Below are 144,179 nucleotides of genomic sequence, written 5' to 3'. Positions count from 1 at the left end.
AAAATAATATTTTATCTCCATTAACGAGATTTCAAATGACGTGTAACGATTTCAGTGACAAATTTGATATTTTATCATGTAAATAACAAGATATTTCAAAGCTTGAAGTGTCAAAATGTATAAATATAACCAAAAGCCTATAATAAGAGAAGCATCGAATTCCCTATACAGCCAACGTAAAACTTTTGAAACGTCTTGTTTTCGACACGGAGCAAAGAAGAAATTAACGCGGCCTAGGACTATCGAATCTAGTGAGCGCTATATTTAGTCTTTGTAGCGAAAAAGTATTTTGCTCTCCAAAACGTCGGTTGGCAGACCTAAAACGTAGGTATAGATCATCCTTGGTTGAAAACTTTACACGCGAAAGGCGGACAAGGCTTAAAGATTTTTAAAGCGTATTGAGAAAATTATACGGAGATATCGCCTTCAGAAGCACGATTATTGTTCATTAGTATCAGTGGCGGCGCTAGGGGGTAGGCCAGGTAGGCCACTGCCTACCTTAAAATTTCGAAAGGGCCCCAAAATCACCCTATAAGGGGCCCCAAATTGATCTAGAAATGGTCTCAAAATTGTCCCAAGAGATAAAATTATTTATAAATAACAATGAAACAAATGTCGATAATGTATTTAGACATTTTTGAGGTATCTCCTAGTAAATAAAACCAGTTCTGTTATATTTGGACTCGTTTTACTGTTGTTAGAACTTTTTTGTTCGTCATGTACATCACTTCTTTATTTTATTGAAGGATTTCGTTGATAAAAGGGGGGTTCCGGGTCGGGGGCCCATTTATTTGGTTTGCCTACCCTCGCGAAAATTCCTGGCGCCGCCACTGATGTATGTATATTTATGATAGCAAATAATAGTTTTAACATTTATTAACTTTATAATGTAGAAATTACCAAGTTCAATTAAAACGAGGCGAGTCTCTCAAAATTGAAAATCCTAAAAAAAATCCTATGGGAATTCTACGAGCTAAAATGAAAAGAATCCGCTACTGCTCGCGTATGAATCGAGGGGATATACAATCATTCCAATGTTAGAAATGTTGTACATCTGATTTCAGATTTCAAGTTATTTCAATATTTAATTGATTAAAGTTATTAAAGCTACTAAATTTATGTGATTTCAAGTAATTTCACTGCTGATTTGTACACCTGACGTCCCTCGGTATTAATATATCGAAAGGACTATATTTTCTGGCCACATATGGCCTTAACAAATCTGTATCCCTCCGAATACCTCTAGTTCGATAACGAGGCGTTTCACGATTTTGGGCGAGTTAGAGACTTCCCTTATAACCAAGTTTATTTTTGTAATTTAGAAATGTTTAAAAATTGTGACATTGTACCTTATATAAATTTTTAAATATAGTCCAATTGCTGTGTAAATCCTTGAAGGTCTGTACTGTGCACATTAAACATGTTATTTTTTTTTAATTATTTACTTACCTTGTTTTAAGATAATTATAAATACAGAGTGTTTTTTTTTTGTTCGGACAAGTGATTTTTTACAAAAACTACGTAAGGTAGAAATTTTAAATGTTTATGGTTGATTGGTGAAATTTCATCGTTTTCTGAAAATATTTTTATTATTATTTTTTTACCACTAGGTGCTAGATCAATTTGGTAAAAAATCACTTGTCCGAACAAAAAAAGCACCTTATATACAGGGTGTTTCAAAAAGAGGGACTATAAATACGCTTTGGTCCCATTTAACCGAAATCCCATTCGTTCGAAAACGATTTAACATTGAGTCCCAATCGATCGAAAATACCCCAATTGTGCGGTTTACAGCCCAATTTTGCACGTTTATATTATTTTTTATCGTACATCAAATTTCGTTTTTATGAGACGTTTTTTAAATAGGTTTACTTCTTATATAAATAAGTGTTGATAGTCTTATTGGAGCCAGTTAGCTAAAATGGAGAAAATAGCTCACAAAGGAGGGTTCGAATGAAGAAGTCGCGTTAGCCTTACTCGACGCAATTGCTACAAACTTAACCATTCACATAAAAAAATGAAAATGTTCGAATTATTGTATTCTTGATATAAATAAAAAGTTAAAAGCATAAATATATTTATAAAAGCGCGCCACCCTAGGGAAGTGAGAGACTAACCTAACCTAACCTTACCGTTAGTACACCTGTAGCAATTTTGTTTAGGTATAACGTTTTTTGCATACCCTGCTATATCTCGGGGCAGAAGTAAAAAACAAAACAAAAGGTCCCAATGAACCGAATCCGCCTTTTGGGATATATTTCGGAAACATATTGAATTCGGTCGAATGGGATTTCGATCGAATGGGAATATACCATAAATACTGTTTAAGTTTATTTTTTTACACTGATTATCTCGATTTGTTTACAGAGTCCTTTTTTACCTATCACACGAACAAAAACCTTAATGTTCGCGTTTCCCTGTTGCTTGGTTTTGCGCTTGTTGCAGCCTACTTCCAGGAAAATGGGGAAAAAAGGTATACCTCTCAACTCACCCCCTACAACTTCTTAAAAATTTGCATAACCTTTTGAAACACCCTGTGTTATTGTTTGTAACAATTTCCCCAAGTTTAAACTTTTCCGAGGCTCATAACTGGGCTCCTAGGCTGAACGGGCCCCGGTAATTTGATCTGACTTTCCACTCTCTACTTGGGCCTACAGAGAAGGGCCATGAAAAGGGATAAAAATGTTTCTTCTTTACCTCACAGATATAACAAAAAAAAAACGCTTCGGATCCAAAATCAGCCTAAAAAACCATAAATCAACACTAAAAACGTGCTCTGAAATCTCAAAATCAGTTCCGAAATTTCGAAATCAGCCTAAAAAAACCATAAATCAACACCAAAAACGTGCTCTGAAATCTCAAAATCAGTTCCGAAATTTCGAAATCAGCCTAAAAAAACCATAAATCAACACCAAAAACGTGCTCTGAAATCTCAAAATCAGTTCCGAAATTTCGAAATCAGCCTAAAAAAACCATAAATCAACACCAAAAACGTGCTCTGAAATCTCAAAATCAGTTCCGAAATTTCGAAATCAGCCTAAAAAAACCATAAATCAACACCAAAAACGTGCTCTGAAATCTCAAAATCAGTTCCGAAATTTCGAAATCAGCCTACTGAACGGGCCCCGGTAATTTGATCTGACTTTCCACTCTCTACTTGGGCCTACAGAGAAGGGCCATGAAAAGGGATAAAAATGTTTCTTCTTTACCTCACAGATATAACAAAAAAAAACGCTTCGGATCCAAAATCAGCCTAAAAAACCATAAATCAACACTAAAAACGTGCTCTGAAATCTCAAAATCAGTTCCGAAATTTCGAAATCAGCCTAAAAAACCATAAATCAACACTAAAAACGTGCTCTGAAATCTCAAAATCAGTTCCGAAATTTCGAAATCAGCCTAAAAAACCATAAATCAACACTAAAAACGTGCTCTGAAATCTCAAAATCAGTTCCGAAATTTCGAAATCAGCCTAAAAAAACCATAAATCAACACCAAAAACGTGCTCTGAAATCTCAAAATCAGTTCCGAAATTTCGAAATCAGCCTAAAAAACCATAAATCAACACTAAAAACGTACTCTGAAATCTCAAAATCAGTTCCGAAATTTCTGAAATCACTTTGAGATTCAAAACCCCGTACGCAAATTTGCAATTGTCGAACCTCTCGAAGATAACACATAATAAAGTAAATTTTAGTCGTCGCTAGCTCGATGAACACGAGCCGCTTTAGGTGTGCAGAGCTGAGGGCTGAGGCTCATTACAACGCAAGTGGGAAGTCTATAGTATGCTAAAAATAGATTTTCTATTGGGTCCGAAATACTCTGAACACGGCCCTATGGAGGTACGAGCATCGACATCGACCGGCCTTCTAATCTTGATATAAATAGGGCAAAACCGGTCAACCGCTGGCAATTTTAATTCCATTTTAATTTGTTTTTCAATCGAAGATCTATTTGGTCCGAGTTTTACGTTTTAATTTTATCCTCGAAATTTTACTTTAAATTTATCATTACTTTAAATTTAATAATAATAATATGAATCCACCTTGTTAAGGATTTTTCTACTTTTTCGCGTAATTTAACATTCTAACCTTGAATTAAGACTCTTCATGCCAAAAGCCAGAAAATAATCTACTGTGGTCTGCAAATGAGACATTCCTGGCCGAAAGCAAGATAAAACTATATTATTCAATATTAGTCTTCCTAATTAAATGGTTTCGTTAATCTTTATAATTCAATATTAGTCTACCTAAATAAACAGCTTCGATTTATGCATCATAAAAGTTTTCCTAATTAAAATTTGCAAATCGGTCTATTAAGCCGATTCACAAACAGCTTTCAGAGAAACAAACATAATTTAGAAGTTTCAATTTAATTATTTTAATTATTCTAGATAGCGCCAATTTCAACTTTTGGTGGGAGTGGAATAAATACTCACTGATTTATTAAAAAACTACTTCTTACAATATCTCAAATTAAATATTTAAAGGGGAACGGCCAAGCTTTTCCAAATATGGCCTTATTTGCGTATCAAAAGTTAACAAGACGTTCAATATACTAACACGTACCTTTTTTGTCTTAAAAAATAGCTTTTGGCCCAAAAAGTTGAAACGAAAAATAACGCCAGGTGTTTGGGTTTGAATTTTCGCCGCCATCTTAGGGGCTGCCGCCAGCGCCCCTAACCCCGTATGAGTGATTTGCGAACTATCCTAACTTTTAAAATCGCGCAATTTAGGCTTAAGTTGTGACGATTTTATGGTTGGGGTCCAATAATTCCACCCCAGCCAACTCAGTCAATACCGTCAGCAAAATAATTAAAGAAATATTAAAAATGGCCTAACGAATTACACACTCTGATTAGCTATTTATGACGGTTAATTGTAGGCCTTAAATATTATTAAAGATTACAACGGATTCAGATAAATCAATGAACACTTTTATTAAAGGAATACGGTTATTATGAACTAATGATTACACACTAAAATTAATACTATTACTAATTATAATTAAACAATTCTAACTACGCTCTGGCTCGTTTATGGATTAAAAGGGGATTATCGCGAATGGTACCAATTAAACACTGCGCGACGCTCTATAGCACTTAGTTCACTATTTTAGCAACGAATGCTCTATTTTTGAACTCTATTAACTTTAGCGTCGGCGTTAAGTTAATGCGTTAGCATAAGTTACTCACGAAGAGCGGTGGCTCCAGGGCGGCGGAGCTTGACGGGCGGACGTGCACTGTGGCGGTCCTCAATGCGTGGTGGCTGGCGATACGAGATTCGGCTTCCGCGATGAGCTTGACGAAGGCGCTCCGGTATTTCGGCTGGGCACTACGGTCATCGGACGTTCAAAGCTTCGAACTCATCATGACGGCTACTCTGCAACTCTTTTTGAAACTGTTTTCGGCTGCGACAATATTTTCGCTTTTCGATCGTGACCGATGGCTTTTGAGTCCGATTCTTACTAACTGCTCTTTCGCTCGTGACCCCGGCTTACATGCCAAGGGGGAGCGGTCTCGTTTCCGGGCGTTTCACAATCGCGGTCAAGAGGTTCCAAAATATTGCACTTTGTAATACGCGCATCAATTTCCGGCTTCTACGGGACGGTTTCCTCCGGGGCAAAACTAACCATTCGAGCCAGTGACGTCAATGGGGAATACAATGCTATCGAGCCAGAGCTACAAATCTTAAATATTACTTAGCTAAACATAATCACTTTAATAATTAACACTTTATTTACATATATAAAATATATGTGGCAAAACCTGAGTTGACCGGGCCGGGTATTGGGCCCCTTATCTACTTTTAAATACTAAACAAGTGGTCGCGTTTCAACGCGCCCAATTTATTGGTCACAAAGTCTCTTATAACTGGAACGCGCCGCGCGTGCGAAACAAATTTTTCGCGTCTTCAGCAGGGTGCGCTTTTACGTTGTTTTTCTGTCTCGCCGACTTCTCACCAGGTGTCGCGGCGGACGCGCGCTTTTCGATTTCCCGAAATTTCTTTATTTTATTAAAAATTAACCACTCAATATTTTTTGACGCGGTTTTCACCATAAATTTTAGTTTTTAATGGGCTATAGGGCTATCTAACTGGTTAAAGCTTGACCGTTCCCCTTTAAGTCTTCGTTAATCAAGTTTCTTTTTCATATCAACCTAGGGCAGCACGATGGACCATAACTCGCAAAAAGCTCAGTCCTAAGACAGGCACAGCGCCACCAGAACCTTATGGAAAGCACTGACGGTTTCACTTATGAAAACTAAGTGTTTGGTTACACTTCGGACACTATTAAAAAGATGGACAGTGCTCAAGTGACTGTAGGAAAGCGATCGGTTGGAGGAAACTACCAAGAGAGAGTTGGCATGGTTACCTATTCTCTATTAAATTGATGTATCTCAGGATGATCCGATTTATGGATGACAACCTCATGATGTATGTATTAGACACAGACTCGACGGGGGAATTTTGATGCGAAACTTTCCAGGGCTGGAGTCAAGGCGGAGAGGGAGTGGAGAAGGGTTGAGTAATAGTCCGTGTGTCGCGCGACTGACAACCAATGGCGCATGGATGTCGAGAGTACGAACAAACCAGTGATGGAATCATTTTATAAAAACTATCAAAAAAGCAACCTCGTCTTTCAAGCCCACACTGTATGACTTCCGATCGAAATGTACGCTGAAGATCCAGGTTGTCCTCTACGTGAAGCGTTTGAGGACATAGAACACATCATCCTCGATTGTCAATCATTTAAGGTCGTCAGAGGCCCAGATAAACCTTTGGGCCCCCTTGGGATTCTTAAACGGTGATCCAACGACTCCTGACATTATAAACTGGTCTAAACTAACCTTAATAAAGGAAATTATATTTCAGTAGAGCTCTTTAAGACTAGACAAGTCGAAATAAACGTGAAATTCAAATTACAAAATTCAAATCATACCCTTACCAAAACCGGAGACTTATTTTACGCTGTAATAAGGATAAAAAAAATTATGTCCTAATTAAGACTGAATGTAGTCTGAAAGTAAAATTTCAACACAAAGTTTTTGTAATATTTAGGTTTATTTAAGTCTTAACCAAGTCATATTTTTAAAGACCAACTTCGACACTCAAAGAAGACTTAATTAGATTTTTATACGACGGTGGTTTTCCGCTTAAATTTCGATTAAATTAAAAGTAAAAGAAGACTTCTATAAGACTGTAAAATGAGCATTTTAGGAGAACACAAATCTTAAAAATTAAGATCAAAATGAGTCTTGAATTTGGTTTAAAAATACATCCTTAGTAACCAAATATCCATATTTTAAACTTAAAATAGTCTTAAAATAAGATTGGCATTTCAGCGTTTTTAAAAATTAATATAACACTTAAATAAGACTTAATTAGCTCGTTTAGATCAAGTATATAATAAGATTTGTATAAATGAAGAGAGACTTAAAACGGTTTTAAAATTCACAATTTATTTATTTAGAAAATCCTTGTATAAGACTGTAAAATGAGTATTTTAGGAGAACATAAATCTAAAAAATGAAATCGAAACGTGAATTTAATTCGGTTTATAAATAGTCTTAGTAACCCAGGTGGAATAAAAATATGCTGTTTAAAATAATATTATTTTAAAATAGTCTTAAAATACGGTTGGCATTACAGCGTGTTTTTTTAATTTAACACTCAAATAAGATTTGACTAACTCTAAAATACGTCTTTTTTTAGCTACATTCCCGTTTAGATCAAGTGTTAAATAAACTGAAACTGAAACTGTAAAATGAGTATTTTAGGTAAACATAAATCGTAAAAGTTAAGATCTAAAAGAGTCTTGAATTAGGTTTTAAAATACAGTCTTACAATGAAACAAGTTGGCAAGCCAAAATATACCTCTCAAATTTAAATTAAAATTTTTTATTTATTTTTTAAGCGTGATGAATAGAGGTTAGAGGGCCAAGTCTTAGTGCGACTTATAGCCCTCCCCGGAAGAGATTCTAATTTTTAGTAAAGCGTAACGTGAATCCGTGGTTCTGTGGTAGAACGCTCACCTGTCGTTCAGGAGGGCTCGTGTTCGAATTCCTCCCTATGCTAACTCAAATTGAAAATTATTTATACTACACCCAATGACAAAAATAGGGCTCATTGCGAAAATGCGTACGCGTTCGCAGACCAGACAGACCGACCCACAGACAGACAGACACGGTGATAAAAAGAAAACCGTGCAAAATATATTTTAAATAAGATTGGCAGAACAGTGTTTATAAGAAAAACTTTGACGCTCAATTAAAGAATTTAACTATTATAAATTTTTCTCTGAGCACTTTGAGCAAAATTTCTGAGTTATACAACTGTTCTTCATTTTGTGCCTTTAGATTTACGTTATGCTCCGCAGCTCCAGTCGCGTAGACAAGAAGGGCTGTCAAACCCCCCATTGGGCGTACCTTTGACTGTACAAAAATTTCATCCCCTTTACGACCCCTCGGAACCTTTACATAGCGGAAACCCCCCTGGCTGGCTGTGATATATTAATAATAATACGTAAGTAAACCGTTTTGTGGGTAAAATCAAACAATTCATTATTTACAAATTGAATGCAAAAATTGTAAATCCGAAACGGTTTTTTAATAACCTATAAAAGGTTTCATAATAGACTTAGCAATTTCTTGTGGACTTCATTTAATTCGTTTAATTTCAATAATGTAATTATTTTTGACGTTTTTTTTATCACACCACGATAAAACTGTTATCAAATTAGAGATGTTAGTGGCCAAGTTAGCTCTAAATCGTATAACTTAGTTTCTTCTTAGAAATGCATTTAATTTCAAATAAATAGTATTTAATGTTAATTCATAAAAACGGCACCCCATACATAATTTGGTATAGTATTGTTTCATTTAGTTTTCTCGCCAAATAAGAAGATCAACGGCTTGATGAATGTCATTTTGTTGGCTCTGACTCTGAGTCCATTTTAATATGTATTCAATAGTATTGCTAAGTTTCAAAGAGAGAATAGTGCTTTCAATGCCAGTTTAAATTAAAAGCAGAATTGCTATTTTTTTAGTTAAAATTGAGATTAAAATTAATATTATATTTGCAGCTAATAACGTGTGTAGAATAACCCTAGCAGTATACGCTTAAATTTAATCTTAAACAAGCATTCTTTTTCATCTTAAATAAGACTTTCACAGAGCTGAAATAAATCTAAAATAAGGATGTATTTGGGACTGTGGCAGTTTCAAAAAAGGCTTAGATAAGTTTTATTTTGGCCAACTTATTTTAAACTTAAATAAGTTTCGATTTTCACTCTAAATAAGAATAAATTAAGTCTGAAACAAGGATGAATTTGGGACTGTGTCTGTGTCAGCTTAAAATGGGTCTGTTTTTATATAAAAAATACAGCTTCGATTTCGGTATATATATATATATAATTATAAGGTGTGATAAAAGTGTTTACACCCTTTCACTCCCATTTCAGAGGTTATGACCAAATTTGAACACCTTTTTGACTCCTTAAAGGGGAGCTTAACAACATTTTTACAACATTAAAATACCCTTCAACACCCTTTTTTAAGAGTGTACAATAAGCATTCATCACCAGCACAAAATGCAATTCATCTAATTGCTACAGTTCGCTTAGCTATTTTATAAAACGCTTTCCCAAATAAATTATAATCATAAAAAAGTCGAAAACGTTCTCAAAAACGGTATTAAGAAATTTTTTTATCGGTGAACTCTAGATAACCATTAAAATTGTATTATTAAATAAATATTTGTGAGTTGTTTTGGTTATTTATGTTCTAAATTGATTTTTATCTCTCTTTTTTAGTGTTATTTATTTTAAGGCTTACGGTGAAGTGGTGTATAAAAAACACTTAATATAATTGGCCCTCACCACCTGGGCCTATAAGTCATCCTAGACTTGGCCCTTAATAACAATTGTAAGACCTGAATTGGACAACCGAAATAAAATAATAATAATAACATTGAATATAGTCTCAAGAAGAACCACAAAATAACATAATCTCTGTAGTCCTTTCAAAAATTCACGCTTTCTCAGCCAAGAAAAAAAAAGACTAAATGTCCGGAGATGTTTGAGCAGTGGCGTAGACAAGGGTAGGGTTTCCCTTGGGTGTAATTTTGGCTGTACTAAATGTTCACCCCCTTCTCGACCCGTCTATTGAAGGGTTTCTTGCTACGCCACGGTGTTTGAGTACGAATAAATGTATTAGAAACGTTATTAGTTTAAGAAATGTACTTAGATTTCAAACCGGAAACAGATAAATCACAACAATGTGCAATGTCCAAGTTCTGGGTCCCAAATCTCCATAATCGAGGCAAAGAGGGCATGGCGTTTTCTAACGTTCAATTTGTAGAACTATGCAGAATATGGGAAAATTACGAAAATGGTCACTACCCAAATTTCGGGACTGCGATCGCTGAACTTTATATTCGTATATTGGGCTAATGTTATTTTCTAGCCACTGGTTATAGTTTATTTTGTAAAATATTTCATTAGGACTATAGGTCATCTCTTATAAAGGTCCAGTGAAAATCCATTTGGCAGCCAAATTAAATTATTTTTTCATCTACGTGGCTATATATAACCTCCAATTAGTTATATCTATCCGTAACCACTTGACCCGGAAGATGGCGGCTTAAAAGCATTTAACTTTATGGCTTTCCATTTTACTCGATCTTAGGAAAAAGTAACGTGATTGAGGGAGCATAAACCGAGCGGAACATCGCCAATGATAGTAAATTAGTTTACGTCGTACGGGCCTCGAAGGATGCCTCCCTTCAATCCGTAAAAAGTGCCCCGAAAATAAGTCGAAAAATAAACTCAATATGAAGCTACGATCCTTTTAGTCGGCCGCAACTTCTTAACTTAGTTAATGCTTTAGCAAAGCGAAACGGGGCGTTAGGAAATCGCGACGGACAACAAGCTCGAGTCGAATGTCGAAAGCGCTTCTCCGTAAAAGAGGTTTCTGGCATTAGTTCTCCCGGCGGCCGAGTGTGATGGAAGGCCCGCAAACTAGAAGGGAAGTTCGCCGCTTGTGTTTTTTTTAAAGCCGAGCCAATGTCGGGCTCCTCGATTCGCTAGATCCATCATTGAGGCTGGATGCTCTCAGATATGAGCCATCCTCTCGGAGCCCGCAATCCGCGTCCAGCCGGCACTTCGCCTCTAATAGACTGCCCATTTTCTCTTTAAAAAATGTTTTCGCTCCGTCGAAGAGTAGCTGGAAGCGTTGGGCCCGATAGCGTGGCCCGTCTCCCAGGAATCGGATCCAAGTACCGAGAAAGACTCTTAAACGCCAGGCCCTTCCACGCCTCATTCAGTCACTGACAAATTTCCCTCTACCCGCGTTTCTCCTTCGTTGACCTCGCGCGTTACGATTGCTAGTTGTATATACTTTTTACCTATATAGAACGCGTCTCTCCAACTGCCGCTGTTGGTCTGGACTCTGGATCGCCATTACGGCTCTATACTCAATTACCACAGATTCTTGGCGGTTTGGTTTATTTAAAAGAAAAGTTCACGCTGATTGAAGGTGGGGTGGCGTAGTGGTTAGCACTTTTACCTCGCAGCGAGACGAGCCGGGTTCGATCCCAGATTATGGCATCGAGGAGCAACAAACCCAAGGAGAACGCAGCTAGCCTTTAAACACGCTAACGAAGGGTTGTGTACGAATTTCATTGGACGAGCGTCACGAGCCTTTACGCTGAACGTTTTACGGGCGGGGGAAGACAATTTACGAATTTTCCCCTTCCGACGGCAGCAGGCGCTAAAGCGTCTAGCCAATGAAAAACGTACGCAAGAAAATCCACGACTTTTGACGGGTTGCGTTCTCCTTGTGTGGGGTGTTGTGTTTGTTGCTCCTAGATGGCACTGGGTGAAAACTCGGGAGAGCTCCTTCCGCGTTGAGTTTGCAAGTTCTCTCCCCACTGGTTTAAGGGGTTTCCCCTTCCATAAAAAACTTGTTGAGGTTAACGTAGTTAGTGTAGGGAGCTGTTGGCTCATTCGCGTGGCATGCAGGGCTGGCCACCACCCTCCTACGTATTGTATTGCATTATAACCCGGCCACCTGAATTAATGGCTTCAAAAGCCACTTGATGACTTAGGCCTTGGGTATTAGCTTAGCTGATTATTATAACTCTTCGCGGCTTTAACTAATTCGTAAAATAAATAAATTCCAATTAACTTGAATCGTGTCTTCAAGGTCATTCAAAGATTATATCGTTGGTTAGGGACTCGATTCCAATTAGAGAAGTGTTGCTTTTAATATTTTAGTTGAAATGTGAAACAGATACTCATAATCTAATGGTTCTCGAGATAATTTCTCAATGACCTTGAAAACTATGATCAAGGTCATTTCCAAATATTCTCTTACCCCGAAAGAAATGTGTCCCGAAACTTTAAATCAATAAATTTTCGACTTATTAGCTCTCCAATTTTTTCTCTTGAACGATATTCTTCTAATGTTGTCAATGTTTTTAATCTTTAATTTATCGGCTTCTTATTGAGAAAATCAAGTCTGGTTAAAGCAGTTTAAAATGAGAAGAAGAAGAGCATTTTCTAATTGGAAACTAGTGGTTAAAAATAATGGTTTCATAAATTTTTTTGAAGGAGCTTAAGACACGTGGTTCAAGGCAGTGTTTCATAACGACCACCTTTTTCGAATATTGTGAATTATTATGATAAATGGGTCATTCCATGACAAAACGACCTAGTTTTTTTTAATTTTAACACCCAACCCCTTTCGATTTCGCCAAAATTTTGTATACAAGGTTTTTTGGGCCTAGGAAAACGATTTTGACAGTTTCATAACGATCGGTTCAGCCGTTTACGAGATACAGCATACGCGTTTTTTCAAAAGTTCGCCTTGACCCCCTAAATGTTTTCTAGTATATCTTATGACATAATTATCGCAAAATCACATGTAATACCTCATTTTAAAGACAATGCGCACCCTAATATGAATATTTAATCAGAGTTGTCATTTGACGTAAATGTCATTAAAATCTGGGCCTTTAAATAATTTGATCTTTGACCTTGCCCAGACACCTCAGTCGTAGGTCAACGATTTTAGCATTTTTAAAATTCCCACTATCGAATACATAATAATCACTCAAAATCTCAAAGTAATATTTGTAGTTTTCGAGATATTAATTTTTGAAATTTACCCCACCACACACAAAATGAAATACCAAAACCATTTATTTTTATAGTTTACACACCAATTAATTTTTTATTTACACAAAACAGCTTAAACTTCTTTATACATGGAAAAGGCTTTGGTAATTTTATTTTTATCGTGTTCTTTGATTTGATAGCCTTTCGAATTTGGTAAACCTACAAGAATTTCAATTGCACATAGAACATTTTCACTTGACACCCAACTGCTATCGATCCTTCTGGGCCATGTGTATTTGTCCGAAATACCAGGGGGACGCAAAAAGTTTACAAAGAAGTCTCCAAACTCTTCTGATACTTCCTCAATTAATCCAACGTAAAGTTGGCCTTTGTAGACGCTGGCTACCAAATTTCCCACTTTAAAGTTTTCAGCCTCTTGATTTCGAGTATCTGACAATTCTAAAGTCGAAACCTTAACTGTGGTTAGCGAATCGTCATTAGATAACGGAGAAACCATGATTTCATTTAACGATTTCGGAACGAATTTATGAAACCCTCGAGTTCCTTTTACTGTTATGGCTTTAGAAAACCTTTCTTTTAAAAGTTCCTTTTGTCGCTCAATTTCTTCGTTTTTAACATAGATGAACTTGATATTTTCGAAGTTTGATAGGCAGAAATTAAACATATCTGTTGGAGTCAAAATCTGTCCAGTCACTGGTCGCTGAAGACTGACTCTTGCTGTTTTACGCTTCACTGTTCCGCCAATTCCGTCACAAGGTCCCTTGCCATGAGATGTGGCAAAAAAATGCCATTCAGCGTCCAAACCAAAATCTTGTTTGTGGCAACAGAGATTAGAAAAGTTGTATTTGTTTTTATACTGTCCAGCACATCCATCCGTAAAATAAATTAGCTTTCTAACATTAGGAACATGTGTTTTTATATTTGGAATTAGATAAGTTAAAAAACTGTGAACAGTATTGGTTGTATGTGTTCTGGTATCACTGATAATACAAAAATTTAAGTGGTTAAGTTCTCCGTTTTCGACTACCCTGAAGTAGATTACGAAGGGATGCACTGTCGCTTGAGAATTGTCCCAATGGAACAATTGTGCTTCGTCTTGAATTACGAAGGAATAGTTCTCCGCAAAATCACCGAGAACAATTACGTCACCAGGTTTTAGAGTTTTTTTGAGGTTTTTAAGATAACTAGATTGCGACTTAGATGTGTAATGATGACGCGTTAGTTCAAGTAGTTTAATGGCCAAAGAGTCGAAAAAGTTTTCAACACTCTCGCTCAAGGTCATGAGCTTTGTGCTGTCAGTTGTCACCCATTGCATGAACTTTATATTTTCAAAATCTTCTAAAAGGTTCGTTAAATATTCATTTTCAAGTAGACCATTTTTCCCAGGACAATCCTTGCACACCCTCATCATACAATTCCTGTTTTGAGTGTCACACACGGTGAGCGCCGTGAAATCGATATCACATTTTAAAGGACAAGGAGACGGTAGAGCTGATATCATTAGCTTGACATTTTGGTGATAGGTGCAGACACACACTGAATGTGTACCTGACGAACCTGCTAATACACACCAAGGTGGTCGTAGATAACAAAATGACGAAAATCCTAACGTCAAATCATGCTCTTCCTTGAATTTGTTATAGAGCTCTCTCAGGTTCAGCAGTACAAGCCTCTTTTGATGATGTTCTTTTTGACCTGTCTCGTGGTTTCTAACTGACACAAACTCCTTTTGTCCAGGTGTCATACGACTGTTATCGTCATTTTCGTAAAATTCAACGACCTTTGATTTAACGTCTTCGGTCAATATTAATCCCTTCGATTGTTTCTCTGGTAGCGAAAGAATTCCTTGACTAGATTTAAGATTCCTGCTTCGTTTGACCATGTATTCTGGTGCTCCAAATTCCTCCATTGTGCGTTGTATTCCAAATGGTGACAAGGTCAGGATCTGAAGCTTTTCGCCGTATGATGTCTTGGAGTTATTGAATTTCTCTCTCAGTTCGTTCAAAATATTCTCATATAATCGATGTTCTTCAAGCTTTCTAAAAACATCGTCCGTAACCATATTATCGTCTGTTTCATCAAGAGAAATTTCCATTGACTCTTCTAATTTGCGTTTCAATGAATTGTTCACAGCGTTTAACTTAGTCCTGCTTAGAATTGTTTTTTGGCGAGATGACAAACCTTCTGTACAAAAGTTAAAAAATATATGTATTTATATATGTATACATATATAAATTCTTTCAAATTGAATATATTTCAGGAGATTCTCCCAAGTTTATTAGAGTTTCGTTAACTGCCACTAAAGCTATAGCTTTGTCGTCTTGCGTCGCATCTCCCGATGAACAAGGTTGACTAAATGAAAAAGAATCGCTTTCTTGTGATTCTTGTGCAGTGTGAACTTCTGAAACGTCCAACTGTATTTGGAGTTCATCCTTTACTTTTTTTCCAGCAGACATAAAACACTGGATGCACAACTTATTTCCAGCGATAACTTCAATTCCTCGTAACTTTAATTTTTTGAACAAATCCAATGAAATAGTTTTTAGTCCACTCTTTCTTTCAGCGTCGTGAGTCTCAAAAGGATTCATATACTTCTTTTGACTCGTTGAATACGTTTTCATAAAAAGTTCTTCATGGTGACGACATATGTTTCTTATTTTGGACATAGGTATAGCTGTTCGGCTGCTAAGAACTAATTTGTCATCCTCGGACAGATGGTTGTTGATACCAACTGTTTTCGAAAGTGTTTGCAAATGACATTTACTACTGTCTCTCCAAAACGAACAATTTCGATCCATTTCAGGGCTTTGTTCGAGAATATACAGTTAAATAAATTCTATTTCGCTACTCAATTATAGCTGTTAATATATTTAACTACTCAATTATAACTATTATACAGGGTCTTTTTTTTTGCTCGGAAAAGTGTTTTTTTTCAAAAACTATTTATAGTACCGATTTCAAATTTGGAAGGTCAATTCTCTATACCGGGGGACATCAGTTTGAGAAATTTGAGCGTTTTCGGTAATGTTTTTCACCAATTTTGAAAAATTATTTTTCGACCACTAGGTGCGAGATAAAAAATTTCTATTATAAAGTTGTAGGCCGTCATCGAAAACCCTTAAAAATTGTTCACTCGACGAAATACAATTTATTTATCAGTGAAAATTCGAGCTTGAAAAATTTACAAGTTGGTGAAGCCAAATTACGATTGTTTGAAACGATAATTGAAACCGAATTACCTAATCCAGTTGAAACTTTGGTTAAAAAAACGACCGGATTTAAAAAACACGAGGCTATAGGTCAATCCTAAACATGCATTGGGTATTTAAAGGAAAACTTTGGGAGATTATTATCAGTGTTTGATAATATTTCGAACAATGCCTCGTTATTCAGTAGCTGAGCGTACCGAGATAGTTGCCATTTACTATGGAGAAGCAGCGCAAAACCTTAGAAGAGTGACTGAAATCTTCGCAGAAAGACATCCAAATGGAGCACCATCTGTAAATACAGTAAGACGAGCAATTCACGATTTCAATCAATTTGGTAACTTGCAACCTAGGTTTCGCGGATTGGGTCAACCGGATTTAGACTTCGAGAACAATGTACTCGCGTACTTTGTGGCATATCCTCGTCACAGTTGCGCTAACGCCGCTGCTGATTTGGGTTGTTCTGCAAATCGTGTGTGGAAAATTCTTCGTAAGAATCGCTATCACCCATACAGAGCTACGCTCCACCAAGGACTAATTGACGGAGACCATCAAAGACGTTATGAATTTAGCAACTGGTTACTAAATGCTGTCCAAGAAGATAGACAATTTTTGTGCCATGTTTTGTTCTCCGACGAAGCGTCATTTTCTAGAGATGGGCCCTTTAATCATCAAAACAGCCATCTTTGGTCTGACATCAACCCACATTGGGGTTTTGAATATCATCACCAGGTTCAATTTGAACGGGTCAATGTTTGGGTTGGACTTGTTGGAAACCGTTTGATTGGTCCCTTTTTCCTGCCGACGAACCTCAACGGCCAAAGGTATTTACATTTTCTACAGAACGAACTGAGTGACGCAATCGACGACCTTCCATTGGCTGAAAGACGTCAGTTGTGGTTTCAGCAAGATGGCGCCCCTCCGCATTTTCCCCGGCAAATAACTGAGCACCTCAACAACGAGTTTCCTGAAGGGTGGATAGGGAGAAATGGTCCAGTGCATTGGCCAGCAAGGTCACCTGACCTAACACCGCTGGATTATTTTCTCTGGGGATTCGTTAAAGCAAAGGTATACGCCACGCCCATTGAAACTAGGGAGGAACTCATTAGACGAATAATCAGTGCTTGCCGAGACGTCACACCAGAAATGGTAGAGAAAGCGTTTGAGAACTTAATTGTCCGCGCACAAACCTGTGTTGCAGCCAATGGTGATATTATTGAAATGTTTTGTAAAAATTTATGTGAATAAAATATCTGCATTTAAAAACCAAACGTGTACATTTTTTCAAGTGTGAAAACTCTACTACGTTTGTATTAGACTTGTTCCCTTTTCAATTATCGTTTCAAACAATCGTAATTTGGCTTCACCAACTTGTAAATTTTTCAAGCTCGAATTTTCACTGATAAATAAGTTGTTTTTCGTCGAGTGAACAATTTTTAAGGGTTTTCGATGACGGCCTACAACTTTATAATAGAAATTTTTTATCTCGCACCTAGTGGTCGAAAAATAATTTTTCAAAATTGGTGAAAAACATTACCGAAAACGCTCAAATTTCTCAAACTGATGTCCCCCGGTATAGAGAATTGACCTTCCAAATTTGAAATCGGTACTATAAATAGTTTTTGAAAAAAAACACTTTTTCGAGCAAAAAAAAAGACCCTGTATATTAAAAAGATATTAAAACATTTTTACGTTATTAAAAACGTAATCGATATGACTAAGAGAAATATTGGGTTTTCTTGAGATATCTAGCACATTTCCATTTTAGGGTGCAGTAAGATACGCTACAATAATATTGAACGCCAGACTATACTAAGGACAAGCAATTTAGTGATGTCTTCTGTCTACAGATAACATGCAAAACTAAAAATAATATGTAAATAACTCAACTTAATTTAAGAATTAGTGTATTTGATATTCTAAACTCAAAATTACCAAAATAATAATATTTTTAATTTATTTAGTAGGTCAACTAGTTTCGTGTATAAAATAGCATTTTCATTAATTTGAGGGGTAAATTTCAAAAATTAATATCTCGAAAACTACAAATATTACTTTGAGATTTTGAGTGATTATTATGTATTCGATAGTGGGAATTTTAAAAATGCTAAAATCGTTGACCTACGACTGAGGTGTCTGGGCAAGGTCAAAGGTCAAATTATTTAAAGGCCCAGATTTTAATGACATTTACGTCAAATGACAACTCTGATTAAATATTCATATTAGGGTGCGCATTGTCTTTAAAATGAGGTATTACATGTGATTTTGCGATAATTATGTCTTAAGATATAGTAGAAAACATTTAGGGGGTCAAGGCGTACTTTTGAAAAAACGCGTATGCTGTATCTCGTAAACGGCTGAACCGATCGTTATGAAACTGTCAAAATCGTTTTCCTAGGCCCAAAAAACCCTGTATACAAAATTTCGGCAAAATCGAAAGGGGTCGGGTGTTCTGTGGCAGGCGTTTTGTCATGGAATGACCCAAATAAGTTCAAGTTTTTGAACATATTTTACATTACAAAACTAACACTGAATAGCTGATAATTGCCGAATTCCTTTTAATAAATACTTAGTGTTTATTTATTATTTACCATTATTTACCATATTTTCAAACTTTATATATTTTACACCAATACGATAATTACCATTATTTACCACACATTTTACCATCTGTTAAATACTGAACACTGGTTTAAGGTCATCAGAATTTTCATATAACCTAAAAATTTTAAATTCGTAACAAAAAAAAGATTTATTAATTATTAGCCTTGGATTATTGGTAAACAGCCTGTATATGAATGATTATAACTTTTCTAATAACATGGTTTATTCTTATTGTACAAGTTACTTTTAATGACGCAAGATTTTTCCTATATTCTGAACCTTTTTAATTTTAGATAAAAATATGTTGTAATTTAAACTTTATTTATAACTTTACACTTTATATTCTGCAGTTGGTATATTTCTTACTTTTTATTTCAGTTCGGTATCGCGTACTTAAAACCAATGATAACGCGAAACATTCTTCAACCATTCCTGCTAAATGAAAAAAAACCCGAACAAAATGGAAATAAATATAGAAACATACGGAAAGAATTTTTCTATCACTTTCCGTATATATTTCGGCAAAATATTTGATCGATACAGCGCCGAATTGTCCTTTTGAATATTCCATTACAAAAGTGAATTCCAGTCTTTTCATTACGGTCTTTTTCGGGGCTATAAATATATATACGTATATTCGTTAATGGCAGAAGTATTAATATACGTTTATTCATTTGACCGAAAAAATGGCCCTCTCGCGAAGCGATCCCTTTGAAAAGTTTGGCGAGCCCCCCTGCCACCTTCCTTCATCCGAAAATCTATTACGCGTATACGCGGGCATTATTATTAGTTTTATTACCTTACGGGACGTCCGTTTTTGATCGCGGGGACTGCATCGGCGAAACATTATCGGTCGCTGATCTGGCTCTCGCCATCCGCCGCTCGCTATTCAATGGGAGGCGAGTGTCAGAAATTTCAAATTGATGAAGCCCGGGAAGAAAAATTAACGACGGATATTTTAACGGCAACTCTGGGCCCGGACATTATACGCGGCTACATCGAGGCTGAAATTTCGATAACCTCGCGTCTTTCAAAAAGTTTGTTTGAGGGGAAAATTATTAAAATGTTTGAGAAGCCTGAATAAAAATCGGACAAAAGAGGCTGGAAAGGGTGCGATGCTACGTTCAAACCGGGGAGTAGGCGAGGGTGCCAGGTACAAATTCGATCCTCCAAAGGGTTGCCAACTTGCCAAATGCTTCGACGCTAAATCTAGCCAAAAAGAAATGATTTTGGCGCGGGAAAAATGTGACGGTTTTAAAGTTTTTCCGAGTTTTTAATTTCTGATAATAGTCATCTTTTTAATATGGAATTATTTATACGATGACAGTTAAAATTAGTTTTATTTGCATATCTATTTGCAATTGGTAATATTTACAATACATGGCCTGAGCTGTTTCTAAAACTAATTAATTAATACGTATAGAAAAGAAAAATTATTAATTAAACAATTGTTAATTTCCAAATCAGTAATAAAATTAATATATTGCTCAATGGTTGAGTGGAATAATCTTTTTTATTTGTATCGTAATTTTTAATTTTAGTGAAAGGGGCTTTATCCCCAAGTTCTTAAAGTTTAATTAAAGGCCAACTACATAGTTATTCGGTTTACTCTGTCTTTCACTGGAAGCTGGCTCGCTGCACGACACGTATGCTATGCAAGCAGCCGACTACCAGTGAGAGACAGAGTAAACCGACCCCCTTTAAGGGCTTTAAGCGTCTTTATCTGACTTGGGCTTAAGGTGGTGCAAAGGGTATTAATCTAATTGATTATTATTATACGTTTATTTTAGTCGAAAATTGAGCAAATATTCACTGAAACACTGATATTACAAACAGCCAAATTGGGCTTGAAAGTGTATGGACTGGCAATCCTGTTCGGTATTAGGCTCATCGCGGTACGCTTCGTTGTTCCCACCCGCAAGAATTTAAGGAATGCTGGCATCCTTTGGTCGCGTACCCGTATTAAATCAAAACCGGGGAACGTCGAGAATCACCTTTTGGTCATTAATGGTACAATCTCAGTCCGTTGTTCCCCTTCATTTCCATACACGCGGGAACCCTACTCCATTACGAGAACTATCTGGTCGCTTATCCGACACTAAAATCAAAAGCGGGGATGGAGGCTTACGCTCGCGCGCACCTTTGACCGCGGTGTCGAGCGGCGCCGGAGTTACAGGCTGGAATACCTGTCCACGGGAGGGAGGGGGCATATTTGGTCCCGTCTGTTTTGGGCAAACATTTCCCAAGAACAGAAAGCGAGTTTGTTTCCAGCGACAACAGGGGGCGCGTGATAGTGATGTACGACCGTTTTCCCCAAAGCGCCCCTCATTCGCAATTTTTACGCCTTTGAATACCGCGGAAGGGCGAGATCATGTATTCGCGGAAGAGACTGCTACATTTTTCAGTCGCAGTCGGCGATTTGCCTTTGACATTAAGATTAAGATTATTTGTCCGTCTTTCTTTTTGGACCCTACCCCGAGAGGGTGAATGTTGATTTATGTAATGAAATATTGGAGGGCCCGATTTTGATACCTTCCACGAACCTTTTTATTTAAATTTTGGGGGAAATGAAGAAAGGTGAATTCTCGAGGCGATGTTATTTATTCAGATTCGCGTAAACTGCGCGTACTTTATTCGTTATTTAAATTTATTTTCATAAAATTTAGTCTTATTTTGTAATTCTAATCGCGAAAGTTGAGAAGGAAAGAAAAAGTTATATTTACCTTTGGTGTGCAGCGAGCTTTTCCCTGAACGCGGCTGTCGCGCGGGTAGAACATTTCTACAGGCGTAGACCTATTTTTGATCTACTGCAAAATTTCAACGTTTTAGCTTAGCAATACGATTCGTATATTTATCTTAGACTCCCTTATAAGAAATAAATCTTACTACTTCGCTAGTTCGTGGTACGCCAGGAATGCAGCGCCGTTCGTAGTCTTTTGTTTCGGGGCTCAGTTACTTTTTGTTTTAATTTCATTTTATTTGACCAGCGAGTGTGTAAAAAGCCCTAACAACAAATCCTAATCGAAAAGTATTTGGTAAAGTTTAGCGAGCGCAAACGAATGCGTTTGTCAGCACTCTGGCTGGATGCGGACGTGACGGAAGAGCAGAGTTCCCCCATACATTTCCATCAGCATCTCTCCATCCCTTCATTGCTTTTCTTCTCTCTTCCTGATCACCGTCTCTTCTTTTTTTGGGGGGTTCGGACGGCGACGGGGATGGGGATGGGGATGGGGAAGGGGGGGGGAGAGCCTGACACATCTCCAGACCCCTTAATCCGTCTCACTCCTAGTCTTCGAAGCAAAAAGGCACCCGCTTTGTCCTCTTAATTCGTGAATCGGGAGACCCCGAAAAGGCACTCTAGGTGCGCGCTAGTTGATACGGAGAGGAGCGGGAAGGCCACCCTTATCGCTGAAAAGTGCGCCCTAAATTTTCATTCCGACCCTGCAGAGGCACATATATACCTCTGTGTGGAGAGAATTTTCCGCGGCTCGTGGCTTACATCTGGAGGAGGTTCGCTGGGATAGATCTCTCTCTCTCTCTCTCTCTCTCTCTCTCTCTCTCTCTCTCTCAAGGTCCACGCTCCAACGGGTCCCATCTAGATAGAGATTGGGTCCAATTTGGCGGGCCCTTGTCATGCAAATATTCTTCTCCGTCTCTTCCCCCAAAAGACCAAAAAATTGCGTGAGTAGAGCAGACGCCACGCTCAAATTGCGATTCTATTTCTATACGTATAAATACAAATCGACTCGCGTCGATAAACTTAGAAGGACAGCTTCGATTCTATATTCCTTACAAGCGTGTTTCTTTTCACTTATATTCTTTAAAATTGTTAGTGTAAAATGTTCCCAAATAGTTAATCCTTTTTATCGCCTACCGCGTGTTTTGAAAAATCCTTAAAGTAAACTTACATTGTCGTTCCTTTATAAGGCAACCCTCACGCTCGCTTAATTCTGTTTATGTTTGTACAACTAAACCTAGACAAAATAACGAGTGGGCGCTACAGGCCTATAAATTTTCCTTGTTTTCTTTACAGCGTTCGGGGCGAAGGGATAAGCCCTTAACTCGCTCGTTCGCCGTTTTTCGGGACAATACCGAAGGGAAGAAAGGATAATTGTCCTTCCCGGCAACGGGACATTTTTCAAGGCTTATAAAGAAGCTCTATTTCGTTTTTCTCTCGCGAAAGGGGAGTCTCTCTTTAATAATTTGCGAGCAGTTTTTCGCCCTTTCGCGGGCGACTCTCTCCGAGTTAGCCCCTGTACGGCGGATAATTTTTCAGAGCGAGAGTGCGTTCTCTACTCGCGCGGGCCTCCGGAAAACGAATGTTCCCCAGCTGGTCGGAGAGCCTACGGTCATTTATTTCCGAAGGGCTAAAACCAGAATCCTCTTTCTCACCGACTGTACGAGTTGTATATCAAAAAACTAAGAGTATAAAGGAATGCTTGGAATAGAACACGTTCGTTCCGTGGTCGTATGTAAATACGATTAAAATTTAAATAATTCCGCGGGACCCTATTACGTAAAGGTATTTTTTGTCCGGTCCCGCGTCGGTTGTCGTGACAGATGGGACGGAGCTCTTTTCCGGGAACACCCCGGCGCGCTGCTGTGTACTGGCTCGATGTAATCCGTGGTACGTAATATTTGCGGCTCGCCGTACTTATAAGTCCTTCTCCTCGGCGAGTTTTGACGAATGAGTCTCGCTTTGAAAATGACCGAAAAGCGAGTTGGTCGTGCAGGGGCGGAGTACGGCCCTGCCCACTCTCTGTCTCCCCACTTTTATACTTTTTTTTTCGTTTCTTCCAACTTATGACTTGTCCTATCGTTCGTAAACCCACTTTTATAAGTCATGGTTGCCAGTTCCCGATGTTTCTAGCCCAATTTGGGTAGATTCAGCGGAATCTTGGCTCGATCAAATTCGAGATGACTCGTTAATAAAATAGGCGTTAGATTGAGGTGTCAACTGGACTCTAGTTATAAATGTCGTTCGCGTACAGTTTCTTTTAAATTTAAAAATAACTAATTTCGATGACAATCAAATTAGGAGGGATCTTTATTTTGGGATATTTTCTGAAGTTATTTTTCTGGCGAAGTTGGCAACCACGTTATCCCGTACATCGGAGGTTATGGATGAGCCTGGATTTAAATTATACCGTCGCTCGACTACAATGCGTCCGGAAAGCTAGTATTTTTTCCCCTCGAACTGCGTCATCCATATTTTACCAACCCATCGATCCCCCCACCTTCCATTACAATCTTCCGTTGTAACGAGCACGAGCCGGCAATTTGAGGATCACTTTAAGAGGGAAGCGTTGCCGATCGTGCGTGCGACTTCGGAGGAGGAGGAGACGTTTTTTCCGGACTCTTGGAGACACACTTGTTCTATTTCGTTGAGGGATGAAAAATGAGAACAATCCCTCTTTTTTCCCTCCGCGGTCAGCGTTATAGTAATACTTTCCCTCGTGTCTGGGCAGCGTCGCGGCGAAGAGAAGCTTTAGGGGCTGAAATCCTCTTTGTATCCGGGCCCACTCGGTATAGACGCGACTGTTACGAGCGGGGGCTCGCTTCTTCCATTGTCGAACCTCTTTATGAGAGTCCCAGGATAAACTTCTTCCATTTAGGGAAAGCGGTTTCGTTGAACGGTGGGCAAAAACCCCTCGAAACCGCGGGAAATTTGCATAACAAATTCTCTCTCTGGCACTCCGCGTGTCCCAATCTCTTCCTCGTAACCAATTCCGTGAAAAGAGGAGAGCAATCTATCTCGATCGGCGCCCGAAACCTCTATTGTGAACTTGGCCGAATGTATATCCCCCTTCCCCTTCCCGCTAATACGAGGTGACGGCGCCCGTGGAAGCTAGTAGTCGGGTAAAGTGTGAACTAGGGAAACGCGTAGATTCTCTCACTTTAAGTCGGTGACTCGGTCGGGATTTATACTTTATAACGACCGATATCGCGGCCTTTCAACGGAACTTTCATACTCCATTGGCTGGAAGATCGGGCGGCGGCTCTCGCCTCCTAAAGTAATTCGTCGTCTCACTCCCGAGAGAGACGCGCCACCCGCGCCACCCCGAAAACGCATTGAAAGAAACCTACCCCGACTATTCATTATTTTTCAACTGTCCCATTTCTAGTAGGTGGCGCTAGGTGCCGCCCCCATTTCGTACTAATGGGAATTTAGGCCGCTACGAGAGATCTCCCATTTCTGGCCGTCCCCATCTTTCTTTATTTTCGGGGCTCTTCTTTGAATTATTTATTTTCTATCTCGGTCCAGTGGCGGCGCTAGGGGGTAGGCCAGGTAGGCCACTGCCTACTTTAAAATTTTGAGGGGCCCAAAAAAAACCATATAGGACGCCCCAAATTGATCTAGAAAGGGTCTCAAAATTGTCCCAAGAGATAAAATTATTTATAAATAACAATGAAACAATTGTCGATAATGTATTTAGAAATTTTTGAGGTATCTCCTAGTAAATAAAACCAGTTCTGTTATATTTGGACTCATTTTACTGTTGTTAGAACTTTTTTGTTCGTCATGTACATCACTACTTTATTTTATTGAAGCATTTCGTTGAGAAAAGGTTGGTCCCGGGTCGGGGGCCCATTTATTTGGTTTGCCTACCCTCGCGAAAATTCCTGGCGCCGCCACTGTCTCGGTCGCCGCCAGACTATTTTAATATTTCACGGCTAATTAAAAGTTGAACGTTTTGTTTAAAACTAGCGAATCAACAAAAAGAGAATTCGGGTTTTCTTTCCTCGTCGCGATCACGAATCCGTTGTGAGAAACTATTTTTATTTCATTTTTCTCGAATCGAAATTAATGATATTTAAAAACTCCCGCGATTATACCGTGTCCATAACAGAATTCGGGACCCGAATATCAATTTTGCAAAGGCCGTTTACCCCTTCATATTTCTTACAAAAAAATTTAAAACATTTCATAGACGGGCTCTGCCTTGATTTCTATCTAAGATAGTTCGCGCGTCCACCGTCGGATGGAGCCTTCGTCTCGAGTTTTAAAGTTTTCCCGCGATTACGCGTTTCAGAACCAGCAAACCGTTTAGACTCCGTACTAGGAGCTAAGGCATCCGCGAAACTCGAATCATCACTATAATTTAGCGGTATGGCACAGCGTCTTTTAACATTTTTTTAAAAATAGAAATAACGTAGACACTGTTAAATATTTTTTATCGAAGCCATTTTAGTAACGCTTCGATTGGTGGGCCACGATTCAGACGGCCATAGCCATTTTTTCCCCAAACAATCATTTAAAATACACTTTTTTTGTTAATTCTTCGACGAAGGCCACGTGATGGGGCTAACTAGTCACGCCCACCCGTGGTGACCCTTTTAAACGCTCGAATGGCAAACCCCCCCCCCACTATATACGCGTATCTTTCCCACCCCGATTATTGATAATATAAAATATAATAACGCTTTACAGTAAAAAAATCTCCCGGATGAAAATAGCTTGGCGAATAAACTTCTCATTCGTGAATAAAAATAATACCAAACGGGTTTTTTTCTTCATCGTCTTGGTCACTTAATAATTAAAGTTAGAGTCTGGGAAGCCCCGGCGATCGTCGATTACAATGTCAGGTGATACCCGAACGGCGTGGTAGGCGATATCGTGGTCGGAGTCCGTCGGACTTTGGTTTAAAAATTGATGAATGATAGAATAGGCGCTTTTTTTTCCCCAGAGCGGCTGGACCCCCGCAACCTTTGAAGACGCTCGTCTATAGTGGGCACCTGTCTCACCTTAATCGTCCCTCTCTCTCCCGTATAATGACCGTGTTCGCACTGCCTTTTGTAATTCTAAACAAATGGAAATTCCTTAAATGTTACGATGAAATAGCTTTCCAAGTCTCAACTTTAAATCAATACTTATACGTTTGATATCGTTGTACGTCCTCTTCGTAGCAAATCCCTTATACTCGAGAGAAAAATGATTTTAGAAATCAACTTGAAAATAATGAAATTGGGGCGAAAATCATTTTAACAATTTCAAAATCTACCTAAAAAAACCCTAATTTAAAACTAAAATTGCGTTCTGAAATCTCAAAAATCAGTTTCTGATTTCTGAAATCACTTTGAGACTCAAAATCCCTTAAAAAAAATTTGCAACTGGCGGACTACTCTCCTCTTCTACACTTTAAACTCCGCAAAAAAAGTAAAAAAAAATAAAGATTAACATCATTGGGATAAAACTAAACTTTAGTTTATTTTTTACTTATTACTACTTACAGTTTAAAGTTCTTCGGGCCAACATTGGCTCCATTAGGGATTTAAGGTTTGTTCTTCCAAACTACCGGCGGCAGCTTGTTTTCTATTATTGCTATGGGAAAACACCTGTTTCGTCTATATAGGAGTCTGCGTTGACTTTTCCCCTCTAAAACTCGTGAAAGGTGAAAAATTCTTATCAAAAAGATATATCCGTTTTACGTTCATATTTTCAAAAGAGGAGCTAAAACCTTTGCAATTTATCTCGTATTTGAAAAAATCCTTAAAAACAATAAACTCGTGTTTTTGAGACTGGCTTTTGTAGCCTCGCCGTATCTCTTATTTCCGAAGCAATACGTACGTCAAAGATCAAAAAAAGCTTATTTGCGCTACTCCTCTCGCTCGACTCTTTGTAAAACTGTTTTTCGCTGATTATGGCCTTTGTTCCCCGCGTGGAAGGGGGGCCAGCAACGTGGGAATTTTACCTTTTTTTTCATTACCTCCTTTTTCCTTCAAACGGTATTTCTATGTTAATAATAATGAATTGAATAACACATTCTCGTTAACGTTTCATTTTCTAACCAAATTCATGAATTTTGAAAAGGTTTCCTTTCTTTTTTTACCGCCTCTGCCGTGTACCCCCCCCCCCCACGTTACTTTCCCTTAAATTACAAATTAGTTTCGGCACGTTTGCATTAAGTTGTACCATTCCAAATTCAAAAGTATCACCGAATTGCGAAATTTTTACTGCCGAAGTTATACTCGTATTTGCAATTTTAAATTTTGCCACGAGAAACATTATGTACGTATTTTACAGCCTTGTTTTGTCCTTGGGAGCGATTCTTATTCGGGATGTGATGCAAAATTTATCGCTTGTTTTGTTAATTTTTGGGATGGGATCGTGGCCCGCGCGTTGTGTATTTATCGAGGAATAACGCGATTCAAGGACGGTTGGCAGCAAAAGTGACGGGTTTTGTTTTCACGTTTTAATATAATAAGCTGAGAAGGCGGCTTCTTTTGATGAGTAAACAAACGTGACCGGCTTCGATACTTGTACTATTGTTTGTTCAAGTATATCCATTGAATGTACTTAATTGATTTGATATGCGGCTACATATCGTGGATGCGTAATTACTAAGAATGTATTTAGTTATATTTAGGCAGAATTACAATGTTAAGATAACGGTCTAAATAATATTCTTATTAATACTATTATATTAAGAGTCTATTGCTATACTTAATATTAATATAAACATTCAATTTAACGAAAAAAACAAATTTAATCTACCAGTAAAGACTATATAATTATTCTTCATTTGACTTTTTACTATTTTATTTTTAAATATCATAAAATAGTAAAAGTTCAAATGAGAGCATTTTAATAATTTTGTTAAATAATTATATCGTTGATAATTAAATGAGAGACTGAGGTGATTGTATTTCTTTTAGGGGACAATGAAGGGGGATTGGTAGCGCGAATAACAAGATGTCACTGACATTTAAGTACACTCAATCCACCCTATGTACAAGGGGTTGGTCACTCCGCGAGCTCGGTGTACACTGTCGTACCTCTGACTGTGCTAATAACAGTTCGTGAACTCTTAAAAATCCTCACCTACTACTAACAAGGAGACGACCCGAGGTGTTACAGACCGATTTTGTTCAAACACGGGGGATTTGTAGACCTTCATGTAACTTGAAAAATCCTAAAGGGAATTTATTCAATGGGCAACGGTTTTGCCATGGCAACGAAAAATATTTTTTACAACATAAAATGGTAATTTTTCCTATTTAAGTCATATCGGTTCATTTTCAAACATTTGGTTCAAATTGATAAAAATGTGATCAATTTTGATTTTCTTCGTCAATTTTTAACAATTTTTTTATAATTTTGGTATTTTAAATTTTTTCAATTTTTTAAAATTTTTAACAGGGGGGAGGGACCCTTGGAATCGGTTGAAATCCCATGTTATTTTTAATGGGAAAATTTCCATTTTATATTGTCAAAAACATTTTTCGTTGCCATGGCAAAACCGTTGCCCATTGAATAAATTCCCTTTAGGATTTTTCAAGTTACATGAAGGTCTACCAATCCCCCGAGTTTGATCAAAATCAGTGTGTAACACCTCGGATCGTCTCCTTGTAAGTACGCGAACTCGGTGTACAAGTCATTCAATGTATTAACTATATTTAATATATTAAATTTTAATTTGAACAAATTTCCAATCATCTTGTACATTAACGCAAGAGGAATTTTATCGGAAAATAATTTTTCGACATACCTGATTTTGGAAATAAAGTAGCTAAACCCGAAAACTAAATTTAAATTAATTTTTAGACAAACCGAATTTTTCGAATTACCTGGTTTTGGAAATAAGGTAGCGAAACACGAACACCTTAATTTAAATTAATTTGTAGACAAACCGAATTTTTCGAGTTAAATGGTTTTGGAAATAAAGTAGCGAAACACGAAAACTATATTTAAATTAATTTTTAGACAAACCGTTAGTTAGGCTAGACAGAAAAGGGCAAACATTTCTATGCTTGCCTTATGAGTCCCTATGTTATTTGTCGATGGGTTACGGGTATATGTACATTTTTCAAATGAAGTGTTGTAAAGGTTTAATATCCGATTGAAGCTACGAGTCGCGAACAATACGATCCCAATTCATTGTGACCAAAAGATAAAACTCGATCCCATTGTTACTGTTAGGAAATGTTTCGATTCCACGCGATTACGTCGCGCTGTACAGGAGGAAAACGTGGGCGGACTGATAAAAATGACGTATCTAAAATTGCCGATAATATTTTTCCTTAAAAAGGTGCCAAACTAATCTGTACCGCCACAAACTGCGAGTTTAGCGATACAAAAGAGGCTCTGGCCAAGAGCTATTAATCACTGTCAAATCGTCCAGCCAACGCTCTCTCCTCGGGAATTCGGTGATTTCCGATCGAACCGGAAGTCGGAAACCGAACGGGCAGCCGGAAGCGACGGTCTTTGGGATCGAAAATAGCACCCGCGCCGTGGACGCTCGTGCAGTTTTTATAAGGGCAGGTATTACGATGAGACCAGGGGGAAGTAATAGTTCCGATACGAAAGCCGTGTTTCGCTGGCTTTTATTATTTAACTCTATCGTTTAATTTCATCTCTCCGGAATAGCGTTCTCCGCTCGAACGGAAAAAGAGTTGTCCGGGCGCTGGAAAGCGCCCTATCGACCATCTTCCTTTAGAACGAGACAGCCCGATTAAAGGCGGGCTTAGCCCCTCGATTTATCTCGACTTTAACCGTACAACGAGCGAGTATACTCTTCCTAGAACCGTCTAGTTCGGTGGAAATTTACTTTTGTCGCGTTCTTAATGACCGAAATGCTAATTACCAATAGGAAGACGATTCTCTCGCGGCTGGTGTCGTCACAATAGCGACTCTCTCTCTCTCTCTCTGTCTTCATCCGCTAATTATAAGGCAGTTTACTCGTCTTAGAAGCCGGGTTGTCCCTTTCAAAAGGTTTTCACCTTATTGCGTTTTAGCGATTTTCCATTCGTTATTTACCGACTGCTCGTTCGCTTTAAGCCTTTTGATATAGAGAAGCAACGTTTTATTCTCTCGGGAAAGCGGCCATTGTGTTTGAATCGACGGAGCACCCGTTTGTTTCCCCTACAATGGCGGCTTAACTGCCCATCTTCCAAGGTGTTCGTCTATAATGCTCTTCATTATTAGCGCGACTTTTGGAAAAGTTCCGAGTTCAGTGGAATATTTTGGAATTGAAAGTGTACCGGTCTCTATAAATTGTAAATATGTAAATTAGCGATTCGAAGCTTATTGGCGAACGAAGCGAAGACGGATCGCGTAAACCACCCCCCGACCAACCCTCCAACCGCGCACTTAAGCAAAAATTTATGAACAAAGTATGTAACAAGCTTCTCTGGGTATACGAGCAAACGGGGCCAACGCCTTTCTCTCTTTCCATTTACGAGTCATAAATTATTCCAGCACCTTAAGGATCAATATACGGTTTCAAATTCTAGCGCCTCTCCCCCTCCCCCCTCGCGTCACTTTGCCATGAATTGATTACCAGGGTTGCCGAGAACGTATTTACAATAGCCTTTTCATCTCTCTCTCTCTCTCTCGGTTCGAACCGAGCCAGTAGAACAATTTAACGCTCTCCGATGAGTGATGGTCTACTTTTAGGAGAAATTTCGTATTCGCGGAGATATAATTTCGGTGGGCCCACGAGGAGGGCGTATAAAGTAGTCTTGCCCGACTTGTCAATTATCAAGCATTGTCACGCGCCGCTCTGTCTCTGGGCCCTTCTCGCTTTGATGGATTACGTGGCGGTCGCGTTTGTTACCGCCTAACTGGAACGAAGATATAGCCCGCAGTTTCGCGAATGTTTGTACGCGTAGGAATGATAGAAGTTTCGCTATAGAATGGGGAAGATCCGCGCGGGGTCCCGACCCGTGCCTAATACCCCGTCCATCGGTCACCCGAGACTCCGCGTTGGCCGCTGGAAAGCGGGCTGGTTCACCCTTCCCTACCTAGATCGTCGCTGTCCGCTGGGGATAGCCGCGGCCGGTGATATAACTCGGACGAGTCCGCCCTTTTATCAGGAAGTATAATTCGGTCGGAAGAAGGCCCTTCTTTCCCCGCTTTCGCGGGTGATAATGGGACTCTCATAGCTTCTCTATTTCCTAACCCGCTTCGTCATATTGGCCTACGCGTCTATTACAGGGAGCGGGTGGGAGCGGACTTTCGGGACGATCTGCCCTAATGAGGTGGTTCCGGAAACTCGGACCCTTTATGAGAACTCTCGTTTTGGACCCCTTCCGCTATCCTCCGTCGTAACCCTTGCCAGGGTCACCCAACCCGCGGTTGCCTAATAGGCCAAATTTACCCCCCTCTAGAGGATATGATTTAGACCCAGTTAGAAATAGATTCTACCCCCCCTCCCGTTGCCTTTGTGTTCGAGTTCGTTCCGTAGTTTCGTGATGTCAGCCTCGAAAACAGGCTCGAAGTAGACCTATATGTATACGGTGGGAATTGCCTCTGTCATTCGCGCGGATTCTATAATGAGGGGCCAGTTTCCAAACGCGAATCGCGTAGTTCACAATTTATTTATACCCTATCATCGATTATCGACTACCTCTAATAACTGGAATGGGTCCGGATGAAACTTATTTTTAGACATAATTATCGAAATAACGCGTTGTATTTTTGCCAAATGTTAATAATATTGACAAATACCTTTTGGACCGAAGATAATTTATAGACTACCGTAACCACCTGACGTATGTTTAAGACTCCGAGAGAGTATATCGTACCTATTTAACCCACCGTTGACTTGGACTGTCAAGTGACGGCGAAATTCGGTGGTAAAAATGGAGTAGAATGGGAATTCGATATAAATTCTCCGTGGGTGGCTTTATGAAATAGAAGCTCGCGTAGGTTTGGCTGGACGTCTAACAGCAGATACACCGCTTCAGACTCTTTAGCGAAAAAATCAATTTGAAACTGTCATATTAGCTGTCGACGAAGCTGCGGGTGAGTGACAAAATGGCGGACCACACCTACTTATCGTGTCAGAACTCCGCGAAGGGGAAAATAGTCAGCGTCTATTAATGTTTATAGATCCCCCCCCCCCCCCGACAGAAAGAGAGATGGAAGCTAGCCATCTAAAAATCCTCCATTGGCCCCGAGCACCACCACGATTGCGTCACGCCGAGGCTTAGGAAGCTACGCCGGACGCTGGGGGTATAACTACCATACGATAAAAAAGTTGATGAGGTGGTGACAGCGAAAACACCCACTTTCTTGACCCGTTAATGCTCGCCTGCATATTTTAAACAGAGCTTTTCTTTCGTATATATATATGCGAGAAGCCAATGGCAAAGTGCAGTTCTTTCGACGGTACGAATCGAGTACAATCTGTTTCGGGATAAACTAACGTCCTTCGAGCGTAAAAGAAAATCTATCCGCGATCTATCTCTTTTCGCTCCATTAGCGATTGGAGCTGGAATAATAGGTCAAAACGCCTGTAGAAGGGTCCCAACCGCATTACCGGCTCGTCTATTTCCATTAAAAAAATGTTATCTTTACCTCAAAACCTGTCAATTTTTTTAAATTAACCTTTTTAATAGACTCACCTAACGTTTAAAAATGTTATCTTTACCACTAATGCGCCAACTTTTTAAATTAACCTTTTTTAACCGAAACATTTATCGTGGCTTATTAACGATTTCGTGTTCATTTGTACGACCCTCGTCAAAATTTGATTTCAATTAAACTTGTACGCAATTTTTAAAACACCGAGAATTTGGAAGGCCTTTGTTAAGTCACTTTTTTCTCTCTAAAAAACTGGTTCCCAAAATTCTTCAATCAAGTTTTTTTTACATAATAACTTTTCTAGAATAGAGGGGGGGGGGGGGCTTATACGCGTGTACGGAGGCCCACCGTCTGTTATTATTTCGCTTTGAGACACACTGGCGTTTTTGATTTGTAAAGATGTTTTATAGCGTTTAAAAATTACAATTAGAGACCTCTTTAGCAGATGCGCCAGTCATTAAGGGATTTTCAACCTTGACTTTGCCAATGACCTCCAAATACTAACCACGAAAAAAAAATGTAAAACTCTGGCCCCGAAATCATGTCGTTGTAATTAGATATATAATTTTCTTCATCCGCGTTGTTTCGTTAAATAAAAAATAAGAAAATGAGAGGAAATTATTAAGAAAAGATTTATTTTTTATATACATAGAGTCTATTTTAGAGATTTAATAAGACCCGAGTATAAAAAAAATAATAGTAAAAAATCAGTATGACACCGCGTAGAAATTTGGGTACGGTGACTAAGAAGGTTAAAGATGGAGAAAAAGCTTCCTAAGCTACGAGATGAAAAGGCTCGGTTTCTCTTCGTAAGCCAAGGCGGGCAGGCGGGGGACAAATTCAAAAGATAAAATAGCAGGAGCATAATGAAAGAAAATTGGTAAGAGAAGCCATAGCCGGAAAAGCGAACCTTTACTTTTTACAGCCTGACCTAGGCTTAGCGAATATTTTCGGGGGAAGGAGCGGACGACACTCGCTCGAACTAAGCCTCGTCGAGCCACTAGCAACAATACTTGGGGGGTAATAACCTTGTCACGAATGCAGATGAGTTCTGAATTTTTTTACTTTTTTTTAATCATCCAAAACTAAGAGATGGAGGGGAAAAGAAATTTTTTCTCTTTCTCTTTCTCTTTTTACGGGGAAGCTGCTCCTTGAATGGGACAAGAGATTTGCATAAGGAAATTAAGAACAGAACGTCACACATTCTCATCTATCGCGACCTGGCCTTCCTCTCCTCATTTTAGTGGCCCGGGCCCTTGTTCTTCGCAATTTCTTTGACTCTTGTTTCCGAAACATATTGATTTATGCCCATTTCGACCTCACTTCTTTTTATTTCATCTCCCTCCTTCCCGAGGCTAAAAAATAGTTGTACGTGATATTCCTTGTTTGTCTTTGAAGATTTGGGAAGATAAGGAGGACGCTGGAATGGGATCGAGGGGGACTTACCGGCGAGACGCCTCGAAGACTAATGCGGAAAAGTGCCATTTAAGGCACTTGATAGCGTTTCCCCGCCTCGTATTCGCCCTGGTTGGCGTATAAAACCTACTTATTAGGCTCTTACGTAGACTAATATTGGCCCAAGGCCTATTAAGGACGATGCTTTTTTATTCCGCGTAAAAAGTTAAGAACGGCTCCTTTTCGCCTTAGTTTTTTCGGCTTAGGCTCCTCATCCTCTTTTTTCTTTTAAACCTAAATAGATTTCCCGCTCCGGGTGCTTAGTTTTATCGCGAATAGCTTAGTAATAGACCCTCGAAATCGCGTGCTAATGGATGGTATTGAAAAGATGTATAAGAAGAGGTATTGTGTGGAAGGGATTAATAAACTGTAAAGTGAAAGCTTCTTACGTGTCGGATAAAAATCGGAACTCGAGTATTCTTTTTTCACGGGATGAATCCCAATTAAAACCGCCGCTCGATGGCGCCCCAATTTTATCATCCGCTGAATTGGGAAAGATTCCGAGAACGAAGGACTCTTTCCCCCTCCGCCCTAAAAAACACGATCTGATCTCGCTAAAAGCCTAGCGTAATCCGAATATAAAAAGGGCGGGGACCGTGTGACGTTTCGATTCTTTTCCTTTGATTTTTAACCTAGCCCGTGTTTTCGCGCGGACGAAACTAATACAATTAGCGTTGCCGTTGCGCGCTACGTACGGTATACACGCTCTATAAACAAACCGACGTGATGAGAGGAACTAAAACAACGTAATCAACTTGTTTAGTTCGTTTGGTCCCAATGTGGCAAAGGGGAACAGCGAACGGCCATTACCTTCGCCACTAACAAGTTAAAGGCGCCCTCTTTCGGTGGTGAAAAAAGCAACCATTTCTATATAGGCATTGTCGGAATGATTCGAATTGCGCGACCGAACGCGCGACATTTGTGTCTCGACCCTATTGTTCGGAGCCAGAAGAAATATGGATGGCCTACGATATCGTAACCATTCCTTCGCGCTTATACCTCTCCTCTTTTTTATCATCCTTCGGGCCCTTTGGCTGGATACCTGTAATCAGGATTATATCGGCTCGGTTTAGTTGTCAGTTCGCTCGAGGGCTGGGATTAAGTAAAGTTTCTACGGGGGGAAAGTCGGTGGCTACGCTATCTTAACAGTGTTAGTAGGGATAAGAGTTTTAGAATGCCAAGCATTTCCAATTCTCCGCTCTGACAGGATGGCGAGAGGAGAATCCTTTTTCGAAGACGTTGCTTCTTTTCTTATTAAGATCGGTATTTTAATATCATAACAAATTAGAACTTTGTTGTGGCGCTTGCGGGAAGTGGAGCTACTGGATAAGGTTTTTTCTTTGTTTTAAATTACTGGTATACGAGCCAAGAGGTGTTGGACCGCCACGTAATTAACCCCCTTCTCTAAAACCTTTTTTGTTTTATTTATTTATTTTTACTTTCAAGGGAGATTGCTGTTATTATGGACAACAACATTGTACGTATATATTTTAGTACGTTTACTTGAAGACTATATTTCTTTGTTTATTTCGTTGCCCACAATGTCGTTTAGCAATCTACCTGGCTTGAGCCAAAGGCAAAGGGTTCGGGTCCTGTATTGTTTCTAGCTTAACCAGTTAACTGAGCTTAGTTCGACGTAATGACTAGGCACTGAGTAGAGCTAGATAATGTTTATTCGTCGACTGCACAAAACACTCTGGTCAATATTAAAATATTAAGGAAGGAAGTAAGCTTGGTATGTTTACATTCAGCGTCATTTTTTATCTTATCTGTTGCAGGTCTAAAGCTTACTTTTTATACAGTTTATTTATTACGCGAATGTTTTTCCGATAACGCTACAGGTCCCTCCCGGGCCGTTTTAACCAAATTTGGGCCCCAAGGCAGACTTGCGGTGTGGGCCACTGTGGGCCCTTCCTACCAGAGTTGCAACCACTCAAATATCAAATTGTATAGTACAAGTGACAAAAAACAAAACATTGTAAGAATGCCTTGTTTTTAACGTGGTTTTTATGCAGACTTTACTCGTAGAATCAATTGGTAAAATTCACACTCAATCGTGGATCTAGTAGTATGAAAAACCATTTTTTATTAAATGTTTGTGGTGCGGGCCCCAAGGCAATTGCCTCGCTCGCCTGTGCCTTAAAACGGCATTGGGTCCCTCGCCCGGGTCTACGCCGCATTCCTTGGTTTATTTTTGTTTCGTTCCGTATAATGTTTGGTTTCTGGCAAACGTCAGGAAACAACGAATAATTTAGTATCCAAAATTTCCGCTCTATTTATTTGGGTAGAAAAATCCATATTGGGAAAGGAAAAGTGGCGAAATATTTTCATCTCTCTCAGTCTCAATTCACCGCGGTAAAATTTGCATAAAGTCTTCCCCGTGTTTCGTTCGAACCGGATCATTACGTATTCCACAACCAAAGGCTCGCCCGTGTTTTGGTCCGAAAAGTCTACGTAGAATATTATTATTATTATATAAAGCCTCTTATCAAACATAAACTAAAGAGGCGATTTCACTTTCAAAAATTACGTTTTTTATCGGGGGGGGGGGGAGGGGGGGATAAGGCTCGTATAAACAATGGCTTTACTTTAACAACAATACTTCATCCGTGTTCGCGTATCTCTTAAACAGATCAACAAAGTCCTTTTTTATGTCTTTTGAAAAAACCGTAGATGGTTTTTATGGGGAGGCTTGAAATAATCATAATTGCAAATAATGCAAATACGATCGGGAAAGAGCCCCCTTTTTACAAATGAAAATAAAAGAGACTCGGATTTTCATTTTCTCCACGGTGGTTCGCTCGCCGAATGAGCGTTTTATGCCTTATGCCGCCTATACAGTCAGTCAGCGTGATGTCGATCACGCGGAAGAAGACTGCAACGAACCGCCCCTTCGTGACTCACGAGCTTCGCGTGATTCCTATCCCCCCCCCCCCTTCGCCATAAACCCTCTTCTTCGCCTATAAGCCCCGCGCACGATTTTCCGGCGGAGTACACACAGGGTGAGTGGTATTGTACGTATCATCCTTATTGAGCGGAGGTCTCAATCGCGAGCTTATCAATTTCTTTAATTTAAAAAGATCCAATAAATCCATTATTGTTATTTAAGTCGGATTTATAATTTCTTAATTGATTGATTTTTAAGCGAATAATATATTTTTCCTTAATACGATCGATACGTCGGTTTTATCAGTAATTATATTAAAATATAAGATAAGTCAACTCAATTAACATTAAGATAACTCGACTCAATTAACATTAAGATAACTCGACTCAATTAACAATAAGATATGTCAACTCAATTAAGATTAAGATAACTCCACTCATTTAAAATTAAGATAACTCCACTCATTTAAAATTAAGATAACTCCACTCATTTAAAATTAAGATAACTCCACTCATTTAAAATTAAGATAACTCAACTCAATTAAAATTAAAGTAACTCGATTAAAAATTAAAGTAACTCGATTAAAATTAAGGCAACTCAATTAAAATTAAGATAACTCAACTCAATTAATATTAAGATATCTCAACTCAATTAAGATTAAAATAACTCCACTCATTTAAAATTAAGATAACTCAACTCAATTAAAATTAAAGTAACTCGATTAAAAATTAAAGTAACTCGATTAAAAATTAAAGTAACTCGATTAAAATTAAGGCAACTCAATTAAAATTAAGATAACTCAACTCAATTAATATTAAGATATCTCAACTCAATTAAGATTAAAATAACTCCACTCATTTAAAATTAAGATAACTCAACTCAATTAAAATTAAAGTAACTCGATTAAAAATTAAAGTAACTCGATTAAAATTAAGGCAACTCAATTAAAATTAAGATAACTCAACTCAATTAATATTAAGATATCTCAACTCAATTAAGATTAAAATAACTCCACTCATTTAAAATTAAGATAACTCAACTCAATTAAAATTAAAGTAACTCGATTAAAAATTAAAGTAACTCGATTAAAATTAAGGCAACTCAATTAAAATTAAGATAACTCAACTCAATTAATATTAAGATATCTCAACTCAATTAAGATTAAAATAACTCCACTCATTTAAAATTAAGATAATTCAACTCAATTAAAATTAAGGTAACTCGATTAAAAATTAAAGTAACTCGATTAAAATTAAGGCAACTCAATTAAAATTAAGATAAATCAACTCAATTAAAATTTAGATAATCTAAATTTAATTAAATTATTTCATTTATTGCTATATGATTTTGAATTGTGTTTGTAATATAATTATCATTCAACAGGAATATATTTTTGAAAGAAAAAACCACGGTCAATGCTGTGATAAAACATTTATATTCGTGTACAGCTGACGAAAAGAAACCAATTTTCTCCGGGAGATGTCTCTGATTGAACGTTGAAATCTGAGAAAAGAAACCCCCTGTACTCTTATCTGGTGAGCTCCTTTTTTGGGAAATAACGCCGTACAGTTGCAATCGACGTGCCTAAGTTTAAAGTGTAGAAAACACGCGGTCGGGGTCGTGACCTCTCCCCCCTTACAAGCCCGGTTGAGGACTCCCCCGCGAAACCAGAATGATTATAGAGCGTCGACTGCGGTGAAGGGATCGATAATTTCCAACGATTACCGTATACACCGGGATATTAGAATTTCCCTTTCAGGTCGAGCTTTCTTCGTACACCAAAAGGTAAAAGAAATCTTATAGATATAGATTGCGTCCCCGTAGGGTTGCCTTTCCCACTGGGCTCGCGTGTCGTCCCGTTCCAAGGAAGCCAACTTATATTAAAATGAAGACGACCCTAGCCGTGTTTCGTTATCTGCGCCGAGAAAATTGGATACCTCCTATATATGTAGCGATTTAATAAATATTTTTTTACCAATTTTTTTTTCATTCCCTTGTGTTTTTACTTCTTATTGTTTTCGTTTAGTGTTGTTAATTTTCCTGAAAAATTAAAATGCGGAAAAATTTCCAAAACATTTTCCGGAAAATTTTCCTAATAGGTGGGTTTACTGATGTATAACTGGGTAGTAAGTCACAGGGGCAGGGCGATGTTTGGATTTTGTTTTTAATTTCAGAAGTTCTTGAGATGGCTCCACTAGTACGTTTTCGCTACAATTTAGGAACTATGGGCGCCATCTCTCGATTGAAAGAAGCTAAAAAAATCCGAGTTTTTGCTTACTCCTGTAAAGCAAACTCTGCGTTGAAAAAACTGTAAACCGACCTATTGTGGAAAATCTTCCGCAAATCGGAAGAATAAAAAATTTAAACATAAATTACTTTTTAAGGGTTCTTAATGTTTTTAACTTTTTATCGATATAAAATGTCTAATATCAGTAAATATACTACAAAATATTAATAGTGTTACATTGTTAATCAGTTTAAACTAGTCTAGAAGTTTAGTTTTACTTTTAGATTAAAAAAAATGAGGCGAAAATGCCGCTTTATTTAAATTGGCAAATAATATATTAGACTAATCATGGAATTTAAACTTTTATTTTTTGGAAAAATACGGAAAATTTTCTGGAAAAAAGGCCTTGGTCATTTTCCGACTTACTACATTATTTTCATTAGTGTGGAAGATATCGCGTGTGTAAAAAAGATGAATTGAAGGGATCCGTTAACTTGGCCCCTCCAAACCTCTTAATCGAAATTTACTTATTCCTTCATTTTGCTCCCATTTTGCTCTATTACGCTCCCTGTCGTAACTATTTTGCTCCGTCTCCATTAACTACTTATTAACATTTTAATTGGGGGGCTAAGTTTACAATATGCCCCCCACTTATTATAAAACAAAAATTAAATAGATAATTAAATTCGCTTTGTTTTGCTCCAGATTCGAAAAAATGGGGGGTCGAAGTTACGGAGCCGAATTGAAGTCTTGCTAAAATGTCAAATTCCCTTTTTTAGAAGACGAACTGACCGAATTCTGTCATTGTTCGAAAACGGTCACTAGATGCAACCGACTATTAAAAGTCACCACCCCTTCAAGAAAGTCTCGTTTAACCGCGCGTATATGTACGAAGAAATGTGGAAATCAGGGAGCCGATACTATTAAATCCAACGTCTTTTCCTATCCGAGATTAGTAGTCGAGACAATGGGCGCAGTTAACGGCAAACTGTACCTTCACCCTGCCTTATTCGATACAGTCTTCTAATCGTACTATCCACGGTCTAATTTTCTCCGAAGACAGAATGGCCATCTAGAAAATCGGGAATCGCTAAAAGCCTTTAAGATTAAACACCCATAAATTAGAATGGAAAAATAGGCGGGGATGGCGCTCGACCAGAGACTCGGAAGAGAAAGCGCGGCCAGCAGAGTGGGCAGAGTGGGCAGAGTGGGCCACCCTCGAGTGTCCAGTCCCCCCCCCTCCGCCGTTGAATGGGAAAAATGTCGAGGAGTTTCTTTCTAATTACGATTCTCGGGGTCGCCTGACGATATTCCGATTGGGGAGGCCGGAGCGCTCCTTATTTAAAGGGAATCAGAGACAAATTTGTCAACGAGTCTGACTGGCAAAACGAGCCACTTGGACAGCGTGCGCCGAGAAGCGTTCCCCACCCCTCCACACCCCCCTCCCGCCCTCGAGGGGTTCAAACAATCGATGCTCTCGTTCGATGCTGTAACAAATTTCCAGGGGACAAGCGTAAAGCTCGCCTCGCGTTTTTTTGGGCGTATACGAAATATTAGGTTTTCTTTTATCCAGATTCGCGTTTTTACTCGATCTTTTTCCTTTTGAAAGTTCGCGTCGTTGGAATAGACGTCGGAAAGACGAGACCAGGGACATTCTCTATTCAGAGCCATCATGTACGTTTTCCCTTTTACGTTTTGTTTATTTTTGATCGGGTTAAATTTGATACCGGTGTGCGAGTGGTTTTTTTTTGTATCGGAGCCCTACAAATAGTCCTTCTAGCCCCGTTGAAATACCATGGCAGAACCCCGTGACTGTAAAAGCGTACGTGGAAAAAAAAAATTCACCCATGAATATTTTATAATATCAACGTTTTTGGAATACTAACAACCTACGTTACGCGGTTCATTCCGTATATATATATATATATATATATAGGAACCAAATAATGTTCCGTGTTGGGGAGAAAAGAAAGGAACCATTTTTCCCAAACATAATCAACCTTGCTGGGTGCTTACTTCCGTCACGTACTCGGCGCGCATGCGGCTAAAACACTTTTACAGGCGCTTTGACCTACTTTTCGTCAACGTTTGGGGAAGCGGTGGATATTCTTTGCCAAAGAATTTGTAAGAATCCGAAAAAGAAATTCGCCAATTTCCAGCGATAGAAATAGCGTTGTAAATTGACGACGTGGTTTGGGTAGAGCTTCTTATTTATCGGTAGTTTTGAACAGAGAGCGGGGGCTCGGTTTAATCGACACTTGTCGTGTATTTTCTAACCTACATTGTTTAACACAACCATCCCCCGTAACGAGGGAACACGAGTTGACGCTCCTCCTTTTACAAAAATCGAATTTCTTTTTTCGACGACCGGTTGACGGTTTAATCAAAGCGTCGCGACGGCGTGGACTGAACCCCCTCCCCCGCCTTAAAAAGGAATTGTCGACTACGTCCGGAATCGACTATATAAATAGGAACGAAAAAAGACAGCGGCAGTCACGCGTATAGAATTCTACATTATTGAGATTACCAAATGTACAGTGTAATTACGGGATTGTGCCAGTTTGGCTAATGTCAAAAGGAAGAAGGGCATCGTCAGGCCTGGGCGACGGAATTTGAGAGTCCACCCCCCTTTTGTCAATCCCCCGTCCTCCATTCTCATCTTCGTTCCCCATCCCCATCCTCATCCCGGGCTTCTTTTCTCCCTACACTACAGTCAAATGTTGAGTGGCGGAGGAGAGGCTGGGGCGCGTCTCTCTCTCGCGTCTGCAAATCGCTTATCTCGGCTTCAGCCTCCAGCCGAAGGGAAGAAGAAATCAGCTGAGGGAGAGGAGAGAATTGATGCGGATGAATCAATAGGGACTGCGGGAACGCGCGGATGGAAGATGCTGGGGGAGAAGCTAAAGAGCGATTTGTCATCAATGTCTCTCTACCAAGGGACGAGTCTACGCTCCAGTCTTTTCTCTTCGGCTTGCCCGTCTCTAGCTTACTTCTCCCCCCCCCCTCCCTGTAACTTCCAGTATATACGTGTTTTGTTCCTTTTTCTTCATTCCCCGTTTTTCGATTTTTACATACGCGTCGAATGTCTCTTCGGACCCGCCAGAAGATCTCCCTCTCGGCTTTTGGAGTAATTTATGCGCGATAAGTTATAGTTAATCCATACTGACTTTCGGTCGAAAGTTAAATTTTCATATCGCGTCGGTTATGGTTTTATTGAATGGCGAGATTACATTTTTCCGCTCTTCGTCCTTCTCTTCCTCGGCGCGTCATCGCTGCCATCTCTCATCCTTTCCCTGCCGTTACAACCCGACCATCGTCGGAGGAAATCTCATTTAAGCTTATCAGGAAATTTCAGAATCCCGCATTTATAATAAAAAAGAAAAGCAAAAAGGATTAGATTGGAATAATTTATTCCCATATCAGTTTATTGCAATGCTAAATTTACAGCAATTTTACGAAGGAAATTAGTAAGTTTATTTAACCAAAAAGTATAAATTAAGTAGGAAATTCGTTAGTTGATATAGCCAAAAACTTTAAATTAAGAAGGAAATTCGTAATTTTATTTAGCCAAGAAGTATAAATTAAATGTGGACTTCGTAATTTTATTTAGCCAAAAAGTTTAAATTAAGAAGGAAATTCGTTAGTTGATATAGCCAAAAAGTGTAAATTAAATAGGAAATTCATGAATTTATTTAGCCAATAAGTATAAATTAAATATGAAATTTTGAATTTTAATTAGCTAATAAATATATATAAAATAGGAAATTCGTAAGTTTATTTAGCGGAAAAGTGTAAATTAAGTAGGAAATTCGTAAATTTATTTAGCCAAAAAGTGTAAATGAAGTAGGAAATTTTGAATTTTAATTAGCTAATAAATATATATAAAATAGGAAATTCGTAAGTTTATTTAGCGGAAAAGTGTAAATTAAGTAGGAAATTCGTAAATTTATTTAGCCAAAAAGTGTAAATGAAGTAGGAAATTTTGAATTTTAATTAGCTAATAAATATATATAAAATAGGAAATTCGTAAGTTTATTTAGCGGAAAAGTGTAAATTAAGTAGGAAATTCGTAAATTTATTTAGCCAAAAAGTGTAAATGAAGTAGGAAATTTTGAATTTTAATTAGCTAATAAATATATATAAAATAGGAAATTCGTAAGTTTATTTAGCGGAAAAGTGTAAATTAAGTAGGAAATTCGTAAATTTATTTAGCCAAAAAGTGTAAATGAAGTAGGAAATTTTGAATTTTAATTAGCTAATAAATATATATAAAATAGGAAATTCGTAAGTTTATTTAGCGGAAAAGTGTAAATTAAGTAGGAAATTCGTAAATTTATTTAGCCAAAAAGTGTAAATGAAGTAGGAAATTTTGAATTTTAATTAGCTAATAAATATATATAAAATAGGAAATTCGTAAGTTTATTTAGCGGAAAAGTGTAAATTAAGTAGGAAATTCGTAAATTTATTTAGCCAAAAAGTGTAAATGAAGTAGGAAATTTTGAATTTTAATTAGCTAATAAATATATATAAAATAGGAAATTCGTAAGTTTATTTAGCGGAAAAGTGTAAATTAAGTAGGAAATTCGTAAATTTATTTAGCCAAAAAGTGTAAATGAAGTAGGAAATTTTGAATTTTAATTAGCTAATAAATATATATAAAATAGGAAATTCGTAAGTTTATTTAGCGGAAAAGTGTAAATTAAGTAGGAAATTCGTAAATTTATTTAGCCAAAAAGTGTAAATGAAGTAGGAAATTTTGAATTTTAATTAGCTAATAAGTATATATAAAATAGGAAATTCGTAAGTTTATTTAGCGGAAAAGTGTAAATTAAGTAGGAAATTCGTAAATTTATTTAGCCAAAAAGTGTAAATGAAGTAGGAAATTTTGAATTTTAATTAGCTAATAAATATATATAAAATAGGAAATTCGTAAGTTTATTTAGCGGAAAAGTGTAAATTAAGTAGGAAATTCGTAAATTTATTTAGCCAAAAAGTGTAAATGAAGTAGGAAATTTTGAATTTTAATTAGCTAATAAATATATATAAAATAGGAAATTCGTAAGTTTATTTAGCGGAAAAGTGTAAATTAAGTAGGAAATTCGTAAATTTATTTAGCCAAAAAGTGTAAATGAAGTAGGAAATTTTGAATTTTAATTAGCTAATAAGTATATATAAAATAGGAAATTCGTAAGTTTATTTAGCGGAAAAGTGTAAATTAAGTAGGAAATTCGTAAGCTTATTTAGCCAAAAAGTGTAAATGAAGTAGGAAATTTTGAATTTTAATTAGCTAATAAATATATATAAAATAGGAAATTCGTAAGTTTATTTAGCGGAAAAGTGTAAATTAAGTAGGAAATTCGTAAATTTATTTAGCCAAAAAGTGTAAATGAAGTAGGAAATTTTGAATTTTAATTAGCTAATAAGTATATATAAAATAGGAAATTCGTAAGTTTATTTAGCGGAAAAGTGTAAATTAAGTAGGAAATTCGTAAATTTATTTAGCCAAAAAGTGTAAATGAAGTAGGAAATTTTGAATTTTAATTAGCTAATAAATATATATAAAATAGGAAATTCGTAAGTTTATTTAGCGGAAAAGTGTAAATTAAGTAGGAAATTCGTAAATTTATTTAGCCAAAAAGTGTAAATGAAGTAGGAAATTTTGAATTTTAATTAGCTAATAAATATATATAAAATAGGAAATTCGTAAGTTTATTTAGCGGAAAAGTGTAAATTAAGTAGGAAATTCGTAAATTTATTTAGCCAAAAAGTGTAAATGAAGTAGGAAATTTTGAATTTTAATTAGCTAATAAGTATATATAAAATAGGAAATTCGTAAGTTTATTTAGCGGAAAAGTGTAAATTAAGTAGGAAATTCGTAAGCTTATTTAGCCGATAAGGGTAAATTAAAATGGATTTCGTAAGTTTATGTAACCAATAAATCTAAATTAAATAGTTAATGTATCGTTCGTGGCTTTTGTCATCTCGAATGCGCGCTTTAATTAATGTCCTCGAGAAAGTCCCAATATCGCGGTAATAACGTTGTTTATAGATCGGGAAATTGAAGCGAAGACGGAGAGGGTTCCGATAAGAAGCAAACGGCAGCTTTTCTTTTGTTTACCCGGGGTGAGGGGGGGGGTATAACTGATGAAAATAGGGTTCTCTTCGTAAATCTAATAAAGCCAGCCAGCGAGGAGAGAGCGCGGAATCCTGTTCCTTTCGTACCGGCGATTTTCAACAATTTCCTCCATTTGTCAAAGTGGTCCTTTTTTGCATTTTTGATAAATGCTCGCGAACTCGCGCCTCCATCAAGAATGAAGACGGCGGGCCTTTCGAGTACGCGCCGCTAGAGCAATCATAAAACTGAATATAGGAGACGCCGGCGGAGTTAGCGTGGGACGGAGCTCGCGTTTTTTCAAAACTTTGGAAGGATCCTAAACAAACAAGCGCGGGCGAGCGGGGGAAAAATGGCTCGAGCTTCCACGGGTCAATTTAATGGCGCTTTCTTGAATGATGATCGGGCTCTGCTCGGCCGAGTCGAGCTTCTTCGCGCCACCGAGAGAAATATATATATTTTTAGTCGGAGCCTGGAGGCCACTTTGCCACCGCCGTCGAACTGACGAACCTCTCACCGCGTAGTATACGCGGGATTCGCCGATATATACGGGAATTTTATGGCCCCCATAAAGCAATTGACCTTCTCAGCGGTTCAACATCTTCGGGAGCCATCTATCGGACCCCCAACTCGGCTAAATGTCGACTCGTTTCTAGCGGGAAAGCGTCGAAGTTTGGCCTACCACCCTCGAGGCGAACCTTTTTAGTGCGAAAGGCTACCGCCTCGTCACCCGTGTGCCAGGTGACTCCGAAGAGTTTTAAAAATGACGGAAAAGTGTCAACTTTTACGACTCCGCGTACTTTGGCCTTTTAGCTATTCCTTCTTCTTTCTCTCTCCGGCGAAATGGGCCCGCTCTCCCCCTCTTTTCTTCGACGCTTTTAAAGCGGTTCTTCCGACTCTATTTTTTTTTTAGTTTTTGGGTGCCGGCGTCTCACGTACGGTTGATGGGCTCCTTTCCCGCCTTAAATGGAGCCATTTTTACAAGCATTGTTGCGTCACTGAGGTTTTTTCGATAGAAGTATTTTGTAAATTACTTTATTGTTACCACTCGCGCAAAAAAAGGCAGATACCGTTTGCTCAGCCGCGCGCTTTTTTTGGATAAAGCGAAGACTCGTACCCGAGTGTTGCCACTTACGAATGAAAGGGAGAGAGATTCCGCGTGTGGTTCGTTATTTATGGCTTTCGCGAGAGGAAACGGACAGGCATCTGCAAATTGGAATCTGCCTTTTTTGAAATGACATCTCTTTAGACCCGAATAATAGAATTTGAAAAAATAAAATATTTATTGATGGTCTTCCTAGCAACCCGCGGGGCAGTTTTAGATATTGAAAAATGGTGGTTACAAGGACTAACTTTTGCAAATAGTGTATTTTTATTTTCCACTTAAAATTTGGCGATAAAAACGTAAACGTTTGACGAAATTGGTGGGGTGAAATATCAAGTTTCTTCTTAAAGAGAATTTTCGCGAAAGAGTTAGCTGGCATCCAGCTAGAAGATGCGGCTAAATGGTGAATAGGGGTCGATGAAGCGATAGGGGCTTTATGGCAATCTTTTACGAGCCGGCAACAGCGGTGCCTCCCGCTACGATAAGACCCCTTAAAAAATCACCCGGCAAATAATATAACAGTCAGAAATCTCGACTTTTATGGCCCTCCAAATAGCGGAGAAATACAGCGTGATGGCTGCGACCAATTATAAAGTAGTGACGCACCCTGGAACGGCCTCGGCCATGGAACCTATAAATCCATCCATTTTCCTGGCGCGGAAGAGAAGCGACACACTTTCCGAGGATAGAGCCCTTCTATACATCCCGCGGCGTTCCTCCGAGCATCGCCATGACGGGGGTTTTTCAATAATAAATGCCACACAGGCGTACCGCTACGGAGTTCAAAGGTTTTACACGCTAATTCGTTAGTTGGCCGCTAGGACTCGGACGGGTGGGGGCGGCGGTTGAAAAATTATTCGGTGCCATTTTCTCGCGAAATTGGCCGTAAATCACGATACTCTACGACCATACCGAGATATGAGCGAGAGATTTTATTGCACTGTTTTCAGTTCCTTCCAATTTAGAAATCCTAATGGAACGCGCGTGTTCCAAAGATTTTCGAGTTGTCAATGCAAAAATGGATCGATGGTAAAGTACAATCACGTACAGTATTGCCTTATTGTTAATTTTGTTCTATACATAAGTAGGCTTAAAACCTTTCCTAAAGGAATATTCGTGGACCAAGAAACTTTACGAGGGACTCACGAGTCGTAATTTTTGTACAGTACGACGATACTAGCTTCTCCGGGATTGTTGAGTCCGAGGTTACATCTCGTTTATAAAAAGGAAATAGCCTATCGTGGTAATACAGAACCGCGTACTACTATACATCTTAAAAGAGCAAATAAATAGAAAGACTGAAAAGTACCGATCTTGTCATCCCCCTTACTACTATATAAAATATATACAGCGTGTTTCAAAAAGTTATACAAAGGTTTGAAGGAGTTTTAGGGGTGACTTGAGAAGTATGCCTTTTTTTTTCCACAGTTTCCTACGATGAGTTAAAAGAGCGCCAGAGTGCGGCCTACTAGCCCCTGGAAGTAGGTTGCAACAAACGCAAAACCAAGCAGCAGGGAATCGCGAACATTAAGGTTTGGGTTCGTGTGATAGGTAAAAAAGGACTTTGTACACAAATCGAGGTAACCAGCGTAAAAAAGTAAACTTAAACAGTATTTAAAGTCACTGATGCTTGTTGCAGCCTACTTCCAGGGGCTAGTAGGCCACACTTTGAAGTTCTCGGGCGCTCTTTTAACTCATCGTAGGAAAATGGGGAAAAACAGGCATACTTCTCAACTCACCCTCTACAACTCCTTAAAATGTTTGTATAACCTTTTGAAACACCCTGTATATTACCACTGCCGAGGTTGTACCAGGGGTGGAAAACGGGCCAGCAGATCCTGCATTGCGGGCGTGCCCCCAAAAGAATAATTAGCCCCAAAATAATCTGGAAAAATTACAGAGTTGTAAGTCGGAAAATTACCGAGGCCTTTTTCCGAATATTTTCCGTAGTTTTCCGAAAAAAAGAACAAAAAGGTTTTCATTCCATGATTAGCCTAATATTGTTCACAAATTTAAATTTCGCGGCATTTTCGCCTCATTTTGTCGAGTCCAAAAGTAAAACTAAACCTTTGGACTAGTCTAGAATAAATACCATGAAAAATAAATGTGTTTCAATTTTTTATTTTTCTGATTTGCGGAAAATAATCAGCAATTCGGAAAATTTTCTGGAAATTTTTCCGCATTTAATTTTTCCGGAAATTTTTCCGCATTTAATTTTTCCGGAAAATTAACAACTCTAGGAAAAAACGATCCTCATAATAAGAAAGCTACACCACTGGTTTCAATGTCACTACAATGATGAACTTGCAAATTATAAAGGGTTAAACCAAACTTTAGGCGAATAAAATAGAACCCGCGTATAAATCATAAATCATCGGAATTAAAATAATTTAATTTAATTTCCTTAACAAGTTTATTCCATAAACAAAAGTATATACTGGAGGGTATACTGACGGTTTCAAAAACCATTACATAATGATATTCTTCCGTATTTGTTTACATTATCGTGCTTAGAAATTTACAAGATTATTTCCTCTAGGTGTACATTCCATCGCGGCTCGCCCAAGTAGACGATCATTAGTAGAGATATTACCTTGAGAAAGAGAGAGAGGTAACGTATGGCGACTTTAAGGGGAATTTTTAAAGCAAATTTGCGAGGTCGCTAAAAGCCTTGGCTGCAAAATATGAAGAATAGTAAATCAGTGAAAGAAGAAGATAAATACGTCTATGAGAAAACTCGCTTTCGAAAAAAGGGTATAGAACGAAAGGAGACATTGTTGTCTGAAAAACGCTCCTTCTATCTTTTTGGTGGTATTCTTTCGCCGCTTTTGTTATCTTATTCCCCCGTATTGCTCGTTTAAAACGCGCAATAATCCGAGGCGTAAACTTCACCCTCTTTTTAACTATAAACTCAACCGACCACTAAACGTAGCGTCGTGTATGAGTCGTCAGGAATTCGTTAAATTCTCAGCTACTGGCTTCTTTTAAATTTTGTTGAAAGAGTTAAAAGGAAGGGGGCATCCGTGAGAATGGGACGGGCTATATTCGGAAGCTGCGCCTCTTTTTCGGTAGGCTGTTGCCGGGATATAGTAATGAAGCTGGAAACGAAGCCTTTTCTCTCCTAAATTCTTTATCGCGACCGCAATATACGGGCCGTCTTATTAGGGACTGTTCAAAATGCATTTTTACCAATTTGCGAACCCCTAAAACGAAACTCCGCGGCGATAAATCTTCCTTAAAAGCTCGCGCGAATAATGAATATTTCTTCTTAAAAATCTTCTTTTTTTAACCGCCTTTCTTTCCATTCTAAAAAATGAGGGGGGAGCCAAAAATATAGAATTTTTCACCAATTTTTTTTTCTTTTCATTCTGTTTAAAAATTGAAAAAAAAAAGTTATCGTGTGTGGTATATATGGCCGCGCGCGCGTGTAGCCCAAATTACACTTTTTTCTCCTTAGTTTAATTTAGCCAGGGGAGTTTCTTTTCAAATATAATTTTTAGAAAATGGAAAAAGGGAATGAGGAAAAAAAAGGTGTACGTCCTAATTTACTTTTACCTATACCCTAAAGCCAGCGAACAAGATGATCAAGCGATAATGTGCTAAAACCATTTCGGTATCGGTACAGAAGTACTTATTTTTATTTTATTTATAGTTGGGATTTGTAAAAAATGCAAATAGGGGCCTTCCATACATAACGTCGTGATAATTTTGGAACCCAAATCCCTATTGATAATTGCGTTACGATAGATCGAGTCCGTAAGTCAGCGGGTGGCCCCATCTTGTGTAGACTCGCTAACCCCTACCTCATAACGCCGTCTTCCCTTAAGCTCGGAAGTGTTGGGCGAGAAGACGATGGAACAGACGAATAGATTAGGGGAAAATTGTATCCATTGACTTTCAGAATCAACCTATAATTTTTCCTTTCAAAGTGCTAAAATAATAAGGTGTACAAATCGTAGCTAATCACGATAAATTGTGAGAAAAATCAACGAATGATTTTCGCAAAACAGTAATCAGGTACACAAAGATTATACGAGTGAAAAAAAACCCAGTAATCAGGTGTACAAAGATTTTACGAGTGAAAAAACAGTAATCAGGTTTACAAAGATTAAACCAGTGAAAAAAACAGTAATCAGGTGTACAAAGGTTAAACCAGTGAAAAAAACAGTAATGAGGTGTACAAAGAAACCAGTGAAAAAACAGTAATCAGGTGTACAAAGATTAAACGAGTGAAAAAACAGTAATCAGATGTACAAAGATTAAACCAATGAAAAAACAGTAATCAGGTGTACAAAGATTATACAGTTAAAAAAGCGTAAGCAGGTGTACAAAGATTATACGAGTGAAAAACAGTAATCAGGTGTACAAAGATTAAACCAGTGAAAAAACCGTAATCAGGTATACAAAGATTATACGAGTGAAAAAACTGTTATCAGGTGTACAAAGATTATACGAGTGAAAAAACAGTAATCAGGTGTACAAAGATTATACGAGTGAAAAACAGTAATCAGGTGTAAAAAGATGATACGAGTGATAAAACAGTAATGAGGTGTACAAAGATTACACAAGTGAAAAAAACCAGTAATCAGGTGTACAAAGATTATACGAGTGAAAAAACCAGTAATCAGGTGTAAAAAAATCATATGAGTGAAAAAAAAACAGTAATCAGGTGTACAAAGATTATACGAGTTAAAAAAACAGTAATATGGTGTACAAAGATTAAACCAGTGAAAAAAACAGTAATGGAGTGTACAAAGAAACCAGCGAAAAAACAGTAATCAGGTGTACAAAGATTAAACGAGTGAAAAAACAGTAATCAGATGTACAAAGATTAAACCAGTGAAGAAACAGTAATCAGGTGTACAAAGATTATACGAGTGAAAAAAACAGTAATCAGGTGTAAAAATATTATACGAGTGAAAAAAACAGTAGTCAGGTGTACAAAGATTATACGAGTGAAAAAAAATCAGTAATCAGGTGTACAAAGATTATACGAGTGAAAAAAACAGTAATCAGGTGTAAAAAGATCATATGAGTGAAAAAAAAACAGTAATCAGGTGTACAAAGTAATCTGGTGTACAAAGATTCAAAGAGTGAAAAAAACAGTAATCAAGTGTAAAAAGATTATACGAGTGAAAAGAACAGTAATCAGGTGTACAGAGATTATACAAGTTAAAAAAACAGTAATCTGGTGTACAAAGATTTTACGAGTGAAAAAACCAGTAATCTGGTGTAAAAAGATAAAAAGAGTGAAGGAACAGTAATCAGGTGTACAAAGATTATACGAGTTAAAAAAACAGTAATCTGGTGTACAAAGATTTTACGAGTGAAAAAACCAGTAATCAGGTGTAAAATGATCATACGAGTGAAAAAACCAGTAATCAGGTGTAAAAAGATCATACGAGTGAAAAAAACAGTAATCTGGTGTAAAAAGATTAAAAGAGTGAAAAACAGTAATCAGGTGTACAAAGATTATACGAGTGAAAAAATCAGTACCCTTTGCACTGTGTAATTATAGCAATTATCAGTTTTATATTTGCAGTAAATTTATTTATTTTGATTGTAATCTATATATTTCCATAATCGTTGTTCCCCTCTATCCGAGGGTTTATTTAAAAAATATTAACGTGTAAATATTTTGGGGTTTTCCTTGTTTTTCGGTGACTTTGGCCGGGAGGACCGAGGTATGAATGCATGAATATTTATAAATTTACAATATAACAAATCCCTTTCGTAACAGAAATGAATTCCTAATGACTGGGGAGAGGGAGGGTTCAAAACAAGAGAACGTGAGATGATTGTTTGTTCAATGAAATAAAATCAAAATAAAATTAAAGATTGAATTTTTAAACCTTAATATTGCGATATATTGCAATATACACTGTTCGTAGAGGGTACCTTATCTATATACTAGAAATTGTCCTCCCTAAAATACTATATCTAAAGTGAGAAAAAAAAGCCACAAGGTGGCGCCCCAATCGAAAAAGCCACAAGAAACCTTTATCCCCAATGAATGATAAAGGTAGCGGCGAAGAAACCGCGAAACAATCGTCAATTAGACATATGGCAAAAGTAGAGAATGGCGATTGGGGTGGAGACGTATTTAAAATGAGCATTTATGTGAATTCCGTCCATTGTACAGATGTAAGACAAGGTTGCCCCAAGGCTCCAGTTTAAATGGAATCGAATGAAAAAAACAAAACAATTTTGTAATCTTTTTAAGCGGCTGTTTTTCACTATCATCCTCTTCGGTTTTTTCTCGAACGTAGCAATTAAACTATCTTATCTATTTTTCCATTAGTGTCCGGACAAATCTCTTTTTAGTACTTTCATTATACCCGAATCAAAAGAGGAGAAAGGAGGGGCGGGGAGGGACGCCGAAAGTCTGTCATCTGTTTCACGGATGAAAACAATTACAAAACCAGCGCTGACGGAAATTTAAAGGGGGCGCGTGGTGACGGGGGTCTCTCTTCTCCCTCTCGTATCTCCGGTAACCCTTTTCAATCTCCCCGGGGGCTATTTTATTCCGTAACTTCGACCCCCTTCGCGTTACGTGACAGTTAGCCGAAGAGACGTCGGCTGGTAAAGTCTGTATCGTTCTGGCTTCAATTAAGCGCCTAACTTCTTCCTTCGCTTCGGTCTCCGTTCTTTAATGACGATTCGTCCGGAGGGGGGGGGGGGCGAAACCCTTTTGTTTTCGACTTTTAATGAAAAGACGTTGAAAAGAACGTACAGACGTCGCTGCGCTGATGCCATCTGCCGTCTCTCTTATCTAATAACTATTAGATTTTTATATAAAAGCAGAGATAACGAAAAATCCCTGGAAATGTATAAAATTATAGAGTAGAATAATTTCGGACTTAACAAGGTGATGTTGTATTCTCTCTCTCTCTCTCTGGTTTTGGCTAGCGGCAATAAAAGGACAATAATTTCGCCAAGTGAGATAGTGAGCGAACACGACCGGCCTCCGACAAGATTGCGAACCGGCAGAGGGGGCGGGAGAGGGGGCGCTTTTCACCGCTTGGCCATCTGCTGTCGGAATAACTTAGCGCGACACGAGACTATTATATCGTTTGCCGCAATAGTCATAAATTACGCTTCGATTTGCCGAACTGCCGGTTTCCCTGGACGTTTTGGTGTGCTGAATTTCCTAATTCCACCCGATTGGGAAAAATAAAATAATACTAATGAAATTTTAATATTTTAGGGTTTGGCGTGGTATTAATTAAAACTGACTTAATTGATGTAAAAATATCCTTGTAACACTAACAAGGACACATCCCGAGATGTTTCTCCACGATTTTTTTTCCAACCTTCGTATACCTTGAAAGCTCCTAAAGGGAAAAGTTTCAATGGCCATTCGTTTGCCATGGCAACCAAATATGTTTTTCACAACTCAAATTTAAACTTTCTCTACGTAAAATAGCATGGGAAAATCACGGATTGTATTTAATTGATTTTACCCATTTTTATCGATTTTACCCAATTTTATCGATTTTATCCAATTTTATCGATTTTACGCAATTTTATCGATTTTATCCAATTTTATCAATTTTACCCAATTGTTCTGCCAAAATTTTGATTTTTCAATATTTTGAAAATGTCAAACCGTGATTTGCCCATGCTATTTTACGTACAGAAAGTTTAAATTTGAGTTGTGAAAAACATTTTTTGGTTGCCATGGCAAAACGAATGGCCATTGAAACTTTTCCCTTTAGGAGCTTTCAAGTATATATGAAGGTCTACCCCCGAGTTTGAAAGAAATCGGGGAGAAATACCTCGGGATATCTCTTTGTAAGTTTGGAATCGGTGTATTAGTAATCTCCATACATTAAGCTAATCCTCTCCCTAAATATAGCCAATTTGGGTTACGACTAAGCCATACCGGCAACCCTGCTAGGAATTGGCGCTATAAAATGACGACACGCGTCACCGCGATAAAGCTTCTGTCCGGATTCCAGCAGTTTATAAGTTTGGCGGTGAAGTTAGCCTATAAATATTTACCTCGGTCACTAAGGTATTCCTCTCCGTCAACGCTGCCAGGTTACTCTGGATGCTACGATATCAAACGGCCCCAGAAATGAATATATCTTCTAGCGGAAAAAAAGAGTAGAAACAAATTTGCGCGGTTTATTTGCAGCCCTCCTCCGTCCCCCGTGCACCTCTCCTCCTCGAAAAAAGAAAAGGGGCATCTAGAAAAACTTCCATCTTGCACTCTCGGCCGAGAACGTGATGTGAATCCCAATCGGTAGCCTCCTCCTATTTTTCTCTGTCTTATATAAGCCGCTGTGGGGGCTCCTTTACCAAGGACCTCTTCTTATATCCACGCTCTTTCCGATGGCGCACCAGCCGACATTCATGTCGAGGTCACACACCTGTTGTTTTCCGAATTAATAGATTTTTTCGACCTTAAGTTAAGGGTGCCGCTAAAGGTCGATTTTTTTAAACCAATATTACGGATGAAGAATAAATTTCGTAATTAAAATTTTTACAAAATTCCTTTCACACCCTACAAATAACTTTTTCAATTTAAAAAATATCTTACCCTTCTCTAGGGCCTATATAGGCTTGTTTCTAATGATTAAAGAAAATTCAATAACGTCAAATTGTTTCGTAACTTCCAATAAAAAAACGAGAGTCTTTCGTTTAAACTTTTGGAAATATTAGCTAATGCGGGTTAAATGTGTAAGGGTAAAAGTTAATGAAAAAATATTTGAAAAATATTCTTTCCTGGATCATCCCAAAAACCTTTAAACCCCTATTTTTTAAATGGGAAAACTTTTTAAAAGTTGGTTTGGAAAGAAGAGTCGTTTGCGAGGTCGTGCGGCTTCCGCTCGGAAAACGGGTAATTAAAATAATTATGGAATTGAAAAATAACTTAGAAAGGAAACGGTGAATGTTTTTCCGTCAAATTTATTGTTCTAAAGATAAATCAATTTTTTTCATTGAATATAATAAGGTGACCTTATAGTTCTTAAAACGTTTTGATCAAGTAATTTATATTTCTGCATTATCCGATTAATTGTTTGATAAATTTGTAAAATTAATCGGAAAATCGACGTTCTTTTCGATAAAAAGCTCAAATTTTCCGAATAATACATGTTTTTTAATCATTTTCCGAAATATTAACCGGTAAATTTCTTTGTTTACATTTTTTTCCCCCGCAAAAAAATCAATTTAATCATGGATAATGATTAACCGTCCCCGACCTCTAGTACGAGGTAACGTCGACCTTTAAGCGATAAGTATTAAACGTTGTATGCGACAATTGAGCGAGGAAGAGCCGAGGACCGTACTCCGTAAAGGGTCTCCAACCCCGGTCAAAAAAATCTGATGGATTTTGGGTGTATGAGGCTGCTAAAAGCATTCGCGAAGCGTACACTCATGAAGCGGTTTTTTCGCTTCTTTTCCATATGACGACTTATTCGAGATTCCCACAAGAGAATATAAAGGGCGTAAAAAATACACTTGGAATAAGATGATGGTCTCTATCTTTTTCTTCGTCCTCGAAAATCGAGATATTTTCCCGTCCATTGAAAGAAGTACAAAGGGAGACATTAAAATGTTGGTCACGCGTCGATGGAATGGTATTTTTATCGGCTATAGTTTGTCAGAATTACGTGGCGAGGAAATCGATCATAATTTGATCACTTATATATTCTTTATAGACCTCTTCCCCAGAAAGTTTAAAGCGACGCTTATTGGTCAAATTAGCCGCGCGCGGAAAATGGGTCGCCTTTAAACGAACCGATATAAAGTTCAAGGCTGAGACGCCCCTGTAAAAGTGTCCCGCGCGAGAAACGCCGCGGCTTAGGGTGAAGCCCGCCAGTAGGAACTCATTTTTATTTATTTTATACGCCCCCACAAACCTAATCTTTTTTTTTATATAATAATAGTAATAAATATTGTTTAAAATGAAGCGATCAATCTCGTTTGGAGATTTTTAACTCGGTTGCTCCGAATAGAAAATATAACGCGTATATACGTGATAAAAACCGGTATTTTTTTGAATTCGTCCCTTAAAGTTGAGTCAACATTTTGAAATAAAACCCTTAACCGTTTTGCATTTTATCGATGGTATCGCGAATCGTCCGTTTTTTAGGTACGCGTATGAAAATGGGTGAAACGAGTGAAACGGGACTTAAGTAACTGGTGTAAGTTACGCAGACTGACGTAACGGCTGCGTTTCTTTCTCTACCGGAAACGACAAACGGGCTTGTGTTTTTTTTTGTTATCTTTCCCATTCTGATATCACGCATCAACTAGCACCAACGATTTATTATGAAAAGACATCTTTGTTTTCCTCCTCTTCGTATTAACCCAGATTCGAAGTACCTACATCTTGTATAAAGGCTACAACGTATAACAAAAGATTGATATATAGAGTGGATACCGCCTAGTTCGTTTGACAGTACCGAAAAGGGTAAAGGAAGGGCTTAAGCCCATTCGCCGTTAATTGTTGATTCGCCGGATACAACGAGAGAGAGTTTCGATTTGGCGGAGTTCTCTTATTAAATCAAAATGAATTTTCGTGTCGTTCAAATGACGGCGTGAACTTTCAACGCCAATTAAAGAAATGTAAAGTCCGCTGTCATTAGAGTAGAAAGATAGAAGGATGAAAGGGGGATTACGTGGGGGGGTATCATCTTTTATTTAAACAGCGCCGAAACCGGCGGAACAATGGTCTCACGTTTTCGCCCTAAGCCCAACCAGCCGCTGCCGTTCTTAGTTCAATTAAAAGGTGGAAATGAATCTAGTTGCCACCGTCTCAGAGACTCTGAGGCACGTTCGCCCATTATATTAGCGCTTTATATTCGTCTTAATTTGAAAGATGCACCGCCATTATTTAAAGCCTCCCCCGATGCAAATTTTCCAAAGTACTTTAATTTCATAATTTCATTGGATTTATCTCGAAATTTCTAGTTATTTTACTTATTTTAGTATATTAGTTGGGGAAAGACTGTACAGAGAATGGGACAGAGGGGCCAATTCCCCGGGGGCCCAGCGCAAAAGGGCATTCAGGCGTGCTTTTTTAGGACCCAGTTTGATAGGGACCATCGCCTGGCTCTTCACCATCTACCCCTTTTGAAAAGTTTAGTTAGAATGGTCAATGATGATATAATTTGGCCCGGGGCCCAATGGTTTCAGCGCGGCCCTGAGTTGGGGCTCTGGTGCTGTTCCGCAAATTTCTTCCGAAGACTTTCCAACCAAAGTAACTATGAAATGTGAACTATAATTTTACAGATGTTGTTGAATAATAAGTAATATTTTTCGCAATAAAAAATTAAATGTAAAAATAATTCCAGATTCTCTAAATTTATATCTATTCGAATAAAAAACTAAGATATAGGTGTCTATACTACAATGGAAATGAAAAAGAAAGTAAACTAGAATATAAAAAACCGCTTTGCCTTTTTCTTCGTTATATACTAAGTCTTTATTCTCGTATACGTGTATTTTATTCCGGCGAATTTTCTCCTTTATACGGTAACTTGTAAGACAGGGAAATGGCTTTCCCGTGTCTGGCTAACCTACAATATACTGGAAGACAATGTCATTATATATAGATGGGTATTCCTATTCGTACTATACTACCCCCGCTAGTAGGGGGGAGCCTAACCCAGGAATACGTTTTTTCCTCGTACATAAGAAGAGGGCGAAAAAGTTTCGACTATAAGAGAGAGTGAGCGAAGAGAAAAGTAAGGATGAATTTCTGAACACGGATGGTGCGGAGGGTGTCACCCACCCGCGCCTCCCATCCTTTATATAATCAATCATCGGTATAGCCATCGTCACTGCTTACGAGAGTAGAAAAGGACTGGAACAAAAAATAGTCGAACCTCCGTGTAAAAGAGAACTATTACCACCGCGTAGGAGTTACCTTAAGCGTCGTACAAACTTTACCCGCGTCCGGCCCTCGTCGAAGCTATCGAGCGTACACGGGCTGATTGTAATAGAATGGGGCTACCTTTCTCTTCCTCGTATCGGACAAAAATTGTTTCTGATGTGTTTCCACGATTTGCCGTTATATATTGCGATACAAGATTCGCGTCTGTAACGGGAAAAAGGCCCCCAAAATGGCGGAAACGAAAAAAGGGAAGAAGCTAACTTGGCTGGGAAGTTTCCCACAAGGGGCTTTTAGTCTTCCCTAGCCAAAGCGCTCGGGTCCTATTCCTCCTCCCTCTCTTTTCTTTCTCGCCATTCATTCCGGGCTACTCATTGCCCGGCGAGGCCCCGTTACGCGCGCCCGTATCTCACCGTAGTTTTTCCGCCCAACGCGCTTGTGTGTTTCAAGACTCATTCCGAGAAGTAATTTATGCTCCGTAGAAAAGATCTTATACTATATACCTCGGATAATACTTACGGAAACCCATAGAGCCGCTCCCCTCCACCTCGGGTTGACCTATTCCCCCCTCTCCCTCTTTAACTTTTTTGTTTTTATCCTCCAAAGTTTCTGGATTTTCATTTCCTTTGGAATTATTCAAAGGGAATGGAATTCGCGCGAGTCCCCCCCCCCCCCGACCGTCGCCCGACTCTAAAGCCTTTTAGGAAAAGTTCGCATTGTAGGGGCTGCTGGATGTGTATTAGTTCGATAGACGTTGGGGGAGGGGGAGGGGGTAGTCTGGTGGAGGAAATGGAACCCTTTCATCCGGCTAAAGTAAAAAGGGAGAGAGGCCGACTCTCTCTCACTTCTTATTGAACGTTTATCGCGTTTTGTTCTTTATATTACGGGGAATAATTTTTCTCGTATCTTTTATTTCAGGGAGCCCTATATATAACCTATTTCTGTCCGACGTCAACGGAATTTCCGGACAGACCGAAAGCGCCGAGAGAAAGTTTCAGCCCGTTCGGCCGCCGCGGAAGGCTTTTTCCCCGATCCCTGGTAGCGTCGCGTATTATGGGTGAAAGTTTAGTAGTTTCCCGGTAATTTTCCTAGATGGCGGCACACATCCCATCCATTTGAGCCGTCAACGAGAGTGAAAGAAGAGGGAACGAGGAGTTTGAGCGGCCCACCAGTTTTCTAATAGCATTTTGGCGAGACCCGACTCGCTCCCCTCCCCGCGACATTGTCCCCCCGCGCTCGTCTCATCCCCTCCTCGCAGTTTCTCTGGTAGGGGCGTTCAGACGCGTTCGGTAGGCCTAGAAGCGGTCGCAACCTCCTCAGTCGAAGGACGGCTCTCGACGCGAACGGAAGTCGAGCGGATTCCGGCGCTGGTGAATTTTGCCCCGAGAATTTCGGAGACGTCAGTGGTTATCTCCCTCGGCAAAAACTTCATTCGACGAAAGGAACATTATCGAGACGGACGCCTTGCCAAAACATTCGGAGTTGTTTTTACATTTTTGGCGGCTCGACTCCCCTGACTCGTACGGACGACGCGAAAAACGTCTTTAATATAGAGATATAATTTTCGGGGGACCAAGAACCCGGTTTAACGGTGACAAAGTCGAGACGTTACTAGTGAACGATTTAACCGCGTCGTGATTTTCGTTTAATTGTTTTCGTATAAGATAGTCGTCGCCAATTATAATATTTTATTGGGGGGGCCATAGATAATAGGAGGCGACGATCTATTTAAGGTTTTCCCGGCGTGATATTTTCTTCGTCGGCAGCGAACTACAAGAATGTGTCGTTCGCGATCTTTTACTTTATCGTCGGGCCTTTGCGGCTACGTCTGTGGTTAAACGAAGCGAAGTCTTTTCGCGTCCTTTTTTTCCGCACACACTCACTCCTTTTGGCGACGGGCCGAAGAAAAGAAATCGAGAGAGAGAAGGGTCAGGAAAAGGAAGAAAATCGAAGGATTACTTTAGCGGCTGACCGTCGATTAACATCCGAGAAGTCAAGTCTGAACTCGGTGAGTTAAACGCCCTCTTCTTATCCCTTACATTGTTATTCGGCCTCGTTAAGCCGCTTAACTAATTCTGGCGGCGTAGTCACCGGCGACTAAGACGCCGTTGTCCGCGATCAACTGACATTCTAGTCAAAAGCGGCGCGGAGGCGTTGTTTGTTCTTAACCGCTTCGAATATGGCCGTGGGTGTACCTTGGAAAGGCGAGAAAGGTATTAAAGGGGTTACGTAGGCCTATCCAAGGTTTCGTCAGTGTCGCTAACGAAGTGTCTATCGTTTCTACACCCTTCGCTATCTTTTTAAAGCGCCCGAGGCGGTTTCCGAGAGTCTCTTCGTACATCTGGAGAGAACCTTTCAATTATTAATTGGCTTCCTTAGAGGACAAGCGGATTGCGGACACTCCAAAACGTGTCTTTCCGATAAAACAATATAAAACCCCACCCTCTTTAGTTTTTTCTAAACGCTTCAATACTTAAATAACCGTCTGCCTCCCTTTCTTTTAAAATATTTACGAGTCTTTGAATTCGTTAGACATTGTTATAAATAAAACGAAAATTTATTGTCGTACATTGGGAAATGTTTTAACTTCCTAAACAAACTTTTATTTAAACTTTTATTCTCTCGAATCGAAAGCGCGATGAAATTCTTATCGTCAGGAACTCGGTTGGAAACATTGCGTTAATAATTTATTAGGTAGTGTTTACATTTAGACTAGGAGATTCGAAATTGCGTGAATACTGAATGCAAAAGAACGCGCTAAGGTAAAATAAAAAAAAATCGCTTGGAAAGCTTTGGCGGGTATGTTTGAAATCTCTCACGTTGTTATTCCGTGTTTGTATAAAAATGTTGCCGCTCGCGTAGAGGAATGCGGTGAACTCGGTAAACCCTTCTAGTAAGATTGTTATACGAAACTGGAGCGGCCTTACAGGGTGGCCGACATTTATGGCTTTCCTATAATATTGGAAAAAGGCAAATTAGTCTTTTGATGGCGAAATTTTCCGCTAAATTCTTGTACTCGTAAATCACCCGGCAAGATCAATACGAAGTTTTCAGTTCCTCTAAAACCCTGGCGAGGAAGCCCGAGCTACCCGGCTTTATTTGCCACATAGGCGTTAAAGCTTATTGAAGACGGTACAAACTTCACCCTATTACTGACCATTTCGTACACGGACAAGTTGGTGATAGTTTAGTCGGGGGGTATTAAAAGGAGTCTATATATGGCTTTTAAAAGTTTATAGTCGTTAATAACGCGTCTTAAGCGCTTTTTGGAGAACTTTTTACAACCGCGATATTTTTAAAAAACGACCCTGTATTATTTTTCTATACAAGTCTATGTAAAAATTAAAAATAGGCGTTTTCCAATGGACTCCATAACCCTTTGACGAGCGCGCGGGGTCTATGGACAGTCGAATCGATGTCAGCTGTTGTACAAGTTCGTCTGTGGCTAAGCACTCCAGAGATAGAGCGGCCACCCGGGGGGGTGAACACGATCGCGAGCCCCCTTTTTAATCGATTCCCGTAAATTGATCGTCATTTATTTCGATCAGAATCTGTCGAAGGCGGGGAGGGTCGCGGGTTCACGGGGGGGGGTGTAGCCCCCTTCTCCGTCCGACCACGTAAATACACCTCCCACTCTCTTTGACTTACGGCGGAACGTGCCGCCGGGGAGATTTCGCTCCACTTTGACCGCATTCGCTGCTTTCCTGCCTTCTAAATCCCCGCGTATGAAAATACTATACTCGTTGTTCAAAGTAATCCGCCAGCGCTATCGAAGGCGGCTCCCTTTTGGTCCGAGAGTGGGAAGTTTGATGTCGTAATCTACTCCGTTTTTGATATTGTTTAGGCGTGAAACCGCGCTAGATACGCGCGCCTAGATTTAACGATAGCCAGTCAATGATGTATTATGCAAAAAAAAATCAACTTTTCCACCTTACCCCGTAAGGTATGTAAAGAAATCTCAAATTATACGTCTGGCTCGATGCGTGAACCGTGTACGTATATTTTTCCGATTTGGGTACATTTGTTCGAATTTCATTCGTCCGAATGATCATTTGTCCGAATGCCGTAAAACAGCATCGTATGTGCGAAAACGTATTTCATTGGCCCGAAAAATGTATCGCAACTTTTGTTGGTGATTTAGTCGTTCAATTTATGTTAACTTTACTGGCGAATTTCATTTGTTCGAATAATCGTTTGTCTGTTTTTTCGAACATTAGGAATACATAGTTTGCATCCCTACGTCATCAATGACGCAGTTCCAAGTATAGATATAAGAACCAAGAATAAATATTTAATTTGAGCAAGAATGAACTGTTCTTTGCCGCCATTTTGAATGTGTAGATTTCTTAGTAAAACGGGAGGGTTAACAGTTTCAATCGTCTGTTTGCGGATTTTAATTATTTTCACGTTAAAAATGGTTATCTGCCTGGTTAAAAATTGTTCGAGTAGTTCAATTACCAAGGGAGAGCGAAAATTGTTTATTTTATTCGATAGTGAAGGTAATTGTAAAAAGGATGACCGCAAAGGCCTAACTTTGATAAGCTTTGTTAACTTCTTTTCGTAAATATTTCTGTCGTAATTTGATATTTTATTTAAATAACCCGGCCTTAGAATCTTATCTGGCTTTGTTTAGGGCCCATTTAAAATTTTAAAGCATAAATCTAATACGTTTTGTAGCTTTGACGAGATTACCAACAAAATGGCTACCTATTTAGTAGCTACGCGCGAAATGGTTTGAATTTTTGATCGCCCTCCCAGTTTCCTTGGAGACCATAGGCCCCTCCCTTCGGTGCAAACTATGAATTGGTTGTTTTTTAAATATTGTTTATATAAGAAAATAGTAACATTAACGTGAACCTAACCTAACCTAAAATATCTACAACATTCAACGCAATTCCCACTTACTGTCGGCCAAAGGAAAATTTTTTAATTCTTGCACTAAAAAAAATCCGAACCAAAAAAAAACAGCAATAAGAAATACTAATTTAACGACAGAAGTGATGCTACCGATTCGGACGAATGAAACAAACAAGGGGTCCAATTCGAACAATTGAAACATTTGTTATTTCGGCGGTTCGGTCGAATGAAATTCGAACATTTTTTCCACCGTTCGGACGATTGAAATTCGAACAAATGTACCTACCCCATTTTTCCGGCTTGTTTTGAATTTTTTTGCTCAACTTTTCAAGAGCCCCGATGTATCTCGTAATCGCGCGTGTTTTTGCAAATTTGATGAAAATGGCCCTATCCGAAGCAATATCGTATTCGTCGTGGCTTTCGATCAAAATCGCGTGTTTTGTTTATAAAAGAAAATGACTTTTCCACGAGGAATATTATGTTTGTCATGTCTACTCGAATATTCTGTGTCAAAAATATCACAATTTTACGACTTTCTTACACGATTTCGGTATTGATTTTACCCCATCGCTAATACGTGTTTCGCTTTTGTAGCAGTCGGGGGAATCGCCTTGATAGTAGATCGTTCACTTCGACTTTCATATTCGTATAGGAATCTCGACTAACGTCAATTATTGAACAGAACGTAAAACATTACGATTTGAAATTATTACTATTTTTTATTTTTGAAAATATGTACCTTTGTATTATATTAATCCGCGTACTAAATTACATTTTACGTACAAAAACAAAGTGAATATCAGGGCCCCCAGAGGTCCTATAATTCTAATAAAATCCTATATTTTCAAAAATGTCCTATAACATCCTATACTTTTTGCAAAATCCCCAAAAAGTTCTATAAAATCCTAGAATTTTGATATTTTGCCCATTTCAAATTCCGCCACCAACTTGTCAGTTAAATTGCTAGATTTAGCTATAAATTCGTATACAAAGTCATTCTAGCCTATACTTATGTTATTATTTTCACGGTTAGCTAATAGTATGTTTTTGTGATAGAATGGTTAAATGGTTTATATTTTTAAGTGAAAATCAAATATTTATTTCACTAAATATATATTTTGTTTTTAAATTCACAACGTTAGTAAATGAAATGGCATATGCAGTCCTATAATTTTGAAAAATAGTTCTGTAAAATCCTATAATTTTGAAAAATAGTCCTGTAAAATCCTATAATTTCGAAAAATAGTCCTGTAAAATCCTATAATTTTGAAAAAAAGTTCTGTAAAATCCAATTTTTTTCGTAAAATAGTCCTGTAAAATCCTATAATTTTGAAAAATAGTCCTGTAAAATCCTCTAATTTCGAAAAATAGTCTTATAAAATCCTATAATTTTGAAAAATAGTCCTGTAAAATCCTATAATTTTAAAAATATAGTCACATAAAATCTTATTATTTTGAATATATAGCTCTATATTTTTGGAAATATAATCCTATTTTTCCTTTAAAAAATTAAAGATTTGATTGGGGGCCCTGAAGTATCCAATGTAAGAAATTTCTTATTTAACAATGGAAAATGCAATCTAAAAACTTCTTAACACGAATATGGAAAATTTATTAATTAAAACGTCCTAAGGAATAAACTCGAAGCGGAACTATTATATTAAAAAGGAACCGTCTTTTGGTCGTTGAATACTTTTGTATAATTTATACTTACACTCTAAATTATACAAATCTTAGATTTCCGTACAGAAACAAAGGGAATATATCATTTAAGAAATTTATTTTTCAGTAAAGAAAGCGCAATTACGCTTGATACCAATATGGCAAATAAGTTAATTAACGCGTAGAGAATAACCCCGAAGTGGGACTGCAACAGACTTGACTAATTCCGGGTGTCAGGGCCTTAGAGGTCCGCGGAGATTTATCTACTCCACTTTCCCAAAAACAGCGGCAAGTAGAATATCTCCACAAAATCACCGTATTAATTTATTACCCAATTTTACCGTAAAATTAGTATACAATATAATCTATCCGTAAAAATCGACTAAAGATCGGGGAGGGAAAGTACTTGGAAGTATGACCTAATTGGGGGTCTCGCCGGGCCAGTCAGTTCTCGGGTTTTCCGATTAAAATTTATGCCTTCCACCTTTTCCTCTTGTTTATAATCTCGAGCTGCGCCAGATTAATGAAAGACTTATTTGACTTTTTTTTTCTTCATCTCTATTTTCTCAGCGAGAGATTTATTACGCTGCCACGGAAAGTTGGGTCAATTTGAGCGATATTTTCTCTCTCTTAGTTCACTCTTTTAACTTCTGATTTCTTTTGGTTTTCCCCGCCCCCTTCCTAACCCGGGTTGTTTTATTTCTCGGCTGCCAAAAAAAAAGGAAAATATATCGAGTAGATTAAGTCGTATCCGCGCGTCATTTGGCGTTTTCGTTACGCCAAAAAGCCGTCAAAATGGGTTTAAAATAAGTTCCTTCAAACTTCTTGTCTCCGCGCCGATTTTTCTCTTTTTTCACGAATTTGCATGGCAAAGTTACGCGCAATTTTTGTATGAATAACAATCTTATTGCGTGTGAGCTGTCTTCTCCCAGACCGAGCTCCCAGTCTTTAGACGAATAATATAAAGGCGAGGAAACGAAATCGTAGAGCTCCACGGCGGTTAAAATTATATCCAGAGAAACGTACGTGATTAGTACCGTTCGTAAGCGAAAGCGAGTTACTTTTTCTCTATTTTTTCGCGACGTCATAGCTTTAACCTTAATTTGCCCAAGATTTATAAGGCGCATTTCGGGCTGGGTCCATCTTAATTCCTTTTCTCCATCAACTTCTTGAAGATGATGTATAGCAGCCCCTTTATTTTCCTCTTCTCCTTCTTGATCCGAATGTACAGTCGCTGTCAAACTATCGCGCCAAACTTTACCTCGAGTAGGGAAAATATATCTCGCTTAAACTTTTTACTCTTTTTCCCCCAAATTCGAAGTCGACAGATTTCCTTCCGCATTATTGGCTTTACCGGTACCTCTACCTCCCCTCTTTTCCATCGCGGCAGACCCCCCCCCCGAAAGCTTTCCGCTTTACTCAATTTTTTAACGTTGTCAGTCGAAAGTTTTTAAGCGAGAAAGAAACTAGAGTAAGGCATCGCGTAAGCTAAAAGATCCTTTTGGATAACAAAGATAAAAGACTCGAGAGTCGTGTATAACCCGCTTTCGAAGAATGTTGTCAGAATGTTCTTCTTTTAAAGAAAATAAGAAAATTCTGTCAAGTCGGAAAGACAGTCGGGTTTAAAGGTGGGCGGAAGGCGGGTTCGTACTCGCTGCCTTCGTTGATTGAACGCGAAAGTAGACAATCGCGGGAATAAATATTTCGAGTCTTTCGTAGGAAAACGAAACTTTTTAAAAGTCTTCGCTTGGGAAAATCATAGGTGTGTAAATTCGGAGGCGACCCGCTGAATATGTTAAAATATGTATTTCTCTTTTGACGCTTCTATTTCCTTTCTTCGTTCTCTTATTTTTGTTAGTTTTTAACGCGATGTTAAGGGGTAAAAAACTTCCGATCTTGGCGGATCTTTTTCGCTTATGAAATACGAAGGAAGGCCAAGTTTATGGCCTCCGCCGCGGCTAAGAAAATAAATTCTTACGGCGGGAAAAAGAACGCAACGAATATATATCCAAGGAAGAGATACGTTAAGGTTGTAAAAAAAATTATTCTCCCGGTCCGTATACAACCTCCTCCCGTATAAGTTACGGAACGTATTTTATCAGTTTTTTCTCGCGCTTCGTATATTTGGGAAATAGGATGGCCAATTACAGCGTATAAGGAGCCGCATTTCGGTACGGAATTTGCCAATTTATTATTTTTACCTTTGCGCCCTCGTTTTTCCACAGTCGAAACTTATTCAGTCTTTCCTTCAGTGGCGCAGTTATATAATTATAAAAGAGTTTTATTTTAAATTTCGAGGCAATTCTACACTTTTGACTTATCAAATAGAGCTTAAATTCGAGTGAATTCTCTCATATTTTCGGATATTTTTCTATATTTTTAATGTTTTTCGATTATTTCCTATAATTAGATTATTTTTCTATGCTTTAAAAAAATTTCGTACTGCCGCTTTTAGTCACAAATTACAAGGTTGCTAGAGCATTTAGCCAAATTTGCGTCTTAATTATTTGAAACCTATATTTTTATAATTTCAACATAAGTTTAATATATTTTACTTTATTTTAGGGAAAATACTTCTCTAAAATCCTATATATCTACTTTTCCCATAAATCGGATTCACATTTCCTGTTTTCCTATAAATTGACTTCACAATCCCTAATTTTCCTATAAATTAAATTAACATTCCCTTTTTTCCGATAAATCGACTTCACATTTCATACTAGTGTTGTTAATTTTCGGGAAAAATAAAATGCGGAAAATTTCCGCAAATCGGAAAAATAAAAAATTGAAACATAAATTACTTTTCAAGGGTTTTTAATGTTTTTAACTTTTTATCGATATAAAATGTCTAATATCATTAAACATACTACAAAACATTGTTAGTGTTACATTGTTAATCAGTTTAAACTAGTCTAGAGGTTTAGTTTTACTTTTAGATTCGAAAAAATTAGGCGAAAATGCAGCTTCATTTAAATTTGCAAACAATATATTAGACTATCATGGAATTAAAACTTTTTTTATTTTCCGCGGAAATTTTTCCGACTTACAACACTATTTCATTCTTTTTCTATACATATTTTTAGGGTTTTCCTGTGGTCCCTTTGTTAGATTATTAATTCATTAAATTCGTAATTTTATTTAAAATACGTTGACAATTACTACTAAATGTAAAAAATAGAGCTGATTAATTTGATGAAATCCTTCTCAATACTGCCGACTACATATTTATTCGGTTTACTTTGTTTCTCACTGGTAGTTGGCTGCTTGCGTATCATATGTGTCTCGCAGCGAGCCGGCTTCCAGTGAAAGACAGAGTAAACCTAATAACTATGTGGTCGGCCTTTAAAAACATTAAACCTGTAGAGTCAGTGATAAGAAAGCTTTGATATTTCAATTCGTCAAATGTGAAACGTTAATTCGTTACTGACCAATTTGTTTCCTCTTATTTTTTTTGGCCAGCGCAACGGCATATCTGGCGCATTTATTAAATTTTTCTTTTGAAATATCTTCGCTGTTGCTGTAGGAAGCTGAACCATATTCGGAAGAACCCTTTTCATACGAAATTAAAATTGATACTTACGAATGGCGCGTAGGGTGTTATTAGATTGCATTCGTATCTCGGGTTGGGTCGTGTCATTACTGAGAGGGGCGGACGGAATTGCGCCGCCCCCCGGTGTATGTATACTGTTTATTACCCCGACTCGTCCCCCCCCATAGCTCTCCCCTCGCTCTATCTCTATCGCGGTGATATACATTTTATAGGAATAACATACTCTCGGTTCTGCGTGTTCCCATGGTTGCTGACTGTAATGAATTTTGGCGGTGCCACTCCATTTCTCCGAGGCGTCGCTCGGGAATTATCGGCGAGGCCCAGCTGATAATCATAGTCATTTATGTAAAGTTATTGAAATTGAAATTTAATTCAACGGTAACGTGTGAAAAATTATTATTCCCAAAACGAACTGCGCGGCTTTTAATCTCGCAGAAGTGGTACACACCTTTCTCTCTCTGTCCCTCTAAGCCAAGGTGACCTCAAACCGCGTCTTTGTCCGCGAGTTATTGCCTTGTCAATCTTTATAGTCGTTCAGAAACGTAATCTCGTGACGTACGGCTTTTCAAGAAACTATATAAATTGCTAGTCGGTTATTTTGTAGTTATTATAATTAAAGAGCGGGTGAATTTTACTAATACTAAGGTTATTTCTGAGTTTAATGCTCATCATGACGTAATTAAGGTTATTTGAACGATAATTTCACATTAAAAGTGTAATGAACATACATTAAGTACCTTTTTTAAACGCGTTATCTTTAGTTACTATACTTAAATTGGAGAGGTTAAGCGGTACGAAACTAGTTGAGAAAAACCGTATAAAGGCGTACTTTTTTAGGTTTACCAAAAGCGCTGTTGAAGGCTATACTTTTCACCGTTCTTTCACTACGCGTTTGGCGTCTCTGAAACTCCCGATTAAATTTATGCGTAAAAGTATATCGTAATGGCTTGTTTTGAGAGGAACGAGACATTAAAACTCCCATTAACTCGTGTTTAACTTTAGATTAAGCGTAAAGTATGGATTCGTACCTCCCCTCGTCGACTATAAATCGATATCTCGTTTTCAGTTCGCGGAAGTCAAAGGCACTCACGGCCGAGTGGAATCAAACTAGATTTTATTGGCTCTCACTATATACGTTTCGTTACGAGGTACGCGGGCATTCGATTCTTTTTTCATTCCGTGTTCGCTGGAGGAGAGATTGCCAAGTGTCTTCTCAGAGCCGTGATTAAATGAGAGTGAGAGGGGCGAACTTCTTTTCGGATTTCTTGTCGAGTCCATCTATAATCGCGTGTTGAAGTAGCTGAAAAAGAAACACGGAGATAGATAGAAACTACGCGTATATATATGCAACGTAACACACTCCTTTTATAACGTAAAGTCGATATAAATCTCATTTCTAGTCGTAGAAAATATTTGGAATCTCGACCCCCCCCCTTTAGATATATATATATATATATTTGGACTCTCGAGCGTCGTGTTTCCAAGTTGTATATATTTTTTGTGCCCGTTTGGGAGTGTGTTTTTATAAAGGTAACAAATTTTCCCAAGTGGAAACCTTCATAACTCGATCCACTTCGTAAATCCTACTATCTTGTAAGATGATAACTCTTTACGTTCGCCATCCAGCTACGTACTTCTTTTACTGGACAATATTCGCGCGCAGACTTGACCCTTTTCCCCCCCGCTTTATCTTCCAACCCTTTCCTCGTTCTAAGGGGGGGGGGGGGTGAAATCGAGACCGTACCTTATTCCGCCATATTTTATATCGAATCCGAGTTACCAAAAAGAAGAAAGATACCGAAAATGGCCGTTTTTCGGTCTAAAAAGGTCGAATTCCGTTTTTTACACGTATCGAAACTCAGCGGGTGTTGTTCGAAAACACGCTGAGAATGGGTTCCCCGGGCGTCGTTTCTCCGAATAGGTGGCGAGGTCTCAGTCACTTTGGGTGGGCGCCCCGAAATCAATAAAAGCATCGGTTACTTCGGGCCACCCCTCTTGGCGAGGGGGCGATCCAAATGCGGCCCGAATGAAGCCAGTTTTAGGGGGTCCACCGCCGAGCGTAGTCCGCACACGACTCTCCGTACTTCATTCCGTACTTTTGACGTAAAGAGATTGAATTGAACCAGTGGTTACGTGACGGTTACGTCGAGGCCGGGGGTTACGCTTAACTTCAACGCGGACGCGGCCTTCCGCCGAATTGCCACGTAAAGCCGTCGCCGATATCTTCGCCTCCGATGACGCGTCCCGGTAGGTGGGACCGGGAGGGACAACTTAACTTGGCCGAGAGTGCGGATCGAAGGGCGATTTTTATTCCTTTAAAAACCTTATCGACGTTTCCGTCCGTCCGTCAGAGTGCGCTTTAAACATCCGCCGGGCGCTCCATCGTTAAGCGGACGCGCGTCCACAACCGGAGAGAAAGAATGCTTTCCCGTCCTCCGCTTTACTACTTTATTCCAGCTGTTCGCGACACGTCGCCCGCTTCCTCTCGGCCCCCGTTTTGGGAAGCTACCGAGTTAGGGTGACGCCGTCGACGGCGTATTTCTATTGGAAATCAACTAGTCCGAGGTCCCTTTAAATTGCCAGCGAAAGAAATAAACACGCGGGGTACTCCCGCTCCTTTTCGTATGTATAGATATATTCGGCGCGAAACCGCGAGAGGTATTTTCCATCTCTTTTCGGTGACTTCAACCTTTTTGCCTATCCGATTTTTATTTCGATTGTTCACCCGATACATCCTTTCAACGTAGGGACCGAGGGAAATCGCCCGATAGGAAGATTCCAGGTGATCCGTATCCAAATACTCCGTGGCGTAATACGAAAAGATATAGACTCGATATTATAGATACTCGTAGATTACAGTCGGGAGCTCGACGAAGGGAAGATTTCGAGGAGGGGGGAGTGGCGAAGGTAATATGGCGGCGACGGTTTCGGTTTGCGGCCGTGAAAACTGGTTTTTGGAAAACGTCCCCTTTTAGGAAAAGCGTAGCTATCTATTTTCTCCCCTAAGGCGCCCTTTTGCACCTTTTCAATAGAGTCGGGGAGTTTATAGCCGCAGTCGCCAACCGCGACTCCCCAACTCTTCGCTTTCGTTCGCGAGTTTATTAAACGGACGCCTTTCGAGGAAGCGAATCGTTCGCGGCCAGGAGTTGCTTCGCCAGGATATCGCTTTTGAATTTACGACGACGAGGCCTCCTTCCTTTATGATATAACGGGCGCACGCGAGATATCGGCCGGTCATTCGGAGCCGCGATATTAAACGCGGACGGGCCTGATTCCCTTCGCCGGATGATCTCTTCTTCGCCCATCCTCCATCCGTTCTGGAATGACCGGAGACGGCGCGAGGGAAACCGGGGGGGGGGGGGCTGTTTACTCACCGAGAACTCCGCTCCACCCGCCACGCCGCCTTCCAAGAAAACTATCGTGGCATTAACGAGCGAAATCTACGTGCCGTTCGCTTTATTTCGATTTCCCTCGTTCCGTCTTCTTCGCTGTCTTTGCCCAGTTTACATTTGGTTGGCCCCGAATGGGGTACGGCTTTCCTAGCTTTAGGGGGTTCTGGGGAAAAAGTTTCGGCTTTTTGGACACTTTTTAGCCGGGGTAAAAAGGAATCTACAGAGACCGTGGGGGAGTACGCCCCTGGGGTATAAAACTTTGCTTACTTCTTTAAGTGTACTTTATAAGAAGAAAATGAAGACGGAGGGGATGAAAGTAGATGTATCGGCACTTTTTTGTGTATTTTCTTATTAATGGGATCCGCCAAGAAACTTCCTCGAAAGATCAAACTCAACTAACGATCTGCAGTTCCAAAGAAGCCAATGTCCAAACTTTGTTCTATACGTACCCTTTTAAAGTCCCCCCCCCTCCCAAATAAAGTTTGAACAGCGTGGATCCGTACTTACAAGATCTCCGATAAATGTTGGTTTCACCGCGAGCAGCGGCGCGTAGTACTAGTACGGGAATTTGACCTATTTTGATTCGGAGCGGTAGACCAGCTTAGCGCTATCCGCCGCGAATGGGTTCGTAAACGACGTTCGTATATAAATGAAACGTGATTAACCGCGATATTAAAAGGGTAACTCGGAGGGGCCCTTTCGCTTTCATTGTTATTTTTTTAATGATACAGCCCGTGGCTTTTCACGCCTCAATTCGGTTAGGCCTATTTAATTGAAACACAAGCTCGTTCGACCCTGAAGCGCGGAGCTAGCTACGGAAATCTCTACCCCGAACCCGAAATGTTGATTAAATAAAAAAGCGAGGGGGGTAATTTTTTTTGCCCCTTGTCAAGCGTTGCCTAGAAGAGCATTAATAATGCATATATTGTAACAAGCTCGCACGCGATACTCAGTTTAAAAGTTTTTTCATTCCATTTATTCACTTCTGAAAGTTTCGGAGAGAATTCTTCTTCTCGGTTGCCAAGACTCCCTTTTCCGCACCCTCTTTTTGACCCCCCCCCCTGGCCCGATGCCCCTATAGGCGCGCCAAACAGTGACTTATATACTTCACCTCATTACTTCTCATCCGTTAAACTTTTCCCCGAAACGAACGAACGTTTTTGGCCCTTTTTTTAATCGCTTTATTTCGGGAACCGTAAAAGTTTAATGCAGATTTCATTAAGAAGTTTTGGCCGATTCGCGGGACTTTTAAAAAGAGATCGATAAAGAAGCCGCCGCTCTCTGTTAGTCCGTCCGCGTAACTAGCGAATTAAGATTTGTAGCCATAAAAGGTTTTTCTTATTCTTCGGTAAATATACGGGCAATGTACGAGTCACTTTTTTGCGCCATTAAGTACGTTGTTACTTCATCGGATACTTAAAAGTTTCCATAGGCTATATTTTTGTTGCTGTGGCTTTATTTTTAGTCTTTGAAAGTCTATAAAAGTAGGCTAGCTTTTTGCCCTTTTAAAATGTATTTTATCATAGTATTTTGTTCTTTAGGTTGCCTTTTCAACTAATTACTCATTTATTTGGCGGTACTCGAATGTCTAGAGTAGTTGGATGTTTTATTTTTAAAGGAAAAAATCTATTTATTGATTATATGGGATTTTTCTCCATTCTAATTGATTGGTTTTATTTTTCAAAATATTTTATGCCTCTTATTCTTGACAAATTGGTTAATAATTTAGGTGCGGTGGTAATATAAAATATAATATAAATTAATCTTAATTAAATTTATTTACTATTTGTAATTTAATTTGCTCTAATCTGGCATGATTTAAATAAAATTGATTTAATTATTACCGAAGAATTTAAAATGATATTAAAAATATATTTTGAAAATTAAAAGGTGAAAAAACTCGACACGGTTACGTAACCGATGTAACATTATATGTTTTTATTGAACATGGCACGTTGGTAAAAACCTATATTTAAATTCAATCGAATGCCGCGAAGAGAGTTCGATATAATTTTGCCCGCCCAAACACGGAGATCTCAAAGAAATCTGTAGAATAAATTATACGTGGCGAAGAATCAATGACGCGTCTGTCCTCGGCGTCATTCCGAAGAAAAGTAGTCGGCTTCTTCTCCTACAGCACGCTTGGACGCTCTCCTTTGTGAGCGTCCCCCTCCCCCCCCCCCGCTCATTCTCAAAGGGAAGCGGAGGAGATGAGAGGGGGGGGGGACCTCGCAAAGTGTCATCATTTTTAGGGAGTCCCGGTCTTCAATTTCAGCGGTGTATTGTGCGTGTCGAGACGTCGCCGTGGGAGAAGAAGAAAAAGAGAGCGCTTACAAAGTCACTGCCTGTTCAAAATAGCGGATCGCTATAGTTTGTATCTTATCGCGAAAATTAAACCCGAAAAGCGACTCTCGTAAGTCAGCCGGGTCACCTTCGCCGAGTGTACGTTCTTTTTCGTCATAGATACGACTTTCCAGCGAGCTCGCGTGAGGAAGCGGACCACGAAAAAAAAACTCTTCTCGGAGGTCTCGCACGCGTGACCCGGGACGGTTTTCGTCTCCCAAATAGATTGCGTCGAGAAAAAGAAGCTAATTCTTTGTCGCTTAATTTTGGGAAAGCCTCGAAAACACGGGCCTCACCGTGAAGAGTAGGAGAGCGGAGCTGACTGGCAACATGTGTTGCCCGATGGAGCGCGTCGGCCAGTGACTCCGCGCCAGTATCGTCTTCGACTCGAATACAAGAAATTCCTTTTTCTCGGGCCTGTTATCGGGAATTTCGAACGAAAAATATCAAATGTATAGCGATTTTCAAAATCACCTAAACTCGATTTACAAGTTTTCTCTTTCTAAATAATCTCGAAAAAAAAACTACTTTATTTTTACGATTAGCGGTTTTACTAAATATCCGAAATATTTAAATATACGTTTTATAGCGGGTCGGAATTGAAGGTATAGCGTGTATTTTAATGGCTCGATATCAAAGCTAAAAGTCGCTTCGGTTTTATCTAGGGAATTAAAACCGTTTTCCGCATTTTTGTCCACTTCGCCGTGGCTCTCTTCATAATAAAGCGAACATTTTTCTCATTTCGTAAAAATTTTCCAATTAAGAATTTGCCTTATGCATTATGCATCTCTCTCTTCGCGCAATGCGGCGTATATATATTTTTAAATGACTCTCTACGAGTCGTTTAATTTCTTGTCTTCGCTGTTCGTTTCTCTTAATACGAGCTGGTAATTTTCTAGTGGCGTTATTACCTCGGACTTTCCCCCTTTTGTCGTTGGTAATGGCTGGCGGGTTATGATAATAAAGCCGCGAGCTGCTCCGAATTCCGCCTCGTTCGATATCAAGCGTGCGGCCCCGACGATACACCCGTACCGAGAGAGTCGTCATAATAATGTAGGTCTTTTAAATTAACTGCCCCTATTTTTATTCCTTCTGTAAGCGATTGTTTCGACTATGTTAGTCGTTCATTATCGAAAACCTGTTAATCACGATTGTAATACACGGTTTTAATGGCGTGGCAATTATTCTTATTCTTTTTGACGTGCCTTTTATCCCCCCCCCCTCTTTTCTATTATCTTTCCTCGGTTGCCCCCACTCTGGGACGAAAGTTGTGTGTGTCGCGTACACACGCGTTGTGGTGTCCGGAATCTAGGCTACTTTCGACTTGCAATTATAAAGCTATGCTGGCTCTCGCGTATTTCGCAATCAATGTATAATTATCTAACTTTATTTGCGTTTTCGATATTATGTTAGTTTCATACAAAAGGGGATTTGTTTTACACCTATATTTTGAAATTTAAAGTATTTCTAGCTACTTGTGAAAGACAAATAATTGGGAGTGGCAAGACAACGAAGATTAAAAGTGCACAAAAATGTGTATTTTAAAAAATTATAAAATTAATTAATTAATTTTGTAATTTTTTAAAATAAAATTTTTTGTGCACTTTAAATCTTCGTTGTCTTCTCAGCCTCAATTAATTAACGTTTATTTCGTATTATTTGATCAGTGTTTTTAATTTTCCGGAAAATTAAAATGCGGAATAATTTCCAGAAACTTTTTCGCAAATCGGAAAAATATAAAATTTAAACATAAATTACTTTTAAAGGGTTTTTATTATTTTAACTTATTATCGATATAAAGTGTCTAATAACAGTAAACATACTACAAAATATTATTATTGTTACATTATTAATCAGTTTAAAGCTAGTCTAAAGGTTTAGTTTTACTTTAAGATTCGAAAAAATGGCGCTTTATTTAAATTTGCAAACAATATTAGACTAATCATGGCATGAAAACCTTTTTTTTATTTTTTTTCGGAAAAATACGGAAAATTCCGGAACACTTACAACACTAGATCAAAGTTTTAAAATACTTAAAAAAATGTTTTTACGAAACTATGAAATATAGTTTGGCTCATGTTTATAGCGTATTTTTTATCTAATATTTGTAGAGTATTTTATTTTTAAATCTCGGTAGAATTTATATGTTTAAAAAAGTCATTTATGTGTGAAACATTTATAAGTTTGGTCGTGTTTATTTAATCCAGTGACATTACAAGCTGTCTCGAGAGACCGTGATAGAGTGTGTGGAGGCCACAGAAAAAAAAATATCGCTTAATATTATCTTTTCCAATTTTGAGAAATGGAGTATCTGGCGTAGGCCATCGAAACTTGATTCGAGAGGCGTGTCTCTTTTTAGTCGTCGATATTCTTTCGCGCCGGAGGTCTCGTGGCCCGTAAAAGGGGGAAAGTTAAGGTTTGTATGGTAATTTTTCAAGGTGGACTTTTGGCGTTTCCCTAAAATTAATTCCGCGATCATTTGTACTCTACGGTTCATTACTCTAACAGACGCTCCAAATCTACAAGAATGCAAACCGTTGAGAGAAAGGGTTCCGGGTCACTTGTCTCTTCTATATTTCGTACTATAATGTTCTTTTCCTATTTAAATATATCTTCGCGTAATATAGGTCTAGGATTCTGGAAAATCCCTATTTATTATACATTTCAGACACGTATATTTGAAAATTCTGTTTCAACCTCGACAATTTCCCCAAAGATATAACCCAAATATGTTCAAAGTAAATAAAGCGTCTCTCTCACTCTGTTTTTACGTACGTGGTGAAATGTATACGCTGGATTTTTTGGAACGTATTTAAAAAATAACTGGTTTCTGAATCGTGTACCGCCTAATGGGCTCGCTAATAACCGCCAAAATCAATATTCACCTTTTTCTTATTTACTCGGACTCGGCGCGCGTTAATAAATGGAATTATTTTCCGATGCGCTAATTGAAAAGTCTTTAATGGGGTTTTGATTTGCGCCTTAACCCCCCCTCTTTTACCCCCTATCGTTCAAAAACGGGGGGGGGGGGGGAGCAGAGGACGGGGTGACGTTTAAACGTTTATTTCGAAACCGCCGCGATTGTTGAGTGTCGCTGCGAAACGAGATGGTGTATAGTTGAAGTGTTCGTTTGGCCTTCTAGAAACTGAGGAACTTGGGCTCGTAATTACTTAGTTTTAAACGTTCGCGTAAATAAAGTAGGAGACGCTCGGCGAAGGAGAGACAGAGAGAGAGTGGAAAAGGATCTCGCTGCGAAGCTAATTAAAACGGAGCTCTTACACAAAGAGCGAACGCGACCACCGGCGTAGTTCTCTTAGATCGGACGAAATCCTTTTAAAACGTTTGTTTTCGCGAGCGGAGATGTTTCTTAATCCATTTTGCCCGCGCTTTACTTGTTAGGCCTTTGTGTCTCCTCCGCCGTAAGTCCTTGTCGCTTCCTTTGACACGCCAGCGCCCGCTCGCTTTAATAACGTCGCGCCCGTCCAAGGCCGTTAATGTCTTCCTTTTGTTCTCTCCTTCTTAAGCCTTTGGGCCCTGACGTCTATTTAGGGATTTTTATCGCGATTTTAGAACGATATTGGCTGTATAGTTGGCCGCTTGATTGTATACTTTTAACCACTGCAACAAAAAAAAAATAGTTTAATCCCGTTTGGAAGATAGTTAAACCATAGACTAAGGAAGGGGTTCTACAAAGACATTTAAAGGCGTGAAGTCTTCGCGCCGGATGGCGCCACGTATATCAAAATATTAGGGTGAACCAAAGACTTGTCAAATTTAACCGTGGACCAAGAATCTAAGGGCACTCTCTATTCGGGCTTTAAAAAGCACTGTCAATTGGAAAATCACGGGTAATTTTAGTTCAATGTGGACAAACTTGGTTCATGTTCAGTGTTGACAAAATGGCGCCGTTGTTGTCGGTTAAATGATTAGGCTTAGTAAGTTTTTGACCTTTTATTTTTGAAATTCGGCCTTTAAAAGTTTAAGTAATGGTAGTTAACTATTGTGTTAAGTAAAAATAAATTTTAATCAAATTTATTTAAATTCTAAACTTGTATTTTCACCTATTAACCTATAATTTCCCGGTCTTTTGGAAATGTAAGAACTTTTTTTGTACGTGTCTTAAAACACTGCCACTTTCGAAAAAAATCCTGAAATGTACGGGCTTTGTAAATCCGCTAAGTGATTCTATAATGCAAGAAAGCTGTGTACCAAAAATTATCAATATTCTAGGTGATTCGAGTCAAAAGTATACAGATATGCAATAATTCCTTTATTATTTTTTCTTTATTTTACTATTTAGTGTCCTATATTTTCCTATAATTCGCCTATTTTATGATTTCCTATATTTTCCTATAATTGGCCTATTTAGTTTCCTATATTTTCCTATAATTCGCCTCTAAAATTCCTATAATTCGCCTATAAAATTTTCAAAGCCTTTCCTTGGACATCCTGTTAAACTGACAGAAAAATGCTAAAATTCTCGGTGATTTTAAATCAGGTCTGTAATGAAATACGGAATCGGTGATATTTTTGACGGCGAAGAATGAGTCTAAGGTTGTTACGAAATCATTAATAACCTATTCGATTCGTGTAGCGTATTTTTAGCCCGTACCACAGGCTCAATAGATGAATCCGACGCCATAAAACTTGATATCAATTACCTAACACTTGGATATTTGGCGCGGTATAATTATTCGCTAGAAGCAGTCGAGCTGGAAAAAAGCGTTCGTATGATGGATATTCAACTGGTCTCTAAATCGACCACTTCTCGGGGGTATCGCCGTCAACTTTCATCTCTGACGCCTTCTCTTTTCTCCTCTCGCATTATAAATCTAGCCGCGGCCCGAGTAGATTGGAGAGGTCTCACTCCGACACATTCGTTCCTTTTTCTGCCGCTAGAGCTACTCTTTTTTTCCCTTCTTCCCTTTATACCCTTTCCCGGGAAATAGAGATCCTCACTTTAATACGTATATCCTCGGTATACGTAAAATGGCAAGTAAGCGCGCGTGCCTCTCCGAAGAAGGAGCGGATACTTTCTGCTAGCGGTATATTACGTCTCCATTTTTGTTGATACGCCTATGTATAACTCGGTGGCCTATTCCTCCATTTAAAAAGTAAGGGGTCCTTCTCCCCGTCTCCTTATATAGCTTCTCCTTCGCCCGTTTATAAATGTATCGAGTCTACGATTTCGGAGTCGGAGGAAGGGATTGCGGCGAAAACGATATTGAAAGGTTTCTGCCGCTCCTTTTCACTCAGTCGCCTTTCTATCTTCCTTCGTCCCCTTCGTCGCCCCTTTAAGTCGGCTTTGGTAAAGTACACCTGAGCTCGCCGGGAAAGCGTTCTAGCCGGGAGGAAACGGGAAGTCGCTGATAGGGCCTCGGGGTGCGGGGGGTAGTTCTGCCGCTCTGTCATATACCCTTCCGCTACTCCCTTAGCGCGCGTAGAGGGGTTGCCTAGACCTTTGTTTATCGGGTGCTATGTAGTCGCGAATGGCCGACTGAGCGTATAGAAATATGAAAACTAAACGAATGGGAGGCAAGTTGGATTTTAAGGCAGGGTTATTGGTAGGAACCTTTAAGTTCGATGGGACGTAACGAAGAGCCAGTCTAGGCGAAATGTAGATTGCGCGCGAAAGGGTGTCTAGAAAATTTATCGCTTTTGCCTCCTTATTCCGTCTCGGTGTCGTTCTCCGCTCTTGTCCGGGGCCTCCTTCGTGTCTCTATGTCGCGTGAGGCAATCACGTTCTTACGCCAACCAACCACGCAGCCAACCCCCTCTGGCGGAATCACCCCGCAAAAACCGCTCTCCGGTTTCCACGCCATCTTGAGTTTTCGCGTGTTGCGCGCTCCTAGGAACGCGAGGGGGAAATTTGGGCGCTCCAAAAAACGCGTCACGACTTCCCGCGATATTCGGTTTTCTATTAAAGCCTAATATGTTTATAGCTCCGCTCCGTTATAAGTACGTTTTCTCGTCGTCTTGGGTCAACTGAGGCGAGGCTTAGTTGACATTACATTCGATACTACGAGATACTAGATTCTTTTTACTTTTTATTACCAAGTTATCCCTAGAGGTTGTTGTAAATACCGCTCGAATTTGGGTACAATCGCTCAACATTGGTCACATCCAGCCTCCAGTTTTCCCCCATTAGGTAAGTCTACTTAAGTATGGACGTAATCGGTTCCTCTGTTTAGGCAAAACGGTTGGCGCTAATACTCGAACGTGGCTGGTAGTCCGTAATCTATAATAATGGTCTGGCCCCGTTCGATCCTAACGCTACCGGCGCAACGGGGGCATTAACGCCCCCGAAATTTATTAATCGCAATAATGTACTCCGATAGAAAATTACGGGTTTGTTTTTTTCTTTCTTTTATGAATCATTCTGGCGCGGCTATACTTACGGTTTATCGAAAAATTACGTGTCACTAATGAGCTTACACCTGTATCGAAGCGCCCTCTATACTTAGAACTCTTAATGGCTTCCAAAGCGGCGGAAAATAACAAAATTGTGTTCCGCGTCGTTCGGAGATTCGAGCTTATGTTCCGACAAAATTGTTTTTCCTTCCTTCCATTTCGCGTACCCGCTGTTGGTCTACTACGTCGCGGCCTTATGCCAAAACTTTCTACCGTTTTACCTAATGGATATCAAGAATCCCCGTGTTATTTTCTTTTCCGCATTTCCGCTATAGTGGGTGGGTGGCCCCTATAAGCCTCGCCCCCCCTCAAATGCACGCCGTTTAAGTCCATTATAAAGTATCCTTTACCGTGGCTCCGCTGAATATGAAAAAAAAAACCCGTAGAAAAATACGGTAAAAGGCGGTTTCAAATTCACTCGAAATTCCTTTCGTGTATGGTAAATGGTTTTTGAACGTAGCATTTTCGCCCGAATAGCTGTTCCAATTGAAGCGAAAAACGAAAGCCCATCCGGCAAAAGTTAATGCGCTCTAAATATTATCGAGAATGGCGAATACGGCTCTTCCGTTTGAGCCATTAAACGCTGTAGGGAACCTAATATTTATTTGAATATCGATTTTGACGCTTGTAAAGTTGTATCCGAACCTCGTCATTACGAGCTCCGCGTACGAGTCGCTGAATACACACGTAGCTTTGTAGAGCTCTGATTGAATCAAAGACAAACAACGAACCTCGAACGCGCGTAGATATGAAAGAGAATGTCGAGGGATGTATATAAGCCTAATAGATGGTCGCCTATTAACTGACACTTCCGTCAAGGGCGCGTGGCACCGCGTATTCAAAGCGAGCTAATATCGTCGGCGTCGCGCGTGCGGGGACGAGAGCAATTTGCTAGTCCAACACCCGGTCGTATCTCTCCTCTTTGTATTCCTAGTGTCTCGGTGTATAGAGATCCGTTCGGATTTGTATATAGTCGGTGGAATGGAGAGTCTCGTTCCAGAGATGGTAGACGTTTTTGGTAAAAGTCGTACGGAAGAACGCGTGAGAAGAGCGAGAGTTTGTCTTGGTTTTTGGGTGTGGTCAAGCGTATATCGAGCAGCGTGCGGAAAGGCGGGGTGGCGTTCGATCGGGGGGGGGGGGGGGGGGAGCTGTTTCCTCTTCTAATGGATGGGGTTTTCTGGCAAAACGGTTGCAAATGGATACACACCAATCCAGCCTCCCCCGCCGCTCTCGCCCGAATCAATATAAAACGCATAGGTAGGCATGTAAAAAGAGAGCGCGCGCTCTCTGCAACATACGAACGGCGGCGCGGTAATTTAGCGAAGGACGAGAAAGCGAGAGAGAGAGAGAGAGAGAGACTGGATGATGGAATACCGCCAAATAAGGATTCATTTAGTAACATTGAAAATCCACTCCCGTCGGCCGCCCAGTCCGCTTCATCCTGGGAGCTCTGCTCTCTCCGGATTTTATGCGATTTGGCGATTTTCTCTTTCGCTTCATTTTCCTCGTTCGTTGGCCTACAATGCTTCTCTTTAAACACGCTCAATCGAGCCGGATAGTTGTATTTGCTCTCGAACGATCGATTCCGTATCTGATTATACACCACCGCCGAAGAGCCGGAATGAAGAGAACTTTGAAAAGAGAGAGATTGGGGCGAGCTCAATCGCCAAAAACTTCCGTTGGCATATAAATACGTTCTTTTTTCGTGACGTTCCAGCTCCTAATTTTTCAGTTTCTTACGTCGAATTTGAAAGGAATGAATTTCTGAAATGATATATATCAATGCCAATGATTTCGATACTTTAATTTTTTAAATAATACGGGGTTGCCACGGTACCTGGAATTCTTGGAAAAGTCAGGGAATTTGAATATGGGTATACAAATCAGGGAATTTTAAAAATTAGTCTAAAAATCAGGGAATTTAATTTCGGTTGCAAATAGGAAACTTTTACTAAAATATAGGTTAAGAAATATAAAATCTTGGCACAAAATAAGTCAGGGAAAATCTGGAAAGTTCAGGGAATTTGATTGTGAAAAAGCTGTGGCAACGCTGTAATAAAGTTAACTGAAGAGAAAGTATATGACTTAAATTTGTATTTCGGATTTGGATCGATATCTTTTCGAAAGTATGTCGCGACCAACAAAATGGCACGCGATACAATTCGATTTGTACATAATGAATTGTTGTTGCTCATGGCCCGCGTGTACTCTCTCTAAAAGGGTCATCCGGTTCGACGAAGAATAACAAAAAGTACTTATCGAGGATTCCGCGGCCAGCTTCACCTTGAACATTTTTGCAACCATTACGACGAGAGGGTAATATTAAACGACTGGTGACGGAAAAGCTTTTTATACACGCGGAGCCGCCCTTTATAGTCGTACCTTTCTCATCATTGTCGATTAGGAATAAAAACACGGCACGGATTCGAGCCGAAAACGCCGAGTGTTATGAAAGCTGTCGCGGACAATTTACAAGAACGGCGCTTTTCTAGCTTCTCTTTATTTTTATACGTGTTTTTTTTCTTCTCTTTTTGTCGGTTCGACGTTCTTTCTTAGATCATTCCGTTTTTCATTCGGCCAAATGGAGGAGGCGGGCATTGGTTGGTCGTTGGCATGGCCTCGGCTATTATGCAAATGCGCCTAGCCTCTTATACAGTTTTCGGGGCATTGCGAAAATAAACCATTATATAAGGCACCGCGTCAGACGTATAATAAGAAATGTACGATCCTGAAAAGGGGGCCTCGGGAATACTCCGCCAGGATATAAAGTACGGCCAGATCCGGCATTGTTATTATTCCAAAATCCGCCGGTTTCGAATTTAATCCCCGTGAAGGTTCTTCTCGGCGGCGAATGATCGCCAAAAATATTGGATTCTTCTCGGATAAGGCGTACTTTCCTTCCCCGGTATTAATGTTATATAGTGTTGGACAAAATATTTCCTCCGTCTTCTCTCTTTTATTCGTAATAATTTATGTGGTTAGATGACAGTTCAGTCAAAGGCTTCGAGGGGGGCGCGACGCCGAGGACTTTCGCGTTTCGGGGCCTTTCGCCCAACTGTCATCTAACTCGCTTTTCGGACTCGTCTCTTACCGCGAAATTCCCCTATTTTATAAGTCCTTTACGGAAAAGAAGAGTCCTATTTCAAAAACTGGATTTTTTTTGTGCCTCGCATTCATGATGGTTTTTTTTGACGATGCCAGCTTACGGGGGCATTTTTACCCGCGCGTTTTTCATACAGGTTGAAGGTTATATATTTATGTATATTAGAACCACAGGAAAAAACCGCGCAATATTAGATAAGTATTTGCGTAAATGCGCGTAAAATTTCCAAAGATTTTAATTATCATAATTAATAAACTAGTAAATGTAATGCCTAAACAATGGGTGGGACTTGAAATAATTAAACACAGGGATATCTCACAGAAGCAAAAACGCGGAAATGATTGCTATGAAACCTTTATTGGTGAAATCGGCGCCCAAACGGAAATGACTAAAGCGCATTCGCGATAAGTGGATTAGAGGTCGGGGACGGTTAATCATTATCCATGTTTAAATTGATTTTTTTCGGGGAAAAAATGTAAACAAAGAAATTTACCGGTTAATATTTCGGAAAATGATTAAAAAACATGTATTATTCATAAAATTTGAGCTTTTTATCGAAAAAAACGTCGTTTTCCCGATTAATTTTACAAATTTATCAAAACATTTATCGGATAATATATAAATATAAATTACTTGATCAAAACATTTTACGAATAATTTTGAGAGCTTTATCTATTGAATAAAAGTTAACCATCCCCGACCTCTAGAGGGGATCTAGGGAAAGAGAGGTAAACGTAGGGATGATAATTCTCCGTCGTAGCAATTGAAACTAAAAATGTTTAGCGATCATACATTTGTATCCAGAACCAAGCAATTTAAACAACCGAGTCAATGGTAAGAACTTAATTACTGAAATTTGTAGTCTAAGAGTATATTAATTAAGATTTCACCCAATTATTTAAATGAAAAGAACGGGGTGTCACTAAGCCTTGGTTCAAAATGTGTCTCCAACTCGCTACTAGTTTGACACCCATTTCGCGCATGCGCAATGGGGACTTCCGTTTATTTGCCGATTTCCACCGATAGAGGGTTTACAACAATCTTTTCCGCTACATAATGTAGTTTTAAGCCGAGGGGTCGGACACTTGCCATTATTTTGTACGGGATTTCGGGATTTCGTAGAGATTTTGGTGATTTTATCATTACTTTTTGAAGTGATTTTGGGATTTCAATGTTAATTTACCATAGAGAGAGTTAAAAGATTTTGCGATTTTAGACAAAGTGTACGGGATTTTGGTAAATGTCCGACCCCTCGTTTTAAGCTGGAGCGGTATATCCCTGTGTTTAATTAATCTCTGGGTGGAAGCAGTCTGGAATTTACACCAACGATCCTTATTATTTTATTAATTATTTAAATTGACCATTGAAATGAACCCCGCTGTATTTGCACGTGACCTGGCCATCTTGTTTCCGTCATAGTGGACGTTTCTTAAGAGCTCGCTGCGGCTTCCCCTCATTCTTCCGTGGAATTGAATACGATGAGGGGTATTTTAGATTCCATGTAAAGGATGCGTGGCGGTCGCCGTGTCCCCGCGAGCTTCCCATTCGCGAAAGAGCCACTCCTAGAGACCCCGGCCTCCTTCGATAGATTTTTACTATCCTGGACCCGATATTTGATATGGCGTTTATTGAATGGTAAACGAAGCGTCGCGCGTGAGAGGAAAAAAGAGGGGGGACATTCCTAAAAGTAATCGTCCAGTCGCGACCGCTTCGATTGTCGCCGGAGTTTTATCGAGGATCCCTTTCGCGGGACGCTAGGTTAAGTAGGGAACATTTTTCGAAGTCCCGATACGACACGCCAGTTTTTTGAGGCAAGAGGGGTCGCGAGAAGGGTCCTCGATGTCCTCCCCTCTCTTCTTCTCTCTCCCCAAAATGTAGATTGTGGAATACGCTTAGAAATGGGAAGTACAAGCAGAAGTATATCGTGTTGTTGTCGCGACCCGGCCGATTAGTTCCATTGTATTCGTTTACATCGGCGGAAAAAAACGAGGCTCCAACTTGTACAAACCAAACTTCTCTCGCTATTTTTCAGCTCGTCACCGTCTATTTTTTTTAGGGCGCTGGTAACCCGGTATCGCGGGACTGACTGTAAAACGCGGACTTCAATTTGTCCCCGCCTTAGCTGATAGTAGCGGGTCGCGACGGTTGTTCCCGCTTAGCAAAAGGTGCGTTGTTGTATCCGTCATTGGAATCGTAAGAGATTGCAGCTGGGCTTCTCTTTTCAATGCGGGGTGACATATTCTAAATCGGTCGCGAAGAGGAGCTCACGTACCGCGTGTACGTCGTGGTGCGGGGAATTCGGAGCCGAGGTTTTGTACGCGTCAAAGCGAACTGGGGGAAGGCCCGGCACAAAGGAAGGCGATGACGAAGCCAGAGTTTTTCGAAGGATGTTTTCGCGGCCATCTTTTGAAAAGCAGTCGAGCGGTCTCTTCCATTCATAAACGATCAAATCGTACGTGAGTTGTCCAGTGGCCAGAGAACCGCGAGGGGAGAAAAAAGAAAGAAAAACGTTTCATTGTGTTTTTTACGATTCGCCGGAGTTTCTAGTTATGGGTTGTTATAGGCGATCTCCCTAATAAGCATTTCAATGCCTGTTATTCGAGACGTTTTGAGGTTCCCCGAGAACTAGTTTTGACAATTGGTAATTGGCCCTTTTCGTCAGTTTGAAAAATCCATCTTTTTTTGTTCCCTCTTTTTCCGTACGCGGATGAATTCCCCGCTGGATGATGAGAGGATTAAGTTACTGGCGCTTTCCTTTTAAAGGGATGTTTTCCGCTTCGATTGGCCGATTCTCCTTTTTGTCCGAGTCGTCGTGGACAAAGCGCGCCCGGCTCATTCAGGCGCGCCCGACCACAATCGCCCCCTATATACGAGAGCTTTCTTTAAATATTATCGATACGCTTCGTTAGAGCTTATTGGTCGCCGAGTGACGTACGTATACTGCAAGTAGAATGGATTTCATCCGGCTTGACCATATGTTTCGTCCGAGCTATTACGTAGACTCAAATCTTACTAGTTCAGCGGAAGCGCCTAGTTTTTACTAGGGCGGCTCTTATTTCGTAAAGTTTCGCTGAAAACCCAATATTGAATTTATCCCGTAAAAATGTGGCGAAGTGAAACGGGACACCTCGAAGTGGACGATGTAGCCGGACGGAAAGGGATCTCTTTTTTCGGAGCCTAACGAGTCCGGACATGTTTTCCCAGCTCTCCATTATTTAGCGGCGCAAGATGTTGTCTGGGGTTCCCTTTCGGCCGGGCTCTTTCTTTATTTGCGGGCTCTCGAGGTATCCCTTATTCAGGAAGACCGAACCAGTGCCCCCGTCGTTTCGGATTATTCCGCGGGGTGCCTTACAATACAGACTGAGACAGAACCTCGAATGACGACCCAGCGGGCCAGCAACAGGAACATTTAATTTTTACTTTTGAGATCAAAAATTATAGCTTTACCAAGAATAGCTGGATGGTTGGTTCGTTTTTATTTTTCAGGGTGACCACAGTTCCTATATTTCCCATTTTTTCCTATAATTTAACGTCCTTCCTTTTTTCTCCTATAATTTCATTAAATTTCCTATAATATCATATATTTTAACTCAAATGTCTGAAGAAATTAAAATATTTGATATTTTACCCTTAGAAGTCTTTAAAACGTCCTAGTTTTTAAAGATGCTTATTTCCAACACTGTTAGGCGATAGTTTTCGACTATTTCTATCAGTTATCCACTTCATTTTGAAGGTTATACCCCTTTTAAACAATTTTTACAATTGTTTTCTCTTATTGTATAATTAATTTTCTTCTATTTTTTCCTGTTTTTCTCCCAACTTTCTTCCTATATTTTTCTATATTTCACTGATAAATTTCCTATAATTCCTTTAAAGGATTTTAAAATATTCTGTGGTCACCCTGATTTTTGCAAGATTCATTAAACGAAAACAGCTATTAGTTCTCGTTGATATTATATATTTGTTTGGTAATTTATTATTTTTTGATCAGCGAGGTATCAATTAGCCTTTTAATTTAACATAGATTCATCTAGTGGTATATGCGAGGAGTTCACTTAGCATCAGTTGGGAGGGGCCATCTTCTTGGTTTTTTAATAATATTAATTTACTTTTATTTATTAAAAATTAACTCAGCAGCACCTTTACTTGTAGCTGCAGTTTCTCTAGCATGTGCGAGCGTGACGACGTGTGTAAGCTGTAATGAGATTTCTTACGCAGATTAATAATTTACAAACGCTTGGTAAATATCAACTATTTTTTTGGGGGGGGGGGGGTTCGTAGGGTTATGCTGATCTATATTTATTGAGGAATACTAATTAATTTTGTAGAATTTATTTTTATTATTTATACACGAATATTTTCGTATGTTTTTTAAATTGTTTGAACTACTTAATATTTCAATTTAAAATACCACGACTAATCAAACGGGGGAGCATAAATTAAAGTTTTTAGTTAAATTAACTCAGTAATATTTGATAGAAAACCAAATGGGGCTCTTAATATTTGATTGTTAATTAGGTAATTATAATGTCCTTAGGAAATAGTAATAAAATCGCTTTTTTTCCTGGCAAATTCCATTACGTGAGAATTATATTGTATTGCCAAAACAAAACATTCCCTAGTCCCATACGTACAGAAATTGCAATATTCCCATGATAAAGTGCTACTTCGTTTGACCAAAACATAATCTAGTCAGATTATTCAGATATACATTGTTTTGCCGAAACAAAAATATAATGGAGTTTAATTTGTAGCAACCAATTTTAGCCAGTTATTTAAATATAATTTTGTTTTGTAGTTCCCCAGATATTTTTAATTGTAAATCTAAAAACAAAATCTGGGGAACTACAAAACAAAATTATATTTAAAGAACTGGCTAAAATTGGTTGCTACAAATTCCCAAGTCTTAATATACTTATATTGTATTTAACGAAGGTTTTTGAGTTGAAACCTTAAATTTGCAACTAATTTAAAATTTGACATATTTTGAGCAGTCATGTGTGAGTGAGGTCACTGTACTTATATTTGTTGGGATTAATTCTATACGCAAAAGAGTTTAACCATATAGTTTTGATACGCGTTTGATTAAGTCGCTTGATGACTTAGGCCGAACGTGGTGCCTTGGGTATTAGCCTAGCTGATTATGAAATTTTCTAAGCGCTCAGTATGTGACGCTGTGCTCTATCTCTGCCTAATAAAGTGTTTTCAATCATAAACCTTTCACCTTAAAACGCAGCCAGCCACACGTTAAGTGAACAGCCCTGTGTAAATACGTGAATTACTCTCTTTTTCAATCCTCAGTAGGCGTATTTGTATTATGAAGTGCCTCCTTAGGAATTGAAACAAAACTGACCAATTTCGCTTTGATCTCAAAAGTGCGTAATTTTCCTCTAGGCAACTTGTTTATATACTTTTTCGGCGGGAACACTTTTTTCTCTCGCTTTTTTTAAACGTCTCGCAGGGCCCATTATTTCCCATTGTTAACATTCTAAGGAATGCCGCGGAATAGTTTTCTAGCCTCGCTATTGTCCGCCGACTTGTATAAGATCTCGGAGGGTGTCCCCCTTTTAGATATGCTAAAACCCCGCAGACTCGCTCTCCGCGTTCCATTCTTCCGCGGCCATTCTTATTTCCCTCCTTGTCTCCTCCATGTTCGAGTTGAATATACTTAAACCTTTTTTCGAATAGAATATAATTGGATTCTATACGCCAGGTTTTGTACACCGTTCCGTCCTATACCGCGCTACATTCTGGTTTTGGAGGGTCCGTAGCCTACCCGCGGACGGGATAAACAAAATTGCCCTTTTAAAACCCGTCGAGACCCTCCTCGAGAATCTGTTTTTGACAGAATTGACTCGCGTCCTTTGATGCTATCCTCATTTTTTGATGTTTTTGAAAACCGATATTTACAGGGCTAATACAGATCTGGAAATCCGGGGAAAATCAGGGAATTAGATTGGCGACAGAAATATCAGGGAAATTAAAATTTTTTGTTAAAAATCAGGGAAAGAGTAAAAATTTACATTAAAAAGTTTTTATTATTAAATGATTGATTTTATTACTTATGGCAAATTTATTAATATGGAACCAAGTTAGTTTCATTGACAAATGAGTAACCCTATACCTCTTCATGAAAAGATTGGTTAAGGTATCAAAGACAGAGTTACACTAGATAAGTCTTTGCGAAATCCTAAGATCATTATCTTAAAATATTAGGTGCCCTTGCATCTGGAAAATTCAAGGAAATATCCTCGGAAAAATCTGAAAATGTCAGGGAAATTGGGTTCAATAGTTGTAAGAACCCTGATTAAGTTTTCTAAAGGTCATTTTTAAAGTCGAAAACATTTTGGCACTGAATGCGCTTTATACTATTTTACATTTTGTCTAAATACTTTAAAATTTCTAACGTAGTGTTAAAGTAGCCGATGATTTTGGTGACAATCCGTGCAATTGTTAGGAATAAATTACCATAGGTCATGTGCAGTACAAAACCGACTAAAATGTACTAAAACGTTTTTACACCGCGTCAACCAATAGTTAAAAAGTGTCAAAATCTCCCAAAATTCCCACTAAATTATAGTTTATTTTTTGCTCTCAATTGTTTCTTTTACATAACGTGTCGGTGATAAGTCTTAATGGGAGTAGAAAATAAATCGAAAGGTCATCCGCTAAGACTATTTTTTAACGGTTGTATACTATTGGACCGAATCCAATTGAACCGAAAAGTATTTTCGTTTATAGCCCAACATGGCGGGATTCAGTTGAATGGGAAATTTAAATCTGGTTCGTTTTCACTTCGGGTAGGTTAGTTCAGGTTAGGTTAGTTCATGTTGGGTTGGGTTGGGTTAGGTTATTTTGGGTTGGGTTAGGTTAGTTCAGGTTGGGATAGGTTAGGTTAGGTTAGTTCAGGTTGGGTTGGGTTGGGTTGGGTTGGGTTAGGTTGGGGTTAGGTTAGATATGGTAGCAAACTATTTCACGTCGGGTCTTATCAATGTTATTTTCCAAAATTAAACACGGAAAATATCAAATTTCAAGGGAAAAAGGTCTAAAAATACACGTCGGTACGAAATAATAAATATTTAGTCCAAATTAGATATATTATCGTCACGCGGTTTTCGGTCGATTGGAATTCGGTTGAATGGTACATTCGGACGAATGGGATTTCGCTCCAATGGTCTACAAACGTTTCTAACATAGCTCTAGCTTCTGTCATTCTCCCTTTAAGCGTTCAAAAACTTAATAATATTGCTTAAAAGCTTTGCTAATAACGCGTATATTGCTCAAAAGCGTTGGTATTATCGCGTAGGACGTATCACGTAATTTGGAATGTATCAAGGGGCCTATAAGAATAACGAAACAAACATAACGTCGCTAAAATAATAACGCTTGTGACTGCATAGGGCATGGTCGAGAGGGAAAAGATTTGACACGTCGAATACTCGTCACATTACTGTCGAGAGAGATAGTTTATCCATTGAAGCCTATCTATGTACGCGCGAGGAGGCCAGATATGGGTTGAGGGGGGATAGGTCGTCGTTCTATCGTGTCCCGCGCTCGCTCCCACGGGAGCCAACCAAACAAAACACTTCAAAACAAAGTATCACTGCTTGTCCCGTACGCGCGCGTTATTCGTCGCTCGTCGTCGCGAAAGACAACAATACACTCTGGCTGGCGTATACGTGCTCGCGAATATTGGACATAAACATCGTGTCCGAAATACTCCCCTCCTTGTCCTCCTTTCGCCGCGGTGTCATTACCTAAACACAAAGGCATTTCAATCAAAGGTCAAGTGTAAAGGCTAACCCGCCGCGTTAAAGGTTACGGCTTTTCTTCATTGAATACTAAAAAAAGGTAGGGTGGGATTGCGCTCCTTTTAAATACGGATTAAGAAGAGGTAGTGGGTAGATAAGATAGAGCCGAGGCTTAGTGTCGAGTGAAAGGATAGGGAAGAAGAGCTCAGGCATGGACTAATTAATGTATACACAGGGACGGTCCGCACAACGCTACTCTCTCATAAAATCGGCGACTAAGTCTTGTTAATGCTGTTCCCTCTTTTCCTCCCCCCTTAAGCAAAAGTTAGCCGAGTCAAAACGTCATCAAACGGAAAAACGATGCTGCCCTCTATCTGCAAGTCTTGGAGTCTATCGAGTTGGCGTCTGCTTATGATTTGAAAAACAAACGGTTTTTTTCGTTCATTTGAATAAGGTGTATGATTTAGGAGCTTTAATTTATTTAAGTAGTTTTACAAATTAATCATGAGGAAAAAGCTGTGTGTTTACCCTTCGTGTAAAAGTGATTCGAAGTATTGTCATAAAGAACACACGAAAGATTTCTTTATACCTTTCCTGTTCATCTTTTTCTAAGCCTTGTCCAAAAAATCTTTCATTTACCATTATCGGAATCACTTAAATCCACTTTTTTAATTTTCTTTTTGTCTGGAGAAATTGAGAATAACGTCTCGAATGTATGGGCCGAAAAATTAATATCAATCAATTTAATTGTTAATATAAATGAATTCATTTACCAAACGCATGTGGAGCTTACAACATCGCCGGCAAGGCGACTGTTTTTTTTTGTTCCCTTAAACCTTTCCTCCCGTTTTCATCCCCCTTGACTCAGTTTGTCGTTAGTTCGCACAATCGCCGCTCGAGGGCACATTTAGCAATCGCTAGCCGCTAAATTTCCTATGCGGACCGTCCCTGTGTATATATTAATTAGTCCATGGCTCAGGCATCCACCCCGAAGTAAAGGTGTGGTTCTTTCGCGATGCCGGAGATAGAGGCGAATCGGGATTACGTTTATTATAATACAAGCGCAATTACGTAAGAGATTCGTTACGCGATGCCACCTGGCGTGTGACTCCGGCGGCGGAAAGGGCCATTTTTATTCCTAACCCACAGCGGGGGTCGCAATTACTTAGAACATTGGCAGTTCATTTGCATATTTACGGGCCGAGCGCCCGGAGGGGGGAATTCCCTTTAAGGAAAGGGATCGCCCTATACCGACGACGAGGCGAACTTGGCAGCGCCCGCTGAGCCGCTTATTTCCGACAAAAACACGCGCGACGGAAAGCGAGGTTCGGCATCGCTGTGAGTGACGCGAACGGCGTAAATGAGTCAAAGGCCGCTTTATTAGGCCCCGCGCGTTTCCCCGGATTAATTGGGACGGACATTCCACCGTGTTAACCGTATTTAATTGAATTCCCAAAGGTTAAAGCGGCAAAGGTATACGGGCTTTGAACGCGACATTCCGTCTCAACGCTCGCAAAAATCGTTCCCGGAGAATATAGAAAAGATCAGACGCCTTTATCCCCAAAGATAATGGCATTTTCACTCCCAAATATGAATGCGCGGAAATTCCAGTTTTTGTTTTTGTGCCGCGACCAGACCCGGGGTAATGCTAGCTAAAACAAGCCCCGCTGCGGGTTGAATCTCTCCGAAACAAACCGCATCTACGCCGGTAACTCGTGTATACCATATTAATATATATATAAAAAAAAACAAGAAAGGGGAGTGACTAAAAATGTCTTCTTTTAGTTCCTTTTGTGAGTATCGGGCGGTAAAAGCCGCAGTTGGTGCGTCCGTATAATGAAGTCTCTTTTGTTAAAAAGCGCGCGACTATAACTGGGCTCTAATTAGAATTCCGCGAGCATTGCCTCTCGAACACGACATTCCTAATTGTCATTGCTCCACGATACGATACGCTTAATCAAATCGTATACTCGACGGACGAAGGAGTTTCCACGGCCATAGCGGCTTGGCCCCTACACGCGGTAATTCGTAAAATGGCCTCTCGTGATCCAATTGGCGTAGACCCCGCAACCGGAAATAGAGGCGAGTTTCCGCTAGTTGGTTTACACACGGACGAAGAAAATATGAATAAGGTATGAGATTATTTATATTGGGGAGTCGCGCAATAATAAGACGTTAATAATAGGGGGAATATTTTAATAAAAGGCGCCAGCGTGCGCTGGATATATTTAAGAGTTAGAATGAGCCAGCAACCGTGCGCCGTGCTGGATATATTTCAACATACACTTTAATTAGGAAAAGATTAAAACTTTTGGAAATGGCGGGTTTATACCCCCCCCCTCCCTTTATATATATACGCCTCTTATTGACATTTCGCGACGCGCTAATAAGTTTCTCAAACAACGGTATAATGAGAAAATATCATATATATCGAAGAAAACGCAAAGTTCATATTTATATAGCGCTGCTGGATAATGAAAAATAAGGTTATAAGGCTCGCAAACCCCCCGTGAATAATTTGTCCCGCTGAATTTGATATGTCCTGAGAGAGAGACTAATAGAGCGCGCTCCAAAATTGCTCGATGAAAGTCGTTAGAGGCTGGAAGCTTATACACGCTCTATATTTTGAGAAGGTTTTCTTTAAACAAACATATACGTAAGGCGATAAATTTAACTATATATCGAAATGCTTTTTTCGCAAAGTTTTAAGGTCCGTAAGTTGCTCGGGGCCATTGACTGATTAAAGAGAAGTACTGATTGGGAAATTTTCAATTACTTATTGAAATATAAGTCTACTGAAACTTAAGCCACGGTCACTCAGGGTTCATACAAACCTGGAGAACCTGGAAAACCTGGAAATATCAGGGAAATTTTAAATACTGAATAAAGTAAAATCAAACCACTTTTGCATAGTAAAAATTAAAAGAACATTTTATTTAAAATGCTGGTCACGACTAGTTTCGCTTACCGTTCGGTAGCATCATCAGGTGTGTGAGTGAAAGCGAAACTCGGTTACAATTTCCACAAAGGTCCAAATAATTATTTGGACCTTTGTGGAAATTGTAACCGAGTTTCGCTTTCACTCACACACCTGATGATGCTACCGAACGGTAAGCGAAACTAGTCGTGACCAGCATTTTAAATAAAATGTTCTTTTAATTTTTACTATGCAAAAGTGGTTTGATTTTACTTTATGCAGTATTTTAATGCATAGGGTTAGTTACACTATATTTAAATTTTAAATATTTAACCAAAACCTGGATATATCAGGGAAATTCGTTTGAGTCTGGAAGTGCCTCAATAATTATATATAATATTTTTCGATTAAACGAAAACATACGGTGCTTTAGCACCTGGAAATATCAGGGAAATTTCCAGGAGAAAACCTGGAAATATCAGGGAATTTAATTTTCCAAATGTTGTATAAACCCTGTCACTTAATCGCTTGAAAGTGGATTTCGTGTCTAGTTTATCTCTATTTTATTGGCTAAAACTGGCGTTCAAACCGATTTAAACTGGGTTTTAAAACTGCATTCCGTATACCTCAGTTTACCCTTTTGGTTCCGATAAAGGTTTTGGAATTTTATTTATTACTTATTTTTTTTTACCTTAAGTAAAGTCTTTTCTAGAGACATTTATTGGCAACGCTATTTTTTGTTTACGGAAGTTCCTTAAAACCTCCGGGAGAAGCCGACTTTTCAAAGTTCTATTTGCTGTCCTTAAAAATATCTAAGGCTACCAATTTCGGAAAAGCCCGCTTTAGGGTATAGAGAAGAAAAAAAAAAGCACACCCGTCCTTTTTCGGTATGTAATAATTCGGTACGTGGGAGATAGATAAGGGATTCCCGAAGAGTTCGACCCGATATAGAGACTGTTATACGTCGTAAACTTAACCCATCAAACTGCCTTTGTTTCAAAGTATCGGATAACTTTTAAGCTTCCAGAATAACCCCTACGGTCCAACCTTCCCTTCGAACTTAACAGCATCGCGTTGGAAAGTTTTTTTTAAAAGAAAAAAAAACACGCGTGTTAGGGGATATTTTTCTGTTTAAAAATTAATACTGTTTTCACGAAACACTACTAAAAGCTTCGGTTTTACGTTCCATCAGACTCCCTTACCTTCACAAATTTCTTTCGCGAGGGTAATAAAAACGCGGTTAGCTTTTAGTTTGACCTACAGGATTCCGCGAAGAGCGAGCTCGCGTTGGGTGAACCCGCAAAGACGCCACCGAGGAAGTTTAGAACTGGGGGATTGACTGTACCGTAAAGAAAAGTTGCCAATTCCGTCCTCGCGCCGCGAATAAAACTCCCATAAACTTCGATTTTATTGCCTCAAGTTTTTTTATACTTGAAAGTGGGAAAAGAAAAAAAAGCGCCCTCCCTCGAGGTTAAAATCTCGGGATTATAAAAAAACGGTGGAGAACGATACGCGGTATACCGCTTACGGGACACCTTGGAATGGTTTATAAAGATAAATATATACTTTATATATCCCTGTTTTCTCCCTGTAAAATTACAGTCCCGCAATTCACCTAGACTTTTCGGAGAGTCGACTACCAGGAGTAATTCGAAACACGTACGGTTATTTTTCAAGCGTTAAGCTTCTCCACTTTTTATTCGTTTTTTTTTAAATTAAAGACATTTATTTGTGAAGTAGTGAGGCAAATATTTAAATAAGAAATTTAAGTTTGTAAATTAACCGCGTATTACAATAAATCAAAATATACGTGGTACATTAACTTTATTGAAAGTAATAATGGCAAGGTAATTTTTCTAATATAAGCGGTTATTTACTTATCTAAACAACGACAAAAATATTATCCGATAGGAATATATTTATGGCGGAAAGACGGAAATAACGAAAAATATCGATCCAACCATTGACTTCTTTATTATTTTCCGCTTCCGATATCGTCGTGTTATCTGGCGTGCACTTTGCGTATCTTGTTTGTATGTTTATGGACTCTGTACGGGGGGGATACGCGAAATTGTCGAAAAGGGAGAGAGGTCGACGACGCGATCCGCCTGTGAAAATCCGAACACCCCTCCCGAAATATCGTCCTCGAGCTCTTTGGGTTTTAAAACGCTCCCGTCGCGCGCGCGATATGGGCTTATACGAACGTCAGCCGAAGTCAACCCTATACGATGACCAGTGTTAAAAGCGCGTTTTATACGAGGCTCTCCGGTCTCGGACGACGTCGGATCCGGGAGAATCTCCCCAATCGCCGATAAAAATAAACGTTCGGATAAGCGCGTTATATTATGGCGAATGGAAGAAGCTAGACAAGGTCGTCCAGCCAAAAACGTATACGGCTCGAGCTTTTTTACGACTACTCGGGCCGCTAACGAAGAAGAAGTAGGGAGCTACCGTTTCGCGGGCCGCTCCATTCGCGAACTCAGCTGGCAGGTTGCTCGCTCGCCTCGGACATTGTTTCCAGCTTTTCCGCCGAGCCCCCGCGACTACTATAGACCGGCTCCTTTTTTCCCCCGTCGAACGTGCCTATTGGGCATATCCACGTTACTCGACACTCGTTACCCGTTTGAACTCGGGTTCCCTCCGCTTTCGATAGCGGTGTCTGGTGAGAGTGACGGGATCGACTATAATTCCGAACGTGCCCAGTTTGGGGAATCGAGTCACGTTGTTGGCCCTTCGCTTCATGCATCCTCATTTTATTCTATCCCCCTCCACCTTCATACTTTTTCGCCTCTCTCCTTTTTCGCCTCTCTCTCCCGGGGGGGGGGGGGGGGGTATAAGCTTCATTGGTTCTCTCTCTTTCTCTATCAGAAAGGGGTAAACCATAAATAACCGTCCTTCTTCGGTGCGCTAATTAATTATGCAAATTCGCTCTATTCCCACGTACATTTGCATTCGATTTTTGAACGTTTCTCGCGACGCCCCGTTAAGCTTTCATAGCCATACGTATTCCGCTACTTATACGCGAAGAGAAGTCGCGACGGGGTCTCCGCCGTATATTTTTCTTCGATTTTTAAAAGGCCAACTTCATTTTGGAAAGCTAGTTCAAAATACCCAATCATCGAGCGAAGTCGGACTTCGACTCCCTTAAAGTATCCCCTCCCCCCTTTTTGGTAATTTTAAGCAAACTAGAATTTTAATGACGATTATATACCGGTAAATATTATATTTAATACTCGGGGAAGATGGGTATGGTTTGACCTCCTGACCTTTGGGAAGCCGCGCCTTCGACGAATACAGATAGCCGGCATCAGACTCGCGAATCGGTACAGCCATTACACACACTACGTAGGCGTTTCCGAAGGTACAAAAGCTCTAATTTGTCCCTCGTTTCTTTTTTACCCAGCCGAATACGTGAGAGGTTTATTTTTTAAATTATTAACGTTTTTGGATAAACCCGCGTTCTCTACGGGTAATACTTTATCTTCCGCGGAGAAACTACATAGAAACAAAGGAGAGAAATTTCGTTGTAATTTTTTAAAGAATTCTTCGCGAATATAACAATATGTCTAGACTAATATTTCAACCTTTTTCCCCGCTAAGAAATATGCAAATTTTGACTTCTGTTCTCCGCGAATTTTTTCGTGCCGTATTATTTTTTGGCGTCTTCTGTATTTTAATTTACCGTCATACTTTCGTTACTGTAAATTTAGTAATTTTAAATTCCCCGGTAAAAGTCGCTGCAAGTGGGAGTTAAACGACCGAGCTGCTAATTGTAGCTTTAAAAACGTAGCGTGATGAACCCGTCATTTGACAGTGTAGTGATAAACACTCTATCCTTTTTTTAGCCTTAACAGTAGACTCAAGTAACGCTGGATAAGTTAAAATTTTCTTTCCGTCCTAAGATATTTCAATAGCAAGGTTTGTAGTTTGTTGGCAGAGCTACTGGAAATGCCAAAAATAGTTCGCGTTATAATTTTTTTCTCTCTTTGAAGTCATCGCTCAGGGATTATTCCCTCTTCTCGTTTTGAACATTTGTTGAAAAGCTCGTTTGTAACGTTCTTTATTATATTTTTCCGTTCTTTGCGCGTATACTTCAACTATAGTCAAATGTAACGTTTTCTTTGATAAGCCTTTAATTCGGGATCTGCTTCTACACGCGATTCACCTTTTTTAATATCTAATGTTTCCTCTGTCTTGTTAGAGGTAAAAATATTAAGATTTTTACAGGTTTTGGATTTCTATACACTAAATGAGAAAGAGAAAACACTCTGTTTCGAAGCGTGCTTTTTTAATTAAATATTTTACTGTTTTGAAGTTTCAAACCATGCTTTTTCAATGCAAAAACACGAACTCTTTTATTTTAATGAAATATTTTATTATTTTGAAAGCGCAAAATCTAGAAAACCAATTTCAAGTATATCATTTTCAAATTGAGAAATATAAATATCAATTTGAGCTAAAAATATTTTTAAATTTAAAACCGTTCAATGTAAAACAAGTTGCAGCCTTGGTAGATACCAACTCCTTTGCCCTTAAAGTTTGTTGAAATATTTACCATATTTTCTAGCTAAATTTTTCATTTCAACTGAAGAAATATTTATCTTCATAAACGTTAATAGATAAAGCAAGGTTGGCAAGAGCCAGCCAGACTGGATTAAACCACCCTGGTTTAAGCTGGTTTTAACCACCAAATAAAATCCATGGTTAAAACCACTTTTTTTTTATAAAAAAAATTGAGAAATTAATTAGAAACATTGACAAAACTTAACCTTCACTTTTTGTCGCAAGTAATGAGAGCTAACATATAAGCAAATTAATTTTGCGCGTGAAAATACGCTGCCATGTTAGGGTATAAAAGCGGGTAAATAAGTCTGCTATACCTCACAATGTAAAGGTACTGTCACGCGCAAAAACGTAATTTTTAAATCGGGAAATTTGAGCAATGAGGGCTTGATATAAGCAATTTGATCATTTTTTATTAATGGTTTTAACCGGTTTAAACCACCGGTTACAGCCGGATTTAACCATACTGGATTTTTCAATTTTTAAAAAAGCCGGTTTTTTGCCAACCCTGAGATAAAGTACCAATTTCAATATTAAACGGGAAATATTTCCTAGTAAACTATTTTGTTAAGCATATTGATTAGTCGAGTCGTTATGTAGTTTCAGGAATATTCACCAGGGATCATTCGTATAGCGTATAAGCTATTTGCGCGTGTATTTCCTTGGCCTAAATTCTCGCGTAATTTGCAACAATTATTAATGCTAATTAGAACGTTTAATTTCCTGTTTATTATCATTCCTTGTGGCGTGCTTTATCGCGTTTTAGAAGACTGATTGCGTCATTGCGACGCGAAATTCAACCAATAGAAATTGTTTCTGCTTGAAATATTTCCTTTTGTTTGATGACAAAAGTTTTAATCATTTCAAAGGACACCGCCAAATAGCGTAGCTAAGCATCTTTAAAGATTTTTTTTCAAAGTATGGCGCTGAATATTTGATGTTTATTAACTTAGACCACGGTTTACGGAAGATTGGAATTAAATGAGGGCTTTCGTTTCTAAGCGTATTTTAATTCCGTTGAATTAATAATTTGCGTTTTTCTTTCGCGATTTTTCGGAATGTTTTAAGTAAAGAGCCCAGCTTTCACCGAGTTATTTTTTTCCTATACCCAATTAGGTTCCTTTATGCCCCCCCGAATTCCTATTGTTTAACGGTTGAAAAAGCTTCGAGAAAAGACAGAAAAAAATAAAGGGGGTGTAGAAACTAGAAGGGCACAAAAAATAATCTTATTCCCAATTGATTTGAAAATTAGATTGGCAGTAAAGTGAAAATTTCCACTTTTTTCGGTCTCTTTTTATTTCTTAATATCTCGAAACAAACTGCACCTCCACATCCTACTCGTATATAAAAAGTCAAAAGTCGTCCCCGTAGGTGGGGTATAAAGCCCCCTTTCACTTTCTTTTTTAAAGGAAAAACTCTTTCCCGAGATTGAGGTATTAATAATAAAAGAATAAAAAATCAATATGATTTTTTAAACATATTATTTTTGGTTCGCAGTTTTTTCGCTTTCCCAAAGCACGAAATCTAGGCTTTGCACACGCAGAGAGAAAATATTTAAAGAAAATTAATGCCCGGTTTTAGCGCGTTTAAAGGCGCTGATATTGTCGTTTCGAACTGAGAGAAACTGTGCAATTGGTATATTCGCTTTAAGCTGAATTTCGACTCTACTATATAAACAAACCGAGCTAAAAATAAGGCGTTATGTGATTTAAAGTATATCGTGTGTAATAGTGTAATTGAATAAAGCGCGATATTATATGTAAATTTAATACGAAGCTCCCTATATTTCCTAATATTTGAAGATGCCGGCTTATTTCGAGAGAAAAAATAAGGTCCCGGCCCTTACTCGTACATGGGTAGGGTAAATATATTTTTCATCTCTATAGAGTCATTTTCTTGTTCTTTCCGGAACTTTAATCTAGAACCGTGTTCAAAAAAGCGGGGAATTTTTTTGTCGGTCTCTGAAAACGGGGGTCGCGCTCATCCATACGCGAAGCGTCTAAAAAGGCCGGGTTTGTTCCTTATATTTAGAACGACTATCATCTAATTACCAGGGGTAGATTCATCCTCTGTTATTTGCCAACTCTCCCGTGTCTACGCTACATAGTCGCCCTCGCGTCCGTTCCCTATACGCCATTCCCCGCCTTGGACTCGACTGTCAGTTGAGAGTCTCGATTTGATAAAAGTAGGGAGTCGCCCCTGCATAATGATACTTAAAAAGTCCTTCACATTTCAGAAAAGAAGAGAGACACAAGCTACTATTATTAAAGTACCCACTTTTTTTTCTTCTTCTTTCTGGTATAGATGAAAACTGCGCTTCTCCCTTCTGGCTTTCTACGCTGAAAGACAAGAATGCCGGTAGAGGGGATACGCAAACGCGTAAACGTAGGATACGTACGACTATAGGAGAGGAATATAAAACAAGATGCTCGAGCCACCATATTGACGTTTCACCCCGGCTGACAACTGATTAAGCGGAAGTGTGGTAAGCAATTCGATTATTTATTATCTACGTCGGGGCCAGGGGTATGCCCAAATTGTCGTCATTTTTAGTTTATTAGCTAGTAGTTATTTTTAGTAAAAATAAAAATCACAAAAATTAGGTGAATCTCCAACTTGGAAATGGTGATCTCGACCTTCAAAAAAATGGTTATTTTGAAAATAAAGTGAAATTTAATTGTATAAAAAAAATTTAGATCGATCTGGACTTTGATTTCGATCTTTCAAATTTCAAACTTGGACAACAACTGTGAAATATTATCGTTTGTTGTAATCCAAATTGTAAGAATTTAAGAGGTTCACGATATTTTAGATTTTTACCCTGGCGAGGAAAAAGTCAAATTCATCCCACTCCTCGTTCATTCGAAATTTGGCATCCCTCAAATTTTGGGATGAAAAAAAAGGGGGGGGGGGCATCGTCGGTAAATGCTCACCCGTCAATCCTCCGAATCCAAATGTCAACCTTCGAAATTTTTGTTATTGAAAAAAGTGACAAGTTGATTGCTTTAAAACGTGTCTTTAACGTTTTAAACGTAATTTCATCTCCCCCCTCTCATCTTTATACCTTAAAGCGACGTTTAACGGGGGCTAAATCGGAGTTTGTTGTCATTCCGGCTTCTTTGGCTTCAATCCGCGGACGCTCCCCCGAATCAATTCGATTCTCTTCCATAGGATCGATTATTTCGGTGATTTTCGACGGAGCTTAATTATAGGCCCGTTCTTTTAAAAACTCACTTTTGATTATAGGATTGGCGGATTCCATAAACAAACAGAAGTAAAAGATTTCCACCTTTCTCGTTTCTTTCTTTTCCTGGAGGCGAGAAAACATGTTTTTACATTTTCGTATATCGACGCTACGCCTCGTATTGATTTTACGCTCGAACACTTTTCCCCGAAGCCTCGGTCGCGGTGTCGTCTGCTATTTTTTTATCGCGTACTTTTATTTACTTAAGTCTCTAGCCGTCCAAATTGGCCATTGTACACCTCCCTACACGCCTTAACACGCGACGTGACGGCGCCGCGCAATCAATTTTAAGGTACGCCTTACCCTCTTCTCTACCTTTATTAGTAACGCCTTCGAAGGCGTTAATTATAATAATGTACGGTGATTTTCTCAGGCTGGCAAATGTATAAACGTCAAGAATTAAGATGGGAAACAACGTTGGTCTCGCCTATAATTTCTCTATCTTGACGGATTTCGAACGCGTTCCCCACTTATTCGACGAAATTAACGCCTGACTTTGCATTTGCTCTATTAAGAGACCCATAGGCGTCCGAGATAGGAATCTCCAACCCTATATATAGACAGAACCCCCCCGTTGAATTGGTAACGCCCGCGTATACAGTAAACCGCGCTTTATCGATTTGCCAAGGATATATGGGCCTCGGGGAGGTATCCCCCGTCCTATTTCTACATTCTAATACGAATAATTAGGCGTCAGGTGAAAATTATCGTGATTGAATTATTATTAAAGTTGAAAGTTTCGGAGGAAGGGGGCTTGAACTCTTCGAGACACGGCTTGCCTGTATCTCTGGTAACGCGTGAAATTCCTCGAGTTCTTTTCTTCGTCTCGATTCGTGCCTTTTAGTGACGCGCCACCGCTTTTGGTCGGACGTCTTACTCAATTAAGCCCGAAACTTTGGGATTTTCCCGCCGACTGATATAGTTGGCCAGATTCGAATTTAATTATTTGGACTTTAAGCGGTCGGCTTTCTATTAATGTCCGATGGGCTCGTCTATCTCTGGCTCTCAGGATTCCCATAGAAGACTCCCGAAGGGAAGTTACGACTCGGGCTCCGATTCTTCGTCCAGAGGCGCTCGGAAATAATTAAAATCCGTCTTTGCCCGAAATCTTCTCGTAATTTCGGAAGCCTCGTAATTGCCCCGATGCCCGTTCGAGATGACTTAATTTGTACGCGAGTATCTTCTCTTATTTTCGCTCCGACCGTATTAAAGGCGGCTCAAACTTATCCGTTAAATTTCCCAGAATCAGATTTCGTGTACATATATTTTATTCTTTTTATTTTAATGCCCTTAAACCAAAATTAATATTTCATATTTTGTCAATTTAATTATAATAACAACAAATAACGATAACAAATCGGGGAAAATATTATTTGTTGGAGATTTTAAATATCTCGGGTTGGAATATGTAAATGTATAGCTCAAATATTTGCGCTCATTACGCAAAGTTTACAGTTCTCTTTATTTTATTTGGGGATAGTTAAATTAATGGTCGTCTAGATTCTTTTATCTCAAAATCACTTAAGTTCATCCTCAATCCGCGACGCGTAAAAAGGCTCGTCACAAAAAGTACAATTTGAAGGTGCCTCCTCGCGCAAATATCAAATCATTTTGAGGGACGTGGAATCCACTTTGGCGAAAGCGCTACTCCAGTTCTTTTGTCGAAATTAATTTCGACCCTGTTAGTTGGTTCCATCCGTATCGAGTCCCCGTAAGTACAGCGTGTTCTCCAACTTTGACCCGAGAGGAACTGGATGGAGGGTTATCCTCTCTTTTTTTCTCAGACCCTCGAACTTATACAAAATACCACCACTAGAGTGTGGTATACGAGGAAAATTGAGCTTTGAATCATTAAGCAGATCCGCGCTCTCTCTCTCAATCGGCCAAAGAATGCCTTCGCCGCTGTTGCTGCTGAGTTCGCGGCCCTTTTCCGTCTGTGGCTCGAGTACTTTCGGCAGGGTGGAGGTTATAGTCCGAGGCACGATTAGTTGAACGCGCGGTCGAAGCCGGGGAACGGGGTGGAGTCTGCGCGGAGGAAAGAAACCTCCATAGCGGAGTGCGGAATAAATATCCGCGTTGTAAGTATGATGAGCGAATGATGGAATGAAGACGGGTCTCGGGGAGAGTTAATAATAGCTTCGAAAGTTTCCACGGCGTTCTCCGCGTAATATTTGAAGTGTAGAATTTGTTCCAATGACTAGGTGGATTGCCCTATCGAGCGACGAGCAAATTGCCTTTCCTCGCGACGGGACGATGTACTTTACCCGGCGTGGTACAGTTCCAGCCCGATAAGGACCATCTGGAGAGGCTATTTCCGGCGGAAACTCGATACCCCCGTATTCGAGGCGCTTTCTTCCCGGAGTCGCTTCTTTAATCATGACGATATTTTTTATCATATAAGCGACAACCTCCTCCACTTTGGCCATTTTGTCGAATTGAGGTGGGGTGGGGGGTCATTTTGTTTGAGGTTATATAGCGAGCCCAATGTCCCGACTGTCAGTTTTCGCCTCCCGCCTTTATAACTGTTTATCTTGTTTTGCCGGTTTGCCCGTAATAACCCCTTGTTGGCTATGAACTTGACTCCCGTCCATTAATGACTGCCCGTTCTCGATGCTATTATAGTCCTCGGGTTGTTCCGTACGCGCTATGAAATTGTGATTCGAGCTTCCCCGTTTAATATTTCTCGTTTCTACAGTCCCCGACTATAAAAGCTCTCGCCGTGATATATGTCAATAAGGATCGTGTTATTATAATATGTATTTTTTTAAAGCGGAGGGAGCTCTGGAAAGAAGCGTGATTTTACGGCCGCACACTTTGGCGACGCAGAAACGATATCCTCGCAGCTTCTCTCTCTCCGTCTTCGCGTTGTTGATTTTTTTTATCGAATGCATTAAAATGTTTTACATTATTAATGGTTTGGGTCCATTTCTGTAGGGGCGTCCGCTGTCTGCCACTTTCCCTTCCCTTTCCGTGTACAGACTGTTAGCTTTGTTTGGTACCGTCGATTTAATCCATTAGGTAAAATCTGGGTTTGTAGGCTTTTGTTTTTAATCAATAAAGCTACGATAGGCAATGTTTACCGTTAATATAAAAGCGTTGTTTCCTTATTAATCGCCGTGTTTGTCCATCTTTTGACAAGGATAAGCTCCTTTAATAGACGTAATTTCCTCTCCTCCCTCTTTACGAATGACCCCCTCTGTACGGTGCGGTGGCGCCCCCTACACGCTGGCGTCGCCGTTGAAGCGAATTTTTCATACCTCGTATCTTTTAATTTTGCAAATTAGGTCGTATAGCGATTTTCGCCGTCCCCCCGTTTATTAGGGAATTATTAAAAGAGTAGAGGGCTTTTCACGCGCGCCCTGAGAGAGAGATCTCCGACCCCCCCTCGGCCAGAAGCGCGTGGAGTAACTCTTTTCGCGAGAGTCGCGCCTGGAATCTTAAAAGGCGACCGAGCATTTGGCGTAAAAGCGAGCTGGCTTCCCAGCGTACCAAAGTCGCCCAAAGCCCGAGAGACGCTCCTCTTTCCAGTCCCCGCGGAGAGTTTCCCGCGTAGAAATTAATTAGTTCCTACGTGCGTGCGCGCGCGTGCCGGGTTACCATAGAGACTTCGGTGGCGCGCTCTGGCGGGCTGAAAGAGACGATACTTTATAGGCGAAACTTTGTTGACTGCCATTTCCTACGCGTAAGTTTCCCGTTCCAATTTATCTTTCTCCTCCGCGAGTCGGCCATTCTTTCCGTTTGATACTTTTTGCACGCGGAAATCGCGTGTCGGGGAAGTGCGCGTCCGTGTTTATATAGATCCTTATAACGGTATCGGACTTAAAGCGCTCGCGGAACCGTTATCGCTTTAAATTTCCCTCCGTACAATAATAAAATGAAATAAACCAAAGGCTTCTGATAAACGTAATTTGAAAATGCGCGTAAATCTCTGTAGCGTTTTAACTGTGGCTATTACGAAATTCCGCCTATTTATAGCTCGTATGATAGCGGATTCGGGTTGGCTAAATCTCGAAGGTACGAGGGTGAGAACGTTACCCCCTGACCCGACGTGGCAGTCCGGTATCGTCTTCCATTGTCGGAGACACCTAGCGAGCTAGCGCTCTCGCACGCGACGGGCACGAACAAACGGGTTTAGCACGCGATCAAAATGTAATATTGTTGTCAACAGTTAATTCCTTTCCGATACGCGACCAAACCCTTTTTTATTTTTTTCTCTTCTCGTAAGTCGGCCCAGTAATACCGCCGCCCGCGCTTTGATCGACTGTTCGTCGCTATTATTTATAGATCTTTTTATCGTTGACGTAAGATACGTTTGGGCCCGTCGACAACAATGGCCTCGACCCTATCCGCGCGTGGAAGGATAAAATTGCCATCACCGAAATAGAGAGAGATTTCGTCGTTTATACGGGCGCATTCGTGACCCCGTTGTGTCGGCGCAAAACGAACGATGATTGACCGCGGAGTTTTAGGTCGCGATACCCAGCCGGCCTCGATTTATCCGGACAATCGCTCAGCTTCTTAATAATATATCGATAATTTAGCGTAATTATTCTCGCCGATTTATCGCCCGTGAAAGGTTTATCGTAACGTCCTTGACTCGACCTTCCCGCGTTCTTAGGTACGTCCACTTTAGAACGGCATCGGAAAGCCTATGTGATGACGATTTAATTCATTTCCTAGCGGGGGCACTTACCGCAAACCGAGCTTTATCATAAAGGACAACACTTATCTTGGCCGCTTCGTGTTTGTCTCGGCACGTTAGAATAATAAATAGCCGGGTCTAAAATTGGCCTACTCGAGCGCCTGTAGAAATACCGCAACAGCGGCTATGTAAATAAGGGCCAGTCACGTCGCTAGCCCCCCCCCTCGGGCCTCCCCCGCCGCCTTCGACCCGGGCTTAATTGTTCCCGCACGGAATCACAACGTTAAAATTTCGGGGCGAGTGAGAAATTGAATTTTGCAGCGGCGAAACGTCGAATTAATATTTCATAAACTCGCGCGCGCGGTTCGCTTACTTATTACCATTTCTGCAACATTAACCGCTTAATGGACGAATCGGTATAACTATTTATTTCCCAAGGTCTCGTCTCGGCTAATACCTCGCCGAAGACGCTTCGCTGGCGAACCTAGAGAGCACTGGCCGACGCTACAGCGGACTTCACCCTGTCCCGCGCCCTCGTACGCGGTGATCAGCCTAGGGCATTGAAAAACAAACTACGAAGGAGGATGTAGCCGAGTTAAAAATATTTTGGGCCGCCGCGATGCGAACATCGTGACAGGATGGTCAAGGGAGACGTAGCCTTCTTACGGAATACGTTAAGAAAATGATTGTGGGAGAGTTTTCACGAAGAGACGTACGCGAAGAAGAGATCGTGACCCGCCTCCCCCGAACCGCCACCGCCGCCGCCCCCATCGCCACCGGGAGCAACTTCTCCAACGTCTAATACCTTATAATAATAATAAACAAGATTTTGTTCACTATCCTTCTTCTCGAGAAGAGATCCCATATCCTCCAGACGTCATTTGCATCAAATTTAGGAAATTCGTGCGAAACCCTTGAAGAATTCTCGACATTGGGCCTAATGACCTTCGTCTGTTATTACGGGGGTCGGCTTTCAATCATTTCAGACAATGTCTGCTAGTAATTGTTTTTGTTATCGAATATTGAAAGTTCTAATTATCACTTGGGTTCGGTCGAATTAATTTGTCTGTTTGCCCGTTATCAACGTGACTACTTTTAACCTTTTCGCTTCGATGAATATTTCAAACAGCCGTTAAAATTTACCTATTCGTATTCGCGTTATTATTAAAGGCATACGGTTGGACAATTATATTTATTAAATGGACGTAACAACATAAACGTACGTTTAGATGGGGCCACATCATTCGTAATTTTACCTTTTAGAACCCTGTTGGTACATGTGTAACGCTCATTTTTAAAAGTGTTATTTAAAGATTAGTGTTATTTAAAACTTATTGCATTTAAAATATTTCCTATTTAGATTAGCGTTATTTAAAACTTATGACATTTAGTTTTTAAGTCCCTTTTATATTTTTCAATTTCTTACGGGTGTCCAAGTCGTAAAAGGGTATCATTAGTATTTTTCTTGTAAAATGTATTATTGTTGTCCGTGTAAAATATCGTATCCTCTCTACATGTGGCTCTCCCCTAACCAGCGTTCGGTGCTAGGAAAACGCGCACATCTTGACTCATCCATTGTGCGCTATAACCCCTCTCTCTCTCTCTCTCTCTCTATTGTTAAATACTCGGCGTCGTATCGTAAATGACTTAGAGATGCGCGCTCTCTATTGTACGGCGTTCGGGCATCTATAGTAAACTATTGAAAGAAGTGTTACTTCAAACGGCCACCTTTAAAAATAAAAACTACAACCACGTGTACCCTTCCCGAAAGACACGTGGCGACATGTGGTACCGTCGTGCGACCTTCTTCCTGGGAAAGACACCAGATGATTTCATCTTTCTACTTTTATACACGAGCCTTCTACAGCCAATAATCTTCAAGCCAAGTCGCCTACTCCAAGCTACCCTTAACCTTTTAACCTCTCCAATAAGATGCCACCAAATGTCAGTTTCCGTAATTAAACCACGCCTACTGAAATGGTGCTGAACAAAACCAGGGAGTTAGAGAGATTTGAGGTCAGACAGAGAGATGGAGTGAGTCCTCAGAGGCCTGAGTAAGTCCTCAGGGTCCTGAGTGACGGAAGAGCCGGAGGTCGGACAGAGCCAGAGACCGGACCGAGCCAGAGACCGGACAGAGCCAGAGGTCGGACAGAGCCCGAGATCGGACAGAGCCGGAGAGCGGACAGAGCCGGAGAGCGGACAGAGCCGGAGATCGGACAGAGCCAGAGATCGGACAGAGCCAGAGATCGGACAGAGCCAGAGACCGGACAGAGCCAGAGACCGGACAGAGTCAGAGATCGGACAGAGCCAGAGTTCGGACAGAGCCAGAATTCGGATCGAGCCAGAGTTCGGATCGAGCCAGAATTCGGATCGAGCCAGAGTTCGGATCGAGCCAGAGAGTGGGCCGAGTTAAAGAGCGGACAGAGCCAAAGGGTTAGGGAGACCCAAACGAGCGACGTTGAACGGCACCAGACCGTTTCATCAATCGGTGAGCGAAAGCCACAGGCTTCAAACTATTGTTATAAAGAGAGAGAGCCCGCGTATCCCCCCCCCCCCGCGTATTTCGTGTTTTTGCATGCTTATTGTTATTATTATTAAGTGTTTAAGTATTTTATTGTTATTTGTATTGTTATTATTATTTTGGTTTATAATATACAAAACCGTTTGGACACCCGTACTCTCGTTATATATTTACCTATATCATACCCCTAGACATTCTTGAACCCGGTTACTTAACGTTAAGGTTGTTTTTCACGAGATTCCTTCTACTTTGCTAACGCTAGGGAAACCAATAGACACGTTTAATCGTCCTCTAGAAATTAGCGTTGCATTCTGGGGGTCCGTCCGGGATCGTTATAAAAGGGTTTCCCAATTCTAGAAGGTTTCCGTGAGGAGTTTCCATTGTTTGATTTTGTTTTTGGTTTTGAAAATTTGGGTTTATGAGCAATCTGGATAGTGATTCTGTTTTTGAGGCCTTTTTCTGTGTAGACTGCATCCCTAGCTTGGGTAAATTCCATAGTTGTAGTTCCTGTATTAGAGCATATCAAACCCTAGAACGCCAAGAGAGGTATAACAAATTTCCCCACTTAAGAGAGAATAGTTCTCTCGCTCCTACTCTCCCAATTGGCAGGTAACCCCAAACCAAATACTGCCGAGGGTCACTTGTTAACTGCTTTGGTTAACAAATTACAGGCGCTCAAAGCTAACCTGCCAAATAAATAGCAGTAGACCCAGACAAAGTAAAATCTATTAGAGAGTACCCCCCCTCCCAGAAATGTAAATCAAGTTCGGAGATTTTTGGGAATGGCTACGTATTATCGCAAATTCATCCCTAGTTTCGCGAAAATGGCGGAGCCAGTCACGCGGCTATTGCATAAGGATAGGATTCATAGGTGGGCGTGGGAAGTTGATCAGGAGCTGGGCTTCAATCTGCTGAAAACTGCTTTATCGACGACCCCTATCCTAATGACCCCGAGGTATGATTTTCCATTTTCGGTTAGGACGGACGCGTCCGACGTCGGAATAGGAGGTGTTTTAAGTCAAAATATCAACGGAAAAGAAGGGGTAATTCAATACTTAAGTCGCGCCCTTAGCACGGGTGAGCGGAAATATTCTACCACCGAAAGGGAATGCCTAGCGATAGTTAACACCTCACGAGGACGTTCGGTCTTGGGGAGGGAGGAGTGTAACGCTCATTTTTAAAAGTGTTATTTAAAGATTAGTGTTATTTAAAACTTATTGCATTTAAAATATTTCCTATTTAGATTAGCGTTATTTAAAACTTATGACATTTAGTTTTTAAGTCCCTTTTATATTTTTCAATTTCTTACGGGTGTCCAAGTCGTAAAAGGGTATCATTAGTATTTTTCTTGTAAAATGTATTATTGTTGTCCGTGTAAAATATCGTATCCTCTCTACATGTGGCTCTCCCCTAACCAGCGTTCGGTGCTAGGAAAACGCGCACATCTTGACTCATCCATTGTGCGCTATAACCCCTCTCTCTCTCTCTCTCTCTCTATTGTTAAATACTCGGCGTCGTATCGTAAATGACTTAGAGATGCGCGCTCTCTATTGTACGGCGTTCGGGCATCTATAGTAAACTATTGAAAGAAGTGTTACTTCAAACGGCCACCTTTAAAAATAAAAACTACAACCACGTGTACCCTTCCCGAAAGACACGTGGCGACATGTGGTACCGTCGTGCGACCTTCTTCCTGGGAAAGACACCAGATGATTTCATCTTTCTACTTTTATACACGAGCCTTCTACAGCCAATAATCTTCAAGCCAAGTCGCCTACTCCAAGCTACCCTTAACCTTTTAACCTCTCCAATAAGATGCCACCAAATGTCAGTTTCCGTAATTAAACCACGCCTACTGAAATGGTGCTGAACAAAACCAGGGAGTTAGAGAGATTTGAGGTCAGACAGAGAGATGGAGTGAGTCCTCAGAGGCCTGAGTAAGTCCTCAGGGTCCTGAGTGACGGAAGAGCCGGAGGTCGGACAGAGCCAGAGACCGGACCGAGCCAGAGACCGGACAGAGCCAGAGGTCGGACAGAGCCCGAGATCGGACAGAGCCGGAGAGCGGACAGAGCCGGAGAGCGGACAGAGCCGGAGATCGGACAGAGCCAGAGATCGGACAGAGCCAGAGATCGGACAGAGCCAGAGACCGGACAGAGCCAGAGACCGGACAGAGTCAGAGATCGGACAGAGCCAGAGTTCGGACAGAGCCAGAATTCGGATCGAGCCAGAGTTCGGATCGAGCCAGAATTCGGATCGAGCCAGAGTTCGGATCGAGCCAGAGAGTGGGCCGAGTTAAAGAGCGGACAGAGCCAAAGGGTTAGGGAGACCCAAACGAGCGACGTTGAACGGCACCAGACCGTTTCATCAATCGGTGAGCGAAAGCCACAGGCTTCAAACTATTGTTATAAAGAGAGAGAGCCCGCGTATCCCCCCCCCCCCCGCGTATTTCGTGTTTTTGCATGCTTATTGTTATTATTATTAAGTGTTTAAGTATTTTATTGTTATTTGTATTGTTATTATTATTTTGGTTTATAATATACAAAACCGTTTGGACACCCGTACTCTCGTTATATATTTACCTATATCATACCCCTAGACATTCTTGAACCCGGTTACTTAACGTTAAGGTTGTTTTTCACGAGATTCCTTCTACTTTGCTAACGCTAGGGAAACCAATAGACACGTTTAATCGTCCTCTAGAAATTAGCGTTGCACATGGTGGGGTGGCAGAGTGGTTAGCACTTTCGCCTCGCAGCGAGAGGAGCCGGGTTCGATCCCAGCTTGTGGCACTGGGTGAAAACTCGGAACAACTCCTTCCGCGTTGAGTTTGCAAGTTCTCTCCCCACTGGTATAAGGGGTTTTCCCTCGAGCTCTTCGGTTTCCCCTTCCATAAAAACTTGTTGAGGTGAACGGTAATAGTTAGAGTAGGGAGCTGTTGGCTCGAGTGGCCTGAAGAGCTTGCCACCACCCTCCTACGCAGTGTAACGCGGCCACCTTAATTAAAGGCTTTAAAAGTCACTCGATGACTTAAGCCTAAGGTGGTGTCTTGGGTATTAGCCTAGCTGATTATTAAAAAAAAACCACACAAACCTAACCCATTAGCTATTATAACGAAAGAACCCAATAATTAGACTTCTCTATTGATATCGCGATGCTCGCTTTTATTTCAATATACGGTTAATTAATAGAAAAACGTCGTCGGGTAAAATTTAAATCGCCAAATTTAACGTCGACCGCAACGTGCTGGAGATCCCCCACTATAGAAAAGGACTAAGTTACACTAATTGGCTCCCTTTCATTTTCACATCGCGATTGAAACAGGGGCGTTACAAAGTTGGCAGCTTCTTTTTAGACGAAATTAAAATTAAATTAACGGTTACGACCTAATGACATCAGACACATTTTTTTTTAATACTTTAGCTCAAATAACAAATAAAAAAGTGAGCTTCGAAAATGCACGATGAAAAAACTTTTAATGGGCATAAACAAATATCGGAATTTCGCGTGCTGCTTTCTAATTATCCCGTTTCGCCGCGTGAGTTTTAGCAAAATATAAAAATGCCAAAAGTACAAAAATGCTAGCATCTACAATAGTAAAAAAGCGTAAATCCAAACGTTATCGCGCGTTCAGATAACGTTTCATTAAGAAAAGCTAGACCTATTTAAATATGAGAAAAATAACAAAAATCTATCTCTGCGCCTTCCTCGGAAAACCCCACCGTGCCGTGTTAGAAATGAACAAATATCCTTAAATGGATGGCTCACGAAAAACAACAAACATTATTTTTCTTTTTATTATCGTCTTTTTTAAATATGATGTTTTTCCGTGTTTCGTATGTAGATTAGATTCAGCTGGTACTTCGTTTTAAGGCCGACGACGAGGTGCAGTTGGCTTTTTTTTCAACTTACTTTGAATTGCAGATAGGGTCTCGTAGTAACTCCGAACGGCTCGTGTGTACGAGATCGAAATCCCGCACGAACTCGAAAAGGCGGGGATAGATGGCGGTATATGCGGGCATAGAGTCGCTTAACGTATGTCCTATCAAAAGCCGCGTTATCATCTCTTCGCCTTCTCCGTGTTCCGATGATGGCTAGGAAATTATCCGCTTCTTTTGTATGTGTATATATAAAATTGACGGTCGGGAGACCAGAGGGGGGGACCCTTGCCGAATCGACCTTTTGACCTCTCCCGTATACCCTTATTTTTTCGGGGTGTTCTCCCTTCGCCTCTCTATTTAAGGAAGGCTATGTAAGGTCAACAACACGCTGAGGATTCGTTGCATACCGCAATTTGGAACTTTTTTTTAAATATTTATCCCATTTTTTTAGGGTAGATTATATAGGGGGTGTTGCGATGGTATGTACCTTGTCTTAAGCGCCCATCTCTACTGGGTCAAACGGTCGGAAGGGTTTTGAACTACGCGGGAATAATTTGTTGTTTTTGTCTTACAAATGACCCTAACAACTGTTAAAGGGATTGCCTTTTAGGCCAATCACGTTGCGAAACTTAGGAAAACGCGGTAATCTACTATCAAAAGAGATAAATGCTTAGAATGTAAATTATTTTTCTTCTACAGAACTTAAATTGTATCTGCTTTCGAAAAACTGCCGCAATAAATACTCAAGCGGCGTATTCCAGCCTACGGGTATATTTAGTTTGAAATCCCATTATGAAACGACAAAATGGAACAAACCCTTTTCGGTGTGGGAGCTTTTTTTCTGTGGCAGCGCGCGCTTCTTCAATTTGATTTGTATTTATGCGAGAGGGAAATAAGTAACTTTTCCTTTTCGAGTTGCGGCGTAGTATACTTTTTCCGGTTTCGTCCTTTTATCGCTATTTATAGACGGTAAACAGCGGTAAAAATGCCGCGTGGCCGACCGTGGACTCTATAGTTTCGCTCTAACATTGTTAGTTTGTTGCTTTGGAAGAAGAAATAGTTTCGCTTTAACATGAAGAAAGTCTTCCTTTCCCTTTATAAATGTTTACTATAAATTTGCCCTTCCTTTCGTTGTACGGACGAGCTCCATTTCTAAGCGGAGGAAAACCGCGCTGATTCAGGAAGAAAAGAGAGAGAGCGGGCTCACCCATGGGTAGAAGTAGATATACCTACCGCAGTGTCTTTATCAAAAACCTATTCCCCAGAGATGATAAAAATGAAAGAACGTTTTTCTCGCGCTTATCTCAATCCCGTCGCTTTTTTTTCATTCATTTTTCTACGTGTATATACCGTATAGGAAACTGGAACTATAAAAGGTCACCTGACGGTTTAGTCAAAAGAGGGAAGTACCACGTCTTCGTCGGCGGATAATATTCGGGTTAGGGTGTAGCGGGGTATACTCCGAGAATCTGGATTTATGTTATTTTAAAACCAATTTAATTTTTCCACTCCACTCGGAGGAGCGTTTGCCGTAATTTTCCTCGTATAATCCCCCTGCCCCCCGTTTCGCTCTGCTTTATAAAATATATCTGGGCTTATTTCTATTTCCTGATTGACAGTAATTATAAAGCGTATTTGACTAATGCGTGTTTCTGGCGGTCGCTTTATCCCGGAGTCAATCGCCTGGAAAAAAGGGAGAGCCCACCATGCGACGAACTAATTTTTGTTTAACTATAAAATTATGATTAATTGACGGGGGGAGATCCCCTTTACTATTGCCGAGAGAGCGAAGCACAGTCAAGATGGCGAAAATCAATTTTGCTTAATTTAAAGGGCCGTGCCAACCTTCGAATTTTTCTCGTTTTCCCCCTAGAAAAACGCTCCAATATTGATTATGTATCTAGTTCGCTATCCAGGGTTGGCAAGTTTTAAACAAAAGGTTTAAAACAAGTGTTTAAAACACGTTTAAAACAAATATTTTTAACAAACACCAATTTGTTTTAAACGTTTTAAACTATTTGATTTAAACATGTTTTTTATAAGGTAAATTTGCATTGTTTTTTTGTAAGATTTTCGTTATTCAATATGAGGGAAAAGGTAGAAAAAACCATTCCAAGACTCTAAGAAAGGTAAATTGTATTGATAACGGGTAGTTTGATTTTAAGATTATCTGAAAAGAGTGACTGAAAAGGCTCGATATGATTTCATAAATTTCCTACCAGTGCAAAAATCCTACGAGCGCATTGAATTTTGTCTTTTTGTTTAAATAGAATTTATATAGCTGGCAATATACATCTATTTGGGACACTACCTATTCACGAGATAAAAGTAGGGTTGCTGTTTAGTCGGGTTGTGCCGGGTTTTAAGTAACAAGAAACACGGCTGGTCTGGACAGATCGGGCTAAAACCGACTAGGCGGCACTCCAAGATAAAAATCAAGGGATTTCGGTCCCCTTTCTCGATTTTTTTGAAATTTTATGACGTGATGGAAGTTTTAAGATTATAGAGGTACCTAAAATCTTATTTAATGTAACATTGTTTATTTGTGATGATTTATGACTGCAGACGTGCACATTTCAATAAACCAAAACTAAAAACAATGTGTGGATAACTAGCTATTTTCCCTTTTCTTAGTACTATGCGACCGAAAATTCCAGGATGATAGCTATATTAAAAACCCTACTACGGGTTAGGTAGTATTTGCATGGGGCATCGAAAACCCTAAGGCCGTCAATGGTTGGTCAACAACGCTTAGCGAAATTCTTGGCTCGTTTAAATAAGCGTGTACTCATTGGTTCTTCTCCCTGTGAGTTCATTTATAATACCATAAGTGGCATAATTACCCTAAGTGTGCCAATAGGAGCCTTTTCCACAGAAAATCTTCAATTTGAGCTTGTTCTAAACAGACCAAAGAAACGTAGGACTCTCGAATTCCGTTCAAGTACTCTGTATGGTATTTTTAATTCTCGCGCCGCAGACGCCGCTTCGCAAACACATTAATTACGTAAATTTCGTCACTGGAAAAAATGACGTCATTTACGTCAATTTCGTTAAACAAGGTATCATGGAAAAATTCGTCTTATTGACACACTTAGGGTAAATATGCCACTTATGATAATACGTTTAATGATACGTAATATTTCTTTAAATGAGTTTACTCGTGATTCATAAGTATAATGATTAGATTAAAACGTGTTTTAAACATAGTTTTTTATTGTTTATTATGTGTTTTTTATTGTTCGCTTTAAAAACAGTTTAAAACAATGAATCTTGTTTAAAACAATAAAAAACATTGTTTTTGTTCTTTTTAAAAAAAACAAGGATTTTGCCAACCCTGTCGCTATCTGACGTTAGAATGGGAGGAGCTACTTCAAATTGAACCAACATTTTTGAGACACCCGTGTGGCCCTTTGAAAGTGCATTTGCAATTATATCATCGTGTTGATCGTTGTGCTAATACATTTGTTGAACAGGTTAATGTACGTAGAACCTGGGAATAATAACTTTGTTGGTTCATCAACAATTAAGTCTGGAAGAGTCACAAGGAGACATCCCGAACTGTAACCCACCGATTTTGTTCAAACTCGGGGGATTGGTAGACCTTCATGTATCATGAAAAATCCTAATGGTAATTTATTTAATGGGCAACCGTTTTGCCATGGCAACGAAAAATGTTTTTGACAACACAAAATATTAAATTTCCCCATTGAAAATAACATGGGATTTTGACCTCAAATTGATCAAAAGTTGATCAATTTTGATGTTTTTTTGTCAATTTTTATCTATTTTTGGCATTTTCGAAATTTTTAAATTTGTTAATTTTGTTCACAGGGGGGTCCTAGGAATAGGTCAGAATCCCATGTTATTTTCAATGGGAAAATTTCCATTTCTTGTTGTCAAAAACATTTTTCGTTACCATGGCAAAACGGTTGCCCATTGAATAAATTCCCTTTAGGATTTTTCAAGTTACATGAAGGTCTACCAATCCCCCGAGTTTGAACAAAATCGGTGGGTTACACTTCGGGATGTCTCCTTGTCAGTGATATGTCAATCGGAAGCATATATCATGGTAATCGGTGTGCAAGCTCGTACCTTTGAATGCACTAATGAGATTACACGTAATCTTTAGAGTCTGTACCTTTATCAGTGTTGAGTACGCGTAATCTGTGTACAGGCGATCTGTCAGGAGTTAGCCCATCGGTAGCCCATTTTAATTTTTTGAAATCGGGGCCGCGAAAATTGGTCCTTTGCCCATTTTAGTGATTTTTGACGATTTTTTTCTTTAAATGTACAAAATATTTTTAAATTAAGACCGACTTCTTTGAAAATCAAATTTTTTTGTTAGTACTGATCATTTCTACGTTCAGTTGCATTAAGAAATTTCAATTTTAAGTGAGCCCGCGTACGTACTATTGTGATATTTGAATTTCGTACCAATTGATTCAGGCGCCATCTAACTCGTTCGTGTTTCGTTACCTTATTTCACAAAACAGGTAACTCGAAAAATTCGGTTTGCCTAAAAATTATTTTAAATTAAGGTGTTCGCTTTTCGCTACTTTATTTCCAAAAGTAGGTAACTCGAAAAATTCATTTGCGATCAAATTACTCTTACGTTTATTAAGTTAATGTACAAGATTTGTTCAAATTTAAATTTAATATTTAAAATATATTTAATAAATCGGGGAGATTGTGTGTACTTAAATGTCCGGGACATCTTGTTATTTCTACATTGACTTTCTGTTACCGAAGAGGGTTAAGGAGAGTTCAAAGCTAAAGCGATTCCTATTGGATGAAGGGCTGTAAAGACAATTAAAAAAATTAATTAACTCCACGACGGACTAACTCTATGGTTGCAGATTCTACATTTAGGTTCTTGGTCGTATTAATAAGCCCCAAGGTAAATCGCTATTCGTTTGTAAATATTAACGTATTCCCAAAATGTTTAAGCGTATACGGTATTGTTGTTTGTATAAAACTATTTAGTGAATTAATCATTCTCGTCCAAACTGACGTGATGGATGGAATCGGGCTCGCTCCCGTTTCGCTATGATTCCATTGAATAGTTTGGAAATGAGATATATCTTATTTGATACCCGGCCTAATTAAACTCGAGATAGATGATGCCAACTACTACTACCGGCGGATTCGAGCAAAAGCCGCGCTACGCCGTTAAGGCCGACGGATCTTATCGGCCACCCGTTACGTAGATGGCGCTGTAATCCACGGCTGTAGTATTGACAATACCGAGTAATCATAAGCTAGAGCGCGGGGAAACCGAAAAGCGAATGAAAGTTTCGGCCGAACCTCTAGTCCAATACGGCGGGCCGTCGCCGCGAGATATATCGAAGCTCCATCTAGTTACGGAGTTGGAAACTCCGATCCAATCTACACTAACTAACTCGGTCCGGGGCTCAAAGACCCAAATGAATCGAAGGACGTAGCGGAATGAGGAGCCATCTATAATATCGCGCTAATATTTGCCCCGCTAATGCCATAGTCTAGATGCTGCTAATAACACGCTTCTGTCTTCGTGTCTATTCAATTAAGCTACGAAAATATCTTATAGCCGCGCGCGGAACCCGTTTATTAAAAAATAATAAAACATCGGAGAGAAGGTATTTACGGGACAGCCTTTAAATTATTCAGGCTCGTAGCTCGCCTAATTAAAGCCGATGACATTAAAATCATTTGGGAACAGAATGTCTCCCGCACCCTACGCGGTTAGTATTCTCCCTCGTTCACGAGTCGCTCATCTAAATCAATATACGATTAAAAGGCAATTAAATTGGGCTTCTTTGTGACCTCTCTTCGTGGCGCTCTTCGTCATTTCGTCGAGAGTCTCTTAAGACGACGCGAAATACCCCGAGGCGATCATTTGAGACGTTTCTCCTTTAAATAAACCGAGATGACTAACCACGAAAAGTATAAGACAATCGCCTCGGCTTGACATCGCCATCGAACGTACGGCGAGTGGGTGAAGTTTGTTATTACTTAAGCTCCGATGAGGTTTTTTAACTCGAGCTAGCGTCGATGGTTTCAAAGTTGTATCTCCGGTAGATAGTTGGAGGGGGGGGGGGGAGCTCGGATCTCTGGCACGTTCTGCGTCCCCCCGTCTGATAATTTTCTCTTCAAAGTCCGCCCACATTCGTGAAGAAGTCGAAATGCACGATGGGTGCACGAGGAAAAGACTTTATGTTTAAATAAGTTTTTCTTCTCTTTTATTTTTTTCATTCTTCGTTATTATTATGATTCTTTCCCTCTTCGTTCGCAATGGCGATCTCACGTTTAAGACCTCTCGCCGCGGTTTACAACATCATGCTTCGGCAGTTGGAAATATCTTCGTATTTATCAACCCCTTATTTTCGCCAGCCTCCAGTCCCCGCAGGGTCAAGGATACTAGGCTCTTCTTTTTCCCCCCACGCCGCGTCCAAACTATACGCGTTTGAATATTTTAAAGAAATTAAAAAACACGGAATTACATAGGGGCCTTAACGGACCAATTTTATCGTATATCGGGGTAGCGTATCTGCATTTTCATTTTCACGAATATTTGATTAAATATATTTTTTAAGGAATTTTCACTCGTTACGATTTTCTAACCATAAATGTTTTCGGTATTTTAATGACTCTCGAGCACTTTCAACTTTCCAACTCGGACTTTCCAATGACGTCAAGGATATGACACCGGTAATTATAATTAACTCCTTTATTCCGCGAGATGGTGGTCACGGTTCGCAGGCGGGACGCGATGACGCTAACCTTCGTATAGCGCAAAAGCTACCTTAAAAATATTTTAGCGAATATAATATACACCTGATTATTACGGTTATTAGATAGGAGTGGGAGGGGGTCTCGCGGGTTGATGTTGGCCCCGGGTTTTTGTAATGGAGCAATTAAGTAACCCTTTAACGTCGCGAATCGAGAGAAAAGAGCGCTTGGCTCAAGTTATGATAAATAGCCGCGGGCCGTTTCTTCTCTTCGTTTCGGAAAATATCTCGGAAAGGCGCGTGGGAATTCGGAACTGGCATTTTTACCATATGCTTCTTTTTTCTCTTCTTTTTATTTTAGTCCCTTAATAATCATTCTTTTCTGGCTGCCTCGTTCGTAGACCGGTTTGCCCCCACTTTAGTCATACCCCCCCCCCCTTTCACTTTCTCAAATGCGCCCAAAAGAATTTAATTTCGTTTATATTTTGTAATTTTTATATCCCAGTGGCTCCGACTTGACTCCCCTAGTCGTAGATCAAACGACCAATTAGCCTAAGGCCTAAAAGGGGTAAAATCTCTACGCCTAGTAGACCCGCCGACACCCTAGTCGTAGATCAAACGACCAGTGGGATTTTTTTTTATATATTTTTTTCCTTTAAGATTTACTCCGTTTAACCTTTAAGCTTCGCTTGAAAATTAAATTTTTCCGAAAAGACCCTTAAGGCGAAATTTTCATCTCTCGCTATCTCCGCGTATATTCCTCTAGTCTATCTCTGGCTGGCTCCTTCCTTTTGACAAATCACCATTTTTGGTCGTTGGTAACGGTGAAATTTATTCAGGGAGACTCGAGCAGGGCGATTAAAGTTAATTAGGGACGGTTCCCCGCCAACCTGCTGTCTATAGGACTGCACTTTTGCGCGCCTGGATTTTAATTGACACCATTGCCTCCGCCGTACATCTACGAATATATATATATTTATTAAAGTGACGTGAGACATTCGTACTAATAGAAGTCAGAGTTCGCCTTAATCCCCCCCCCCCTGTCTTCGTTATAATTGAAAGGCTCGTGTTTCTGTCCCCCCCCCCCCCTTTTCAAATCGCTTAAACCGTGAGATAATAGCGTTTAGAAAATTATTAATTATTCTCGAAAGTATAGAGTCGTCTTATGAAATTTAAATTGAAGCAGTGGGCCCATCTTTTCCGCTCAGATTAATAAAAAGCTAAGGTTTTTTTTGGTATTAAATTTAAACCAAGCTGCGGATAATAGAGGGCGGCCCGATCGATTTATTACGGGTTCCTTAAAGAGTTTCCCCGATAAGCTTCGCGCCGTAAGTGTAAGGACTGGGTTAATGGTATAACCCTAAAACTTTTGTCGAAGAAAGATATAGATAGAGAAGATATTCCTTAATGCGAACGCTTTTCTTTCAAAATGGAAATTCATTCTATATATATATATAAGGGCCACCAATATAAGGGTACGAAGATTTTTTTATCTTTTTTCATTATCCGTACTGTCGTTGATTATGAATGGATAAAATATCTGGAAGAAAAAAAAAAGTCTGGATAGAGGCGAAGGGGCCCAGCTATCTTCCATTTATTATACCCTTCAAAATGTTATTAAAATTTTCTTGACAATATAATGCCTAAGTGCGCGGAAAAAATTGTATTTCGTAACTGCATAGCCAATATTCATTCATCCTGCAAAATCAATTTTACTCTGATGAAATTTCGTTGAAAGTTTTATAAAAAGAGTCTTATAGATATTCGAAGGGTCTAGCTCTAAATTTCCGCCAGGAATGTATTAAAAATCCGTCCATTCATCGTTAATTATTTGTTTCTAGCTCTTTAAATTCATCCCTTATAGATACGACCTAAAATAGCGAGTTTAATAGAAAACCCCCTATTTTCCGATATTAATAAATAGCACACGGGGCCCATCTTCTCCCATATTCCCCCAGGGGCCTCACTATTACGAGCCACCGATTTCACTTCAATTGTCGTCCCCAAGTTTTTCATCACTTTTACGGTAACGGAGATTGTATACGCGCGACGGAGGAGACGATCTGGGATGCTGCTCCCTTTTTCTCAGATTGGGCGGCTGTTTGCCGATGGTCGAGTCTCTCTCGGATCAATTGACCGCGACGCTGCTGATAGTACCGCGCTGACTTTTCTTTGTCTCGCCTCTTCGGATAAACTGTCAGGTGAGCGTTGTAAATGGGCATTCTTTTTTATAAGCTGCTAGGGGACCTGACCACTTTATTGTCCCCCGTCGTGTCCCTGTCCCCCGTATCTCCTCTCATCCGTGCCTTCTCCCCCCATTGTGGCGGCCGTTGGCTCTATTTTTCGGCGCGCATTTTATTAGAAACTGGCAAACGGATAAGAAATCGTTGAATCTCCTTATATAGTCTTGGTTCTACGCCGCGTTCGGATTTGCGCTCTTGGTCGGAAATTTCGCTTTAGTTTCATTGAATCAACCCCCGCATTAAGTGCAACCAAAATGCGAATAGTTTGAATGCATTGTTGCCCCTTTGAGGTCTGGCTGACGAATAGTGCGCGAGTGTTCTCCGTTCTAAACGTACCTACAGGCGTTTGACCTATTTTTGATCTACCAACGTTAAATCTCTCGAAATCGCGAATTTGTTTATTACGCGTTATTTTACCATCATAAAGCCGAATATAAAAATACATAAAACGAATTTTGTAAATTTCTGTAACCAGTTTAAAACCAGTTTGGATTCATTCATCACGAATGTACGTATCGTAGCTCGTTGTTTCAGCATTTCACCTTGAATCTTTAATCGAAGGCGCATTTCGACGGACGAATCTATTGATCTCGGCCGAGGCGAAGAGGTTACGTCCGTCGAATTTTATTTTATTCGTTTCATTATAAATGAAATACGCGGTGCGTAAAATATTGAACAAGTAGAAATTATTTCGTTCGCTGTATAACGTTATTCCCCTTTTCAGTTCCGCTCCCGCGAATTCGGCCGACTCTAAACCCGCGCCTGTCGATCGTGCCAGACGCCCATTAAATAACAGAGAGACGCTCGTAATCAATTGCCGCTGCGGATTCTTTCGGTCGCGAGCAAAGGCCGACAGTCACGACTTTTAATTCCGAGCGATTCTTATAAATACTCGGACTATTCTACTTTTTGCTATTTTCGTACATTCCTCCGCCCAACCAATGTAAAAACATATTTTCTGTTTACATTATATACTTAAAACAGAGTAGTTACTCGGACGAACTTTAGTTATGTTCTTCGCGCTTTTTCTATAACCATATTTTCCCGTTCTGGAATGACTAAAAAGAATTTCCCGCCCGTAGGCGAATGTTTTTATTCCGCAGACAGGAATCCGGCGTAACCATAAAAACGAAAATACATTATTTATAACCATCGGAAAGACATTGTTTTTAATTAACGAGGGCCTCTGTTAGGTCTTCTTTGTCATTAGGAGGTAAAAAATAAAATGCGGCTGGAATTGCGGCTACTCCACCGAGGTAACGAAAAAAAAACTGTTTTATTAATGATGCCGTAATTTCTTCCCGGAGGAAGAAGAAGAGGATTTGAATAGTGAAAGGAGTTACTCGCTGAAGCCACTAAACTTTGAAAACTTTTATTCCAACCCGTAGCCTGGTAGTTACGGCGAAAGTAGCGGGAAATGGCGAAGTCTACGTGATGTTTAGGGTGGACTGGGTGTCAGGTAGGGACTATTCTCGTTGAATCGAGTCCATTGGATGCGTAAAAGAAACCCTTTGTGCGCTAACGTCAATGCGAAAAGAGAAGATGGTTAGGTATTTAAGCGAGGCTCCCGCGTTAGCCGCCGCGTATATATCAGATAATCCTGTACAGACCATTATTCAATGAACAAAGAACAAGCGCTTCTAACGAACCTTGATCTTTTCCTTCCCGGCCGCATCCCCGTATTCGTCGGCTTTGCACCACCAAAACTATTACATTCGTGTTACGTTCGCTCCGTTGGTTTGTGGTTAATTAATCATTTATTTAAATCAGTTTATTTCGACAGAAGTCTTGGTACGGTCTTATAATATTTTTTTTATAAAATTTAATAATACGATTGCGCACCTGGAAATTGATAGTAAAATATGATCTCCGAGCAGCTTGACCGACCGCGGTTTGGGGTGCCGCCGCGTGCCAAGCCATCCAGTCTCCGCAATCTTTACCGATAAAGGAAAAAAATATATACCGAAGAAAGGTAGAGCGGGGATGCTAGGAAGCGTACATATGTGAACGAGCTATTTATGGAAGCCAGCTTAAAAAAAAGGGGGGGAGAGAAAAGAAAGGCGAAGAGGGACTGACTACCGAAACTCCCGATCGAGCCCTAAAAGAAAATTCCTGTGGCGATTTCTTTTTTTTATTCAACCGTAGGCATCGTCTCCCTCGGCTCACTCGATCCAGACCCTCCCCGTTTTTATATATCTCTCTCTTCTCTTTTTGCTCATCTTTTCTCTGGCTGGCCGGGCTCTGTGGGCGCCCTCGAGGCGGCATCTCCTCGCTAGTCATCTAATCCCTTCCCTCCCTCCCTCCTTACCCAAACCTACTTTTATTGACCGCCGACTGAAGAGGTAGAGTCGAGTGAGAAAGACACCCCGGAATCAGCTGATGGCGGCTGCGAAGGCCGGGACGCGGCGGAATCCCTTCCCCCGAGGAGCTATCAGCTGGCATTGGCACGGCGAAATACTCGGAGAATGTGGGCTTTTCTTCGGTGGCTGGGGACCCCGAGGAGACGCGCCTGAGAGACGGGAATCGAAAAAGGGCGGATACGCCAAGGTGTTTTTCACCACTGTTTTTCCACCCATTCTTCCTCGGCGCGTATTATTTTCTTCTCGGCTAACCACTCCGGAGCGTGTTAAGTCAATCCATTGTCTTTCCGTTCTTTTTATAATAGTTTTTATTATAGTCGACCGTCGTCTTCGTCGCCGTCTTTTCGGGGTCGTTATTAATAAAGAGATTCTAGCCCCATCGGAATCTCGACGCGCCGAGCCGAAAGAGCTCCGGTAATGATATATTTCTCCGTTCGTTTCTTTTTCACCTTTTTTTGTTCGGGACTTGGCTAAGAGGCCTTCCAGGTTGCTTCTTTTTCGCTTTCCTCGGGATATTATTATACATTCCTTTTGGAGGATGGCGGCTCTGGCGACAGCGATGCCGGAGAACGCGTCGCGGTCTCGATGTCACCCGCTCGTGATCGTCGACGCGTTTTTTGGCTGCCAAGCGTCCCGCTCGCTCCCTCGCCAACATTTTCAGTCGTCAAGCGACGTCTCCTCTGACAAAGTGCTTCCGCGAGGAGGATGAGATGTCGTCAAACGTTGCTCTCGCTAATCAGTTTCGATTTAAGCGTCGCCGCCTCTCTTTCGACAGACGGCAATCCGGACGAAACTCGAAACATTTTTCACCCCGCTCGTTCCGTTTATAGCCCCCTATAGATACGACGCCAACCTTACCCTCTCCCCGCCTTTTACTCTACCGTCACTTAATAAACTTAAGCGCGCCGGAGACTCTGTCATCTGGGGCGTCCCTAGCCAACTTTGAATAAGTGGGAATTTTCCACTTTCCGGGATACCTGTTTGACGCATTGGCGTCCGTCTAGCGCCAGTTCTTAAAATATACGCGATTGTCGTAATTATTCTTTTACCTTCTTTTGATCGAGAGAACGAGAAACGTTATTACCCTTAAATGGGGCCTCCAGAAATGTAAAAAAACAAAAGCTCGGCCTTCGACCCCGTAGTACGCGCCTCCGTTTTGTGGTGAAAACGCGTTTGATATTTTTCCTTTATTTTTCAATCTTAATGACGGAGGCGCCTTTCGATGTCTTTGCACTGACAGTTTTTTTTAAATATTTTGCGGGGAACGAAGGTTGGTTGGTTGGTTTCGCGCTGTATAAAATGGTTGGATTAGTTGGGTCGCTTCTTCGTTGGGATTTGACTTAATCACCGGGCCTCTGCCGGCACTTCTTTCCATTTGGCGAGTAGACAGAAATGATGGTTGGGCACGAATCCCTTAAAAAGCGTCGGTAGGCGGAGAAGGAGGTTTCGCCCCCAATAGCTTCCATTAGTGGTTTTTAGGGGAAAAGACTCCCGAGTGAAGTGGCTCAGATCGAAAAAGAGGCAAAATATATACCCTCGGACCAGACTGACTTTGCTCTAGCGGAGAAATATTTGATACGATTCGAAGGCGATGTTGGAGAGGGACTGGCGTTGATCTTTCTCGGGTCGGGCCATTCGTGCCGCTCCACACCCCTTTCCAAAGCGGCTAGACGCCGGCGTGGGCTATATCAGAAAGAAAAATTGACAGAACTTCAGAATGAAGAGAGTGAGCGAGCGGAGAAATAACATTCCTATCTCTTTCTTCGGGCTCGCCTCGCCTTCGATATTGGAGTAGTTGATCAAGCTAAGAAAGGGGTCAGGGAAAAGGTTGACCACGTGTGCTAGATGGATCTCGCCTCCCAAATCGCGGTTGCCCGCTTTGACCTTTATCTCTCTCGATTTCCGCTACCTCTCCGGAGGAATTCGACCCCAACGGTAACCCCCCGCCGCAATTCACGGTGAGTTTCGAGGAAGCCGATGGTTTACCCCCGTTCGCGCTAGCCAACGGTGTCCGTTTAATGGCACGTTTACTAGACCTATATTTTCTAAGAACTTTACTAAACAATTTTTTTTGCTTGAAGAGTATAACTTTGGCATTTAAGGTACCTACCTAATATTTGGATGTGTTATAGAAAATGAAAAAGCTATATAGATGTATTATTATTCCTTGAAATATATGAAATATTGTCTACGTTTTCCTAATTTGAACCGTGATTGTTCCCAAAGTCATTTTGTCTTATACGTGTAAATTTGGGAGGGGCTCGAAATTAGTTTTTTAATCTTATGCGCCTCTTGGTTCAGATTTGAAGGTTAATTTAGCGATATTTGGTAAGAGCACGTTGAGACCAATCGAATGATACCAATATCAGGTCATATCAATTTTCAAGGTCACCGGAAGTGACGTCACGTGGTTCGTATTTCCGGAAAGCCCCCACTTTGACCCGTAAGACAAACAGTTCTTTGTTACAAATCACTATCCCAATTAAAAAATACCTTATCACGTGCTTATTTTGTCATGGGCTCTTGGACTATTTCACTTTATAGTTCTTCCCCCGGAACATAGTTGTCAGGGTTCTTGGCTTAGCTCTTTAATTTCTTTCCGCAAACTTTCGTTTTCCTCTTGAAGTTCCGCGATTCTAAGAAACACAATCGAATTTTGTAAAAATGGTTTCACTCATTTAATCATTAAGCCTAAAATTTAGTCTAAATGCATTTATAATAAAGGAAAATTTAAAAAAAAACTAACAAATTTACTAGGACACTTTTGAGCCCTATAACTCTAACATTTTCCGTAATAACGGTAGGTTCCTTATCTCAACAATATACTTCATTTCCGCTTGAGAAATAGTAGGCATTTGCTGTCATTATAAATACAAAATTTTTGGCATAAGGGGCATTCCATTTAGAGATTAAATGTTAAAATCTCTAGTATGTTTTTCCAAAAATACTTGGCATTATTTTATCATTTACCTCTTAAAAAATCTGATAGCTGAATCACAGTCTAAAGGCGTATTCACATTTTAACAAAACATTGTTGAATGGTGGGTTCACAAACTTTTAACTTGGGCCGGTTTTGAAAAAAACACAGGTTTTTCTGACCGAGGCTTAGTTCTCAATATTTCAATCTAATAATTTCCGAAAAAATACGTTTGGCTATACAAAAATAAAGAATAATATTAATATTAAATACCTTTATTAATGTAAATTGACTTATATTGTAGTAGAAAATCTGTTTTTTTAAAAATTACTATAGTAATTGTCTTCGCCGATGAAGTTGTATTAACACAAGAAATGATTTCCGAAACGTGAACAAAAATCGAACGCCTTTTGGGAACCAGTGATGCCAGATCGCGAAAATAAAATTTCCCTTTCAGATCGTTAAAAAGAATAGTTCCTATTTCGGACTAAATTTTTTTTGTTTTTCCCAAAAATGGGAAAAGTGGTATTCATAGTTTTCGATGTAATTGTCTATGTAGCCTCAGGGCCATCTTTACCTAATTGGAGGCACCTGGGCAAAGCTATGGGCGATCCCTTGTAACTCCACCCAAGTTTCTAACCTCCAGTGTGAAGTCCATCGTCGCTCTAATCTACAACTATCGGTTCAAATAGTTTCACTTAACCTACTAAAGGTTGCTAAAGAAGAAGCTTGTTCTGAATTTAAAAATACTAACAACCAAAAGTCTTTATTCGTTTTAGATTTACCCTGGTTATAGACGCGACTAATAACGAAGTATAGGACTTTCGAGCAACGTTAAAATAATTTTTTTTTGTTAAAATTTCTTTTACATTTCCCAATTTGAAAAATGGGGCCCTTCAGAATCCTGGGGCCCTAGGGCAGTGCCCTTTTTGCCCAATGGGAAAGACGGCACTGCCTTAGTATTCGTGGCCGAAACGACTATAGGTGGGTCAAATTAAAAAAGTCATAAGAACGTTTTTTCCTAAATAAACTAATCAAAATATATTCAAACGATGTAAACATTAAATTAAAATGCAAGTATTATTATTTATATAGACAAATTTCCGAATAACGATGAGGAAAAACTAATAGCGTCTGCTTTAGCCGCTACCTATCTAGGTTTCAATGGCGAACCAAAGGGGGCGTAGCGATAGTTTTCGGTTACGAATAGAAAATATAGCGCCATCCACGAAGTATATACCCTGAACTCGTATCTAATATTTTTGCGTTTTCCGGTTTAAGTTCTTTAATGAAGATTTAAAGTATAATATAGTGAAAGATAAAATCTTATTAGTTATTATTAGTTATTATTTAAAGTATAATATAGTGAAAGATAAAATCTTATTAGTTATATTTTTCGCCACTAGACTTATAAAAGTTTTAACTTTGCACGAAGTCCACAAAGTAATTTAAATATTATAACAAATATCCTGAATAAAATACTGAATTTTGTATTGAAAAAAAAAATACAAAACTAGATAGTAAGATTGGTTTTGCTTAAAATATAATCCTACCGCGAATTTCTCTTGATTTAGATCTGATTTCCCTTTTTCAATTTTTGGGGTAATAATTTCTCTTGATTTGGGAAATTTTCCGCGATTTGGCATTACTGTAAAAAATAAATGCTTTTATACATGTATTGATCCTTCAGAATCACCTACTATTAATACGCGACGGAAATAACATTCAATTGGCCAAGTAATTCTTCTTAAGAATATCTCAGGGTTCGAAAAAACCCGGGGTTTTTCCAAAAATCCCAACCCAGTGGGTATTTAGTAGGATTTTTATTTTAGTATACAATTTCCATATTTGTATTAGACGATATGTAAAAGTATACAGATACTGCAAAGCTGAACCAAAGGACTAGTAGAAATACCAAGTTATAGGCTTCGAGTTAACAAGCAATTTCACTTTGTATCACATTCACATTACAATTCAGTCTAAGATATAATATATTAAAGTGGCCATTGCACATTGAACAAGTTGATTTAAAATCTGAGATTTTAAAGTGGGTTTTTTGAGGTGGATGGGTCGAAAAAACCCACTGGGGCTTTTGGGTCGGCGTTTTTGTTTTCGAACCCTGGAATATTTAGTATTCTCCCGGGTGTTCGATAATTTTGTTACTTTGCACGTGACACAATTTAAGGCTAATACAATTTTTATTTTCAAGCTATGTTGAGGGAAAATATTTTTGTATATATTAATAATCAAATGTGACGTTTACGCTGCGGAGTATTAAATGCCTGTAATATTTATGGAGTCATTTTATCACTGTAATAATCTAAGCAATTATTAGTTATATAGGCCAGGTCAAGCGATTAATTTATAAGGTCTTTGCCAAGAATGAAATATTTTGTGTACAAACGGAAATTGAAGTTCGGAAGGGGGTACGTGACCCTCATAGTTTGGCCCCTTTGGAAGAAAATGACCCATCTGATACGCGGATTACGAAATAATTGGCCCATCAAGGGAATACGAGCCTGGCAAGTGAGCGCCACTACGGACGCTATACGTTTGTCTTTGGTTCGCTCCTATATCTTGTCCTAATTGACAGTTGAGGCAAAGGCAGGGACGACTAGGTACTTGCCCGAAGATAGGGGCAAAGGCCAGAGATAGAGATAAAAAAGGAAAATTATCCCCGAAAACAATGAATTATACGCCCAGGTATCTGATATCCGGACATTTCATTGCCCTCTTCTGTAAAATATCCGAGCACCCGAAGACTGCCGCTGGTTATCTTGAGGGAAGGGGGGGGGGCGCCACGTAAAAAGATTTCTTCCGTCCGTAGTCGCGTCTATAATCTTTTTTATATAGGAAAACAAAGGGGATCGGGATGAGATAGAAAGGAAAGAGGAAAAAAAGAAGAGCCAAGTCCGATATATACGAAGTCATCATCATTATCGCGAGCCTGCCCATCTCTGTGATTAGATCCCCGACTGCGGGGAGAGATGGAGAACGAGAGAAGGGGAAAAAATACGACTCAATTCGGCCATATAGAAAGCGAAATCTCGCTCGACGTTCAGAAATTGCCGATGACCCTACGTCGACTGTTCAATATACTGACGGGAAATTGCCGAGGCTGACGATTACCCGGTTAAGCCTCGCTTTTATCCATCCCAGGATACACGAGCCAGGATAGTAACAAATTAAACGTCACTCCGTAATTATATTTATTATGAGAAACGGTCTATAGACGGTCAAGGCCACGCGGCTGAAACGCAATTATTCTTAATTTCGCGCATCCCCCTCCCTTGTTGTACATTTCCCGATTTTCCAGTTCATTTTTCGCTTTTTTCGATATATCGGATGCTGGTTTTTGGGGTAAAAAACAGTATCTAAGAATCGATGCGAACGCCAGTATCTTTTTTTTTTCATTATATTTGTGGGGCATGGGTGGCTGAGGTTGCTAGGAGCGGATTTGCTTCTTTTATTTATTGCCCTCGTGGAACAGAGTCGTGATTGATTAGAAATGAAGGGGGGGAGGCGAATTGGACGGAAGAAGAGAGAGACACGGATAGCTCCGCGTTTTGTTCCAGCTCGAACCTTAAAGCTGTTGTAATGGATTATGACAGATAGGATTAATCGGTTATTTTTATTACCGCAATAACCCTCTCTCCTCCGAAATATCACCGAAATATTTTCTCTTTTACGAAGGCTGGGAAAGGGGGGGGGGGGGCGCCAAAAGAGAGAAGAAGAAGATCAGGCGCTTATTGGACAGTGCGCGCCAGGAACTCTACTATATGTCACGGAACTTTCGTTTTTATCCCAGGAATATGACATCCCGGGGTTGTTATCGCTAATCTCATGCAAAGAGTGGCTCCATTAAGTTGGCCCCCCCTCTCTACAATTTTAAAAACTTTCATTTGCGATCGAATGCGACCTCGATGCGACGTTATGCGAAACTAAAAAAAAAAGATGCGACATAATTGTTAAGTTGGAATAATTAAAACAAAAGGGGGGGCTAACTTAATGACAGCCCCCCCACTTTCAACTATCAACCCGGAAACACAACCAATAGAATGCGACCTCAATGCGACGTTATGCGACACCCTTACTTTCGAATGCGACATCTTAGTTAACGAGATAATCGCTTTCGTAAGTGGGGGGGCTAACTTAACGCGAGCCCCCCCTATAACAGTTGAGGCCTCCAAACACCTTTATTCGATTGCGAACTCAATGCGACGTTATGCGACACCCTTACTTTCGAATGCGACATCTTAGTTAACGAGATAATCGCTTTCGTAAGTGGGGGGGCTAACTTAACGCGAGCCCCCCCTATAACAGTTGAGGCCTCCAAACACCTTTATTCGATTGCGACCTCAATGCGACGTTATGCGACACCCTTACTTTCGAATGCGACATCTTAGTTAACTAGATAATCGCTTTCGTAAGTGGGGGGGGCTAACTTAACGTGAGCCCCCCCTATAACAGTTGAGGCCTCCAAACACCTTTATTCGATTGCGACCTCAATGCGACGTTATGCGACACCCTTACTTTCGAATGCGACATCTTAGTTAACGAGATAATCGCTTTCGTAAGTGGGGGGGCTAACTTAACGTGAGCCCCCCCTATAACAGTTGAGGCCTCCAAACACCTTTATTCGATTGCGACCTCAATGCGACGTTATGCGACACCCTTACTTTCGAATGCGACAGCTTATTTAACGAGATAATCGCTATCGTAAGTGGGGGGCTAACTTAACGTGAGCCCCCCCTATAACAGTTGAGGCCTCCAAACACCTTTATTCGATTGCGACCTCAATGCGACGTTATGCGACACCCTTACTTTCGAATGCGACATCTTAGTTAACGAGATAATCACTATCGTAAGTGGGCAGGGCTAACTTAACGCAAATGAATGGGCCGCCATGTTAAATGAATGCAAATGAATGCGACCTCATTTTAAATGAATGCAAATGAATGCGACGCCATTTTAAATGAATGCAAATGAATGCGACGCCATTTTAAATGAATGCAAATGAATGCGACGTCAATGCGAAGCAATGCGACACCATAATTATCGAAATAATCACCGCTATTCGAATGCGACAGCCGTGTTAACGAGATAATCGATTGAACCAGATCGAGAATCATCAAATATAAATACGGAAACACAGGTCGATTAAGTTGGCCCCCCCTTTTTTGATATCCCAGAAAATTTCTCTATCAATTTTATGCACCCACAATGCGACAGCAAGTGAAAGAGATGTGACTTAACCATTATCGAGATATAATTAAAATTAAAAGGGGGCTAAATTAACGTCAGCCCCCATAATTTCGTTATTCAACCAGAACAGAATATCATAGCCACTACATGGCAATGCGAAGAAATGCGACAGATATAATTTTGATTGCGAAAAATAGTTTATGAGAAAATTAATAGAGAAAGTGGGGGGGTGGCTAACTTAACAGTAACCCCCATATTAATTCATAATTTTAATTAACCTTAATATAAAGAGACGTCAATGCGAATTAATGCGACACTATTTTTAACGAATGCGACAAATTAGGTTATGAGATAATAGACAAATGAAAAAAGGGGGCTAATTTAATGACAGCCCCCCCCCCGAAATATAAAAAATAAGTTCTATAAAAAAAATGAAGTCGTCAACGCGGACCAAAGCGCATTCGAATAGCGGTGATTATTTCGATAATTATGGTGTCGCATTGCTTCGCATTGACGTCGCATTCATTTGCATTCATTTAAAATGGCGTCGCATTCATTTGCATTCATTTAAAATGGCGTCGCATTCATTTGCATTCATTTAAAATGGCGTCGCATTCATTTGCATTCATTTAAAATGGCGTCGCATTCATTTGCATTCATTTAAAATGGCGTCGCATTCATTTGCATTCATTTAAAATGGCGTCGCATTCATTTGCATTCATTTAAAATGGCGTCGCATTCATTTGCATTCATTTAAAATGGCGTCGCATTCATTTGCATTCATTTAAAATGGCGTCGCATTCATTTGCATTCATTTAAAATGGCGTCGCATTCATTTGCATTCATTTAAAATGGCGTCGCATTCATTTGCATTCATTTAAAATGGCGTCGCATTCATTTGCATTCATTTAAAATGGCGTCGCATTCATTTGCATTCATTTAAAATGGCGTCGCATTCATTTGCATTCATTTAAAATGGCGTCGCATTCATTTGCATTCATTTAAAATGGCGTCGCATTCATTTGCATTCATTTAAAATGGCGTCGCATTCATTTGCATTCATTTAAAATGGCGTCGCATTCATTTGCATTCATTTAAAATGAGGTCGCATTCATTTGCATTCATTTAACATGAGCTCGCATTCATTTGCATTCATTTAAAATGAGGTCGCATTCATTTGCATTCATTTAACATGGCGGCCCATTCATTTGCGTTAAGTTAGCCCTGCCCACTTACGATAGTGATTATCTCGTTAACTAAGATGTCGCATTCGAAAGTAAGGATGTCGCATTCGAAAGTAAGGGTGTCGCATAACGTCGCATTGAGGTCGCAATCGAATAAAGGTGTTTGGAGGCCTCAACTGTTATAGGGGGGGGCTCACGTTAAGTTAGCCCCCCCACTTACGAAAGCGATTATCTCGTTAACTAAGATGTCGCATTCGAAAGTAAGGGTGTCGCATAACGTCGCATTGAGGTCGCAATCGAATAAAGGTGTTTGGAGGCCTCAACTGTTATAGGGGGGGCTCGCGTTAAGTTAGCCCCCCCACTTACGAAAGCGATTATCTCGTTAAATAAGATGTCGCATTCGAAAGTAAGGGTGTCGCATAACGTCGCATTGAGGTCGCAATCGAATAAAGGTGTTTGGAGGCCTCAACTGTTATAGGGGGGGGCTCACGTTAAGTTAGCCCCCCCACTTACGAAAGCGATTATCTCGTTAACTAAGATGTCGCATTCGAAAGTAAGGGTGTCGCATAACGTCGCATTGAGGTCGCAATCGAATAAAGGTGTTTGGAGGCCTCAACTGTTATAGGGGGGGCTCGCGTTAAGTTAGCCCCCCCCCACTTACGAAAGCGATTATCTCGTTAAATAAGATGTCGCATTCGAAAGTAAGGGTGTCGCATAACGTCGCATTGAGGTCGCAATCGAATAAAGGTGTTTGGAGGCCTCAACTGTTATAGGGGGGGGCTCACGTTAAGTTAGCCCCCCCACTTACGAAAGCGATTATCTCGTTAACTAAGATGTCGCATTCGAAAGTAAGGGTGTCGCATAACGTCGCATTGAGGTCGCATTCTATTGGTTGTGTTTCCGGGTTGATAGTTGAAAGTGGGGGGGCTGTCATTAAGTTAGCCCCCCCTTTTGTTTTAATTATTCCAACTTAACAATTATGTCGCATCTTTTTTTTTTAGTTTCGCATAACGTCGCATCGAGGTCGCATTCGATCGAAAATGAAAGTTTTTAAAATTGTAGAGAGGGGGGGCCAACTTAATGGAGCTGCAAAGGGTGATTTCCGAAGCCATTTTAATATAAGCGACTGACACTCCTCGGTAATCATCGCGACATTACATTTTTCGTCTCGTATTTGTCATCTCGGAGATTGCGAGCTCTGTCGCGGCCTAAAGGCTGGATTTATAGACGTACTTGTGTCGAATCGAGCCATTAGGACGTTGTTAGCGGAGGCGTAATTCGTCGGTAGACACGCGATGGCGTGGCCCCTTTCGCCGCCGTTCGGATGGACAGTCGTCGTCCGTTTAATAGTGGCGCCCCAGTGTGCCCCCGGTTTTATTTCGCGTCTCTTCTAGGAGGTTTTTATTACGTCCGGATTATTCCGTTTGACCTAAAAGGGATCTCGCCTAACGCTATCCGTTCGTGGCGACTCGGTAACCTCTCGGTCCCCGCTATTCGGGAAGCGGAACCTTAGGCGCCGCGTCGTTTCGAAGCTCGCGTGTTTGGTTTCCGCGGAGGGAACTTCGTAAATAGTGTCCAGCAAAACGATTTTTGTTTGTCCCAAATACGTCGACGATGATTTTGCTTCTCTAAACAATTTCTTTTATATTTCCGGCCAGTTTCGCTTCTGGCCAATATATTTTCTTTCTTTCCTTTCCCTCGTCGTCCATTACCGACTAAAGAGGATACGGAGAACCTTTAGTCATAACCCAGGTCGTAATATACGGTGATATACGGAGGCCTAGTTGCGGTAGTTCTACTCTAGCTCCGAGATAAGGGACATTTTTTAATCTTTTTATAGGGCCGTCTTTTTATCGTTTGCTTTTGTTTCGACCGGCACCGTCTAACCATTTATCCTTTCTTTGTGTCGTTTTCTGACAGATACGAGAGACCGACGACGTGGCCGTTGACGTATATAGGATAATTTGGATGTATCGAAAGAGCCCTCAGTTCCTGGGACGCGCGACGAAAGCTTCGCTCGTCGCGATCTCTCCGAGCGGCAGTTCCTTCGACAACGCCACCGGCGTCGTTACCTCCGTCCACGAATGACTTCCTTAGAGTAACGAGAGCCAACGGTGGTTTCGTAAATATGGGTCCCGAAGAAGAACGGGCTCCGCGTCGAAGAATGGGTCCTTCGGCCCGAATCACGAGGACTAGAGTATTTTCCGGGACGACGTCGCGTAGTATTTTGAACGGTGTCCCCAAAATTACCCTCAAGAGTGCCAATCGCGCCGTTCCCTTTGACTCGTTTTTATGGTTAGTTTTAATGCTCGGAGGAACGGCGGTGGTTCAATGCGCGACCATCAGCTACGTGGCGCCGGACGACTGCGAATGGTCGTTCATGAACGATTCCACGGCGGACGTGGCCCTGACGTGCAGGCTACAGAACGTGCGCTCGCCGCCGGCCGGAACCGTCTCCTCCAATTCGGACGCGACCAACTTTTCGTTGATCCAACCCTTACACACGACGTCTCTCAACATTCAGTGCGAACCGGTGCTTTTCCACAGTCGCCTCTCCAACGGGTCGCTCTCGCACCTCAGGCACTTGAAAGCCCTGACTTTCGAACATTGCAAGTTCTCCGACGTCCCCGACGGAGCCTTTTTAGGTCTGTCTGAGCTGCGCAATTTGACCTTGAGGACTTACAACCACGAGTGGCAAGAAAGCCTCTCGTTGCAGTTGGGCGCCCAGAGTTTGTCCCGGCTTAGTCACTTGGAGAGACTAGATCTCTCGTCCAACAATATCTTCCAATTGCCCGAATTCTTGTTTTGCGGCCTTTCCAAGCTGAAATTGCTGAATCTGTCGAGGAACAGCGTTCTGGACGCGGGGCTGGTCGGGTTGAACGGAGTGGACGAACATAAAGGCGGACGACCTTGCCTGCAAGAGCTGCGGAGGCTGGACCTCTCGGCTAACATGATCAAACACTTGAAACGGGGAGAGTTTTTCCGTTTGCACAATCTACAGGCCCTCTTTCTTCAACGAAACGACTTGGCCGAGGTTTCAGAGGCGGCGCTCGAAGGCCTTCGTCGGCTTCAAGTACTCGACCTGTCCGGTAATCGATTGCCGGAACTGCCAACCCATTTCTTCCACGCCACTCCCGACATTCGCGATTTGTATTTGCAAAACAACAGCTTGAGTAAGCTTCCTTCGGGCGTCTTTCGGGGCCTGCAACAACTTCTTGTCATGAATCTCAGCCGAAACAGCGTCGGGAGCGACTCGATCACGTCCGAGCTCTTCTCCGAGCTCATCCGCTTGGTCATCCTGGATTTGAGTCGAAACCAAATTGACCGGATCAGCTCCTCTATTTTTCAATCTCAGTACAGCTTGCAAATGCTATATCTGGGTCGAAACCGAATCTCTTCCATCGCTGAAAACGCTTTCGCTCCTCTGTACAACCTGCACACGCTAGACATGTCCTACAATCTCCTAAAGCACGTGGACGTTTACACTTTCAACGGGCTTTACGTTCTAAATTACCTTTCTCTAAAGAGTAACGTTCTTGAGTCGATTCACGTCGACGCCTTTCGCAATTGCAGCAGCGTGAACACGCTTTTACTGGCCAACAACCGGTTAAATTCGTCGCCCTCCGCCATTTCTTCGATGCAGTTTTTGAAATACCTCGATATGTCCGGAAACCAGATTGCGAAACTAAGCAACGTTTCGTTCTTGGGCCTAAAACAGCTCCAGAAATTGGACGTATCGAACAATCGAATCGGAAACCTCAGCCGAGGCACTTTCCGCGACTTGCCGTCTTTGAAACGATTGGATTTATCGCGAAACGCCATCCAGGGGCTCGAACACGGACTCTTTGACGACGCCCCGGAAATAATCTCTATAGACGTGCAAGAAAATATCCTAACGGACATAAACGGGCTTTTCATGAATCTGAGATCCATGGAAACGCTCAACGTTTCCGCCAACAAGATAACTTGGTTCGATTACGCGCTGATCTCCACGGAGCTGAGGACGCTGGATATTCACGACAACAACGTCGAGACGCTGGGCAATTACTTCGAATTAGAAGCCATGTTGCATTTGCGATGGTTGGACGCTTCGGACAACCAACTGGGCGAAATCAATCCAGTTTCCTTCCCAAACCGAATCGAGACCATTCTCGTTCGTAGAAACCGAATTCGGATCGTACACCCGTTCGCGTTCATGTCCAAGTCCAACTTAACCATGGTCGATTTGAGAGATAATCAGCTGCGCAACGCCGACATGAACTCTTTCCGCTTAAAGACGTGGCCAGCCTCCCACCAACTGCCAAAATTTTATATCTCGGGCAATCCGTTTTTCTGCGATTGCACGATGGAATGGCTGCAAAGAATAAACGACCTTTTGGACGATACCCGCCTCTATCCTAAAATCGAGGACTTGGAGCAAACCGAGTGTCGTTTGCCATTCGCCCGAAGTCGGCCCATCGTCCCCCTCCCGTCGGCCAACTCGTCGGACTTCCTGTGCCGCTACAAGAGCCATTGTTTCGCTCTGTGTCACTGCTGCGATTTCGACGCCTGCGATTGCGAGATGGTCTGCCCCGAGAATTGCACCTGCTACTACGACCAAACCTGGAACACCAACATCGTAGACTGTAGCTCGCGTCAGTTCTCCATTATGCCGCATCCCGTGCCAATGGACGTCACGCATTTGTTCTTAGACGGAAATTACTTACCGCAACTGACTAGTCACGCTTTTATCGGACGCAAAAATATGGCTGTTCTTTTCTTAAACAACAGCAACATCGTCAATATAAACAACAGAACATTCAATGGTCTTCAAGGAATTAAGGTAAAAATTCTGCTCTTTAAAACGTGATTATAAGATTTTAACGTTATTTTGGGTGTTCTTTTATTTCATTATCAGATTATGCATTTGGAACACAACAAATTGACCGTACTGCACGGCTTTGAGTTCGAAAACTTATCTTTGCTTCAAGAAATCTACCTGTCACACAACAAAATCTATTCCTTGAGCAACACCTCTTTCGTCTCTCTGCGATCTCTGAAGATTTTGCATTTGGACAACAATTTGATTACTCGCTTTCAAATCTGGAATCTCAACAGTAACCCTCTTCTCAGCGATCTACGTATTGCCGGCAATCCATGGAATTGTAATTGCGACTTCATGGAAGATTTCAAGGAGTGGGTTCAGAGTTACGGCACGGCGAGCGTCATGGACGCCGAAAATATCAGGTAAGGGTTTTTCCTTTTCCACGACGATTAACGTCGGCGATGATATGGGCCTCCCGCTAACTCGGAGTTATTTTTTTTTCTATTCGTGATGCTCAGGTGTTATCGAGACTCGGGAGGAACGTCTCACGAGCTGGCGGAAAGAAGCGCGGGCCCCTTCCTTCTGACCTTTTCGGCATCCACCTGTTCCAACAACACGGCAGGTGGAAGCGACGCCGGGGTCGGAGGAGCGCGCGGGGGCCCCTCTAACGGCAACAGCGGCAGCGTCAAGTACTTTCCGGCCGTCTTCAACGAAGACCTAGTAAAGGTAGTGATTGTCGTTCCGTGTCTTCTGGTCATTGTCATCCTATGCTCCGTCTTGCTGTGCGTCTACCGCAAAGAACTGAAGGTTTGGCTGTACAGCAAGTACGGCGTCAGACTGTTCCGCAATCAGCACCGCTACAGCCCCGACAGCGAGAAGCTCTTCGACGCCTTCGTCTCGTACTGCAAGAAGGACGAGGCTTTCGTGGCGCAGATGCTGGCGCCCGAGCTTGAAGAGTGCGTGTACGCCTGCCGAGGAGGCCCCGGCGGGAACGTCAGCGGAGGTGCTCTACCTTCGTTTCGTTTGTGCCTTCGTTATCGCGATTTGCCGGTAGCCGGCTACGTGGCCGAGGCCATTCAAGAGGCCATCGAGTGCAGCCACCGGACTCTCTTCGTACTTTCCGAGCAGTTCCTCCGCAGCGAGTGGTGCCGCTTCGAGCTGAAGACGGCGCACCACGAGGCGCAGACCAACCGGAAGCACCGGCTAGTCGCGGTGGTCCTGGACAAAATATCCTTCAAGGATCTGGACCCTGACGCGCGCCTCTGCTTGCGATCTTCCACCATTATCCACTGGGGAGACCGTCGTTTCTGGGAGAAACTAAGGTACGCCATGCCGGAAGGACGCGAGAAATCTAGTTCCACGCTTCACGGGCAACCGCAGCGCCACCACCCGCAGAGGCATCGCGACTTGATCGTCGGGGCGCCCATGACGGCCGGCGGCGTCGTCAGCACGCATTGCGCCATGATGATGGACCAATCGGCCAACAACGTCAAACTAGTTTGACCCGCGACCGAAGGACGTTCCTCGATCAGCCGACCCGCGGGAGGCTTTTCATTTTCACCCGTTTTCCTAAAAAAACCTACACGTCGGCTGGCGCTTTTTGTATAGAAATTGTATCTTTTCATTGACGACATTCTGCATTTTGACGCGCGATTCTAGTTATGTATCATAGCAAAAATGACGAAAAAACCAGGAGAAATGTTACATTTTTTAAAGAAAGTCTAGTGGTTTTCCTATTAAGGGGAAAAATAATATTAGCGAGGCTTTAAGCAACCCGTCTTTATCCTCCCGAACCCCTTTAACGGAAACGCCGTTTGTAACGTTTCCGACGTATTTCTTTAAATTTCCCATCGGGATATTTAGTTCTTTATTTTATATACGCTTTTTGCCCGCTATTTTATTTCTTCTCAGTCGTAAGCTTCGACTGCCCTTTATTTAGTATCTAAACTTTATGTAAATTAACGTTTTCCTTTTTCTTCAATGATTTTTATTTTTCATTTCAATACCAGCCAGCCTATAAGCCTAGACTGTTTCTAAATTTTATTTAAATTAACATATTTTTTTCTTCGTCTTAAAGAGCTTTCGTTTTTTAATTAAACTATTTTATTCGCCGGTATTTTTTTTTAACTAATTTAAGAACAGATGCCATTTTCAATCCCAGCGTCCCGCGATACGTAAAAAAAATGTTTTTGTACATGTCTTTATAAAGTTACGAAGGAAAAGAAACCTCCGATTTTGCTTATGATTATAACAAAAAACAACGCGACGAGATAGGCGCGTTACCCCCTTTATATATATACATAGTTGCCGAAAATAAAAATCCAATGGAAACTTTTCAAATATCTGTCGATATTTTGGAGGAAAAAACAACAAAATATACGCTAATATTATTTAAGAGGAAAAAAAAATGAAAAAAAAATCGAAGTGCTAAACCAAAAAAAAATGGACGCGCTTTCGGTGACCATAATGTGATGTGTGAGTGCTTTTTAGATGAGAAAAAGTGAGGATTTTTCTAGACGGAGAGAACGTTACGAAGAGAACTGTAAGGTTAAGTTTTACTTCAAACGCTCCAGATAAATTCTATTATATTTAACTCTTTTTAAGTTGTAGAATGAATGTGTGCATCTATTTTTCATAAAAGGAAAAATACAAACCTATGTAAAAGTACGTTACCCTTGCTCTTTATTTCTAACATTGGCTTACATAACGCGATTTTTTGGTGGTAAGTCAGCGTTTAACTCCTTAATTGGGAAGACTACAGTGGATATTGTCTACTTTCGCGCTATTTCAAACTGAACTCTTTTAATTTTGTATTCTAACTTATAAAATTAATATTTAAGCGTAGAACGGCCTTTTGTTTAGTGACTAAAATAATTTTTACAATTTTAAATTTAAAAGTAATTAAGTTATTACGTTTTAATTCGGATCCCCGGAACTAAAGAAGTTGGACCAGCGCCCAAACTACCCTTTAGTAAGGACTTTATTTATTAATACTATAATTATTAATATTATTTTAAGCACTAGAGGAAGGTTCAGCCTAATAAGAAAAATATAATTTAATTATGTAATTGTTAAAACAGAAACTTTCAGCTTGAACGAAAAAGAGGCTTTTACCGTATTCTTCCCCCTTAAGCCTACACGTTATCTTACCCGGAGTCGACGACTTTTGACCTCCGTTTTGGTTCTCAAAAATTTTCGAAATGATTTTAATAGCCGCCAGCGAAAATACGTACAATATTTCGTTCCGATTCATCGAACTGTTTTCCGCTTTTCTTCCGCGATATATTCTCTCTTTTTAAATCGCACCAGCATTTCAAAGAGATTGAAGAGAAAAGGAGAGAAGTATGCGGGCTCGAAATATTTGCGCAGGTGGATGGGAAGGGGGGAATTTCGCGTTGACTTTTTCGTAGAATCCCGGCGGTATGGCTCTTCTCACGATATCGCTATTTTCTCCTCACGGGCGAATATAAATTTATTTCACTGCGGCGGGCAAAATTTCTTTTTCTTCCCTTTCGTAAAGAAGAAGAAGCCACTTGTAGGCGTGAGGCAGCCACCTCAAGATCTCAATGTTCGCGAGAAAGAGGGAGGCGGCTTTTAGAGAGAAGCAACAGTTTTAAAATTAGCTAAGCTCCCCGAGCAGAGACCTCCGCGTTAGACAGCGGTTGCATTCCAGCCTCTTTTATGGCTTTTAACGGAACGGCGCCCTTAAGTTGTTTATCCCTGATTCGTCTTCCTGTTAAGCAAAATACGCCGTCCCCTTCGCCCCAAACGACGGATATTACGCTAAATAGTCGAGAATGTAGCTGATATTCCCGGATGTTTACCATAGCTATACCTAAAAAAGTAAAAATATCTACGGCCCTACCGCCTATTTTCACTTTATTAATATACAGGGTCTTTCAAAAGGTTATGCAAAAATTTGAAGGAGTTATATGGGGTGAGTTGAGAAGTATGCCTCTTTTGTCCCATTTTCCGGCGATGAGTTAAAAGAGCGCCAGAAAGCTTCTAATTGGGGCCTACTAGCCCCTGCAACAAGCGCAAAACCAAGTAGCAGGGACTTTAAATACTGTTTAAGTTTACTTTTTAACGCTGGTTACCTCGATTTGTTTACAAGGTTCTTTTTTTTACCTATGACACGAACCTAAACCTTAATGTTCGCGTTTCCCTGCTGCTTGGTTTTGCGCTTTTTGCAGCCTACTTCCAGGGGATAGTAGGCCACTATTTGAAGCTCTCTGGCGCTCTTTTAACTCATCGTCGGAAAGGGGAAAAACAGGCATACTTCTCAACTCACCCCCTACAACTCCTTAAATATTTTGAAACACCCTGTATTTAAACGAATACGCTCTATAGGTTCTTAGGATCAACTTACTGTTACTAGTGGGAATGTAACGCGAAATTAAGAGTTTGACTATTTTGTAGCTTAATGGAACAATCGTTGAGTAGACTTAATCTAATTTAAAAAAGAGCGGCCAATTTCGTCTCGAATTTTGTCGGGTGTAATTGAAACCGCTCCCTCGAATTCGGAATAATGGTATACTGAAGAGAAAAGAGAGTATTCGGCCAGCGAACGAGACGAGGGTTTTTAATTTCCAATTAATTCCTTTCTCATTTTACGTCCTTCCCGACGCGGTTGTCTCTCGTTCGCGCTGTTGACGCGCCGCGGCACTAACTAGGAAAGTTGTTCTTTCGGAGTGAAATGGTTCGATTGCCAATTGCAATTTTTAATTGATTCCCAGTGTGATGACAAAATTGTGGACGCGCTACGCGGATATTCGTCTGCCCGCGAAGACGCGATAGGATTTCCCGCGTCGTCCGGAACGTCGAAACCCGAGGAGCTTTGTCTGGAAATCTAGTCTCTTTCTCGTCGTCATCTTGGACGTAATGAAGGCCAGGCTCGCTTTATACCGCGCCCGATGGCGGGAGAAGGGTAAAGGGTTGCTATGGTTTCCATCTCGCAATCTCGATTTCGCGTCGCCGACTATATAGACGCGTAAGTAGCTAGGCGAGACTCGACCTTAATCAGCGTTTCTCAATTATTCCAG

At 40.1% G+C, this 144,179-nt stretch overlaps 1 protein-coding gene across 5 annotated transcripts; it reads left to right on the top strand.

The window, feature by feature from the left end:
- The first annotated feature begins 27,873 nt into the window (after positions 1 to 27,873).
- On the top strand, positions 27,874 to 141,785 carry LOC149932931 (toll-like receptor Tollo). Of its 5 annotated transcripts, none has more exons than XM_090155187.1 (5): positions 27,874 to 27,957; positions 101,737 to 101,917; positions 136,254 to 139,155; positions 139,231 to 139,559; positions 139,656 to 141,785. In XM_090155187.1, the coding sequence occupies exons 3-5, from the start codon at positions 136,462 to 136,464 to the stop codon at positions 140,638 to 140,640; spliced, it is 4,008 nt and encodes a 1,335-aa protein (XP_090011313.1). In that variant the 5' UTR covers positions 27,874 to 27,957; positions 101,737 to 101,917; positions 136,254 to 136,461; the 3' UTR covers positions 140,641 to 141,785. The 5 variants fall into 5 exon arrangements, with proteins under 5 accessions (XP_090011313.1, XP_090011312.1, XP_090011316.1 ...); XM_090155186.1 differs by lacking the exon at positions 27,874 to 27,957 and adding an exon at positions 60,217 to 60,891; XM_090155190.1 differs by lacking the exon at positions 27,874 to 27,957 and adding an exon at positions 67,482 to 67,573.
- The last annotated feature ends 2,394 nt before the right edge of the window (positions 141,786 to 144,179 follow it).

The sequence above is a fragment of the Leiobunum rupestre genome, chromosome 8 (genome assembly GCF_980474605.1).
Source record: "Leiobunum rupestre chromosome 8, qqLeiRupe1.1.hap1, whole genome shotgun sequence".
NCBI classification, from domain to species: domain Eukaryota; kingdom Metazoa; phylum Arthropoda; class Arachnida; order Opiliones; family Sclerosomatidae; genus Leiobunum; species Leiobunum rupestre.
This window is presented reverse-complemented; position numbering and strand designations above follow the sequence as displayed.

Coding starts and splice junctions, on each gene's coding strand:
- LOC149932931 (XM_090155187.1), top strand. CDS start 136,462: ATGGGTCCCGAAGAAGAACGGGCTCCGCGTCGAAGAATGGGTCCTTCG. Junction 139,156..139,230: donor ATGGTCTTCAAGGAATTAAG/GTAAAAATTCTG, acceptor TTTCATTATCAG/ATTATGCATTTGGAACACAA. Junction 139,560..139,655: donor ATGGACGCCGAAAATATCAG/GTAAGGGTTTTT, acceptor CGTGATGCTCAG/GTGTTATCGAGACTCGGGAG.